This window comes from Acanthochromis polyacanthus, chromosome 9 (assembly GCF_021347895.1).
Source record: "Acanthochromis polyacanthus isolate Apoly-LR-REF ecotype Palm Island chromosome 9, KAUST_Apoly_ChrSc, whole genome shotgun sequence".
NCBI lineage: Eukaryota > Metazoa > Chordata > Actinopteri > Pomacentridae > Acanthochromis > Acanthochromis polyacanthus.
In genome coordinates, this window is record NC_067121.1 from 22,189,998 (window position 1) to 22,304,621 (window position 114,624).

Genomic DNA, 114,624 nt, shown 5'->3' on the forward strand with positions numbered 1-114,624 from the left:
TTGGTTTTCTTGAGGTTTGTAACGACGAAAAATAGAACATCGAGAAAGCATGAACAGAGGAGGTCATAAAAGAAACACTCAAAAAAATCAACTGGATTAAAGCTGATATGTTCCTTCAATTATTGATTCGTCAATCAACAAACAACAACAAAACAGGAAACATTTTCATATACGACTCATTCATTTCTCAAACAAAAAGGTTGAACATTCGATAGTTTCAGTTCAAATTTTCTATGGGTTTTTGCCACTTCTTAACATAAACTGTAATTAGATGAATATGTTTTATAAAAGGTTCAGTTTCTACTCAAAGACGATTCCACTTAACATAGAAGGACAACTTATTCAACTGTTTTGTCGCTATTCTAACAGGGCGTGATCTCATGATGCAGACACACATTCATCTCTTTAATCACAGAAATTCAATGCAAGTGAGCAACAGCACGGAATGTGTGTAAGACCGGACTGGTTGATACAAGAAATGACTTGATAGACTGATGCGCTATACACACAAAGCCGCAGCATACAGCACATTTTGTCCACCTACTGTGGAAGGAACTGCATCTAATTTGATACCTTGTTCACAAGACACTGACTAAAGATATCTGGTGCTGCCTAACAGTGAAGCTTGACAAAAATCTGAACGGTCATGAGGTTTGAAGCACATGGGTCTATACTGCTGATTTTTAACAAATGATTCAGAGTAACATCCAGCCATCTTATGACCAGTGTCATAACAACCAAGCTGATAATAACGCCATTCAAAACTACTCAATCAAGTGTTCAGCTACTGGGAAAAGGTTCTCAGAGGACCCTTGAGACGTCGGCATTAAACACAGAGCCTGACAGGCACTCACAGCAGTGTGAATGATGAACCACTTACAGCTTATGACTGAATGAGTGGTGCAGGTTGATGGGACAGCACTTAAGTAAAACTACCACTATTCATAAGTAAGATCCTGAAGACAAATTCACAGACGGGGAAGTGAAAAGGGCATTTTAAAAAAGTCCATGTGACTGAGCTAGAAGACAGATTAATTAAAACATTGAAATTTTTCACTGTTTTCTCCTCCGATCTAAGATAGCATCTGTCACAGTTAGAACTTAGCGAACCACGTTTTTTAAAATCACTATTTCACATCTGCTTAACACAGGCCATAAAGAAGTACTGACCCATAATTTATCCCATTTTCTTAAGAGTTATGTTATGAAGAAATTGTTCAAGATTTCAGTTTTATATTAAGCACACAGTTGTAAAAACACCAGAATTAACAGCTAATTTAGTCGGCATACACCAGCTGCAAAGTTACAAGACAACTGTAGCAAAGAAAACTTAAGATAGCAGGGCTGCAAGCAGCAATGATTAAAGTTATCCAGTAATTTGTCAGATATTTTACCATGTAGCCTGGTAAAACCTCAGACAACAGCAAAGCACGTCCTTGTCCCAAGTAAATGAGTTCAAACAGCTTTCTTATCAACCAGTTGTCCAAAATCAAAGGTAAACAGGTTAATCTAATGCAGAACAAAACCTTACATTTGAGAGAAACTGAATAAAATTTAGATATTTATGTTTTAACTCTAAAGTATATTATAATTAAAGTTCCAGGAAAATCTTTGTATTTACCATCAGTGCTATGTTTTTAAACTGTAAAGCCATTCAGTGCACTGCCTTGGTATTCATGCTTCAATAGCTACATTTAAGTGGAATGAACTTACAAGAAATAAGTTACTGATCTGGTGTGTATCAGACAGTAATAGTGCAAAGACCACTACTATTCCACATGATCACAAACAGAATAAAGCAGTAAAGGGAGGATTGGTCTCGGTTTGTTTCTCTCATTTCTGGAAGAGATATGTCTGTTGAGTTATATTTTTATTTTCCCCTTTGCATTGTGGTTATTCCAGCCTGGCCTGTTGTGTTTGGGTTCTCAGTGTTGCCACTGATAGGAATGCAATGCAGTCGGCAGGACAAAAATTTGAAGTATGTGTTGAATTAGATTAGTGGTGTATAAAGCATTATCATTAAACTCATGTTTGTGATTAACTTTACTCTAAAATTTAAACGACGTTCTTTACACCATATTTTCAGGGTTTTAAATGTAGTAGAAATCTTGCCAGGTTAAAACGAATCAACAAGCCGCGCCAACTTATCCCTGGTAGTTTCGATTACGAAGTTATTTCCTAGTTCCTCAACTTTGCATGTTGTTAAAACACCCTTGTGGCGTGTGCTTAAATTTATGCATAAGAAAATAATTTAAACTTCGTGACAGAAGCGTATTCGTGGTAATTTATTGTGTAATTTATTCAGTTTATTTTGCAAGTTTGAGAACCGCAACCACGCTTCCTGCTAAACCCTAAAGCAGACTCGGGTTCCGACTATTTGCTGAAACAAAGCGTGCCACCAACAGCAGCTTCTCGCATGTAATCAATCTGCTGCATTTCTACACACCACGCCCTACAAATAAAGATATTCACCTCATGGAAAGACGTTGATGTTTTAAAAAAAATATTTCCCGAGAGCTAAAAAGTTAAAATCCCATAAAAAAATTAACAATGGCGCTAGCAAGCGGAGTGCTAATGAAAGCAGTGGCGGGTATGGTCCCAACAATAAAATATTTCCGTCACCGTTATTTTTGTTGCTCTGCGAAACGTGTTACAGAGAAGCTATCTAGATTCCTGCAATATATCCGTCACTGCTCAACTTTTACAGTTTAATGGTTATAAAAACACCAAATACTCGTGTCTTGGCCGTCAGTACTGACTACATTATTGGGATCAAGTGACCAGCTAGCCGGACACAACGGGATCGACCCTAACTACCTCGCGGTGCTGGAATATTCTAGTCGCTAAGTTAGCTTCGCTAGCTAGTACCATTTGCAGCTATTTACAATCCACATTAACGACAACTTATACACCCGATTAAAAATTTACAGCGCCTTGTATTGGTTTTAAAATTTCCTTTCAGACACACAAACCCAGTATTAGCAATAGTGAGGCTATTTCCAACACCTTGAGGTGTTTTAGCTAACTCACGGGGCAAGCATTCACTCGCCTCGCTTTCGCTAGGTTAGCCGACACGGTGGATCCACGACATAGATGGCTCCCGGAAAGATCATTGCTTTGCCGTGGTGAGATATTTGCGCGGAAAATTACAAGCGCAACTTTGTAAACGTTTTAAGTGAGTAAATAACCACGTTTGCTCACGGACGTAACAGCACGGCCGCGGCTTCCCCCACACTTTGTGTCGCTGTAGATGTTAGTTTGAAGGCACACAAACCTGAGGAGGCCGCCATCTTCTTCAGCCGAGTCCAGAAGCACACAGAAGTGTGACATCACAGCGGTTCAACCCGACCGAAGCGCATCACACCGGCGATCACCGCACTGCAAGACGCTCCGCTCATTGCCGTGGATCTCACACACTTCACTGTTTACTGACAGTCGCTCTGAACCTTAATGCTACTTCTTTAATTTTAGACTAGCTTTAAAGTTCATAAAATCTGTTTATTGCTATGACACATTACATTCAATATGTATATGTTGAAAGACCAAAAACTACACTGAACAAAAACATCCCTTCAGCATAGTCACGACCTTCTTTATTGAATTAGAGAAAATTAATAGCATCTTGTTATAATGTTCTGCTGGGAAGCCTTGAGTCCTGACATTCATTGTGGATGTTTGACATGTACCACCCACCTGAAACATTGAAGGTCAATGCACTCCAACATAACGCAAAAAACTGCTCAGGAGTGGCCAAGGAAACACAACAGAGCTAAGCAGTCACCTGGGTTCCACACTCCCAGATTAAATCTTATTGAGCATCTGTGGGATGTGCCAGGATAGTCTGATCTAGTCTGTTCAACCCACAGATTCACTGCCACCACCGAGTGTCACAGGACATCCCTAGAGCTCCTACTTTAGCCCAGCCAATTGTGAACAAAAACTTTATGAGCTGTGCAAATAGTGACACACTCAGCCATATTGTTGATACACACCTAAATCAGGTGTTGCTTGAAAGAACAGTGGTCAGATATTGTGATCAGTACACAGACACCCCTTTGGTCCAATGACCTATAAAAGGCCACCTTAAAGTGCAGCTTTTTTTAATAGCACGATGAGCTACTGGATGCAGAGGTTGTCTGGTAGGGACATGAACAAGTCACTTGAATGTCCAGAAGTCCATCATTTGTAATTTATGAAATCCTTTCAATCTGTAACATGATGCTCTGCAATGATGTGTCCAACAACACAACCCCAACACATCTGCCAGCTTCCGTAGGACTTCAGAAGAGTGAGACAACATTCCACAAGCTGCACCGAAAACCTCAAGAACTCTAAATGTCGCAGATCTGTGATTCTTTACTGACTTGTGATTTTTGAGCCATGAACCCACTCACCATTTGCACATTATTCACTGTGTTTCATATCATTCACTCTGTTGTAGAGATGCTATGTGCTACGTTAGGAATAATAGAAAGTATTTAAATGGAATAGATAGACCATGGAGTCTGTTAAATCAAAATCATCCATCCATCCATTCTCTATACACCGCTTTATCCTCACTAGGGTCATGGGGGGTGCTGGAGCCTATCTCAGCTGACTCGGGCGAAGGCAGGGGACACCCTGGACAGGTCGCCAGTCTGTCTCAGGGCTACATATACAGACAGGCAATCACACTCACATTCACACCTTCGGGCAATTAAGAGTAATCAGTTAACCTCAGCATATTTTTGGACTGTGGGAGGAAGCCAGAGTACCCGGAGAAAACCCACGCATGCACAGGGAGAAACATGCACATTCCATGCAGTAAGATCCCAGGCCCACCCTGGGATTTTAACTGGGGACCTTCTTGCTACAAGTCGAAAGTGCTAACCACTAATCTACTGTGCAGCCCTAAATCAAAATCAGTTGTATAGTAACACTGTCATGGACTGTTACCAGCAGCACCAAGGAAGCTCCGTTTTTTTGGCAAAAATGTAAACTACAATCCAATTAAATGCCTAGTCTAAATGAACTATCAAACTGTTTTCTCTCGTAAATGCCAGCTCTCACTGGATTTTCACAACACAACTACTTTCATTACTGATAATTCTGTTAATATTTTTTCATTTATCAATTGTTGTTGGGTCCTATAAAATATCAGATAATGGTGAAAAATGTTGATCAGTGTTTTCTAAAGCCCAAAATGACATCCTAAAGGTTTTTTTGTGCCAAACCCAAGATATTCGGTTTAATGTCATGAAAGAGTAAAGAAAGCAGAAATATTCACATTTAGGAGTTTGGAATCAGAGGATATTGACAGAAAAATGACTCAAACTGATATATAATCATCAAAATAGTTAACATTTAAATAGTTGCCATCATTAATCGTGCAGGTTTACTGTTATCACAACTTCATTAATATCAATAAGAATAATCATCATAGCCTCCATTCTCAGAAGCACAAAATATGTGATTTGAGCCATATCGTCCCACTAGTTTTCCATCACACTTAAAACTGTAAGTGTTGCAAAGTCATACATTTACTGAAATACTATGCAATTCTGAGGTACTTTCTACATTCATCTACAGCTTGGCAGATTTTGCACAGGCTGAATATGATCAGTGTATAAATACACTTGACTGCTACCTGACTCTCGTGATTCCTTAAAAAACATTGTGCTATTTCCAGTGTCTCATGAATTGTCAGCAATTCCATCCAGTTTCCCTTTTGAATACATTATTTTATCCTATTTACGTGTTTGTGTACTTTCATAACTGGCAAAAAAAAAAAAAAAACAGTACAAAAGCTGTTGAAAAATGAACAAATGTAGCTAATAAGTTAACAGTAAAGTGACGGTTAAGCTAGCTTCTTATTAGCAACACATTAGCTTCCATAGCTATTGATAATAGCATTAAAGCTAAACTAATAAATTACAGCCACCAAACAGCTCTGCTTATTTAAAGATGATGTCCCAACAGGAGCATTTGGAGATCAGAAAAAAAGGTTATTTTTCAAATACGTTAGTCTGTTTTTGAGTAATGTTGCAAACAGACAGACAAATGTACACCGATCATCACGTAAGTTGCTCTCTTTGTTCATTAACATGTCACTCTGAGGTGCAAACAAACACAAGCCTCTGACTTTTAAACCAAGGCAACCTCACTGACCAACAGTTCTTTTTTTTTTGTTGAGATACCCTAAACTCAGTTACGGGGCATCATAAGCTGTCTGCCGGGGCCAAACAACTTCAGATATGCATGGGAAAATATAAAAGTGGAATTCAATAACTTAGAAATAGTGGAAAAATATACCTTGCAAGCCTTTTCAGTGAGCAACATTTTATTTTTTTCCTATTAAACAGTCTACACAAGCTACTCTGTAAGACAAATAATCTGTAACAATAGCAAGGACTCCAAAACATTCCAAAGAGAAAGTTTTCAACCAAGAAAAGCACAAAACAGCCAGAATACTACTGAAAAGCAAGTAACAAATGAAACATATGTACTTTTAAATATTAATTTCCACTGTATGCGTTTGTTCTCATATTTTTCTAACTTTTTTTTTCATTTGCAACACGACACCAACATTTAATGAGTCATGCGGCAATTCTGATCATGTTTCTGAATATGAGGATATTTAAACATCCAATACGCCCAGAAAACATATGTTGGTTTTAATTACACAGGCCTTTTTTTTACAGCATGAGAAAATAGGTCGACACAGGATAGGATTTAAAATTAAGGACTGTACATAATTGCAGGGTGTGCCTTAAGCAAGGAGACGAACAGTCTTTCAGTGACCGTCAAGTAATCCTCGTCAGCCAGGGCTCGGAGCGCCTCGTCGAACAGCTCCTTGGTGATCGCCTGTAAATGTTGTGCAACAAGGAGGTCGTTAAAAGACGAAATAGAAACAGACAGTATATAGTTTTTTTTTTTAAAAAGTGCAAATTCCTACACATGAATCGCAATATCTTTAAACCCCTGTAGATTTTTTCGGGCACCGATTTCGCTCTAGCTTTAAAATAAGGTGATGACAACATACGGTTTCAGACTGTCCTCTGAGGTCATCAAGCAGCTGCTGGTATTTCATGGCAGGTGTCTTTCCCTTGCCTGGATCAGCTTCTTCAGGGCCTGGGCGACCTCCTCCTTACGCTTGCGGGCTGTGGCACTCATGCCTATAAGAGAAACGGGAAAAATACACTGAAATGCGCTGTGGGGCAACAACAAATGACCGTTTCCATAATTGGTTCTGTCACAATTCTAATAAATTCATTGTTTAAGCTCTGACACGCTGGTTCTGTTTGTAGCTTGCTTGGTCAGCAGCTCCTGGTGGTCACTTGTGACATGAACCACAAGCTCACAAGCAATACATGGAAGGATAAAACTACCAACATGGCAGTTTTTAGTATTCCATAAAAGCAGAATTGTGGAAGGAGTGCCACTCAGTTCATACCTGTCGTCAGGATGGAGATGTCAACAAATCCAGTCCTGGGGTCAGTGGCCGACTGTTTGAGGGCCTCTCGGTGCAGCCGCTTGGCCTCCTCCACGTCGATGGTCTCCACCTTCTCAGAGAAGCGGACTTTGGCGTGAGCTTCTGCCAGGCGATCAGGGACTCCAGCTGTCTGGGGTAAGCAGACACCATCCCACGACCGCTGCCTATCTTCCTCATGTCGACATAAGCCTGGGGACAAACGTAGACAAGATCAGCTGACACCTTATTAATCCACTGAAATGTTTAACACATAAAAGGTCAGGTTGGAAATTTTCACGAATGAATCCGAGGAGCAAACAAACCTCAATGAGGGCCTGGCTGGCTTCCTCGCTCAGCCTCGGACTGATGTATGTTCGTTGCGTACGCGATGTAGTCCTTCAGCACAGCCATGTCAAGGAACTCTTCCTCCATCTGCTCCTCGCTCTGGTAGTACAGCGACACCAAGTGGTGGGCCAGCCGCCGGTCGTAAGCCTCGTCCTGAGGATCTAGCATCAGGAAGATGAGGTCGAATCTGCAGGAGCAATAATCACAGTGTTAAAAAAAGTGGCACTAAGACGACAGCTTGGAAACACAGATGGGGACTAAGTCTCAAAGATCTCACGAAAAAGGACAAAGTTTAGATATTTGTTGGAGACACTATCCCTGTTGTGTCCCTGGGTTTGAGAAGTCTCCAACATGGTTTTATTGAGCAGCTTGCTGTACAGATGAGAACGATGTAGTTGTTGGCAAGTTGATCATTATGAAGCTAAGGGAAAGCGTTCTACAAAACCCACTTTGACATTTAGTGTGCATGCAAATAAAAAATGAAACTGAAGAGGTAAAAGGGGAACAATTTCATCAAATCGATTTTTTTGTAAACCAAAAATTATCTCTCAGTGTCGTGATGTTTTAATCATTCTGCCACATATAGTTTGAACTGTAGTTTTAATCCAATATGTTAGAAGGAAACAAAAATGAACCAGCTGGACAGTTAACGGTGAAAGTCGTTCTCTATCGGAGTTTCTGTATGCCTGCTGCTTTTTACCTCGACAGCAGTGTGTGAGGCAGCTGGATGTTCTCAATCGTAGTCTTCTTGGGGTTCCACTGAGACTCAACAGGGTTGGCTGCTGCCAACACGGCAGTGCGGGGCGTTCAGCTGGCAGATGATTCCAGCCTGCAGATGGAAAGAAGAAATTCAGTGGGCAACAGCAGCTCATTTCATTCTGAAAGACATTTAGTGGTGTTGTAGATGCTCCTAAATGCACCTACACGTGACAGAAATCTGCCACACATACCTTGGCAATGGAGAGGGTCTGCTGCTCCATGACCTCGTGCAGCACGGAGCGCGTGTTGTCGCTCATCTTGTCAAACTCGTCAATGCAGCAGATGCCGTTGTCACTGAGAACCAGAGCTCCAGTCTGCAGGACCAGCTGCCTGGTCTCCGGGTCCTTCATGACGTAGGCGGTGAGACCCACAGCGCTGGAGCCTTTTCCTGATGTGTACTGGCCGCGGGGCACCAGGTTGTAGACGTACTGCAGCAGCTGGGACTTGCTGGTGCCGGGATCTCCACAGAGCAGGATGTTCACCTCTGCACGGAAGTTCCCCCGACCGGTCTGACTGAAGTCCTTACGAGTGCCGCCGAAGAGCTGCAGCAAGATGCCCTGGAACAAAGAGAGAGATAGTTCAGAAAAGGTTTTGTTCAGGCTACAGAACAGTTACTGAACTCATTTACTCATTACATCCCCATAAGATGAACTTTTGTCAGACATTCTGACATGATAAATTATCAAGTGATGCCAAAACCATCCTTTTAATCATCACAGATTTTTGTCATTACTTCACCAAGGAAGGACAGAGTTGTATGACGATCGATGTTTGTCTGTCTGTTAGTAGCATTACACAAAAATGAACAGATTTGGATGAAATTTCAGGGAAGGTCAGAAATGACAGAAGGACCAAATGATTAGATTTTGGCAGTGGTTCGGCTTATAGTCTGCATCCACGGATTTATTAAATATTTCTGCATCATTGTGAGATAACGGCATGGTGTCACTGTAACTATGACAACCAGTGAACGCTACATCAGCTGCCTACTGACGATCACATGACTGTGATCCTACTACAAATCCACACTGCGATCTTATTGGGACTTGTCATCGGAAATGACAAGGCACAATTGATTGTAGGGGTGTTTCCAAGTCCCATCAATTCCGCCCGCTACATATTTCGGTCACACGATTTGGTATCCATACGTAATGTACACATTCATAGCACACGCCTGTGCTCAGTGCAAGGTCATTTTGTTTGTGGGTACATCTATGTAGTGCCCTAATTTCTGCCATGAATTTTTTCAAGATTTCAGCCTCTGAGTGCTTTTCTTGTGTTGATTTTTGCTAAAACAACAACTATTTGTCTTTGATCTTCTCATGTGTCCTGGTGTCCTCAAGGTGGTTGTATATGCTTTCTGAAGACTTGACACCAAAATAAACAGTTATCATGGCAACCACACGCCAGTTCATTGCAAATGAAACTCACAAAGACTAAAAATAAAGATATCCAACATAATTGGAAGCTTATTTTGATTCAAAGCAAGGAAGAAAGAAATGACATGCAGCAAAGGTCTGGAGGAGAGATGGCAATTGCACTTTCTGTCTAAATATTTAAATTATACAGAAAATAAGTCTGGGACTGTATCATTGTCTGTTTGAAGCCTTGGAATACTCAATATGTTGCGTGATTTAACAGATATAGTAGAACAGTCAGAAATTAAACTAATAATAATACATACAATGCTGAGATCAAAGCACATTTTCTGTGACCATAACAATCATCTGATTTGTAAAGACCTCTGATTTGATCAATACATAATTGAACTTGCATTTCCAACTCAAGCTCCCTTTTTAACATTTTGATTTCACCACATTGTAAAGAGTTCAACTCAACAGAAACTCATAGGCGGACTAACAATATTAAAGACGGCTGTAATGATTTTAAATTAACCCAACAAGCTGATCTGCACAAAACAAGAGCGATAAAACCAGCACAGCTACAGATAGAAAGTCATTAATATACACTTCTGCTCAAAAATTTGGCGTCACTCAGGCAATTTCATGTCCTCTATGAAAACTCACACTTTTATTCATGTGCTAACATAATCACACAAGGGTTTCCAAATCATCAATTAGCCTTTAAACACCATTAGCTAACACAATGTAGCATTAGAACACAGGAGTGATGGTTGCTGGAAATGTTCCTCTGTACCTCTATGGAGATATTCCAAAAAAAAAAAAAAAAAATCTGTCATTTCCAGCTGGAATAGTCATTTACCTCATTAACAATGTCTGCTGTATTTCTGATTCACTTAATGTCATCTTCATTGAAATAACTGTTTTCTTTGATAAATAAGGACCTTTCTAAGTAACCCAAAGCTTTTGAACAGTAGTGCATGTAATTGCATTGTGTTTTCTTGCTAAAATACATCCCAATATCTGCTTTTCTAACTGCAGCACATGACTTAGACTTCTGCTCATTTTTCCTTAAATCCAAGCCCTAACCAGGCTGTTATTCATCATGTAAATCAGCATGACTGAGGGTTCGCGTGCAGGTTAACACTCTTGGCCTTGGCTCGCAGCCACTCGCACGCTCACCTTTTTGATGTCCTCATGTTCGTAGATGCTCGGTGCGAGGGCAGAGGAGAGGCGTTCGTACACGTCTGGTTTGGCTGCCAGCTCCTTCAGGGTCTGCACACGGTCCTCGGTGAAGAGCTTCTGTTCAGCCTCCTCGTCCAAACCGTGCAGGCGTTTCTCATCCGTCTTACGGAAGTGGATGGCATCTATGTGAGTTTTGTACACTGACTTCACGTTGTTCTGCCGTGGGTTAACACGCATGGGGACTGCTCTGTAGATACCTGCACAGACGGTGGAGAGGCTGTTAGGATGTGTGCCAAGAACCAATTTAACTATCTGACGAAGTTCCCTCGAAAACAGGGCGATGCCGAAACGTTTAGCCGATTCACAAAAAGAGCACTGCAAACAACTTTAATCATCAAATGTTGTTCATCTAGAAAAAAGGAACATTTGTGCGTTCCTGCCTTTCAAATGTCAAGAATTACCACATTTTGTGTTTAATATCAAAGCTGCAATATAAAGATTTCAACTTTGGCTTTAGAAAACTCTGACGGATGGTTTTATATTAGATTTATATAGAGACATCTGCATTAAAGCTGACATCAGTAGTCAGGCTATTTACAATTCTAGCTTCTAAACTAGAAGGAATTCTGCTTTTCTGTTATTTCCACATTCATTGCATATTTAATATCTTGAATATCTGAGCTCCTGGGATTCTGAAGATGTAACCTTAATTCCAGGAAACTGAGAAGGTCAATTTTTATCATTGTTAAAACTTGAACATTTTGATGAAACAGCTGAATCAATAACGAAATAACAATTAGGTTGCCTGAAGAGCAGCAGAGAGATTCAGGATTTCTTACCGGTGATGTTCACTCTGTCTCCTGGCTGCACTTTGTCGACCAGATCATTGTGAGCGTACACAATAGTTGTGTGAGGCGTCTGACCGGCCGGCATGTCCTCAGGAGACTCTTGAATTTTAATCTGTTGCACAGGAAGATCGATAAATGAACAGACGTCGCGACCTCGACAGCAACGCCTCACTAATTACCACCCAACATATTCTGAGGTTTGGTGTTGACTGTAAGCAATCTGCCCCATTACCAACCCCTTCAAACTCTCACCATCTGCTTGTCTGAAAAGACTGAGCGATTGTGAACCAGCGCCAGACTGTGAGTGTTGTTGCAGTTGCGACACACGGCCGGCTCAGCGATGCGCCCGCGATCCACCTCCACGCGGGTGCTGTAGGCGCACACCTGGCACTGGAAGAAGCCCTCCTGCATCTCGGGGATGAGCTGCGAGGTGCGGATCACCATGCCGCTGATGGTGATCAGCTGGTCGATGTCTGTGGGCATAAGGCATGCAGAAGCATTAGCCTCCAGCTGATACCTCGGCGTTCGCAATAAATCCCACATTAAACATGAGATGGAACATCTTGCAGATATTAGCCCCAATTAGTGCGATTTCACTCAGTAGGCGTTGGGTGATATAGCCTGTAATAATGAGAACACACACCTTCTGGGTTCAGGCTCCTCATGTTTCGGGTTTTCAGGGCGTTGTAGGGGCGGACTTGGATCTGGTACTCAAGGACTGAGTCAGGGAAGCGCTCAAAGAAAAGCTCATTGACTGCCATGTCGAAAGTTGGGATGACTTCCTGTGAAGAAAACCAAACTCTTAGGGTTTCAAATTAAAGAAAAAGCAGGGGAAAAGCAAATGCTAATATATACACTGTAGGAAGAGTGGATTTATTGTAACAGTCACCTGTATTCAGGACTGAGCCGTTTGTTTAGGAAGATTCTAATTTATCTAAGCTTCACCCTACATGTTTTTAGCCCAGACGACACTATTAGTCAAAACATTGGACACATCTCATTCAATGGTTTTTATTTAATTATTTTATACATTGTAGACATCCAAACTATAAAAGAATACATGTGGAATTCTGTTATAAGCAAAAAAGTGCTAATCTTCAGTATTAATATACAACGTAGAAAATAATACAAATAAATAAAAAGCATTAAATAGGAAGGTGTGTCCAAACTATTGACAGGTAGTGCATATTGTTTATATAGTAGATTTATTAGCTTGGGTTTGTTGTATTACTGGCAAACAGAAATTAAACGTATTTTGAGAAGGCCTTAAAAATGGGCAGCAAAAATCTGGCATCAAAACTGTTCAAACGGCCTGAATGCAGCACATTTTAGGAGAAAATGAAAAGTGAGAGACTGAAGGGCTTTACCTGAGGGTAGCAGATCAGCTGCCTGTAAAGTTCTGCATCAAAGGACTGCACATGGCGGCAATTCACATTCAGCACAGGGTCACCCACAACGCTGATCTGAAGACAAAGATTGATGGTCAAGATTAAATCAAACACCCTGCAATATTCACACTTCAAATATCATGTACAGCATCTCTTTTTCAAAAATACAGAGAAATAAAACAAATATCATGTAGTGCGAGTCTGACTTAGAGCTGTGTTCAGGTTCGGAGCAACAAAACACGATGAAATATATCTAATAATTATCTAAATAGGTCACCTCCTCCAGCTTCTGCATGTATAAAGGCTCGTTCAGGTCCAGACCGGCGTTTTCGTCCTCAGTGGAGGTCGGGTCAATGAACCTCTGCAGAAACCTCTGGAAGGAAAGGAAAGTAAAGCACAGCAACATTAGGCCTCAGACTAATAATAAAAGCAATTCTAGGTAACTTGACCTTTGTAACTAGCTTCATACCTGGAACTTCTCCTTGCAGGTCCCTACATTGACGTCAGTCCCCCAGATCACCAGTCTCTGGCCGGAGTTCGGCTCACTGGCTGCTGCTCCGTCTGTGCTCGGCTGAGAGGTCACAGAGAACAGTTAACATTGGTGCTTTTAGGTTTCACATCAGTACAGTAAATAACTAGAAAAGCAGCCAGAGAGTGCAGACCTCCACCAAGGATAGAGAGGAAAACAGGAAACCCATGCAGTAAAGGATCATGAGCTGGAATCAAACCTGCGTCTGACACAGTTCTGTTTATGAATCACCTTCTTAACCAGTTGAGCTATCTGGACACCTTGCTCCAATTTGTTGGATGACATACTAACCTATGATGTTTTTGTCCTCTTTTAGACCACATACTGAAACATACTAAAAAATTCAAAGTGATCCAGGATCCTTTCCGGATTGCCACCAAAATTAAATCAGCTCTTCCTCTTACCATAGTCTACATCCCCTCAAAATTTCATGTGAATCTGCCCAGGCGTTTTTGAGTTATCTTGCTAACAGACAGACAGACGGACGGACACACAAACGCTGGGTGTCACATAACCTCCTTGGCGGAGGTAACAAACAGTATTTCTGCTCTTCTACCAACCGGCTCAGCGTGAAGGTCGACTTGGGGAGCCTTCCTGACTGATCCCAGATCAGGACGCTGTCTGGCTGGTGTCCCTCTCACTCCGCTGCGTGGAGTCCCCTCCACCCTGGAGCTGGGGGTCCCGTACATCAGAGGGGAGCTCATGTCCACTTCATTTGGTTGGACTGTTAAAGGAGACACGTTTATATATAACAATGCAAAATCTTACACTCATACTATAAATATTTTCTTTGTTACAGGCCCTTGAAGCACAGAGGGGTGGGTCAAAATGTGTGCTTTTTATTTCATGCTGTTTTCTAGCGTTTTAGAGCCGTCATATCTTTTTAAGTAAAAGAGACAGACACGTGAAATTTTTAGGGCTGAAGAACATATTTGATTGATGTTGAAAACTGGAACAGAATTAATTTGACATTCACTCACACTGTCAACAAAAGAGGGCCAAAATACTGCATTTGTTGATTTTTTCATACAACTAACTTCAAAGACAAATCTTGAAAAAGTGCATTCTGGGTGACATTTCAAGGATCATGTCACACAACTTATCACAAATCCAGAGTCTCATTATTACCTACATTTTGATACCAGACTCATCTTCTATCCACGACTACTTCTGTGTTGGAAAAACTACTTTTATAATCATATTTCAAACACGCATATGGCTACATATAGTTGTGAAACAGAGAAACAACATTGATGTTCATGTGCTTTGTAATATAATAGTTTAGACAAGTTTGGAACATTCAGTGCTTGCTTCAAAGTCTTTCCATTTTTACTCTGATAGTGTTCAATTCTATTTCTGTCAATTCGTAACATCTACCTGTTTCAGTAAATTCTATTAGCAAAGACGGAACTAAGCTAGAAGATGAGCCTGATATTAAAATGTAGGTAAAAATTAGATCTTTCATTTGATGTAATACAAGTTGTTTTGACCAACCACCTCTCCCAAATGATGATATGACCTTTGAAATGTTTACCCAAAGTGCATTTTTTCAGATTCCTCCAGTTATTTGTCAGAAAGCAAATCCCATATCCAGGAAATCAGCACTCGTTTCAATTACAGACATTAAGCTTGTGCAGTTTTTTTTTTTTTCTGTGAAACTACAATAAATCCCATGATATTGATGCTCAAAGTTGGTTATAGTAACAACTGTGCTAAACAAAAACTAAACTTTGTGATTACAATGACCCCTGGAGTTGGTTGCAGTTTTTAACAGAGTGTAAATGTATTTTTCAGGCACAGAAATGTTAAATGTCTCTTGCTTTTACATATGAAGATATGACTCAAAAATGCTGAACTCGTGCGAATTTGAACATTTTCACCCCACTGCTTTGGGTGTTAGTTGCCTGTAATCAAGTAATTTTTCATAGTATGAAAGCAAAATTTGTAGAAGTTGTTTAAGAAAAAAAAATCTGCATCTTCTGAAGAGTTCGATGGGGGGCAGTGACTCTCACACTTAAGTACCTGATGGCCGTGGGCTGGAGAACAGAGAAGTGTCCTGTGGAGCTGCAGGACTGAGCATGTCAGTGGCTGGGGAGGTGGGCATCGGCATCAGGTCCCCGGTGGAGGAGTCCTGACCTCTGCGCCGCTGAGAGGGAGGTGAGGTGGGGTCCTCGCTACTGGCTGAGGGCACACAAGACAAGGAGAAGAGTTAATCACTGCATAATTCATAGGCAATCAAAAGACAGCAAAGTGCTGTGAACTTACGTGTGGGTGGGTTGGTGTTCCTCCCACGTTTGCGGCCACCAGGAGTCGAGGTTGGGGAAGACATTGTTGGTGGGATATCTAGAAAGAAAAGGGGATTTAGATGACTTAATTGTCTCCTAAAAGAAAATACACAGGTCAGAAAAGCAAAATTTTATTTACATGCTACCCTTTAGGATGTTAAACCCTCACAAATGACGCACTGCCTCATCTGAGAGGGCATACAGGGTGACAGACCAGAACTGGAGCTTGATGTGCTTTCAGTCACAACATAGTAGAAGGGGCTCACTATTCTGGGTCCAGCATGCCCAGTTTGCTTTGTTTAAAAGGTGTTTGTTTGGTCAGTCTAGTGCCAACCCTTGTAGCACACAAAAGGAGGTGGATGGACCTGCTTTGTTTCCCCTCATCACTTCCCCACCTTGCTAAATTTATATGTTTGTATAGTTTGATTCTGCAGATTTCTACTGTGGTTAGAGATCACTGAAAGGAATATTTGGCATTTGATGTTGACTTGCTGTGAGCTTTGACAGCAGTCGTTACAGAAAGTTAACGACTACTTTAGCTGGAGATTGACATCCTGTGACTCCCTTTGTTTCTTTCCAAAACCATCGGACTCTTACTGGTTTTACGTCACATGCAAATCATGCAACAAAAATCTCAAATATGTAGTTATTATTGATTACTACCCGTTATATTATCGACAGCATTTCCAAGGCTTTGCTAACCGTAAACGTTGAAAATACGATTATCATCATACGTTTACACGACAATAAATTCAACCCAAATTAATAATATTAGAATTAACTTAAACATTTCATACTTCACAGACATCTTTAAATGTGTTTATATGGATTTCACAACGTCTTTCATGTAGCATCATTCAGCGTATTAGTCAAACTTCGGCCACCATTTGACATGTGGCTGCAGAGGAGACAATAAGCTGACACTCAGTGACCGTATTAGACCTGATTTAACACATAAAATGAGAATATAAACAGTAACACAACTTCGTGCACATCGGCGTTAACCTGCGTAATGATCCTCGCTGTGATAAAACTGTGAAAACTAACAGTTTAACACCAAACATCTGCATTAAATAAGATTGTTCTTACCTCTTCTTGTACGTCTGTCCGAATGCTGCAGAACTGGCGCGAAACTGCGGGTGACGTGATTTTCGCGGGGAACTTGGAGCCAATGAGAAGCCAGGATCGCGTTTCTGTGTCCGGTCGACTGTTTTACTGTGTAGGGGGACGTTTGTTGAGTTTCTGCTGATACAATTTAAATTAACATGAATAGTTGTGTTTAAAAAGAAAAAATATGATCAGAGTACGATATCAAATACTCTTATTTTCATATTTTGTATCTAAAATACGGTCCGCGTTTCCTGTGTGTGGTCTTGTTGCTAAAAGAACCCCTGAGCTGATTTGGTTTCGTCCAACAAAAATTGATTTTTTTCCTGCCTCTATCTTTATTGTAATAGCTAAAGACACCAAAACACAAAACATACAGCAGGGACAAAACACACATTAAATACAGAAATAGATTCAAAATGACAACGGATCACAGATATAACAGAGTAGATATAAACAGACTTAAACAGAATTTAAGGAGTTTCAGTTTCAATAAAAGAAAAACAATTCACTCCGTAGCTACCTAACTGTCACTGAGGTGGTATTTTTATTAAACCTTTTAGCATCAGTTACAGGTGTTTCAAATAATCTGCCACCTTCATGTTCATCAGTGTAGGAAGAATAGAATCAAGTCTCACTAATATCTAAGTCTAATATCCCACGTTTAATGTGGTCATAGGTTTTACTTTAACATTCATGTAACACATTTTAAAAGGGAATCTGATATTTTGAGCAACTAACACTTCATGTTCTGCTTTCTAAAGCCCCAGTGTGTGCTTGGTCCGCATCAGTTTATGCTGGAAATGTCTTTATTTATGTAAAAGGCAAACTAGGTGGTAACTTATATACCCTTACATAAGTTGTTACATTTGTAACAAATTAAACACAATGAGGAAACAGCTTTGTATGGTCTATTTGCATGATCTGCTACTGCATCATTTTTGCAATGTTCTTTTGTTATATGCCGTCACTTGCACATTTTTCACTATTTACGTCTTTTACTTCACTATTTAGGTATTTGTACTCTCATTTTATTTTCTTAACTTATTTGTCTTGTATGTTTAAAATGGAGAACGCCATCCTGTGTATAATGACAATAAAGCTTTCTGATCCTGTCTCATTATAGAGGTATTAAGGCCTTTATCAAATGTTGTCCTACAGTTGGTCTTAGGATTAACTGTCTATCATTTATTTGTTTCTCAATGTGTTACATTTTATTAAGGTACATAATATCTAAAAGAGTGAGCAACAATCTATTCTGAACAACAATATAAATGCAGTATGTATTATTGTACTGACGTCTATCAATTATTTTTAACATGTGTGAGTGTATGTTCCAGCACACGACATCTCTACAACAAAAACAACAGAATGGACGTCATGAAACAACAAAGCACACATCGTATTGGCAGTGATAATGTGAAGATGGAGACCGGGATCATACATCTGCGAGTTAATGAAGTTGTGTAGCACGTTCTGTTCCTGAAGGGTTTGGTGAAGTTAGCAGACATTTTGAGTGACAGGATCATGCAGCGCTACAATAATACACACGTCCATCCAGAGCATAATGTGGCAGATTGTCTATCTGAAGGGATTTCATCCAGCAGCTTGTTCTCCTCTCTCTCGTCTCGTCTGTTTAAGGTGCTTTTTAATGAGACGTTTTATTACCACCAGTCAGAGGAGTGTCTGCATAAAAGTCACAATCTCTGATCCTTGTCGTTAAAAGCCACACCTGTCTGGGCTGTGGATCAACTCAAAGTTCAGTCATTTCTCACCAGTTGAACAACTCATAAACCTTCGGTGCACAACTGGCTAAGTTTAACCCTTTATTAACCACAAAAACAGAAATGAGATGTTGAACCTGTCCTCTTTGTCAGAAAGGGAGACTGTTTTCTTCTTCTAGCTGCAAGGCGACACTTCTAACAACCAAGTCACTGTGCAGCCCAGCAGTGGACATCTAGCACTCAAAAAGAATCCAGAGCAGAGTAAGGTGAGCACATTATTAATATAAATAATAAATATTACTTCACTCTGGATTTTTCATTAGTATTGTTATGGTTACTGATACTAATAATAAAAATAATAATTTGTGCAAATGTCAGTTTTATGTTGATTTTATTGTGGGTTGCGCGTGTATGATATTGACAAATATTTAATTTTATGACACTTTCATGCAGGTACGCACACCAGCCACTATGTGGCGCAGTTCTCATTTCAGAAAAGACCTTGACAGAGGAAAAGTACTGCAAACTTCCTAAACGGAAACATGGGAACATTTCCGAGAAGTGGCAGCACATGTGCTATTTCAGAGGGGGTCATATAGACACGATTTGAAAGAAAATATGATCAGGTGCGTTTTATTAGTCACCTTTAAAAGTGTCAATCAGAGTCTATTAATGCACTACAACTAGAACTAAGTGAAACATATTTAATCAGTATGATTAATTGTGTATCTTTTTTTTAAGTGTTTGTTATTCAGCACATGGACTGCAAAAAGGGTTATATTCAAGTGCTATTTTGAGTTACATATTATTTCTAGCAGTTATATTATATTTTGACTCTACTACATTTACTAACAGGTGAAGTGTTTTGATAGTGAAAAAATAAATGTTGAGTTTGTAAAATATGGTAAATCGAAAAAAATAAAAACCCACAAAAAGTGAGTCAGACGTTTCTACTCCTTGTGACAAATAAAACTTAATCCCAAACAGCCAGAGCACAGCCTGCACTATGTAAACAACTCGGAACCATTCATACGGTGGTAGTAGGAGGGGGGCGGCAGCAGCAACACGCCCCTCGGTCCTCAAATGGGAAGTTTACCGACACCACGTGACCCCCGTTACGACTTGACTGGCTCGTGAGAGGGCGGCATGTGTGACGTCAGCGGGGCGACGATACAAAATACTCCGCGAAAGTAGCGTGTCCTCAGAGAAGTGACAGGAGGTATCCGAGAGGCGAAGTGACAGGAGCCTGACAGACAAGTTAGAATAAGGGACAGAACAGCGCCTGCGCAGACAGAGAAGCCAGCAGAGCTGTCACACCTGAGGGTTACTTTTAAAAAAAAGTTTATTTCCTTCCTAAACCACGTGGACAAGTCACCCGGGTTCATGTGCGACATATACAGCCTGGACTCTCACTGCGTGTCTCCACAATGCAACATGAGTTGGGCAATGGAGCCTGCTAACTTCTACGAGAGCACCAAGCTGGGCGGTCCGCAGCAGGGGGTCTGCAAGCCGGGCAGCAGGGCCGACGGTGCGGTGGAGGACAGCACCATGGTGGAGCTGAGCACAACTCCTGCCATGTACGACGACGAGAGTGCCATTGACTTTAGCCAGTACATCGAGTCCATGACAGCCGTGCCCAACCTGGAGCTGTGCAACGACGAGCTCTTCCTCGACCTGTTCAACACTGTGAAGCAGGAGAAGGCGGATTTCTACAACCTGCAGAGCTCCGTGCTGCCCGGCGGCATGCAGCAGCAGCTGTCCGCCTACAACGCAGAGAGGAGGGCGGACAGCGGCCTGAACAAGGGGCCGTTCAGCGCCCCCATCAAGCAGGAGTCCGACTGGAGTGACAGTGACGTGTCTTCATCCCTGCCCTCCCAGATCGAGACCTGCGCCCAGACCTCCGTCAGCCTCCCCACAGGGCAGCCCACCCCTCCGACCACCCCGGAGCCCGTCTCCGCGGTGTGCTCGGCCAAGTCCTCGCCAAGGAAGATGGGCAGGGAGAAGGGCAAGAAGACGGTGGACCGGCTGAGCGTGGAGTACCGACAGAGGCGAGAGAGGAATAACATTGCAGTGAGGAAAAGCAGGGACAAAGCCAAGAGGCGCAACTTGGACATGCAGCAGAAGCTGATTGAACTGAGCGCAGAAAACGACAGACTTCACAAAACCATCGAGCAGCTAACCAGAGAGCTCACCGGGCTCAGAGAGTTCTTCAAGCAGATGCCCAGCTCCTCTTTCCCGGGCTCCACGAGTGCAGAGAGCCGGTGACAAATTAATTCTTCTATGGACTGAGCTTTTAGAAGATATACCTCAAACAGACACTTTACCATCTGTACCAGATGTATTTTAAGCTTACCATAATGGCACTGGAAAATATGATGTTGCTGCCATATTTTTGTGGGATTTTCTCTGTATTAAATTATTTTACCACTGCATTTACATGATGTTATACCTGATATGGTACATGTTTTATAATTCCAAACTTTGTATAAGAGCCAGAGCATGATCTTTTATATAGTTTGTATGAAACCTTGAAAACATTTGTTTATGAAATCCATAATAAAATTGCTGAAAAGTTGCAGAACTGTCTGTGAGTAGTCTTTGCATGTCATGGTTTAAGTTGAGGAAACAGGCTCTCTAAAGAAGTGCAACAGGAAGTTGAAAGCATAAAGTCAGCAAAAAATAAACCTTTTATTTACACAGTGTCAGTAATCGTTACATACAGAGGTAGAGGAGTTGGGGAAAAAAGGGTTTTGAAAATGCCAAAAAGTCTTGTTCTCCAAGTCCCATCCCAGTTAATGAACCACGTGGGCTGCTTTGACAGACTGCATGCCACTGGTCTACCCTTGGGCTGTCAACTGCTGGTCCACAGGATCGCATATCATTAACACAAACAGGACCTTGTCTTCTTGCAGCCTCAAGCTGTCAGGGAGGCCTTCAGAGGGGGGAGATGAGGATAAACTGGCTCAGACCAAGGCCCACTGTGCAGATCCTTGGAGCCAGCTGAAGCCTGAGGATTGATATCATTAGCCACTTGACAGAGTCAGAGGCAGATTTCTTCCAGGCCGATCCAGAGGGCAGGCTTCCTGGTGACGACTCGGACGTAGACCGCGATGGGGCCCACCTCTTTTCCCAGGACATTCTCCACATCGTAACCTGGGAACTGAAGCAGGCAGTTCAACAAAAAGCTCACCTGGGACACTGAGGATATACACAACTTCACACTTTATTTACTACTTGTTAATATTACTTTAGGTTGACAAGTCTTTTTGCAAACCACCTCAACTTAAAATCATTTGCTTCTTTATCTCTACATGAAAAAACTCTTTAAAGTACTTCAATTCCATGACGCTGCAGAACTATTTGAAAGCACATAAGACTCTGACCTTTGCACTCGTCACACTGGTCAGAAGTAATTCTACTGATCTAAGGTTTATAAGTGCTAAAGCCTGCACAAAAGCTACAGTATATTTACTTGATTAACAACAGCTCCAGCACCTGTGTGTTCTAAAGAAAAATAATATTTCAGTGCAAAATCTGCATGCAAACTAATGAAAAACACAACTGGCGATTACAGGAGGGGCTGGAAGATTACGTCAGTATTCTGGCAGCAGATTCCTCCAACTGTATCAATGACCGGCATGGGTTTTTGTTCGACACAGAGCAGACTTTATCACTCAGACAAGAACAGATGACTGTGCTTTAAGGACATATTGACAAAAGATCAATGCACTGTGCAGCTGAGCCCGCTGTTATGTAACAGTTTGTACAGTAAACCTACCTCGTTGCTCTCCAGTGCCGTGGTGTTCAGGACGGACACGATGGTCTTCTGCTGCAGCTGTTGGGGGAGATAAAAAGAGCCAGTAATGTCTTTTTAATTATCGCCTTAGAGTTGTAAATTGAACCCAAATGCTGGATTAAAACACTGTGCTCTCTGGAGGATAAAGGCTCAAAGGGGTTAAATCATCAGCTGGCTGATAAGGAGAACTCTGATAAGAGTATCAGTTTGGCTCACTTCGATTTCTGATTACAAAGCCACACCAGGTTCTCTGTAATAAAATTCTCTCATGCAGATGTCCATGTGGTATTTTTTTAACTTTTTAATGTGCACAACTTGAATTTTATCTTTACGAGTCCCACTATAGATTTAACGTCTCACTCACTGATCCTTTATCAGGACAAATGTCGATAAGTTTGAGGACATTAACTCAGAAGTAACACACGCTATTCTCGCTAACTTGCTTCTTTTCTACTGAAAGCAACATTTTAGGATGTGCAAGTGTGAGGTTCTTGCCCAGGAGACGGTTAGCTTAGCCTTACAGCGGAAAATGGATGGAGACAGCAACCCAGCTCTATTCATAGTAACAGAATTTGCAGTCAGTCTTTTAAATTCACCAACTGACACTATATATTTGCTTGTTTAATCAAATGACAACTTGATAGATTTGTGTCATGCATCAGTTTGTTTCTTTGCTGGAACAATTCCACATTAAATTTTAGACAATTTAACACCTGTTCATGCTTATGCTGTTGAAAATAGTTGAAACTATTGAAACTAAAACTGCTGAAAAAGTCCACATCAACATTCATGTGCTTCCTGGCTAACAGTGCTTGCTACAAATACAACAAATTAACTGACAGCAAGCTGACAGAAGGAACACCCAATTTAAAAAAATGTTTTTTGAAATCAACGCTGCGATAAATGTACACATATCTCTGACTTAATGTGTAACATTATAATCTAGAAGTGCAGTGCTATCAGTAGCTTCAAGTAACCATATACAAAAAGTTAATATAGTTACAGTCTTACAAATATTCAAGATATTTCATCTCTTTTTTCAGAAGGAACTGAACTGGAGGACTGTAGATGCAGATACAATGGGTTCAGATCATTTGGCAGACAGCCAGCAAAGAGTCCAGGAAGTTATTGGTCCTGGCCGAGAAACAGTCTGACACATAAACCAGGTAAAACACTGAGTCATTTTCACATTTCAGGGTTGTATGGACTAAGCAGACTGATATAATGTGTTAATTATTGAGCTGGTAGGTGGATTCAGTTACAGTCAGGCTACCCCTAACCTGACTTTGGCTGATGGCTCTGGTGAGTGCTATTCATCTTCTCATCTAAAAAAAGAATATTCCCAAAATGTTAAACTATTCCTCTAGTAAAACTTAATGAGCCCAAAACCTTTAGATTTTTGAAGCTTGCAGCTTACATCACCTGTAAACGTCGTTCTCACCTTAACCTTTATGGTGCAGTTAGTTAACGAAGAAGAACTGAGGAACACCTCCAGCTGGATCTTTGTGTCTGGCTTGTCCACCACCGTCTTACAAGAAGCACAGTGGAAGTTTTGACTGTGAAAAGACAATAACATTATGATTCGGGTGGACGAGAAACATAAAGCTATTTTCAGAAATTAGAACAACTTACAGTCCTTCAGTCGACATCTCGAGGTTGTCACTTCCACAGTGATTGCAGGCAGGCCAAGAAAACGCCGTGTTCTCATCCACACCAACTATAACCCCTGCACGCACAAATGAAACGATTAAAAACAGTACTGACATTTAAAATCCCCTTTCAGAAACATTCATGCACATTCCACTCTTCTACAAGGCTTTAGTTAATGCACAGCTTATTTTTTACTATTCATTTTATTTACAGTTCTTGTTATTTTCAACCTCTTAGCAAGAAAGAACACTGATAAATGATCTACGCATAGGTTTCAAAGTGTGTGTGTTGGTGACGGGGTGTAAGAGATAAACACATCCCTTTCATATTTATCTGAGATTGTAGCGATAAATGCAGCAAAGACGCACTCCCAGCTTAACACCATCTCCCTTGACAACCAGTTGCTGTCCCACAAACACGGCTCCCTCAAAAAAAGATACTGAATTTAAACCTGATGACTTCTTGTACTTTCCGTTTTACGTCCGTTTCCACTGGTAATTTCCAGAAGGTACGACTCGTGCTTGAGTGCAAAAGACAATAATTTTGTTTTGTTATTATTCAGCCACCTGACCAAACATGTACAGCCACAGAGGCCAGAACCAAGAGGGCTCACAGTCTGATCTTTGCCCTCAACTGTGACATCAAGGCAGCAGATGCAGATTATTATCTGCTTTATGGTGTTCTTTTCTACACCACATTTGCATAATTCAAAAGACTTGAAGAAAGATTCTCAGTAAGGACTTTAAACTGACACATGAGCAAATGAGTTTATTTATATTTTAATCAAGACTGAAAGCAGTAAAGTTCATTCATCTTTGAGTTGTGACAGCTGTTGGAAAACATCGCTGATGTTAGCAACCATTAAAAGGCCTTAAAATGTCAAGAAACAACACTGCTTGTAAGCAAGAAAAAATGACTGAGGGTAATATAACAATGTGCCCACTAACTGTAACTCATTGTCACAATGTTATTCCACCCTCCACTGAAATTTAAAGCCTCATGGGGAGCAGGCATGTTAATTTGACTGAAAAATGACATGGGAATTCACATGAATCCAACAACATTTCAAGTGTTTCTATTTCATAAAGTCCCAAACAATGGCAGCCCGAGGACACTGAATAACAAACAGCAGAATGTAATGCCTTAAAGCCACATCAAAGCCTCTGGTTTGCTTTAAACTTATATATATATAAAAACAAGCGGTTTTCTTTCCCCGAGGAGAGGACACATTGGTCATGTTCTGCAGAAATTGCTTCAGATGAGGCGAACTACGAGGAAAACCACAGCACTGAGTGAAAGGCAGAAACCGACCTGTGACAGTGCACAGGGAGTTGGGTGTGGTCTCTGCCCTCAGGGGATCCAGTCGCACAAGCTGGGGCAGGGGCGTCGCCTGAGGCTCCGGCAGCAACTCTGGCTTGGTTGGGCACTCGAGACCGGCCTCAGGCTCATCAGGACAAACCTCAACAATGGACTGTTCCACACACAGGAGGACACCTATGCAGGTAGATGTTGAATTTGAAATGTTATTATGAAGGAAAGATACACGAGTGCTCATCCCCAAACAGCAGCCTTGATAAGATGCAGCGGTGGAACAAACAGTCATTTCCTTTAGTAGCACAACAATGACACCACTTGACAAAAGACAACAAAAAAAAATTAAATATGACTAGTAGTAGTTCTCTCCAAAACCTGCAAACACACACTATTGTGTTTATAAATGCTAACACCTCAGACATCTGAAATGCATTTTTGGAAAAGCCCACAAGATGAAAAGACTTTAAATCACTAGTTTATACCTCACTTTATTAGCTGTCATTTATGCAACTCTACCAAGTAACCAGTGACGGAAAGTAAACCATTTCCTTAGTGTGTAGTGCTTACAAGACAATTTTGGTTTGTTTCACTTTGGTGTCTTTTCTATTGTTGTGGCTGCTGTGGCTCTACGGGCCATGCTAACTTTGCACTCTCCACCTTTGTACAAATTCAGGGAAACAAGAAAAACCTCTTGTATATCTGAGAACTAGCACAAGTTCCCTGCAGCTTTCCCAAAGCCAAACAAAAAACTGCTGTTTGGAAATGGAATTTTACTAACATCTTTATTTATTTCCATCCAGGACAATTTACCAGTGACCTAATCACAGCATCTTCATTTTTGCACTGGTTTGTTTACACGCAGGAGGCTGTGGACAGCTGTTCATTTAGCACATTAGCTGCTGAGTTTGCAGAATATCAACCTCACATGATACAAAAACAACTGCAGGGAAGTTGGAATGACTGATGGAGCCACAACAATGAGGAATTTAACTTTAAGTTGTAACTTTAAGTACAATTTGGGGGCATTCGCACTTTATTTTTCTAGTTGAAGCTTCAGATACCGAGGAGCTTTTTATCCGTTTTATCAAACAGACACTTTCCCTCTGAACTTTCACATACTTAAAATGCAACAACTGTTCAAATATAGAGTATTTTAAACAAAAAGTCAACAAATAAGGAAAACTTATAAATATTAAACAAATCTTGCACACTGCCTTGCACTTGAGCTCACTTTAATAACCATGTTTCAGTTGTCAGACCTTCATCAGTCAAAGTTCACACAGATGAGACAGATTTGTTTGAGGAGCTGAACATTGTGTTAGTGAAATGACCTCAAGTGACCGACAGTGTGTGACTGGCTTTGCTTTTATTCTAGTTGGGAACTTTTGATTCTGTGCATCTGTCAACATGAAACATGGTGTGCAAGAATTTTTCTTGCCATTTAGAAAAAAAAGAACATCATTGTGCATGAAAATTAAGATCTACCCCTCATTTGTGACGTCATTTACAATAAAATAAAAGTCACAGGGTACATATTAATGCGCAACCACTACTTTTACTGATGCACTTAAAGTATATCAGGCTGGTAATACTAGAATTTTCTTCCCTCACATGTCGGGGTGACTTTTGCACACAGTCCTGTAAAATAAACACGTGGTAACGCTTGAATGGGCACCATAAAGCTTCACCGTGTTCTTTGATGGCATCTCTGAATGACATGCGACAGACAGCGGGGGAATTCAGTGCTTTGAGAACGGAGGAAGTGAGCACACAGGAAGCGTTCACACACAGAGCCACTGTTCGCCTGCATGGCCTCTCGGGCTGCTCCTCCTGAAGACTGGGGTCTGTCAGCACCAACCAAACCTCACCCTGGCCTACATCAGTGTTCTGATGTTCAAACATAACGGTAGACAAAGACAGAAAAGAGCACAGACAGAGTTACTTAGAAACAGAATGACCTAGAAAGACGCCATTTAAAGGAAACATCAACCAGCAAAAGCTTACAAAGCAGAAATAGAGTGGAAATGATCATCTCTGTCTGAAAATAATTTGAAAAAAGCCTCGATGAGATGATTCATTTCACAAACCACACAATGCTGGGTCTCTAGGGCTTCAATATGAAAAAGTATATCTGTGTTTTAGTGGTGTGAGCGCGTGGCAAAGTCCACCACTTTGATCTGAGCTGCTATCTCATCTCGGTCAAAGTTTAAAGGTCTCACCAATCGATGATGAAGAACACCAGGGCCTCACACAGATTGTCATACACAGAGCGATATGAACGCTGCTCTCTACGTCAGAGCTCAGTCTTATCAGTTTGTTAGTTTAAATGATCTCAACAGGACGAGCGAGGCGCTTCAGAAGGCACAATGTTTACTCTGCACTTAAAGTAAAAGAAATCAGTCATTTTGAGACTGAAATTACCTGCATTCTCTTGTATAAAACTGTGGCAATGAAACTGCAGCGGCAGGTTTTCGTCTCACTCTGAAAAAGAAAAGAGTTGAAAATCAACTTGCTGAAGATAGTTATCTCAGTCTGAAGCTAATTCCTGTGTGAGAAGCTGTTCACCTGCAGTATGTCTTGTAAGGTTCGTGTTGAGGGGTGACGGTAGAGCAGGGAGTCAGTCTGGCCCTCGGTGGGCTCAACTGAGCTCTGCTGACCCGACAGCAGGTAGCAGAAACTGGGAGCGGGGCCTGTTGCTCTGCTTTCCTGCAGACACAAGATACTTCTGAGCTCTGTATGTTAGGCTCAGTACGGGTCATCAAATTACTGAATGTGCTCATATTTTGCAGCATTTTTTTTCTCAATTCTTGTCAAATTACAGACGTTTTCTACATTTACTTGGGTTTTTATCTGTTTGCACATGCTTTGATAGGTTGCACTGTGTGGACTTCTGAGGGTCAGTTAATTATTCAGCCTTGTATAATAAGTAGTTTATACTTCAGCAATGGTCCAGTCATGCAAAAAGGCAATACACAGGAAATTACACAGCAATCTTGCTCAGCAAGTTTGAGTTATTTTTAACCCTCGTGGCGTCCTGTGGGTCAAAAGGGACCCGTTTTAGAGAATGAAAATGTTGGAAAATAGTATATTTTCACAGTGAAACTTCTGATGTCCACATTTTCAACATTTTGGGGAAATGTTTGAACATTTTTGGTGGAAAAAAGAAATGTCAAAAATGTCTCTAAAGAACATTCACAAAAAAATTAAACCAAAATCCAGCAAATTTCACTGGATTTTGGTTGATTTTTATGTGAAGGTTCTTAAAGAAAATATTAGAAATTTTAGTGACATACATGTAATCACTTTAGATATTTTTTTATTTTTGGAATTGTATTTTTACTCATTTTTTTGAAAATATTTACAAGAATTTTCTTGCCAATTTTTATTATTTTTTAAATAACACTTTTAAGGGAAACTTAAGAAATTCTTGGAATTTTCTTCCTGAAGGTTTTCTACATTTTCAGAATTTTATTGAATTTTTAAACTGAATTTTTGGATTTCTTTCCAGACAAGGAAACAACATTTTTGGTGCCCGTAAATGAGGACAACAGGAGGGTTAACTGAACACAAGGAACATGATGATCTACGGGCTTCTTTTGTATCAACTAGGGTTAGTTATTTTGCTTTTTGAGCTTACTTCAAAATTTTATCTGCTACAGCAACAGTCTGGCTATTTATAATATTATAATGTAATATTTTATAAGTGCACTGGCAGCCACATTTTCTGCTTTCAGGTTCAAGCACCTAGAAAGTTTGGCCCTAAATTTGATGGGGGCATTATAGCAGCGTAGGGCAACTGCAGACTGAAACGATGCTAGCCTGGTTCCAACCTTCTGAGTCACCATCCACATTTCTGATTTGATTAGTGATTCAAGCAGCTCTGGTGTTGGGCTCCTAAATGGCTATTTCTGTCAAGAGGAGAAATACTCCAAACAGGACTTAGTAGAGTGATTAAAAGAGGACATGCTATCTTACTAGACTTTTCTACAAACAGCTAAAAGTTGACATTGATTTATAGAAATAAGCAACTCAGACTCTGAGATGTCTTTGATTTTCCTGAGAAACATTAACTTCTCCTAGCAGCAACTATCACAGCTGCCATGTTGGCTGAAAATAACATCAGCAGCATGAATATGTCAGTTGTTGTGACTGTCAATTAAACAGCCCTTAAATCTAGGAATCCGTTAGTAGGAAGACACAACTGAATGGAGTGAAACAAAATGGCAATTCCGTTTGTCTATCAGGCTAAAACAATATTCCCCTTTCAAATGAATGCTCCTCCATTCCCGCTGACTGGATTTGTCTTTAATCAGCGCTGACTTTGAGGATGGATTGACTGTTAAAATGATTTCGGGGGGAAAGAATGCTGAACCATCTCCAGCCTCTGTTTTTCGGCTGTGATGGCTTTCTGCTTTTCTGTGTTTTACAACACTACAAACTGATAACATTCATGTTTTGATCAAGGCTGTAGGAGTGGATTAGCTCCTCGATTTATTGTTTGATCGATAACTAATCGGAGAACAGCAATAAAAATATCTGGCAGAATTTCTAAAAGTCAAAGCGAACATCTTCAGAATACTGGCTTTGTTTCGCCGACCAGCATAAACCCAAAGATAATCAGTTTGCAATGACGTCAAACACAAAAAGGCATAAAACCTCACAATTTAGACACCAGAATCAATAAATGTTTGAAATTCTAACATTTTGCTGTGTGAAATTGTGATTAATGCTGGAAATTCTGACTGCATTTTGCACAAAGACATTTTATTAGCCAAGAAGACTGATCAACTAATCAAGAAAGTTGGTTAGCTGCGGCTCCATGTCCTGCTACATAGCTTCAGCTAAGGAAGAAGCCTTTTTTTCCTTTTACTATTGTGAGAACTTACACTGGGCATACTAAGTGTGCTTCCATGATCTTTAAGAGGCGTCGCTGGGGGCCACAGACTGTCTATCAAGCTGAAAAGCCTGGAGCTCCTGAGAGTAAGACACAAAAAAGGGAAAAAAACAGAGAGAGTTAGGATGGGGCCACTGCAGAGGGGGGAAGGAGGAGAAACTACTGAACAAGAGACTTCAGTGAGGAGATTGAAAGCTTTCACAGCCAGTTTCACTTCCACTGAAACATGAATCTGTTAGGACAGAGCTTGTTTTTACGTCACCTAGAATTAACAGTGAGCGTGCTTGGGCTGGCAGAGCACAGACACACAGAAACAGTTTTTACAAGCACAAACTAAAGGGTGGGAAAGCAGATCGCACCCTATGCAAATTACATTAGTATTGTGGTGCAAAAAAAACAGGGTTTAGAGAACCAATTACAGGTGATTCTAAACGTCCGCAGCTTTAATGCCTGATCAGCAGCGTCTGTCTGCTCTCACCATGTTCTTAATCGCAGTAATGACAGTTGATGAGCTTTTATGATCTTTCATTGACGTCAAACTGATTTTGGAAGTACAGGCTAAAAATTAAAAGGGGAATAAGCATACGACTCCAACAGGACATGTCAACCTCTCAATTCTTTGTCTCATTGTCTAAGGTGTTTTGCTCAGGTCCAGTGTTACTTATTCATACATGTGGGTGCTGCCATATCAGCCAGTGGGTGACAACCTGTTAGTCAGCCTCTAATCACAGAGTTTCTTTGTGTGGAACTGGTTCTGCAGCCCAGTCAAGTCCAGTGAGGGCTGCTGAAGGATGAGTAACGACAAGCTAACAGGGCTCATTCAACAAGCTGAGACTGTGATGCAGAGTTTGAATGCTTGTTTGTCAAACGTTGAAGTATTTCTCTCCTACTGCTCTGTGTTAGTTTCTGCCTGGCGATCTTCACATCCTAATGTTTTTGTTAAGTGGTGTGAAGTGCAGTTTAATCCTTCAAACTGTAATTTTGAATTTTAGATTTAGTTGGCACACGTCCAAAAATATGCAACGTATTTCCTGCAAGCATCAGTCCTTCCCATTTAGCTAATCCAAGGGACATTACTCAGACAGGTGCCAGGCTGATCATTTCACAAAGCCTACATTGTAACGGAGCATTTCGACATTTGGGAAATTGCTCCCATTTACTGTCATGCTGGGAGAGAGATCTAAAGATTGACACAAACACCTGCCTGTTAAACATTCAGGCAGTTTAGGGAACTGACTGGCTCCGTGTCAAGGTAAAAGTAAAAAAAACAAACAAAACAAAAACAGCTCTGAAGCTCATTTATATACCAAGTATACATTGTTGTAAAACAAACAAACAAAACAGCACACCGTTGGGGTTTGGATGCTGTTCGGTGGACTTTGGACAAAACCGACTGTTTACACACCCACTTTCCTTTATTTTAAGCTAACTAGCTGTAGCTTGATATTTAACCCTATGAAATTCAAGCCGTTTCTGCATTTTATGCACTTGATTGTCACATTTTGACTCACTGTGGGCTCTTTTCTCACTGCAATATGAAGTTCTGCAGCACAACCACGGCTAGAAGGAGAGAACTCGGAAAAGTATTCTGTGTAGGGTAAAGAAAAGCTACAATCATGAATCATAAAAATAATAACAATCTAAAGTTTAATCTCTTTAAATATATATTTTACAAAAATGTAATAAAAAATTAATAAATATGTACATAATTTTCCAAGTGACAGAAAAAGAGACTTACATACTTAAGACATTTCACTAACGAATTTTTTGTTGTTGTTTCCATTCTGCACTTCAGCACAGGAGTCCCTGAGGATTTGTCTCATAACTGTCGGTCACAGCTCACTCACTGATGGCTTCACTGTTGCCCTGAAGCAGAATTTTAGTTTTTCATAAAATCTGATTAGAACAAACAATATATTTTTGGCAAATCTCTATAATAGGACAAAGGGAACACAGTGATTTTGACAAAATATCTCAATTTAGTGCTAAGATTTGGTCAAGAATGTTAAAAATCTGGTGACTCAGTTTTTTGGGTCATTTTTCTAAAAGAGAACATTCAGAGGCTTCATGAAGAGACACGAGAGAGATAATCAGTCCATAAGAGCTGGATCAAACTATTTAACTAGTCAAATATTCATTACAAGTATTTGTAATTTTTGTTTCAGATATTTGTTTTATAAAGGTTTTTTCTAAATATTGGCTTACAAAAACATATTTTTCTTCACATTCTTGTCCTTTATTTATACTTTCATTTTGTGCGGCTAGTGAACTCACTTCAGTTCATCTCAGCAGTTAATGGGAAGATAAAATGCCACAGACCTCAGTCATGTGGGAACACTTAAGCTAAATGATGACAAGACAAGGGCAGAGCGCCAAATATTCAATATGAAACTGGAATACAGTGTCCCAACAAGTATGAAAATGCACTTGAAAGCTGCAAGTAGGAGCCTATTGTTCGCTGGTGTAAAAACCATACAAGTTAACAAACTTCCCTTCGCTAAATGCCTAGTGTACAGCTGCTATGATGACGCTGCTTTTCTCCATCGCTCAGACAGTAACATCACACATTCTAAAAACCAGCACTCATTTTGCTTGGAAAATAGTAGCTCATGTGAATGTTTAAATTAAAACATACATTTGGCAACAGCAGCTACTGGCAAAAAAAACCACAGAGGCCCAGTATAACAATAACTCTTTTTCAACAGACTATCAGCACATTGTTACTCCACCAAGGAACACAGCGTAGATTTGTAACGACCGACGTTGGTTTGTCGGCCTGTTTGTCCGTTAGCCATATTACTCAAAAATGGACAAACGCATTTGGATGAAAATTTCAGGGAAGGTCAGAAATGACACAAGGACCGAGTGATTAGATTTTGGCAGTGATGCAGCTTATAGTGTGGATCCATGGATTTGTTAAAGATTTCTGTATCACTGTGAGATAGCAGCACAGTGTCACTGTAACTATGAATACATCAGCTGCCTGCTGTCGATCACATGATCGCGATCCTATCCACCGTTGCGGACTTATCCATTGGAAAAGATACAAGGAACAACTGATTAAATAGTGGGGGTGTTTCCAAGTCCTATCAGTTACCTCCGCCCGCTACATATTTAGGTAAGGTGATACGGTATCTGTACATAACGTACACATGCATAACACACGCCTGTGCTCAGCTCAACGTCATTTTGTTTGTAGGTACATCGATATTAAACGGCCACATTCTGTCTTGCCATGATTTCCGATGATCAGTAACTAATAAACAAATGCTGCGTTTCTGACAAAGCCATATAGGGGAATAAACAGCCTTGGCTGAGTACTGCTCTGAGTGATTTTCTTGTCTAAATATTTGCTGCTCTGCCCTACAATCTTCTCATCCAACTTTCTGCATTAAAGAAAAATTGATATTTTCCAAAATATCGAAAACTATACCTTTATACTAGCTAAAATTCAACATGATATCGAATCAATTTGTGGTCAGTACAGATTAATTGTCTTTTTGCTAATGAACTGCTGCAAATTAATAAATTACTGGAGCCCAAATTTTAAAAATAAATCAAACCCAGACTCTTTGGCAACCATACACACGTGGACAAAATTGTTGGTACCCCTCAGTTAAAGAAGGAAAAACCCACAATTCTCACTGAAATCACTTGAAACTCACAAAAGTAACAATAAATAAAAATTTATTGAAAATTAAATAATCAAAATCAGCCATCACTTTTGAATTGTTGATTAACATAATTATTTAAAAAAACAAACTAATGAAATAGGGCTGGACAAAAATGATGGTACCCATAACTTAATATTTTGTTGCACAACCTTTTGAGGCAATCACTGCAATTAAACCATTTCTGTATTTGTCAATGAGCGTTCTGCAGCTGTCAACAGGTATTTTGGCCCACTCCTCATGAGCAAACAGCTCCAGTTGTCTCAGGTTTGATGGGTGTCTTCTCCAAATGGCATGTTTCAGCTCCTTCCACATATGTTCAATGGGATTCAGATCTGGGCTCATAGAAGGCCACTTTAGAATAGTCCAACGCTTTTCTCTCAGCCATTCTTGAGTGTTTTTGGCTGTGTGTTTTGGATCGTTGTCCCGTTGGAAGACCCATGACCTGCGACTGAGACCAAGCTTTCTGACACTAGGCAGCACATTTCTCTCCAGAATGCCTTGATAGTCTTCAGATTTCATCGTACCTTGCACACTTTCAAGACACCCTGTGCCAGATGCAGCAAAGCAGCCCCAAAACATTACTGAGCCTCCTCCATGTTTCACCGTAGGGACAGTGTTCTTTTCTTCGTATGCTTGGTTTTTGAGTCTATGAACAGAGTTGATGTGCCTTACCAAAAAGCTCCAGTTTGGTCTCATCTGTCCAAAGGACATTCTCCCAGAAGCTTTGTGGCTTGTCAACATGCATTTTTGCAAATTCCAGTCTGGCTTTTTTATGAGTTTTTTTCAGCAGTGGTGTCCTCCTTGGTCGTCTCCCATGAAGTCCACTTTGGCTCAAACAACGACGAATGGTGCGATCTGACACTGATGTACCTTGGCCTTGGAGTTCACCTTTAATTTCTTTGGAGGTTGCTCTGGGCTCTTTGGATACAATTCCAACGATCCGTCTCTTCAATTTGTCATCAATTTTCCTCTTGCGGCCACGTCCAGGGAGGTTGGCTACTGTCCCGTGGGTCTTGAACTTCTGAATAATATGAGCCACTGTTGTCACAGGAACTTCAAGTTGTTTAGAGATGGTCTTATAGCCTTTACCTTTAAGATGTTTGTCTATAATTTTTTTTCGGATGTCCTGGGACAATTCTCTCCTTCGCTTTCTGTTGTCCATGTTCAGTGTGGTACACACCTTTTCACCAAACAGCAGGGTGACTACTTGTCTCCCTTTAAATAGGCAGACTGACTGATTATGAGTTTGGAAACACCTGTGATGTCAATTAAATGACACACCTGAGTTAATCATGTCGCTCTGGTCAAATAGTTTTCAATCTTTTATAGAGGTACCATCATTTTTGTCCAGGCCTGTTTCATTAGTTTGTTTTTTTAAATAATTATGTTAATCAACAATTCAAAAGTAATGGCTGTTTTTGATTATTTAATTTTCAATAAATTTTTATTTATTGTTACTTTTGTGAGTTTCAAGTGATTTCAGTGAGAATTGTGGGTTTTTCCTTCTTTAACTGAGGGGTACCAACAATTTTGTCCACGTGTGTATTTGGGATCTCAGAAAAAGGCACATAACTGGAATAAATAAATTATAAACCTATAGTCAATGGCCTGTTAGCTGAGCTTAGAGTGAAGATGGTAAAAAAAAACAAAAAAAAAAACAGCTTGCCTCCATCACACGGTGAGAATCTGTCTGAAAGCACCTCTAAAGCTTACTGTTTAGCAGGTTATAGCGTGTTTCTTCAATCCATTAAAAAAAGGTGAACTATAAAGTGACACACTGCCGCATTACAGAGTGCTTATGCTGGACTAGTTCTTGGCTGGTAAAGTGTCGTTGCTGTCCCAGTGAGGTTAGTCAGTGTGGTTAAGGTTGGATTTACAGTCTGTCTGAAGTGAATCCCGAACTGGTTTGTCTGAACTACATCTATTCACTTTACATTTCAAACTGAGAGACTATAAACCAGCTCTCAGTGGTACTAGAAGCTATGTTTCGTTCTGAACTTTGTATAGTTAGGCTTTCTCTTTTGCTTCTAGTCTTTATGCTAAGCTAAGCAAGCTGCTGGCTAGAGCTATCCGACAGACAGTATCAATCTTCTCATCTAACTCTCAAAAAGAGAGCAAACAAGCACGTTTTTCAAAGTGTCAACCTATTCCTTAAAGATATGACCAATGTCTGTGAAAGGTGGAGAACTTCTAGGAACCTGGGAAAAAAAAGAATGCCTGATTTAACTCAACCAACCCCACATGTTTTTCTGCTCAAGCTAATACGACAGCCCATGTGCAAACACGAAAGATAGCCCATCCATCACAGTCCGACCACAGACAACCTCTAGAGAAATTATAGGCTGCGGTGGCATTGAAAATACCAGGGATGTAAACATACCCCCAGCCAGTCTCTAAATGTTCCCATGTCAGTTCTTCTAACTGCTTCTAATCTGGGCTCTTGACTATGGAAACTCACAAGGGACACAGAGTATGCACCTCAGTATCACTTTACATGTAAACACGGTTGCACTGCTGGCAGAACAGCATTATCGGGTTCATAGGAGGTGCAAACATTAAGCTCTCATTGTATTGTAAACGCGTGTGCTAATGTTTAAAAAGGGCATTTAAGGTTACATGTTGTGGGGGGGACACAGAAGATTTGCATCTGTGGTACTAAAGAGAAAACATGTGTCCTGATTTAGCATGAGGCTCAGAGGATCTATAGCACAAGGCCCCGAGGATACTCCACAGGCATTTATCCTGGGCTATTGTCTCAGACGGTTATGGAGTGAGAGAGGATAACTTTGCATGCAGCAGAAATCCACATCACACATTTGTATTTCACACAGGTTGAACTCTAGTCAGTGGCTATGAATTGATGTTCAGCTTTAAAGCTAACCTGGCTGTGTGTGATGGGTACAGAGGAGCGTGTGGGTTTCACCTTTCTCGAGTGACCCGCTGCACCACCTTAATGCCTCTCAGCACACAGTTCTTCCCCTGCCACATCTGGCAGTACTGGCTGAGGTCGTCCTTGCAGGGCAGGAGGTGGAGCTGGACCACGCTGAACATCCCGTAGCTGTCCTGGACAAGCACACACAACCTGGAAAAACAAAGCACCAAAGAGAGCGCATATTAATATGCATTCATCTCGTTCGATGAAGTGCCTGCTGGCAGAAAATGTTTCTCCACAAAACACACGATGCGCATCCTCAAGGCCGTGAATTTAGTATGTTGAACGCATTTCCTTAAAAGCAATTTTTGATGTCCACAAAACGAAACCAGTGGTCAGAAATTCCACACGGTACCTTTAAGTTTAGACTGAGAATTGCCTTTAAATTTACTCCCACCGTACCTACATACCTGCATTTTTCAGAAGAAGAAACATTTAAAGAATTTTCATCCAAATATGCTGCCAAAGTTAAAAGTTGTAATTGATTACATTACATAAAGAAAGAAAAGTGGTATTTTGTACACTGAGCAACGTTTGGAAAAATCAAGACCTTCAATGTCAAAAAGCTGTCCCTGTAAACTATAACACAAACATGGTTAAAAGTCCTGAAAGCTTTCAGAATAATGGAAAGTTTAAACATGGCAACTGAGCAGACTTAACAGCAACTACTGGCTTGTTACAGTTACAGTCTAAATGTGCACAAAACACAACTTCTAAATAGGCACTTGAACAAGCAAATAAATTCACCAATATGTAACCAACATACATGTGGTTAAACTACATGTACTGGTGTTTATGTTATGATAATCAGATTTTCATTTACACCGCTTTATTACTGGCTTACAAAATCAGAAAAATCTGATCCTGTAGTATTTTTATTTAAAAGAAAGTAACAGTACACAGTTAAGGCTTCATTCTGACATTTGTAAGTGTTAATGTCGGTGGCTGGTTTGACAGGATGCTGTGGACAGAAAAGACCTTTGGCCTACAAAGTTGTGAGTCAGTATTCCTGCACAAGAGCCTGAACAGCTATAGGCTCCAGTATCTCAGTAAGTCAAGCCCAGACACAGCCCTGAGAGTAAACAGTGGAGTTCATATCCCCTGGTTAGACAAGCAACGGCCAGGGAAGAGGAGGAGGAGGAAGAAGAAAAATCAAGGAAGAGGGAGGAGGACTGTCAGCATGTCCATCATGCATGTGCATGCATGTGCACATCTCAGACATGGGGAAAATTTTGAGACTGCTTTCAACCACCTGATTGGGCCTATGAATGTTTTCTGTTGCTAAACGTGGGGTCTGTCTCTGTTTGTTTTGAAAGACCTGGAAATAGATATCTAAATAACATTCCCGACATGACTTCTGGTGGTGTAAGCCAACGTTTTAACCAAGATTATTCTCAGCTGTTTGTTTAATTCACAATCCAAAATCAGACATATACAGCATTTTGTTCAAGCCACAAGTTGCGTTTGACACACAAAACTGAGACAAATAATGCTCTCTGAACGTTTCTTTTTTCTGCTTATTAGGGTGCAAACATGAGCACAGAAGTTCAAAGTTCAAAGCAAAGTAAATGAACCCTTCATGTGGTTGGTATTCATCACTGGAGGGACCAAGTCTCCTTGTAACATGTTGGGCACTTTGTCAAGTCAAACAAGAAAATGCCTCCAGAAAACTGTAATTCCTGAAAGACAAACATTTTCACATTCTTTCAAAACACAAAAACAATACTTACTGCAGCTGGAGTATTAAGCTACTGTTCCATCATGAACCCCGTTATAAACAACTGTAAGTAGCAGGTCACTGACAAACAGGGACATCATTGATAAATCTGTCAGTTTGGCTTTCTAGTTTATTGCTCAGACTACAAAAGCTTTACACATTTGTTGCTTTGATTTACTAACAGCTGAAATCCAAGGACACCCAATTTAGAGTGATAAGACGTACAATGGAGGAACAGAAACCAGTTCAGTATTGTAGCTTGATGGATAACTGCTAATTGTTTGTAAAATCATGAATGCAAATGTTTACATAAAAGCTAACCATTTCTGCAAGAGTCAGTTAGGGATTTGTACACTAATAATAGATGTTTTTTTTAATTTTTTATTGCCCTTGACATTGTATCGAGATATACTGTTCCATATCCAGGCTCCTTGAAAGCAGGTTGGCTTGTTGGTTTAGAAATATTCTCACTTAGGGTGCGAGAGGTCCTGGGTTCAAATTCCAGAGGAGTCCCCACTTATGGGAAGATATTAAGAGTGTCTACTGATCATAAGGTGAGCAGTTTGATCTCAAGTGTCCTTAAAGCAAAGTTGTAGGGGATTTTGCTCTGGGTATGGGAATTTTAAAAAGAACTGAAATATCACAAAGTCAAAAAAGCACAACAGCTTAGTGGTTAGCACTTTCGCCTTGTCGCTAGAAGATCCCTGGTTCGTGTCCCGACTTTCCCGGGATCTTTCTGCATGGAGTTTGCATGTTCTCCCTGTGTAAGCGGGGGCTTTCTCCGGGTACTCCGACGTCTTCCCACGGTCCAAAAACGTGATGAGTTAGATAGATATAACTTTATTGATCCCTTTGGAAAGTTCCTCAGGGAAATTGTAGTTCCAGTACCAACATAGTACAAACAGTACAAGATAAAATACAGAAAGAAAAGAACACCCGAAATAAAATTAAAATTTAGTGCAAGATAAAATCAATCAAAGTCAATATATAAATAGGAACGAAGTTAAAAAGTACGAATTAAAAAGTTAATTGATTACTCTAAATTACCCATAGGTGTAAATGTGAGTGTGATTGTTTGTTTGTATATGTAGTCCTGTGACAGACTGGTGACCTGTCCAGGGTGTCTCCTGCTTTCACCCCATGTCAGCTGGGATAGACTCCAGCCCCCCGCAGCCCTAATGAGGGTTAAGCGTGGATAGATGATGGATGGACTAATGCAAAACAGCAATATCCAAGTGCAGAGCATTTACTATTCACAGAATGGTGTGGCTGCACCTCATTATCATGATATTGGGGAACAAATGTTGCGGCTTCTTTGTATTAGGCAGAGCAAAGTGAAGGATGCAGCTGTGGTGTTCCCTTAAAAAAGTGAAGGTATGATTGCTTTGCATGCATGGAGGCCTGCACTTTCATAAAAATTAATAATTCACAGAAAAAAAGCAAGCAGGACTACCTTCCTGCTCGAACCAAATCGTGTACAAAACTTTAAACTTTCAGTGTGGTATATTGCTGTATAGAAGTTGTTGTTTCCTGTAATGAAGTGGATTTTTAAAATGGGAACACACAGACAGGAGAAAGCTGTGAGAAAAGCGTGGCCAGTGGCAGACTTCTAATTGTGATCTACATCTGGTGAATGAGATTAACATCAATAGTGGTGAAACTGTTCACACTATAAACAACCAAAAAATGATACTGGCGGCATTGTTTGCCATTTCGCAACAAGTCCCATGAAAGACCAACTAACAATGCATTTCCGTCTTTCAATACTTTCCAACATCACCAAGCACTTTGAGGACTATTTCCAGCTGCTGAATAATGCTCATTTCATGCTGGAATGAGTATTTATTGCTTCATATGTGTCAGTGTCCCAAAATAAACTACAGAGCCCACGCTTATCGTAAGGAAGGAACCTGTCACCCAGTGCAGTGTTGTGATTCACAGATGTTTTTAATAGTTTCTGGTGACAGTGGAGGTCTCTGGTACAAAGGGATAACCCCTATCAGGCACTGAATATAGACAAGACTTGTATATGTTTGTTTTGGTCTTTTACTGACAATAAGAAACATAGAGAAAGGTCAAGATGGATCTTTCAGCAAATACACAATAAATATTTTCTTATATTTACACTACCAGTCAAAAGTTTGGACACATCTTCTCATCCAATGATTTTTATTTAACTACTCTAAACATTGTAGATTAATACTGAAGACATCCAAACTATAAAAGAATACAAATGGAATTATGTTGAAAACCAAACAGTGTTAATTTTGAGTATTAATCTACAATGTAGAAAATAAAACAAATAAATAAAAAGCATTAAATGAGAAGGAGAGTCCAAATTTTTGACTGGCAGTTTATATAATATATATATTTTTGAGAAAAAAAAAAGGGTCATCTAAAGGGAATCAAGAGTTTACAACAAACAAAAATATCTGACTAAATCAGTAAATCAATATCTGACCTTTCTTCAAATATGAATACAGCTGTTGGAGCCTGTGATATATATACACTTTCACTTTTAAGGCAGCAGGTTTAAACTTGAAAAAATGTTGTATGAAATCTGATAGGAAAACTGACAGCTAGAAAAGATGGGAGCGAAGAGACTTGTCGAGGAACCAGCTTGACATAAACAACCACCGCCACATTCTGTCGCTCCTTTTAACAGCCCCACTTCCTCAAACAGCAACCCCTCACTCCCCAAAAAATCCTCTGCCATTGGTAGGTTTCAGTCACAGGCCGTTTTCAGGAATTTGTTATTGTGAGCGATCACAGAATTCTCGGCAACTCAGGTTTTCTTCCTGGAAGTACGATCCATTGAGCCTGTGCAAACACACACGTGCTCCTTCGCACACTCACACTCACACTGTGAGCGCACGCAAGCACACACGCACATTACTTGGCAACACACTAAGTAAGCGACCCGCACATTAAGAATACAGCAGAGAGGCCTCATTGGTGAGGGGCGGACAGGCGGGATTCCTTCCTATGTGTTGTCCACCAATCGGTGCCGGCAGAGTGATAAACACGGTTGTAACAGGATCCCTGCAGCACATTGTGTTCCTTCTCCACCAAGAAAAAAAAAAAGCAACTAGCCTCTCCTCACTTCCTGCAAACAGTTAATCTTCTTGTTTATTCTATTCCAAACTTACGGGAAACTTAACATCTTCTTCAAGCATAAATATCATCCTGGCCTGCCTCCCTTGTGTGTTAACACAGAGGCTAAACAACAAAAGGATCAAATAAGCGTGCTGACCAGGAGAGTGAGTCATAGAGGCTGGGGACACAACATAAGAGGCACAAACTGTCCCCGTCTTTATACAGAATGAGGCCAGTGGGCTGCGAAGTAAACTACTCTTCTCTCCACAGAGCAGACATGCATCCTGGAAAAGTACTATAAGCAACACAATGGACCAAATGTTGTTTTTCTGTGCAGCAAATTTCTCACAATAAGGCAGAAAAGTGACCGAAGTTTTATTTTCTTCTTGTATAAAAAAAAATTATGTTAAAAAAATAGAAATTACAACAAAATGTATTGAAGGTCAACAACTAATAATCTAAAAATAAAACCTTGTTGAGAGTGTGTCAAATTTGTCACAATAAACAGACCGGGTCATGCAGGTATTTTAAACCATCAGACTCGTGATCACCTCCTAACCTCTGCCCCACCTCCACGCTTTCACTACAAACTGGGCCTGCTGAATCTGGTTGAGCTGGAAAGAAACGGAGGGAAGGGTAGGGGTGCTTCCGGTCAGGGGGCGGCGTTTGTTTACCAGCCACAGAAGCAGCATGGCAGGAGCAAGTGTCATATTACAACCACTGCTCATTTAGTCAGTTAGCTTGTCAGCTGACTGGGGCTCTCCCCCCTCCTTCACCACAGAGTGCCCCTCCACTGAAAGAAACCAATACTTCTTTTTATTACTCAGCAAAAGGACAAAAACAACAAGCCTGAGGAGGGCCAGGCAACTGAAGGTCATTGGATTTACTTCAAGTAGCACATTTACACATTCATTAACTACAAGACCACTCAATAATCCTCTAAATAATTCTGTAACGTGAAGCTTTAGTTTATTCTCATCCTTTATCAATCTAACATTGATAATTCAACTTTATCAAAGCTGAACAAATCAACATTTTTCTATCAGCATGGGAAAAATAACTGGATTTTATGTGATATGACTCATGGTGACGAATCCACAGAGAGTTGTAACTTGCCTTTGCGGTTACCCACATCTCAGTGGAGCATCTTTGCTTCTTTCAGCTCCTTGTCTTGCCATTTACAATATTAGTTCAATATCCCACTCCCATCAGAGTCATTTGCTGAAGCAGCACTAAGCTGGTGAACCAAGTGGAGCATTCAGCAACTAAAATGAGTAAATTGTTTTAACCTCAGGCATTGCTGGAGACAAAAACCACTAAAATGAAAGAGAATTTTTGTTCCTCGGGTGGACAAAATCATGACAGCAAATAAATGCTAATGGCCCTGAGCAGCACCACAGTATTGCTGCGAATTAGAGAAAATTCTAAAGTGTGATCTTCAATAGGATTAAAAGCATGCGCTCCTGTTTGTGTTCACCTGAAAACTGAAATGCAGCAGCTGGCAGCCAATTGGACTAAGATGGCAGCTTTCTGTAGTTCAAGGCTGAAAAGTAGGGTTGTTTTATATTTTAGGAGTAGGAAACTACATGTCCAGAATATCAGATTACTGGTGGAAAGAGTGTCCTACAGAGTGTGGATAATGGGTTGTTCATAGTGTCAGTATAGACAGGTTTGTCAGGAGTTACAGAAACAGATTTAACCAGTGTTTCGTTAACCAAGTTAAAGAAGCAGGAACATAACCTCTCTACTGCAGAAATGCAAAATGATGAAAGAAAAATCTGCCAAACAGCCAAGAATTACGACCATCACACGAGCTCAGACAGCAACATGAAAAATGCTACCTGTCAGAGAAAATGATTGAGTGCTGCAAGAGGCTGACAGGAGAGAGTGTGACTGATACACAATGCAGGATAAATCTGCTTCCATATTTCATGTTTCACTTAAACAACAAGGACTCACTTCTCCTTGGATTAATGATATCTGAAGTACATTTTCAAAAAAGAGGAGTTGTCTTACATTAACGTTAAACTTATCGGTTTGGTAAAAAAACAAAAACAAGGGTAGATCAGGTTCACTAAAAGAATGATTGATTAGTTCTAAGCTGGTTAGTCTTTTTCAACACATACGATGTAGAACTAGTGACACAGGAGCAAAGCAGCAACAGCTTGGGTGTTCCACATGTGTCTACAAAGGAAGTATTCAGTATGGAGCTGCAGGTCATCTTCATTTATGGAAGCGTTTACGACACAACATGGATTCATTGTAGCTGTGGGAGTATAATACGGAAAAATAGCCTTGAAGTGTAAAAATAAATTACATGCATGGAGCATGAAAAAAGCTCAAGCCCTGATATTGTCTGTATACAGCTTTGGAAATAATTAATAGACCACTATGACCACCGACTTCTTCCTCTTCCTTTGTGGTTCTTCTTAGATCAGTACTGTGTTTTCTTCTTTAGAATATTTAGATGTTTAAGATTTATCGTCCCTCTGTCTCCCACTGGACAGGAGCACAAACATGAACAACAGGAAACGCTGGAATAGTGTTGAATAGATCGCTCTTAGCCACTTTCTCATTTACAGAGCTAGGGTTGTGTATGTACATTATTTTTTCATCACATACACAGAGCAGAAAGCAAACGGATTACAATCTTCACCTTTTACTAAATCAAAGAGAGATTCAAGTGACCGAGTTCAACCATCCCCAGGATTTGTTCAAGAGTAAGAAGGCAGTAACTAGAGACCGACAGGCGGACTAGAACTGTACTGGTCTGTCCTGGTGACAGAGGTGAGCCACAAAGTGAAGCTCTCAGTTTACCAGTCAATCCACTACAAGTTCCTATCGTCACCAGTGGGCATGAGCTGTGGGTAGTGACCAAAACAACAAGATCGTGGAAACAAGTGGGTGAAAACAGTTTCCTCCACTGGTCTGTGAATTCACATTCAAAGACTGGGTGAGAAAGTCAAACAGCAGGAAGGATCAGAGTAGAACTGCTCCTTTACGTTCAAAGAAAGGCAGCTGAGGTGGTTCGGACACCTCCCGACGGAGGCTTTTCCGACTGGGTGAAGACTACAGAACATAACATGGGGACTATCTACCCCTTCTAACCTGGGAATGTCTTAAGATCCCCCAAGAGGATGAAGGAAGTGGCTGGAAATTGGGACACCTGGGCTACTTTGTTTAGACAGATGCTTCTGCAGTCCAATACTGAATAAGTGGTTGTGGATAATGAAAGTGACATAGTGAAATACTTATTTAATCTATAAAATGTTAGAGAACTATATTTAAAAAAGCTAATTAGCACAGTTGCTGTTGTTTTGCCTTACCATCAGTCCAAAACCTCATGATACTTAGTCTATAATCTTGTATGCTAAACAAATATTTGGCATTTTATTATTGTTTTCCTTCAAAAAAAAATACTAAAATTTGCTATTCAAATACTTTCCAGTCAAATCAAAGCAAAAACAAATCTGATCCTGTGTCACATAGATGTGCATTCTTACAGATATTAAGAGAAATTCGATTTTTCTACACCCCAATAAAATATTTATTGTGATTTCTCTATGGAGTGTTACGGTAAATAATAAAACAAAACACTAAAGCTGCTGCAAACCTGTTCCACCCAGTGGAGTATGCGTGGGCACCAATTCAACTCTGGCTTGCTGGTGCACGAGATTCTGAAAACATCATGCTGTCTTCCCGAGAATTGGCTAGAATCACTCACAGAGGGGCTGGATTCAATTAGAAATGTTTGTGTCCTTTGTCAAGCAATGCCATATGGCTGGAGACAGTGTGAGCACTTTGTGGGGGCTGCTGCGCTGTGAACAATAGATCGACCACTGAGACACATTGTGCCACCAAGGAGAAACATGCAAGGCCTGAGACCAAGGAAACCAGCATGCAATTTAAACAAAAAGAATCATTTATATTGTGGCAAAGCATACACAGCAGATAAAACATGATTTATTTTTCACAGGCTCTTTTGGCATCAAGTGGCAAACCAAAGGCCTCAATGGGCCACCAATTATCAGCTTGTCCAACAATACCTGGTTTTGCCTCTCTCTGCAGGAGGAGGAGGAGCTGCGGAGGACCTGAGGGGGACTCTTGGTTTGAGGACGGATACAGGGAAGCAGTCAGCCACAGGGATGGAGTAAACTCTCTGGACCACCACCTCCACATCCTGTTCCACAGAGCCAGCCTGGCCAAGTCCTTCAATAGCTTCCAAGAGCGAGACGCAGTGTCTTGTCAACACTCCTGAACACCCAAAATTACAGAGAGCGTCTGAGGCAGCAACCTGTGAGGCAAAAACAGCAAACAATGATGCACTATTCAACATGATGTGCACTTTTCACTTTCATGAGCTTCATCGTCTCAGATACAAACGGCTGGATATCTTATTGAGGTTAACATAATAGAAGACCATCTTTGGGTTACTGACTACTGATTGGAAACAACCTGTTAAGAGAGAAAATAATCAACAAAGAGAAAATCACAGTTGCAGCTCTAAGCTCCACTGACGCCAGAGACAATGAGTTCTGTATGATCTATTTTTGATTCAACAGTATAGTTTAGTTTCTATAGTATGGACACATCATGATAGGGATGCAATTGTCATTTGCAGTTATTTTGGCTGCAATTTTTTTTTGATAAAGGTTTAATTTACTAATATATGAAAAAGGCAAAAATTGCCAGTCCCAATTTAACCCGTTGTGCTTCAGTTGCGCTTCAGTGTCCCGCCCGCGGTACACTTTGAGATCTGCATAAGCAATTTGCTAAATGTCCGAAACTGCAAACGTGATTATACAAACACCGATGGAAAGCTTAGATTCTCATGAATCTGCCAGTATAAACCACTTTCAGATGTGATTACCACAGCGGGTAATATAAACACATTTGTCCGACAAACAACGAATATCCATCCATCCGTTCTCTATACACGGCTTCAACGTACACAGTGCGACTCACATTTCCAGGTTCATTATTACACACAGATGAAAATATTCCACAAAAAACGGCCAGAATCCAACCTTGGACATCCAGACGAAACAAGCCAGTAACATATTTTGTCCAAAACATGTCTTGAAGTTGGTATATACTCCACGAATCGGTCGTTTTCAAGGAAATGCACCTCGTGATGCGCGTCCAATATTCCCTGTATTTCTCGTCATATTTTTATTTACAAATAGAATATTAGCGATTTTTTGTACTGAAAATGGCTGGAATTGACTGAAGCTTAAAGTTAATAAGCAATAGAGAAATACAGCAATTCTTTACAGGTGTGAAGCTGCAAATATAATCGTCTTTCGTAGCACCTAAAAGATCATCAAAAATAATTTATGATTCACTTTCTGTGGATCAGGTTTTTATTAAAATTTCTAATACTGAAATTGGTTCAGCTCTCATAATGGAAGCTGAATATTAAAACACAATTTTAAATTTTACTTTTCCACAGTAAAACAGCCACAACACTAAAACCACAAACAGATGAAGTGAGTAATGTTGGTCATCACGTTACAATACAATTTTCTGCTGGACAAATCTGGAGTCCTGGCATTAGTGTGGATATTATTTTGACATATGACAAACACTTAAAGATTGTTGCAGAATAACAATTCAGGAATATTTTCATGTGAAATGATTGCTTAATGAGAAAGACAGAAGCGGTAAATTGCCAAACTCTCACACATTCATTCATTTCTGTGTCAGCTAACGTACGGTCAACCTGTCAATAACAGATGCAGAGAGAGTCTTCTTCTTGAAGATAGTGTGGACAACAGCAGCTCAACTGCATTTAAAGCTACAGATCCTAAAACAACCGTGTTTTCTGTAAGAAATTTGGAAAAATGCATATGTGAATCCATCACTGGTTACATTTCCACAGCAGAAGTTTAAAGCTAGAATTCCAAGTGACTGATGCAGGTTATATGCTCCAAGAGACTGTTTATTATTCTTTGTTTTAAATCTTCTTCTAAAGTGAACCTGATTAAATCTGTGGTAAAAACCGCCGCCTGCAAAGCTGCACCTGTGATTTAATAAATCACAAACAGTACTGACACAAGCCATCCAATGTTTTGTTTCTGTGAATGTGAGCTGAGACTTATGGCAAGTAGCCCAACCACTGTGCACACAACATGCTAGTGCTGTCATTACTTGCTTATCTTCTGTTTTCTTTACTTGATGGCATTTTTCTGTCTCACAATAACAGAAAGGGAGTTTAAGAGGCATAGTGAGGTTTCTTTAATGTCCTATAGGGCAAATAATTTATAGCATCAAACACTAGGAATTTAATCACTTGATTTGAATGATGCTGAAGCATACACACCTGCCTGGCGCTGCTCTCGTCTGTGGTTCTGCATACCTCCAGCAGTCCAAATATTTTACCCAAATAGTATGGCATGTGTCTGTCTGCAGAGAGCTGGCCTCTGGGAATAGACATGTCGGCTGATTTGGAAGCAGAGTAGACTTTCTGGCTGAAGTGTGTGTTCAGAATAATATGGCAGCTGAAGTCCTCTATGGAGAGACTTTGCCTGCAAAGAGATGAAAGTTCGTAAGTTTTAGATGCACCATATATTCCCATACAGCTACTGTTTCAGAGCTTTTTGCACTCTCCACCTTAACTCTACTTGTTCTTATTGCATGAGAAGAACCTGGTTTTGGAATTGAATTCATCATGAAATTAAACATCTATAAAGGTGCTAGGCAATGATAAACAGCTTCTGTTGAGATTATGCTGGTAACAGATGCAAAAAGTCAGATTTCAAAATAAATGGAATAGACTGTTGCATAAACATAGGGGGGCTGACAGCTGAAGACTGTTTGAATGTCAGACTCAGATAAGGTACCAGACACCTCCGCAGGTCTGTTCAGTGTGTACCACCCAGCACAAAGTACAAGTTCAAATACGTTGAACTCCTCCACAGCAAGTGAAGAACACAACGGATGCATGCGTCCTCTTTAACTTGGGGGAAAGATAAAATTTCCATGTAATTGAGGTTTTTTTAAGAGGCTACACTTCGCAGCGCTGCAGCACTTGATTGAAAACACTTTCCAAATGTGATGTCATCTATGGAAAAATAGTTCAACGTTCGTCACAATAAAACAGGCTGAGAGTTTTCTGATGAAAAATACCAAACTGAAGCGAGCACATGTGGGACCTGCAATGCTCTGGTGCTAATCTTTAAAGGTTTACCGTTACCCGCTTAGATTTCACTCATCTGAGCGGTGTGGCAAGCAGGAGATGTTGAACCTCTCTTTAAAACATTAGGAACATTTCTGGTCAAGTATTTTAGGTCTTTGAGGTAAACAGTACACACCTGAGTGGCACTGAGCCTGAGAATAAAAGATGTTGTACAACAGCCAGGTAATTACAGAGCCCACTGTCTGTGGTAAGTTTGAATTACGACTTAATCTCTTCCAAATGTAACAAGGATAATAGTGTGATGATGGCTTATCACTGAGTCAGAGCCAAGTGCACTATGTGACTGGAATTGCCGTACTTGTCACAGCTTGTCTCAGTTTTGCGGTGAAAGCTGAAACTGAGAAAATAAACACACTGATAAATGGGGGGAAACTATTTATTTGGACGTACAGTAAAAACTGGGAGAGAAATATTTGGAGACAAAATTATTACATACAGACAATCACCAGTGTTTGGTACACCTAACTAGAATGAAATGCAGTCTAATGTGACATTAGAAAGGAAGATAATGTTCAGTCTTTGCTCAAACTGATTTAGAGAGGCGATGATAAAATTTTAAGATCATTTCAGAAACTGTAGTTATTGCACTTATTACATTAAGGGGTGCTTCTAGTATTTTCTCCTTCCTCAGTGATATAAAAGGATGCAAGTAGCACGTTCTTTTTCCTGCACAGATTTGTGGTGATTCTCAAAGAGGTTTTAGCCGCAGCATAGGAAAATCACCAGGCACACAATGATAACAACTAATAATCATTAATATAGGTGATACGTACACTACCATTCAAAAGTTTGGGGTCACCCAGACTATTTCATGTTTTCCATGAAAATTCATACTTTTATTCATGTGCTGACATAACAACACAAGAGTTTTCTAATCATCAATTAGTCTTTTAACACCATAAACTAACATAATGTAGCATTAGAACACAGGAGTGATGGTTGCTGGAAATGTTCCTCTGTACTCCTACGTAGATATTCCATAAAAATCAGCTGTTTCAGCTAAACTAGTCATTTACCACATTAACAATGTCTAGACTGTATTTCTGATTCATTGAATGTTATCCTCATTAAAAAATGCTTTTCTTTCAAAAATAAGGACATTTCTAAGTGAACTCAGACATTCAACAGTAGTGTATATACTTTTTTCAACCACTTTTCTATAATAAGATAACTCACATGGTCAAAAATAACTGGAAAAAATTGATAGATTTCTGTTACACAAAGTCATTGCCTCTACTTTATGCAAATCAATGATGCTCACTGTTGTGTAGCCAAACCCCAAAGGCCACTCTGAACAGGGATTACTATTAACAATAATTACTTTCTTCTATCTCTATAATTAGAGCTATATCAACTATTTTTGTCACTATCTCAGGGAAATAAATGTAATTATTCTTCATGTCAAGTTCCTCCCTGATTGCATGTGATTGTCCGTACAGTTCTTGGCATTCTTTCCATCCCTTGCACTTTATGTAGTCAATCAAAACAAATACCAAGCATATTATGCCATTGTAGACAGGTGCAGACACTTTGATGACTCATCATCAATCAATCAAAATACATCTGCTGTTATTTTGACAGTCATTTACCTAATCAGCATTTATAACATACTGGTTGCACCTTAAAAAATGCTAAAATGTTCTCACTTTTGAATCATATGATATGAATGCTTGTGTACACTTTGTGAGATATTTTCTTGTTTAAAAAAAGTAATAGGTAATGACATTTATTATTAGACTAGCAGATGTACACTGACAGTCAATAGAAACTTTGAGACCATATTTTTCCAACATAATTTTTATTTTGAACCCGGAAACTGGATTTTCTTCATATGAATCTTTTGTTTAGCATATTGGCATACAGAAACAAAAATCTAAAGTTTCAAGAATGATTTCAAAATAAAGAATTTCACAAAAGAAAACGGCACCTGCCAAACACAAAGTCACAACAGTCCATACCGAGTATGGCCTCCATTTGCTTCGATGCAGGCAGCAATCCGTCGGCGCATGCTTTGGACCAGGCTTCTGATTGTGGGTTGGGAACAGCCCATACGCCTGGCTACATCACTGTAGCTCAAACCGGCCTCCACCATACCCAGTGCCCGGAGACGTTGTTCATGTGATAGACGCGGCATGATGCTGTTCACTGGACTAACAATGGTGGCCTTTTTTGGGCCTTTATATAGGCCTTCAGAACCCATTCTCAGATTGTGCAGATACTCACTGAGTATTGCTTGGTGTGTATTTGGTTCACTTTTGCAAAGTGACCAACCCATGTGCAATGAATCATGACAAAATGACAACTCATCATTATCTCAACTACCAGGGCACTAGATCATCAGTAAATCCACAATGAATAATTACAACCCCCCTACAAGTACAATTCTGTGTACATTTCTACCTCAAAGTTTCTACTGACTGTCAGTATATAAACTACCACTAAGCAGAGGGATTTATGCGGCTCTTACTGCATTTTTACAGTCGAAATTTGTGAAAATTGGTAGTGGAAAGTAGCATTACTTTACATTTTATACATCATGCAGTACTAAAGCAGTTCAAATACGATCCACTTCAATGAGTTATAAAAACACAGTAGCACATATGTTACATGTTTATTATTATTGACTAACTCTTTTTCAACTATGTAATCTTGCAGCAAAAGAAATTCGTACACGGTTTGTCAGGGTCAAATATGCATGAGTATTTATATTTAAATATTTTATACTGTGTGTTGCTAATATTCTACGCAAGTAAAAACCTTCAAGGCAGTACTGGAATTTTAAACTTTAAATGATGTATCTTCATAGCATGATATTGCCTGTTTTACAAGATGTGAATCTCTTCCACTACTGCTGAATTTTTGTCAAACGTGACTTCTCTCACCTAGGCAGAAAAAAAAAAATCCCAGAACAAGGACTCGTGCTATGCTTAAGCCTGATAGCGGTGTTTATCAGACCATCATCTGTGCAGAGATCGTTAATCAGTGAGAGCTATACTCTAATCTCAGCAGAGCAGAACGTACTGTTCATGAGAACGAGAACAACACCCATACAGGAAGCGTGACCCAATTGTGAACAGGTGAGTGGGCAGCTGTCATCATCAGACAGGTAGCCGCCGTTAAGGAGTGGCCCTGCTGCTGGCGTCACAGTTAGCAAGTGAATAACCCCTGCAGGTATTTCCGCTCGCGCCTCAGCCCACTCACAACAAGGCGTGGGAGGTGGGAGGAGCTAACCCACTCGCTGCAGGAATTATGGGGGTGGTTAACCCCTCGAGTGTCACACCGGAAACTGATAAGAGGAATTTTACCAGACAGGCTGATTCTCTAAATTCTGTGTTTTTCCACATTGGCCCAGCCCGTAGTGGTAAAGGCTGCACTGAATTGAATATTAAGCTTGTCATCAGCTTTACGACTGCTATAAGAGCAAGGGAGTTTTATTAAATTAGAAAAAAATACTGACTTACAATGAAAACCAAATGCTTTAAACTTTTCAAAGTCACTTACACAAAGAAGTTTTAAGGATGCATGTCGACTAGAAAAATATTCTTTGAAAGAGCAAACGAGGTTGCATGGTGGACTCAGCCCTATCTTGTGATTTCAGGAATAGAATGTAACAGGGAAGGAGAGGTGCTAAAGCCAGAGATACTCTCAAACCACCATATGTTTTCAATCTCAGCCCTCTGGCTCCCTCCACTCTCTACTCCCAAACGCTCCAGAAAATAATCCGACTGTGTTTTTTCCCCGGCTTGCTGGAAATGACCTAACTACTGCCAGGAAGAGGAATGTGAAGCATTCCCTGGAGCTGTTTGTGACGTCAGAGCGCTGAGGAGGCCCCTACGCTTCCGCCAGCCTGGATATTCCAGAGCACACTCAACCCAAACTCCCAACAGCTGGAGTCAACTGCTGCCTCGCTCCAACTCCAAAACAATCCCGAAAACGCCCCCACCCCGACCCCACCATGCGAGGAACTGGTCCGCACATCTGGACCTTTAGAGCTTACTACTGGGAGCTCAGAGCGGCAACTTTTTATGCTCAAACCACACAATTTAGGTTTTTAAAAGTGTAACGTACTGTATATATTAATGTGTAGTAATCCATCTTTCAGACTGCCTCCTCAGCATGATATTAAGAGCTCCTGTTACTCTCTGTCCTGTACATAGTGTGTCAGCCTTGTGTTGTGTAACTGCCTGTAACAGTGTCTTTTTCTGTGGAATTTTTGATCCCTGGCCAAGAGATTATTTAGAAAGAAAAAAACGAAAGAGAAAGAAATTCAAGAAACGGTTTTACCAACAAACATAACTCACGAAATCTGTCACCCCCGCTTATTTCCAGTGCTATTTTAGATTTATAAAAGATAGACTGTTCTAACTCAAATTGTATTTAATCCTATTATATCAGAAACAATTAATCCATTTGTGAAGCAACAGAAAGCATCTAATTTTTCAATTTTTGTGATTTTTCTGTCATTTGCACGAGCTTCTCCAGTGTGCAGATTCTCTACTTTTCCATTTGATATCATTGTAAACTGAGCACCTTTCAACTTTTGACTGATTTGGACACTAAAAAACAATTTAAGGATGTCATATTGGACTCCAAGGAACTGTGATGTGCATTTTTTCCTCTAACAGACCCAGATAATAATCAAATTAATTCAAAGTTGGTGGCCTAATTCTTACAACAGCCTGTAAGTCATTTTGAATTGCAACAGATACTTCCAATATTGACAAATGATCCTTATTAGTTTCTATAACTCTTTAAAAAGTCATTGATTGCTGCAGTTGGTGATTACTAGCTGTATCAGCTTCAGACCCTTGTCACTGCATCTAATATCCAACTCAGGCTGTGCATTGATACAAAAGCAGAGAAAAATGGGATTTTCATATAAAGATTCCCTTCAGACACATTTAAAACATGTAAAAATAGCCAATTTGTATCCGATGTGTCTACCATGAGTGCCAATTACAAATCTCAAAATTAAAAAAGCACACTTGCTTTTTTTTTTTTTTACTAAAATGAACAAATAAGACTATAACATGATGCCTTCTATTTCTCTGAATTGTCAATTCTCAGTTGGCGGGAGTTTCCACATCTCCTTTCTTTGAGTTGCCTGCTAACTGCTACTGGATGCAAATTAGACGTGATCATCCTGCGTGTACATGTTTTACAGGTTGTTTCTCACTAACCCGGGTTGGCCTGCTTTGACTGTGCCAAGCTACACCGCTGTGTTGCTGCTGAAGATCAGAGGTGACTGTAGCCAAATGTGTCGACCTCCTCCTCTAAACTGTAATACAGATTAAAGAGACATCTGTCAAGTCTCTCTATGTTAAGCCATTAATACTTTGCTGCTTCTGTCAATCTAATTCTACACCTTACTGATTGCTTTCAGTCATATCAGAGCTGTGTCACCGCTGAAGTAAACCGAACACTTCCCCACTGTTGTTTTTTTTTAGCACTAAAAGCTTTCCAAAGGCAAATCAACTGGATGCTTTTTGTTCACTTCAGATAAACAACTTTAACTTTCTATATGGCACAGAGAAAAAACATTCCCAGTGACCCAGTGTGGCTCCACTGCTCATAGCAAGGCAGGGCACAATTACCTCCCCTCCCCACTGTGGAAAAACACTGAAAAACTCTGATTTTAAGTAAGTACAGAGACGTTTTCCCTTGCAAGCAGATCACAGTCTTTATATTAGACTGTACATACGTCATTCTGTGCCAAACAATATCAAAGCCCATATTCGAATGGAGAGGTACTTTAAAGTGTGACATGCATCCTCTCACCATGGTGGGTATATGTGGATGATATCTCTGGCTGCAGGAATCAGCTGGGCTGCTGTCTCTCTGTTGAATAACACCAACACATGAGCTCTCTCCTCAGAGACAGGGTGACTGTGTTGGTGGCCGTCTCCAGGGGGCTGCTGTTGCTCACAGTGCGCTAGCTGCATGCTGCACTCCTCATGAACCTCCAGCACCTCCAGCACCAGCACGCCAGGCCTGTCCACTGGAGAGCAGAGCAACAACAACACAGATGTTGAGTGTGTGTCTTTTTGGACGTGCGTGTCTTTGTGTGTCTGCGTACAGAGTGTACTCCTGCTCTCACGGACTCTTGCTCTCGCTGGGACTCATTATGCATTATGAGGGTAATTCATTTTTAGCATCAGGACAATTCGCACTGCATAACTGTAAAGCTCTCAGTGACTCCGGCTGTGCTGAATATGAAACGCACTAAATCCCACTGGGTGACTTCGTGAATGTTTGGAATTTTACCACGATGCTGACTGTGCTTTTGGCCTGGACAATAAAGTGCACAGAGATAATTAAGACGAGCAAATCGCAAACAATGCCTTGCAGGTATAAATCAAGCTGAGATAAGACAGCAACTTGGCTACATGGTAACTGTGTGTAAACTTGATTCCTCTGTGAAAAATTGCAGCATGAGTGAGAAGAGTCAATGCACTTCATTGTGTACATAAGTTGGCCAGAGGGGGGTTTTGATAAGAGTAAATCACATCAAGGAGATGGCTAGAGAGCTATTAAGTTTTAACATGCACTTGTCCAAACATGAATGTTAAGTGCTTCACTTGTGCTCTGTGCATTTAGGTCCCAAACTGCTAAATAATCAAAATAACCACAGGCAGCAGGGCTGAGATAGTACCCGAGTCCTGCTTTTGACCTATAATGATAAGCTGCAGGCATAGCAGTGTGTTAGGAAATAATTCAAGGTCTCCTGCATATGTGAGTGTGTTTACATCACAGAGTAAAATTATTACAACAAAGATAAACAGCTGTCTCATTGCAGCATGATTGTTGTTGTTACTGAGCATGTGTAAGGCAGTGTGGCAGGCAAACATGAACAAACTTTTAATGAAAAGCTTTATAATGAGGTATATTAAATATTTTTATGTTTTAAAAATCTTGACGCGAGTCATCTGGTTGACTGCTCTACATAAACATAATTCTTTCAATGCCAAAAACAAACATCCAATTTTGATTACAGTTTGAAATGAGGTAAAGTCAGAAAACACATCGGCACTTTAACCCTTCATTCAGCTCTGTATGCTAATCAAAACATCGACTGACCCCGAACTTTAAACTGGATCAGGTGGGCGTTTCGTTTTTTTTTTTCCATAATCAACTGTCACTTTTAAACCACTGCTTGTGTCCTCTTATAAGGAGAAACTTATCATAGAGAACACAAGTGGTTTTGTACACCACGGAAAGGAAAAAAGAAAAAACAACAACTAGGCAAGCAATTTCCTGTCACCTACATTTTAAGTTCACAGTTCAGAGCCACACTGATCAACCTGCAGCCAGCACTTCCGTAGCGTGGCCCCTCCATACAATCGTGTGTAAAATCACGCCTGCTCAGAGATGGGCCTCTTCCCACTCACAAATCAAAGTTCATCGTTAAACCTAAATGGTGATTCAAGGAAGCATGTGGGCAAGATCATGTAATCAGATGCAGAGGATATGTGTGACACAGATCACCTGTTGCGGTTGTTGCCGCTGAGGAGTCAGAGCTGGCCTGGTGCTTCCAGAAGCTGATAGCTGACCTCTGTCTGCACTGAAGCCGATGCAGCCTCTCTGCCAGACCTCCACTTGGAAACAAACACACGCACAGAGGTAGATGATGTAATGTGATAAACTTAAACAGAACACACAATGTAACCAAGGCACATGCACAATTGTTTATTTCAAAGAGCAATACAAGAGTTTCTGATGCAAACAACAAGCTGTCGAAGACGACAGATAGCCCATCTGTAAGATTTGGTGGGCTTGAAGATGGCAAACGACATTTAGCACCCACGTTATCATACCAGGTGTCCCTTTCATCATGAGTTCTGCTGTGGAAACACTGCAACTCAAGTTCGACTATCACCTGGCAGAGAGCAATGACTTGTTTGCTCTTGTTCTGATGCAATATGTCAAACACATAATATACACAGAGTTGAAATTCTAACTAATCATAATAACACATATATTAATCAGTTTATTGGAGTGGTTGATTCAGCTTTAAGATCATTTTGAGGACCTAGTTTTTGAAGGAAGTGTTATATTTTCTAAAACCTCTCTAAAATGAAGAAAAGAAACACTAGTGATGGAAAGTAGTATCAGTAATATCCTGAGTTGTGGTATCCTAAATATTGGAAAAATAAAAACAACAACACAAGATCTGTGTATCTGCAATGGAACATGTAAGAGCAGAAAGCAAACCTTTGAAACTTCCTTTTCTTTTTGGCAGAGTCTTCAGGAGTTTTGGACTGTCTGTCAATCGGTTTTTGAGGTGTCTGCAGCATTGCCTGAGCAGATCTCACCCAGTCACTCACTGACCTTTTGCTGCCCTCACCACTTTGGAGAGGAAAGATTTCTGAGTCCAGTCTGCTCGAGGTCAGTGTGCTGCCAACATTCTCTCCATCAGACACATAACCTGAGATCTCTAGCTCCTTTACCTTGAGAAAGAGTGAAAATTATCGATCAATCCACTGAGACAAAATGGCCCTATATTGAAATATTTCACTCTTGAATTAACATGTTAAAGAGCTAAACTGCAATTAACATACAATTGTGTAGGAGGAGGATATTAAATGCTTAAAATCAGTCATGATTTAATCATGAGATTATAAATTAAAGTAAATAAATAACCAATAATGCAGTGGGCGGATATGGTACACTGACAGGTCGATAAATTCACAAGATATCGTAACAAAACACTCTTTTTTTGCTGTATCATTGCTCACTACACCTGAGGGAATCAGTTCTCATGGAAAAATCCACGAGAAACCTGAGTTCCTGTCATGTGCAGACAAGACCGGCATACCAGGATCTGTCAGCCAATGTGCTCTCTTATTTGAATCAACTTGACCCTGCTAGGCAGAGTGCCAGCAGACGTCACACTCTAACCAGCTACAGAGTAAAAAGGAACACTATGTTCCTGGCTCCGGCTCAAAAATGTTTTCACCCAGCACTGAAAGCATTGTAAGTACACAGCTCTACGCAGCCCCATCCACTAGCAAGTTTTCCTGAACAAACAGTAGTAAAACCATGTTTATAGCCCTGCTGCAACTCTGATGTGGTGGAGGCTGTTGACCCTTTAAGCGCTGATGTTAGGGGAGTCGCGCCGAGCAGCACACTTCATCTGGGAAGCGGCCATCCTTTTTGGCCTTGAAATGCAAAGTCGCCTTTACAGCTCCGCCTGTCCAATTTCAGCAGCTAGTACAATAACACAGAAATCTGGCAGACGAGCACCAAGTGAGTCAGCCATGCATTATCTGGAGTAATAAACTTTGCCTTGGATTTGGATCTTCCTCCCTCTGTATCCTGTTAGATCAGGTTTAATTTTCGACAGGCAGCGTAGAAGCGAGCTTTCTAAAAAGTCCACTCTGGTGTGCACATTCTGCCGTTTTCATTAAATCAATATTTACTGGACATGGCACAAAATGAAACAAGGAAATAAAACGAGAATTTGATGAATGCAAGAGATAAAGAGCAAAATGCTATTCCAAATATGCACTAATCAGCCCGTCAACACCACCACATGCATAAATGTTAGCGACTCTGTATTTTTTAAAAGAACTAGGACCCTCGAGATGTTGTCTTTCCAGCAGGCTTCTGACCACAAGCCTCCTGCTAGGTGATCTTAAATCTTGTTTGACCCCAGAGAGCTGATAGCAGCAAATTAAACTGTCACAAGAGGAAGTAGCTTGGTCTGCGGGAGTGATGCTCATCTGTTGACAGGCTTCCTCTCGACACACAGCCTCCAAACTCATGAGCTTCATCACAAGTTACTGGTTACTTAAGTTCATCTAGTGTTGTACAGTTGGACCGACTAAGTTTAATTAGTAGGCAGGTACAGTAATATATTACACTCTGGTGACTCAGACGATGACTGGCTTCAATCAAGAGCCATTCTGTTCAAGGACATTTTAATAAACCGCAATCTATATCACCACATTACCTCAGTCATTTGGTCACATCTACCCGATCAATCATGTGCTGTAATATGTACTCAAACAACTAAATGCTGTGTGTGTGTGGTCTTGAACCAGAGCACAACACCTTCACCACTCCTTGTACATTCTCTCCATGCCAGCCCTGCCTTTTACAAACACCGTGTCTGAACGACTTCTGAGAAGGAACGGTCAATACAAACCTCCACAGCACACAGGAGGGTCCACAAACAGGCTGACTGTAGTGATAACGCGACTACAAATGAAACAGAATTTGTGTTCAGACAACCACATCACAAGTATCTTATTACATCATCATTAGTAATTAGTCTGCTCATTATTTGCACATCAAGGTTTTCAACACACCAAGCTGGCATAATTAAACAGCTTCCATCCTGTAAACACTCCAAACATCCAAAATATTGTATTTACTTCATTAGAAGACAAAAAGTGAGCAAAACCAAACCATCAGAAGATACTCAATATTAGCCAATTCATTTGTCAGTCTTGCAGGTCTACAGTCTTCTGATTTTTCTGCATAAGCACAGCAGATTATTTAATTATCTGCACATATGCATTTCAGAGAGTTAAATGTAACTACTGACATCTTTAAAGTAGAAAAAGTTTTAAATTATTGCAGCGATACCTGCTTCAGAAAACTGAACTCTCAGTTAAGTCAGTATTTTATTGCTACCTCAGCTTGTGAACTTTGACAGAACATAACCTGACTAGAAAGTGCTAGATTGAGCCCATCAGGCCTTTTCAGGGCATCAGAAGAGACTGCAATACTCCACCTAGTGGCATGATGACAAAACATACAATCACAACATTCTCAATCCAAATCATTAAAAGAGCACCGATAATGTAGTTTGACACAACACCATGAATATGATCTTACACTCAAACACAGGCTTTCATGCAGCGTAAGCTCCAGCTGCGAGTAAGCTTCATCAGGTTTAACTGACACACTGAACAGCAGACTGTCACATGTCTCAGTGGATTTCAACAAAAAGCACAGACACATATTTATGTAGGCTGTTTAGATAGCTGCAAGCACCCGCAGTCAACAGTTTAAGTGGGCAATGCACTGGAATAAATTAGTTAAATGGAGCGTAAGAAGGCATAGAGCCCCACCTAGTGTCCCTTAACAGGAATTACAAGCTTTAGAATCTTGCCTTGTACACTGTTTACACACACACCTTTTCATAGCAGACATTTTGACATGTCACTGCAGGAACAGCACAGGTGGAGTTATTAACGGTAATGATGGCTCAGTTCCATTAAGTGCCCCAGTGAGCCTTAACTTGAACCAGCATGCAAAACAGCAGGAGCTGCCCTAAGTGGAATGCAGCCATCAGTAATACACCTGTGCTTTTCCTGCTGCCAGTGTGTGCCACCGCCGTACCAGTGGGATACACCTGTTTCTTTGAACACAGGGATAATAATAATTTTGCACTGCTGTTAATTCTAATGAGGGTTATCAGCTTAAAAATGATTCACTCACATTCGCAGATTGAAGAGGCAAGTCTTTCTGCTTTTCGTCACAGGACTCTGACTCGCAGTCTGAGATTTGTTGCCCGCTATCCTTCTCAGCATCTTCTTCAGACTCATCCAGGTCGCTGTCTGTGTCTATATCAGGAAGGTCATCTGAAGCAAGAAAGAAAGAAACTAGTAGCTTTTCTAAGGCTTTAAAGTGCAGCTATAAGTCCTCATTAGTGAATAGACATACCTCAGCTCTTGTTGTGTAACAAAAACAAGTCACAACAGATGTGATTTATTTTTTTATTTTTTTACCTTTACTGGTGCTGAGCATGCGTAGTGCTCTGGTGTAAGACTGAGTGGGAGCCATGGGTCTCCTTGATCTCTGAGATCGATGTTGCAGCTGCGTAACAACTCTGGATAGATGTTGCGCCTGAGTCTCATTGTCAGACTGTTCACTGTCACTGGAGCTCCACGCAATATGCACTGGATCCTCATGACAAGCACCGGTCTGCACTGGGAAACACAGAGAGAAGAGAGTGTAAGTTAAGACCCTTTGATACTTGGGTTTGGCATTTCTTTATATTTTAAAGAGCCCTCCGATAAAAACTGAGTTTTCTACTTTGTCCTTATGGCGACTTAGATGCTGGACGACACATTACCCATGAAATAAGCATGAATGAGCATTTCTACCCCGAGACTTCTGAGGTTTCCAACGTAACACACCGAAGGAATCGGTCTTGTCAAATTGCAAGGTAGGGTTATTTGTACCATTGTTCTTTTTCTCAATCTTTCTGGCTGGTTTCAGCATGCATGACTCAATTTCTTCAATACTACAACTGCCACCATGTAGAGTACTTTTACAGTGTTTGAGCAGAGGTATCAGTAAGCTGGTGTGCTCCATTTGCAGTGCACAGCGAAGGGTGGTTGGAGCTCCACAATGTTAACTCTTGTTGTTAACTGTGCGACATTTCCTTCATATAGAAGTAAATATTTGACATATTTGGATGTAAATAAGGAAATACCTATACAGAATATTTAAATGTGCTTTTGGACCTAACAAGACTTTGACACCAGCTTTTGGCACTTGACATATACACTCTGATAAGAAATAAATATCTAGAAAGTACTGCGGTTTAATACAGAGAATTACATAAATAAAAGGTTAAGTAGAATGGGTGAGTTCAAGTTCATTTATCCCAGAACAATGACTACACTAACAGACTAAATTGAAGGATTATATCAGGGTTTCTGCAGAAATTAACCAGTCAAATTTAATGATAATTAATGCTTTTTAAAGCCCTACAGAAACCCTGTATATCTATAAGCACTGTGTGGGGCAGTATAATTATTCAATAAATTACCTGCAGCAGCTGACTGAGCCAGTTTCCTTATGGCAGACAGTTTCCTCCCTGATGACTGGAAGTTCTAGTGTAAAAAACAAATATCAACACCATCAACAGAGTGGAGCAACATGAGAATAAAACAACGATGTGTTATATAAACATTATATTATACATCACGTCAGAATGCTCTTTGTCTACCTTTATCACTGGAGTTTCCAAAAAACTGTCTCCACATTTCTCCCAGCTCTTGGCAGACGACACGGTTGAAAGTGCTGATGCCTCCTTTCCAACTTTCTGGAGACCATTTTCGGCGTCATCCGGGAAGAAAACGCACTTTATGTCCTTGGAGTGTCTTTTACGCTGCCAAAAATCAACAATATAAGTGAGAGGGGTCAGCTTTAAGGGAACTATGGATTCACTTTAAGCGGTGTATTAAAAACAGCACTGCGTATCTGTTCCGCAGTGTTACTTATAAATTAAAACAGAACTAAAATACAACATGAAATACAACAGTTAAAGTGACTGGCAGGTAAACTCCACTCTGTGGGCGGGCAGAGCCGGTGCTAAAGCTAACTAGCTAGTAAGGTTAGCGGTCACTGAATAGCAAGTTAGCTAGCTAGCTGGGTTCTTACCTTTCTGGAAGACATTGAGAAAAAAACTGTTATAGTTTAGGTGCTTTGGTTGTTAATGTGCCTGTTCACGCCGCTTCATATAAAGACAACTACTTCTCTAACCCATCTTTGTGAAGTTGCCGGTGTTTGCTGCCTCACCAGCCTGCAGATGAAGCTAACAGGATGAACCAACTTGTAGCGCTTGTGCAATCTGAAGAGGGGTGTGTTTCTTTATGGACCAGCGTGGTCCGGAGGCGGGGTAGCTGAGTGTGTGCGTGTGTAGCCTGCTTGGACTGATGGAGAGCGTGTACTTCCAGGCTCGTTTTACTTGAACTTGTCGATCTTCTTCTTTAAGTGTCAGCTTCATTGACTTTACAGTTTATGATATACATTTCTGCTGTAGTGGAAGAAGAGCTCAGCTGGTTTCCTTCAGTGAACTACTGCATTATTCCAAAACTAAAATACCTGAATCAGTTTATGCTCTGTGGTTTAGATTTGGTTCTTCCCAAGGATCACTCTCACATTAAAACAACCACTGCACCTGTTCTAAATAATTTCTGAGGTGGTTTGCTTATTTATTTAACACTATATGGTACCTGCAGGACTGTAATTAGTAATGTTTAGTTGCTCTAACGGGACAAAGGTCTCAATAGGAGGTTGTCAGAGCAGGTTTCATTGCATTTAGTATTAAGTGGAAATCTTGATCATTTCCATGTTTCAGTAGGTGACTTCACAAAATGTGGTCTTTTTCCATGATAGAACAGACTAATTATAGCAAAGGGAATTCCCAAAACTATTTGGGTGGGTAAGTCACGCTTTACATTGGCTTATGAAACATAATTATATGTTTTAATAACTAATTTTGCTACCATGTTGTATCATTATTTTGTGTAAGTGCTGCCTTATCCTGTATACTGGATGATTTTTGTGACTGTCCATGGAATGTACACTACAGTTCAAAAGTCTGGGGTCACTTAGAAATGTTATTTTTTCAGTGAAGATAACATTAAATAAATCATAAATGCAGTCTAGACATTGTTAATGTGGTAAATGACTATTATAGCTGGAAACGGCTGATTTTCAATGGAATATCTACATAGAGGTACAGAGGAACATTTCCAGCAACCATCACTCCTGTGTTCTAATGCTACTTTTGAATGGTGGTGTACATTATGCACTCTATGCATGAGTCCCCTGTGTATCTGGTATACATAATAGTAATCTGTACTCTCCATTTGATTATAAAACAGTTGAACATATGCGTATGTTTTTGTGAAAGTATTTGTCACAGCACTCGCTATACATATTCGTTCATTTAGGAGTGTTACATCAAGATACATATAACATTATTATTGGCAGTGTTAGTGTTTTCTAAAAGTAGCACATAAAATAAAAATACTCATGTTCCTCATATCTGCCATTTAGTCTACAGCACTACATTTCAGAGGTAGTCATTTAACTTTTCCAATGACAGGTTGACGTATAAAACAAAGTATGATCAAAGTATAACAAATCACAACTACTGTCTCACATACATGGAGGGATTTCTCACGGAAAAAACTGTATTAGATATTTTATAACTCTAAAACAAAAGTCCAAACACACTGGGACACAACCTAAATGCTGGAGAGAATGTAGCTATTGCGAAGCAGACCACACACGCATTTTCTAGAGATGCTCTATTCTTCAACCCTTCTGGGACAGTGTTCATGGCGCCATCAGAGAAGTCCTGTGTTACAATACTGAATTCACTTGCATGTCATTTTATTTGGGGGATATGAACCTAGGCTTACCTAAAGGTCACGATATCTCATAAAAAATCTTTATAGCAGCGAGTAAAAAGCCCTTAACAAGGCAATGGCTCTGTGGTGAACCTCCTACTATAGACCAACGGGCAGCAAGAATCACAAACATCCATTGTATGGAACGCACAACTCCAAATGGATAAATACGATGCTCTCTGGTAAAAATGGGACACGTATCTCACAACAAGAGGCGATAACCCGCTTTGTTTTTGATTTGTGGTCTATAAAAACAATATTATCTTATAGACTCCAGTACTGTGCTCCCATCCTCTCAACTGTTGCTGTTCTCAATACGGTTATATACGTATTTGTATGTTGTTTAGCTACTGTCTGTTAAAAAAAAAGTTGTTTGAAAAATAAATAAAAAAAAAAAACAAGTATAACCTAATGGTTCACTTTCAAGTACCCAATAGTATGCAAAGTAGTGGATACTGGCACAAACTGCATTGGGTACACAATTAAAATGAGTAAAATGCTACTTGTACATTAATGTAGCCAACTAAATGATGCTTGATGTACTTTCTATTCATAGAACCTAATGCATAAAATTATCAATTCCAAACTGTGGTGTTATTTACCAGCTAATAAAATACTGAACTAAATGTAAATCATTCACTGTGTTTCCTGCTGTATCACTGGTGCACCGTCACATTTCAGCTTTTAGCCGAGGCACACGAAGTTCCTCCAATGATGGCCGGTTTGGAGTGACATGACAACCTCCCGTGGACTCAAAATGTAATTTTATTACAGTAAATCCATTCGAATCTCCACAACTTTCAAATAGCAGGTTAAACATACAAAAGCTCACTTAACATGTTTGTTTTTTATTAAATATGTAAAAAGCAGGTCAAGTTATTCACAAATAAAATGCATACATGCAACACGTTTTTTGGGGAATGCATAATGAGTGGGACATGAAAAAAAACATTTACCATTCATTAATTATTGACAGTACATGTTTACATTCCTTTTCATTTACACAATAATATATGACTAAAGCATTGTGGTGCACTGCCCAGTTCAATATTAGTAAATGCAATATTAAGAAAGGGTATACGATGTACTTACTGGAATATAGTGTGGCAGATTGCTCAGTGAACTTGACTCCCTAAGACCTGTGGTTTACAAAAGAAAAAACTCTGAACAGACCATGAGTTCCAGCTGAGGTTTAAAACACAAAATGCTGCTTCATAATAAGACTAGTCCACAATAATGCTCCTTCCTTCCCTATGTTTATGGCATACCAAGTTAACCTCTACCACTAAACCACCTTGTATGGTGTCAATAACACATTGTTGAGCACACGGATTATCTGAAATTATGTAATTTGTGAGGACAGCTGTCAAACAGTCATGACTTGGCATTTTTCTACATTTTATTCACAATTCACTGACTGCAATGCAGATTCTTGCACTATTCCTAAGGCTTAATAATAAATACGGTAAGGGTCTATGGACAGATTGTCCAATACAGAGTCAAATGTCAGTGCAACATATGGAAGGAGATTAAATAAGAGCTACTACGAGCCCTTCCAGGGCTTTGCTTATTGCATTCTTGTGATTAATATTGTTGATATGCAAAATAAAAACGAAAAGAACAAAAGCTGGGAGGATAACACTTGCACTGACAGGTACTGGTTACCTGTCTAAACTTCAGCATTTGATCACATCTACTGTGAGATTTGAATTGATTTTCCACCCACACAGTCCTCGGAAACTTCTGTGATGGTCTGAGCTTGTCTGCTGGTGGAGGTCGTCACCACAAACCTGCCACAGCAGTTCACCAAAAGTCACAAAAAACATCGAACAGTGAGCAGAGGGATACAAAAAATAAAAACTGTGATGGTGCTTCTATTCAGGAGGTTGCTTCATGTGCTCAGTCTTGGAGAGAACAAAAGTAAACCATGAGGAAAAAAATCAAAATCCTTTAACAGTTCTCACATATTAAAAAGAGGGGTGTAACCGCGTTGAGGGACGATGGCAGTCAGTATTCATCCTGTTCCTCCTGCTGATCATCTGGTGCCTCCTCATGGGCTTGCTGGTCCTCTTCTTGTCCGTCACCCTCAGCCAGCTCTGCTCGCTCCTACAAAGAAGAGACACTGACTCTGAGGACAGTTTGAGGCAAGCTCATGTGATTACACACAAAGACTGAATTCTTATCTCTTTTAACCACACAATAATTTCCACATGATGTATCTACTGGGAAAAATTGCAACTAGAATAAGCAGAATCTGTCCTGAATCCTGTTGAGATCGATCCCACCGACTGACCTGTTCGTCTGAGGCATAAAGGACCTCCATTAGTCGATCGACAAACAGGGCATTTTCTTCTCCCTGTTCCTGGCACAGCAGCTCCACCTCTCGCAGCTTGCTGAAGTAGTAGTCCCTCTCCTTCTCCACACCTTCCAGTGCCAACTTTAATGTGTTCACCTGCAACAAAATGTTCAGAGGACTGAAAGCTTCAGTGTCAAATATACAAAACTATTTCAACTTTGACTGCAGCCACTAAGTGAATGTTGGAAGTCACAAGATCAGCTGGACAACTGATAGAAAGAAATAGCAAAGCAACAGACTTTAGACAAACGGCTTCACTGATATAAACTGAAGCGCACAAATCAGATGCGGCTCAACTGTTCCGGTATCATCATAACTACATTCTACCAATCAATTGAACCCATTTTTTTAAAACTGCCCTTTATTTGCCATTTCCTGTTTCACAATTGTTGTAATCATAAATTCAATTGCTGGCAGACATTTTTTTTCTGCTTTGTGGTCACACTACATAAGCAAGCTCCAGCCTGCTTCATCTTAGTCTGTCCTTGGCTTGGATTTTAAGAGTACTCGACCAAATTAATGCAGCCAGCACGACTGGCCGCATTTGCAGAAATGTGTTGGATCTCAGAATCGAACAACTATGTGATATTCAAATGGCTTCTAATTTAACTGGACTATGTGCACATATTAATAAATCTACCCAGGCGTGCAGAGTGCTTCTAATACGTATCTGCCTGCTGTCGCACTTTTTGAATGTCTTTTTTGTTTTCAACCAAATTGAAATCAAAGAGGATGTTTCACTGAAACACTTTACTTCAACAATACATTGTCAAAGTAAAAGCAAATCTCTACAAGCAAAAGAATTGTAATAAATATAGAATGCACAATAAATAAGAACATTATTTGCCCCCATCAAGACAATGTGGATAGTTCTGTATGAGCTTGACAAGAAGCTATGGGCTCAAATTTCCTTGCAAATCTGCTCAAACAAAGGAGTCACAAAATCAGAACTGGATTGAGGACATGACTCTGATTTGGCCTATTTTTTTAAAATCCATTAACAAGAAAATATCATGGAGCAAAGACGTTGCCAGTGCACCCTTATCGCGGAGCAGATAGATATATTCAAGAGTGGAAAAGTCACAACGACATTTAAAAAATTAGCTAAAAGCTTCTGATGTGCTTTCAAAGTTGGAAGCACTTCAGAAAGGTTGTCTAATCTAATTCTTTAAAAAAGATAACTGGATTATTTAGATGAAGATCAGGCAACACATCATACCTGCCAGAAAAGACAAGTTTTATGCTACTTTTGAGACCAACCATCTCTGTATTTGGTGTGAAAAGCTGGCGGTATATGAGTTTACATATAGCTACATTTCCTGAGCATTGAAAACCAGCTGCATGAGCTCAATTCTTAAATAAGGAGACGATGTGTCTACGAAGTCACAGAGGCCTTTACTGCAGTAAAACAGTGACCACAAACAGTGCTTGGAGGAAACATGTGAGCCATGTGGAGAAAAATATTATAAAGACTAAAATGAATAGCTGAGACTTCTTTCTAAGTTACAATCAAGCTTTTCATACCTGCTCAGTAAGATGTGTGACCTGTGCTTCCAGTTCTTTTTCTCCCTTAGCAGGGGTTGCTGCAGTTGCAGGAGTCTTTTTGGCCGATGAGGGTCTGGATGTTGGTGTTGAAGACTTGGGAGTGACAGAAGTTGACCTGGATGCTCCTACAGCAGATAAAAAGGTTCAATATAATCTTGAAAATTTAATGAAACATACAGTTAATAATCACAGGAGTTGATGATATGACTTTAAATGTTAACAATCTAACCACAGAGCCGTGTACATTAGTGAAAGGAGCCCATACTACGCACATCTACAGGTTTAATATTACGTTTTTGGGGTGTACTACAATAGGTTTACTGGCTTTAAGGTTAAAAAAAAACCCAAAATAATATTTTTCTCAGACTCTGCATCGTAGCAGCACCTTATCTCACCCTCTGTCTGAAACGCTCCGTTTTAGATTTTGAATCTTTAACCTTTAGATGTATAAGTGGGTCAAAAATGACCCAGTGAGGTTGTTTTCTTGCAATATCTTTGTAATGAAAAGTTGTCATTTCATATTCCAAGTACTCCACAAAAAACATGCTTTTGATATCATTTCATTTCATTTTTCAAGTTACCTTTTATACTTTTTAAGAAATTATAACATTTGTATTACTACCCCAAGCTTCCATGACTGGGTCAAAAATGACCCCCATGCATTTCCCACAGAAGTGGCATCTATCTCAAAACATTGAAATGTGGAGGGTAGCAACAGCTGGAGGGGAAAAAGTGGAAAAATGTCGACAAAATGGAGGTTGACTTTCTTCCATTGCTGTTCTGTGTAATATTCTTCTTTTTCAATGATCAAAATGCTCAAAATCTGTTAAAAGTGAAAAATAAATATATTTCAAACATGAAATCATTCTCGTGTGGACAAAAATAGAAGAAAAACAATAATATAAATGACTATTCTCAACCAACATGCTGAAAATGGCATAAAAACACATTGATTCTCATACGGGTCACTTTTTTACCCACTTATAGACGAGTGTAGGGTCCAATCACTCGTGCCTCTAAGGGTTAATGACCCCCTCCCAAAAACCTCAGTCTGCTCTGAATGGGTGAGCTGGCCCAATGAAAGAAAGTTAACGGTGGTTAATTGCCATAACAACACAGGTACGTTCCAATATCCAAACTACTATACTACTGAGCATTCCAGAAAAAAGATTTAATATGTCCCAGTACAAAGTATTTCAAATGCGGTATGCCAAGATCCTATTACATCACGTCCAATTTCGCAGTATTTAAGCCAACGCAGTTTTCTGACCCATAATCCTCTGCGCAACTACGTCACCCATGTCACTTATGTCATGGAGTCTCGCGTAAGAACAAGCAGCTTTAACCACAGTGAACACACAGAGATGATAGCTCATTTTGCAGGACAGACTGACACACTTGGAGTGCAATATTATGACAAAACAGTACATCCTAGTCGTATGCATACTGAGTGAGACAGTACATCTGTGAGGGCAGCTGTACTCGAAGTAAAAAGAAAAGGTATTTGATTTAGAACGTAGCCCACATTATTGCGTACAGGTATGTAGCTCCGGCACAAGTGGCTCTGGTGAGGAAATAATGGCAAACTGTGACACAGCTGCTCATTCCTTATTTGATGTCAAACTAGCCGTGAGGCAGGTGTTGTTCAAATGTGCTGCACGGTGACGTAAATAAGTACAAGAAGAGAAGCTTAAACTTCAAATGAGGCATTTCAGGAAGGGAAGCTGCAGTGTTTTCTGTGGAAGAATACAACTCCCTTTGGAGAGGTGTTTGCAGAGCTTTCACATGCACAATAAAGCCACATAGCACATGAAAGGAAATGAGAAAAGCCCAAAAAGCATTTACAGGCTCTTGAAAATATGTCAAAAGCCAATAAAAATAAAAATAAAAATCACCAAATTCAACATGCACTATGTGACATCGTGACTTTCTTTCATGAATAGCAGAAGCGTACCTGCAGTAGGGGAGCTGGCTGCATGGTGAGACTTCTTTGGCAGGTTGAAGATTTGCTCACCAGGGTCAGGTGGAGGGATGGCATCCTGACCCTGTCTGGCTGCAACTGGATCGTACTCTTTACCATCGTAATTGGCATCAAAGAATTTCTTAAACCACTGGATAAAATCGAGATTGTCCTGAAATCTGCCTTTCACCAATTTCTCCACAGGAATAATCTGGAAAAAGGAGCAAAGCAAAAGGAGAAACATAAGCAAGAAGCGGGCAGGTTTTCAGATAAAAGCAGCGTTTAGGAAACTCACCTTGTCCACATTCATTCGTTTGAAGGACGCCTGCAACAATTTGAAATTGTGAATGTATTCGTGCTCCAATTTAGCTTGAAACTTGACCTTCTTAAGACTGATGCAGCCAGGGAAGAGGAGATCCATGAACTGACAATAGGCAGCTCCTAAAGAAGGACATTTTTAAAAAAGTTAGCCGAGTGCATAAATATCTGCAGGAAAAGTAAAAGACAAAAAATACAAAAAACTGAGTCCAGATAGGGTTTATCATGTCTGCCTCAGCATAGCACAAATCCCCTGAAATAACAAAAAGCCTCAGAGCCTTTTCCATGTCCAGACCTCCTGACCTTGTTTCCATAAAAAGAAAAACATATTAATGAACATTCCTGGTAACATGGCTAATATTAACTGACGCCTAGTTAGATCTTGATCCATCCGAAACGAGGGCACCAGCTCAACCTAAGATAAATCTCACGTAAATCCAACTAGGCAGCATCTGAGAAGTAATCTAGATAAAACAAGCAGCCTACAGCATGAGAAGAGTGTGCATGTGTGTTTGTGTGGGCAGAGAGTGATTGAAATTGGATTACTTGGTCGCAGCAGGAGAACGCGGCAGGCTACAAGTTTATTTATAGACAACTCTCTGCCAGGGAGAGGTGAGCGTGTTTCCACAGGTTGTTTTAACTGCCAGCTTAAACAGAAAATGACTTGAACCCCTAACATGGTTTACAGGTAAAGATGTCATCTCTAAAACATGCTTCTCATCCCAGACAGCCACGTTGGGGCAAATGCAGGAGAACAGGAAGGAAGAAAGGCAGAGAGGGAGTGAATGCAGTTTTTGAAGGGTCACTTTGTTCTCACCTGAGGAGAGCTGCTCCACTTTCGTATAGTTTAGGCAGAGAATATCGTTAACCCAGGCAGTAATGTCATGCCTGCTCATAGTCTCCTGGGTTATTGAGGTAGAATATACGTTGACCGCCATCCCCCAACTGCAAAAGAAGAAAATAATTATGCTCAGAACAAAAGCAATGCAGTGACAACACGGAGTCCTCATGTTTAAAGTTAGTTTCTTTACCACAAAACTCATAAATTAACCCTTCGAAAAGACAGCAGCCATTCTTAGCACACAAAAGACACAAGGGAGTTGAAAAAGCACAAAACATACACACTATACCCACTTAAAGGGCCTATTTATAAGGCAGGCAACACAACTTCAGCACTTTAATTCCTTTACGGTATTGATCTTAACACCAAACAATTCCCAAATGAAATCATGTTAAATGTAGTAAGTTGCTTAAATAAAATGCTCAGTTTGAAAGCAACACAGGAGGACTGTTATCACGATGAGATTTATGCAGATGCCCAGACTGACCTACAAAGAGCCCAGAGGCAGAAATGTCTTCAGAGCTCCTAACAACACTCGACCTCTTGCTGCTGCACGTGGCCAGTACTGGTCACTCTGACATGCCACCAGTATAGACACATTATGCCTCATCCTCTGTAGAGTGCTGAGTCCTCCCTCTTATAGACTGTCCAGCAAATTGTAATGCAAAGTAATCAAGGCACATTTTCATTCTATTAATATAAATTTGGCCTTGTAGGCTGGAGCAATGTATGCCGATCTAGGACAAATTACAGCAGCAACATTATCTTTATTGCAAATCAGGTAATATTAAAACACACTCCAGCAATGACACATAATTGTAAACTAATGCACTAAAGTAATAACCATGTAGTCCATGAAGGTGAAAATTTTCCAATTTGTGGGGTCAAATTCAGCCCCAGACTGAAAGCATACACAGATGTAATGAATGCACCTGCACTACTTCCTTTGGGAAATTGTCATATCTAATGATCAGTTTTGTTAGTGGATAGTCTAACCATTACTGCCTTTGTGACTTTTGTACTTTTTAATATTGTGGTTGCAGCACGGCCAGAAGGTTTCTGAAAATGTAGCCTGGGACTACACTTTTCCCCACACAGTCACACAGTGAATCGAGGTAGTTGCAAAGCATCATTCGAAAAAAAATGTTTCAGTTTCATTTGGTTGCAAAACTGTGGCTTTTGGTGCCCTGGATCCAGGCTTACGTACCAACACACATACAGTGTGCCACAAATATATCAAGAAACTTTGATCCTTAAGCTACAGATTAGGCAGTCACATAAAATGTCCACAAAACACCAAATCAATGCTTGCAGCTTCACTTGTTAACTCTTAGTATCATATACTAGTGTGCATATGTCAAACTTGCAATCTCATTAGTCATTCCAAGAGAAGTGAACTACTTTTCATTTCCACAAACACAACACCTTACTTGCGGTACGCCTGCCAACATGTGCGTGGGAAAGCAGTGTATTCATGGAAATCAGTCCTTTAAAGCCCCATCAACAATTCTTTACATGGTATGGGCTCTAATATTAGACAGTAAAATAAAAACAAGGTTTGCTCATGTGGCATTCTTGGATGTTGTTGGGTTGTCATGCACATGTCATGGGGTCATGATCTTACTTTTTAATTTGGTCGCCATAATTATTATTACTGCAGAGTCCTGGCCTTTAAATTAGCTAGGTTACCCTCCATAATTAACAATACTGTAGGGTCTCAGCCCTGATAATTACTACAGTCAGGTAAAGCTATATAATCTTTTGATAAGCTATATTCCTATTTTTTAATTAATCATGTAAAGTCACTTCATAGCTACCACTCTACTTTTTATGTTAATTCATAACATGAGCCTTATTTTAAGCCTATCGTTGCAATGGCTGTCTATATAAATAACAGTAACTTCACTTGACTATATTAACATGTAAGATTTGATCGGCAACATGCATGAAACACATTCACAAAGGGTGCAATTTTCCAAAATTCCTCTTGCAAAAAGACTGCAGCGTAGCCTCCACAGCTAACCTCAGTGATGGATAACAGCAGGACAGCTGCATTAAAACACCCCTCTGATCGCTTTATAGCAGCGACTAATATGGTATTAAATCATGCTAAATCATCATCATCATCCACCAGCAGAGACCAGGATAAGGCAGCATAATAATAACCCTCAAAGTTGGGCTATCACAGCTCTGCAGGAGCCCGGCCTCGCTTGACTGGTTCTCTGGGAAGGAAGGAAGGAAACTGGGCCAGCCCATCTCATGTCAACAAAGCGGATGTATGAGCTGCTGCTAGCATGCTTTGTTAGCCTGGCAGGGATAGCCGGCCGACTCCAGGGCTGGGCTGATGCCCGAAACCAGACGAGGGGAATCGGGCTTGTGCAGCAGGACGTGTGGAGGGGTTCACACATGAAAACGTCACCCAAACACACAATCACAGTGACATGGAGGTGGGGGAGTGGGGGAATAATGGAGTAGCTGCGGAGTGTCATGTCATGATAGGAATACTGTAGCAGCAGCAGCAGGGGCGGCTGTGACCCACTCCTCCTGAACGATCCGGTGCCACTGCGCACCGAAACGCTTGGCGACACTATCCCGGTGGCAGCACTCGGTGATTTGCTACGAAGCAGCAGGAGAAGGTTTAAGCTAACTTAGCAGCGATTTACGCCATAGTCACGGAGCTAACATGACAGGAGACTGAGACAACAGGGCACAACATAGCGGATGGGTGCAAAGCAAAAACGGATAGACGTCGAGGAGGCCAGAATGCAGGTTTGTGTCTGCAGCAATGTGTGTCTTTTTCTGTGAGTTTATGTTATTTTTTTTGTCGTACATCAAATCAAATGCGGAATTACACTGGTTTACCTGTAGGCGCGCTCTCCCCGCACTGTATTTTTCCTGTAAGGAATGATGTTGGTTCCGTTGTCCGGGACGATGTCGTTGTTATTCTCTCCATTTGGGGAAAGGGCTTGGGTGGGACCGGGCATTTGGGTCTCTATAATGTTGAACAGATACTCTGTTCTCTGTCTGGCCGGGAAAAAAGACAAGAGGAACGATGCAAATGCTAAGAAAGTGCCGCACCTCCGGGGCTCTTTCCTTCTGTCTGCTTATTCCTCACAAATCTCTGTCCTAATGACGTTGCTGCACCCCGTACCACGTGACTGATGGGGCTGGCTGCCTGTTCCTTATGGTGGGCTATTTCAGTAGCACCAAATCACAATGATCACTAGTGTGCTAATAAAGCATCATCACCCATCACACATCAATACGTGACGCTTTTTATTTTTATTTTTGTATTTCACATGCAGATCAACTTTGTGACAGCGAGGCCATTCATCGAATCACACAGTAACCAATCATGTGAAAAGTGTGGATTAGATCAGAAGGAAAATGCAGCCCACCCTGTTTCACCTTCAGATCATCACATAGCTGCTTGGCATTATAAGAGATGTGGCTAATAATAAAAAAAGAAGCAGATGGCAGATTAAAAGGTAGTTGATGATCATGACCACACATGGTGTGCAATAAAATACTGATTTGATTACTAACCATATACACACGTGGACAAAATTGTTGGTACCCCTCAGTTAAAGAAGGAAAAACCCACAATTCTCACTGAAATCACTTGAAACTCACAAAAGTAACAATAAATAAAAATTTATTGAAAATTAAATAATCAAAAACAGCCATTACTTTTGAATTGTTAACATAATTATTTAAAAAAAAACAAACTAATGAAATAGGGCTGGACAAAAATGATGGTACCCATAACTTAATATTTTGTTGCACAACCTTTTGAGGCAATCACTGCAATTAAACCATTTCTGTATTTGTCAATGAGCGTTCTGCAGCTGTCAACAGGTATTTTGGCCCACTCCTCATGAGCAAACAGCTCCAGTTGTCTCAGGTTTGATGGGTGTCTTCTCCAAATGGCATGTTTCAGCTCCTTCCACATATGTTCAATGGGACTCAGATCTGGGCTCATAGAAGGCCACTTTAGAATAGTCCAACGCTTTTCTCTCAGCCATTCTTGGGTGTTTTTGGCTGTGTGTTTTGGATCGTTGTCCTGTTGGAAGACCCATGACCTGCGACTGAGACCAAGCTTTCTGACACTAGGCAGCACATTTCTCTCCAGAATGCCTTGATAGTCTTCAGATTTCATCGTACCTTGCACACTTTCAAGACACCCTGTGCCAGATGCAGCAAAGCAGCCCCAAAACATTACTGAGCCTCCTCCATGTTTCACCGTAGGGACAGTGTTCTTTTCTTCGTATGCTTGGTTTTTGAGTCTATGAACATAGAGTTGATGTGCCTTACCAAAAAGCTCCAGTTTGGTCTCATCTGTCCAAAGGACATTCTCCCAGAAGCTTTGTGGCTTGTCAACATGCATTTTTGCAAATTCCAGTCTGGCTTTTTTATGAGTTTTTTTCAGCAGTGGTGTCCTCCTTGGTCGTCTCCCATGAAGTCCACTTTGGCTCAAACAACGACGAATGGTGCGATCTGACACTGATGTACCTTGGCCTTGGAGTTCACCTTTAATTTCTTTGGAGGTTGCTCTGGGCTCTTTGGATACAATTCCAACGATCCGTCTCTTCAATTTGTCATCAATTTTCCTCTTGCGGCCACGTCCAGGGAGGTTGGCTACTGTCCCGTGGGTCTTGAACTTCTGAATAATATGAGCCACTGTTGTCACAGGAACTTCAAGCTGTTTAGAGATGGTCTTATAGCCTTTACCTTTAAGATGTTTGTCTATAATTTTTTTTCGGATGTCCTGGGACAATTCTCTCCTTCGCTTTCTGTTGTCCATGTTCAGTGTGGTACACACCTTTTCACCAAACAGCAGGGTGACTACTTGTCTCCCTTTAAATAGGCAGACTGACTGATTATTAACACCTGTGATGTCAATTAAATGACACACCTGAGTTAATCATGTCACTCTGGTCAAATAGTTTTCAATCTTTTATAGAGGTACCATCATTTTTGTCCAGGCCTGTTTCATTAGTTTGTTTTTTTAAATAATTATGTTAATAAACAATTCAAAAGTAATGGCTGTTTTTGATTATTTAATTTTCAATAAATTTTTATTTATTGTTACTTTTGTGAGTTTCAAGTGATTTCAGTGAGAATTGTGGGTTTTTCCTTCTTTAACTGAGGGGTACCAACAATTTTGTCCACGTGTGTAAATCAATGACGGCAAATGCCATCATAAAAATAATTCCATTCATCGTAAACACCAATTCACAGTTTCAAGCTTTTTAATTGTAATAATCACTGTGTGACTGGGTTTTGGATGTTAGTCAAAGAAATGTAGATTTTTTAATTGCAAACTTTTGATTGGAAATTGTCACTATTTGTTGACATTTTATACACCGAGCTGTTAATCAGTTAACCCAGAAAATAACCAGTAAATTATTTTCAACTGATCTGCCATTTCTTTTTCAATCCCAAAATGTCAGCAATTCGTTTGAAAAAATGGCCCAAACTGACAACTTTAAGCAACACAAACGCACTAAAGCCACAACAAGTAATCAATTAACTAACTGTGAAGTAATTAAAGTAACTAAATTCTATTATTCCAGCTCATTAAATTACAATATTTGCTGTTTTCGTACCTCTTCTATGACAATAAATTGAATGTAATATTGTGGCTAAAACAGACATGTGTCACCTTGGTCTACAGGAAACACTGATTGGCATGTTTCACCATTTTTGTATATTTTCTCAATCAAGCAAGTAATTGATTTATTGAGAAAATAATCGGCTGATCAATTGCCATAATTGTTTAGTTGCAGCTATGATATTCACATGAGAAAATGAACCAGATAGCTTTTAGGCTATTTAGCTTTTTTTAAAAATGGATGAATGATTATCTAAATGTTTGCCAATAAATTTTCTGTTGACTAAAAAAATGTATTAATCACCTAATTGTTCAGATATATAGCAACTAAAATGTATATGTTAGGGGTGTGATAATATGCTGTCTGACAACATGTAAAGATTCTAAATCACTGCACATGGTGTTGCGTTCCAAATTCTGTGGTTGCTAAGCTATCGTCCGTTTGTGTTGCCACATCTGCTGTTTTTACGCTGCTTTTGTCATTGCTGAGCAACCACTGTGAATGACACATATTAAGTCTTTTATCAAAGGCGAGCATTAGAATTTAAAACAGACTTGTGAGGCACATGACTCTACACATCTAATCTGGGCTGAAATTACTTTAAAACCTCTCAAATATAAAGATTAAAGATGCATCCAAATAACCCAGGTGATAATATCTCTGCCAGTCCAACCCTGTATGTACATGGTAAGTAATCAAGAAACAGCATGTCCAAGAATTTAACAGGCATGATGGAAAACTGGTTTGATGTCGCAGCTCTCTAACAGCAATGGATTACACTACCTGCTAATACAGACAGCTATGATGATTAATGCAGGAATTTTATGCAAGAAGTAGGTCCAGCCATTCAAATGGCCTCTAACACACGAATGTGACTTTGGGAAAAAGGCACAACTTTTCTACTATTCTATTTCACTGCCTTGATTCCTTGATGCCTCCAAATGCAGGTACAGACCTGGAATCACTACAACAAACAATCTAGCACCACGGTCAGTACACAGATCAACTCACATTTTAGCCTGTAACATTTGCACCTTTTCACAAGTCAGCATGATTGTTTCTGAGTTGATTGTGGATCAAACAAGTAGCTTTGTTCACACCAGCTGCGTCACAAGGCAAAATTATCTGTTGTAGATCCCTTTTCACCTTTCAGCTGAACAATCAAAGTCCTATCAGGCTGGAGAGAAAGCATCTTCAGGACAGTTTAAGCAGGGCTTATCAAATCAAGTTTGATACTCAGGTCCAAACTTCAACACCCAGTTGCAATGCCAGCAATTTTTGTTCTTTAAAAAAAAAGAGCGATAATAATTGGAACCGTCTATTGCCGCTTTGAAAATCAGCTAGAAGATGTCGACAGTAACTCAACTCTTGGTTAGAGGTCTGTGTGCTCATTGAGAACTCCAACTGGAACTCTAGTGCCCCCATCAGGCCATAGCTGGGGTTACTTCTTGGCCTACAAGTCATGAAAGTAAAGTCTACACACAGATCTTATACAACTAATCTCTGAGAAAGACAAATGATGAAGTCAACCTAAAACTAAAAATAAATACGACAAATTAGGTGAAATTTTACCTAATGTAACTGACTACAATTTGACTTTTGTTTTCAAGTACAAGTTAATGCAATTTTCAGTGACTGCTTTTCTTTCTTTGCCTATTATGGTTGTTCAGAAGGATTTTCAGTCTCCATAAAAAATGTCCACAGCTTCATGAAGTCAGCCTCTGTTGAATAATAAAGGACTTACAATAAATGTTTGCGTCAAAATTCTAGTGTCTTACTGTAAAAAATGGCCACACTTAACATCATCGGTATTTACTCAACTTTATCAAACACTGGAGATTTACAAGTCATGTGTCAGCAAAGTGGATGTATGTGCTGTGGATTGCACCTTTGACCGAGAGTGAGACCATTCACCCTCATACTGGAATGTGCATTAAAGCTACTCTTTGAAGTTTTTCTTCAATCATTTAAGATAACAGTAATTAATCAAGGCAGTGCATGAGATACATAATATCCACCTCCAGGTTAGGAGGCTTGGTTATTCTGAGGGGACATATATTTTGGGGTATTCCATCTTCCTCCCCAGGATCAAAAGTACTCTTTACACAAATTCCTGCAGAGCCAAACACAAGGCAAAACCAAGAACTAATCTCATTACATGACAGGCTGTGGGCACTAGAAATGTCTCCACTAAGAACCACAAGCATGCAGTGCTACGTTTCCACTAAAGCAAAGCTTAAGGCCCTTTCAGACTGAAAAGCGACAGCCGTAGTGTATTGGTCACAACATAAGCACAGAGGTCTGCATTGTATCTGGGAGCACAAAGCAAAATTAGGACATTGTCAAACTTCAGAGCAGCAGGAAATTGGGATTTTTTTGTGCTGGTTCATTTCAGCAGTGACCGTATCCCCCATACTGTGTCACGCTGGGTGGGGGCCAACGTTATCATCAGGCTGTCATTGGACTGAACCGACCACTTCCCAATCTGAAGGGCCTGAAGTGTCACCACAGAGGTACAGCATGCATGGCCTTTAGTAAAATGGATGATCAGACTGTGAAGCCTAAGAATGAAGTAACTACATATAAATGCAGGAATGACTGATGTCCTCTTAGCCTATTGCTGCTTACTTTTAACCGTAGAAGGACTGTCCTCCTTGGTGCACTTGACAAAAAGACAAGTCTTGTATTCAAAAATGAAAAAAAAAAAAAAGGACATTTTGTCAGTTGTATTGAAACCAGAGCACTAAATGTTTGTGTCTTCTCAACAACATTTTGAAACGGAATTGTTTAGATCGGAGGCAGACAGCTGGGAAGAGTGCTGATGACGGTCAGTGTGTTAATTTAAGACCAAACAGCACTGCATTGTTGGGAGCTTGTTGTTTCTAAAAGCAATAGATCCATTAATCTGATGGCTGGAGAGCTGCAAAACATTGCATAATGTCTTTTAAAAAACAGAGGAAGGATTTCATAACTGTGAAATGCATATACCATTAAACTGGCCAAGGCAATGCAAGTTGACTCGGGTTTTACTACTTTTTGTGTAATTTTTAATGTCGTACCAACGTCTGTCTTAGCACAGCAGAACTTTTGGCTTACAATATGGTACCTCTAAAATGAACAGATACACATCAGGCAAAATCAATCGTCATGTCGTTCAGCGTAGACGATCATTTCCCTCCATCTAATCCGATCTTCTGCTTTCTGAATTGTGACTGTTTCCCATTCCATGTGTAGCCATGATGTCAGTCCCTCTATCATCATCATTCTCTGTCTGCCTCGTCCTCTCTTCCCATTATCAATTACAAAATGCAAAATAGGAGTTGGAAAAAGCAGCCTCAGTGCATGAACCCTGAGGATTCTGTGCTTTGAGTTCTGGTGCGATGGAACATTTTCGAATGGGGTAGGAGAAGATTTACTGACAGTAACTATGGCGTACTCTAGAGAAATATCCTCCCATGCATAACTTCAGTTATCATCCACTCTCTGAAGATAGATATCCTTTAATGTGGAATGATGTAATTTTGCAACATGCACAGCATTGTATTTTAGCATTCTCTGCTGCATGGCACAACCTGAGCATCAAGGCTAATGGTGACTATTGTTTTAAATGTCAGTTAATCTGTAGATTATTTTCTCCGTTAGTCGATTATGAAAAAAACAGAAAAGATTCAAGTTTGAGGAGCTGAATTCAGACCTTTTATGCTTTATACTTGAAAAGACGAACTGATTATCAAAGCACTGACAATTCATTACTCCGCCAACAGATTTGGATGAAATGTTCAGGGAAGGTCAGAAATGACACAAGGACTGAGTGATTAGATTTTGGCAGTGATGTGCCTTCTTGTCTGGATCCACAGATTTGTTAAAGATTTCTGTATCATTGTGAGAGAACGCCATGGCATCATTGTAACTATGACAACAAGTGAACCCTACATCAGCTGCCTGTTGATGATGACATGTTTGTGATCCTACTACAAATCCACCGCTGCGGACTTACTCATCGGAAATGATACAAGGAACAATTGATTAAATTGTGGTGTTTCCGAGTCCCATCAATTCCCGCTACATATTTAGGTCACACGATTTGGTGTCCGTACATAACATATACATGCATAACACACGCCTGTGCTCAGCACAAGGTCATTTTGTTTGTGGGTACAGCTATATTAAACGGCCACATTCTATAGTGTCGTCACGCCTTCCACAAATTTTTTTCAAGATTTCAGCAGTCGGAAATGATACGAGTGAGCAGCACTGGTGCAGTACTGCGCTCTCTGAATACTTTTCTTGTTTAACTAACAGATTAATCATTGCAGCTCCAGTTAGCGTTCAGTAAATTAAGTCATAATAAAACTCACTAACCAAATGACCAGTGGCATGAATAAGACACAAACCTTTGTCAGCTGTACAGTATATCAGTTCTGAATGCCGACATCACTGCATAGCTAATCTGCATTGCTTCTTGTCAATAAATGTTGGCACTGGTTGCAAAGTTCTGCGACTGGATGGGAGCCAGCTAACATAGCAAAGAACTGTGCTGTTTTTCTGTTAATGCTGTCTGCTATCAATTTTGTAAGGGTGGGGTAACATGTTGTTACTGCACAGCTGGAGGGTGATGCTTTTATTCAGTTTGTTAGCACACAATGAATGGCCCTTGAGCTGTTGTGCATAAGTTCACTCCATCAGAGGAAAGGCAGAGCTGTGCTTTCTCTTACTCCAATTATATATCGCAAAGTTTTCTCTTGCTCTGCTGGTTGGGAAGGTGAGTGTTAGCAGCTCCACCCTGCAGAATCAAGCTCTCGGATTTGAAGAAATTACAAGGATGCTTCTGTTACCCTGAGTTACTATGCTCAGATAGAGGTCTGAATTTCGGGGTGTGAACTAATCCTGACAAATATGAGTCAAAGTCGAGGTTGTGCTTTCAGAGGAACCTCAGATCAAGGTCTGTGCAATAAAATGACAGCAATATGCACCATTGATAGATGCTTTATCAACAGTGATGGCAAATTTGTTTGATATTTTCACTTCAGTGCAATAGATGCTTGAAAACGCAGAACGAAATTGCAAAGTTCTGTTGCAAGATTAAACCCCAAGTGTGCTTCCTCCCTTGTTTATTCCTATTCCACGATAATGAAGCCCCTTTGTCCTTTCATTCACAGAGGCTTCTGTGCAGATCTCTGCTAACGTGGACCCACCTGGACTTCTCATTGCATAAATTTGCACCACTGGGGATCAGTGGTTGCCCTTGTGAGACGGGCTTCACAACCTGAAAACACCCACAAACCTGTATCCCCCACCACCTCCACCTAAAGCAACACACTCCTGGCGCCTGGTGGCCTGCTCCAAGGGCTGAGAGACTTGATCCTGGAGTGTGCTCAGACACCAGTGCAGGTCAACACTGGTAATACTTATCCCTGGCCAGACACTTTGAACTTTAACCGCAATGCAGAGCAGCAGCTTTGCCCTGGTCACATTCTGTGCACCTCCCAGGTTTACTTGTTTTCTTTATGTAATATCTATCAAGGTGAGATCATTTCATTTGTTCTTATATGCATGTGCAAACGGATTCATTTGTGCGTGGTTTTCATTTTTGTGTTAAGAATTTTCTTTGCAATTAAAGTTTTATCTTATCCTATTACCTGCGCACCTTGATAAATAGGCAGAAGTGGTGAAATTGAATGTTAAAGTTAGGTTAAATGGAAATTAAACCTGGAAATCAATATTTATTATTATTATTGACTAAAGTGAAACATCTAATGGTAATACACTTTTACATCTTTATCACCCAGCCATACTCAAGCCTGAGTCAAATAAAGGAAGGGAGGACCAGGAGCAGAGAGGAGGGAGTCCTGATCTGCCACATCTTATCTGGAACATGTAATGCTACTGCTTTACATACACCATGGCTGGAAAGGAAAGTTTTCATTTGCCATTTGAGAAGGGCAATTTTGCGCCCAATATAAGAGAGCAGTCTGCTTCGTGGCTACCCCCTCTTCCTCTGTTCTGCCTCCCAGTGCACACCACTAATCAGAAATACGTCTAGCTGCTGGTTCTGATAGAGAAAAAAGCACAGTAGGTTCCGGCTAATTAGTGGGGTTTTTAGCTAGCTGCTGTAGGTCTCGTGAATGAAGCTAACTCAGCTACGTGTTGGAAATGAGACACACTGTGATTTAAAAGCTAGCAAACAACGACAGAGCAGAAGAAAGAGTGTTTTATCAAGCTAAAGGTTACTTACAATGGCGGTAGTACGTCTTGTTCAGCTACCCGCCAAGTTACAGTAGGCTAATTTTATTCCTGCCTACACTTTGTCAGAACAGTGACAGCCGACATATGCCCTGACCCGGGTACCATCACCGCTCCAACAGCGGCGAACACGTCGATACGCTCCGGTTTCTGCATTTTCTAATCATGCTGCAGATTTAAAATGCAATTACACAGTGAACATGTCTAACAAATCAAATCTTACTCACCAGTGAACTCCGATCCGCAGGTTAGAAGGTGTTAAAAAATATGTTTTCCGGCTGAGTCACCCCACCCTCAAACGCCCATTCTCGCAAGACGATGAAGAGGGAGCCGGCACCTCATTGGACAATGTCTCATCGTTGTAGCAGCTCATTGGTTCATTGCTGACATCTGTTGGCAAACTGACCAATCACGTATTGGTGCGTTGATCATTCACAACATCTGACAGCTTTCCGTCTTGTCGCCCCGTGTCACTTCACTTTTCCTGCCCTGTATTGCAAAAAGCCCTTTTTCCACAATTCTCTCAGTTACAATAAACACAAGAGTCAAGTCAAATCACTTATTATGATTTACAGGGCACATTTAACACAAGAGACGCTTAGCCAAAGGGTTTTCCAATGGAGAAATAAGATTAACATTAAAAATTTAGCTATCTATCCCTACAATATTTTTAATTTAGTTGGATTTTTTTAATGACGTTGAGACAATACACTAATATCATGCATATTTTAGTGACTAACGTACATATGCATATTAAGACCCTACAATATAAATTATTAATTAACGTCAAGACAACGATGTTGTCGTATTTAATAAATAAAACACACACACAATATAATAATAAAATGGCAAGACATTTCTGTACCTAAGTATATAATAACATTTTTGAAATTCCTTAAAATGTGATTTTATGCTTTTTTTTAGTATAATAGAGAAATCTGTATTGCGTTGTTGAAGTTGACATTTTGCTTTGAGTTCATTAGTGGAACTAATGAAACATTTTATTAATCAACAACTAATCAGCAGCCATTCAATTAATTGTTAATGAATGATTACAGTGGTTTAATCAAGCACAATTTGCACGTATCCTTGGTTCTATCTTTTTGTGTCAAGATTTATCGCTTGTCTGTGTCTGTATTATTTTAAAATATCAAAAATCTCCAGGATTTCAATTGATGCTCAGTTAAGCATTTTTAAAAGGTCACCTTGGATTCCTTTGAATATCTGCTGGACATTTTTCCACATTACTTATCTATTCTATGACATTTCATATGTGACATGATAAATTAACAAAATAATTATCATATTAATTAACAATAAAATAATCATTACACTGTTGCTGTTTTGTTTCTTTGTCTTATGTGCACGTCATGGGATCCAATTAAGTTAAATGTAATTTTAGGTTGTCACAGAGCTATAAATGCAGAGCACAAAGTTGATTAAATAAATCTGAGAGTCAGTCATTGACACGACTGCACTCCTCCTCTTTTAACACCAGGGAGCAGTAATGCACTTGATGTCAGAAGAAAGAGCTTTGGTGAATATTTCATCAATATTACAGCTGCATGAGAACAATGACACTACAATAGACACAATATGGAGAAGGAAAATCATACTACAGGAAAAATATCATACAGCCTTGTAGTTATTTTTCAGGGAGGAGTGGTGGATGCTGTGGGTGTCTGTATAAATAATGTGTTTCAATGTTGAAAGAAATGGCCTGTGGTCACGCCTTTAAAAAGTCGTGGTAATAATAATCAGAAAGCCTAAAATCAGCTAATTCATATGCTTTTAATACTGCCAAAGCCCAGAGCAAAGAAATCTCCTCCCTAATATGCACATGACTGTGAGATTCAGTGCCGGATGGCTGCTTTTATGTTACCTCAGATGGTGGGTCTCTGTGATGAATTATAGACAATAGGTTGAGGGCAGTCAACAGTGCATTTATGACAGATAATAAATGTGCACTGCCAAACCAAGCCAATTGAAGTGTGTCGTTCTGGAATGGAAAAAGAAAGAGAAAGGAGTTCATAGGCGAAAATTGTGATATTGTGTCAACACTTTATTATGCATCACCACCATGCAAAATCACTGCTATGAACTTGCTCAAAAATCAAACTAGATATATTTCACACATTTATGATTTTAGATTGGCTTGCCACTTTTTCCCCAAAGTGACTGGGTAAAGTTTTGTGCACACTCGGAAAATACATCAGGAGTGTGTGTGTGTGTGTGTGTGTGTGTGTGTGTGTGTGTGTGTGTGTGTGTGTGTGTGTGTGTGTGTGTGTGTGCAAGTCACACAGAAATTTGTGTGAGAGCATTGGGGCTAACAAATGAAACGACGGCAAATGGTCTATGATCAAGTCTTAATTCACAAACCATTGATAGTAAACACAATTTGTTCAATGCCCTTGCCAGTGTAAACCTTTGAATTTAAGCACTATGGATGTCTCCGTCACTTCTTTTTTTACTGTATTTAAAACACCTTCAAACATTAGAAGCTCATATCTTATATTTAATTGACCATTTATATGTGGACAGTATACATATCCGCAGTCCAAACCTGGTCCTAGCATCACTTTAAATCCGTCCAGAGAAGACATCCAGCATTGCTGCAGGTGTGTTTTCGTGTAAGCTACATGCTGCATTGACAGGTTGGATGAACTCCAATGAGAGGTCATCCAATAAGCTAAGGCAGTGTGCGTAATTATTACTGATGTATGAAAAAAACAAATGTATCTGATCAGCCTGCTCCAAAGAAAAGAAAAGAAAAGAAAAACAGTACAAAAGCAACTCAGCAGCAACAGGAACAAATCATTGGAATAGTGGTAAAATGTGTTCATAGTAACCCGGCCAGAGTCATACATTTACAAAAGATTTCAAATTTTGACATTAATAACTTCAGTTCCAAACATTATCTCAGGTGTATCACCGCAAATCATTAAATCAAATGACAACAAACACTGAAAATGGGTCCATTGTATTTAAACACATGAGAAATCGAAAGAATCAGGTTTGTACTAACAGAGTAGTTGTACATTTGATAGACAACTCATATAAAAAGAACGAAAATTAAGAAATAATTTCCCAAAATCATGTATTTTTATGGCACCTGTGGTTTAATAGACAGCTCAGTAATTAATCTCTTTACATCAGCTCACAGTATTACCTTAAATATGTGCTTGGTTAAAAAATAGATCTTCATAAATGTATTCTATGGTTGGATTAAGCGGAACTTGAATTCTCCATGTCTTCAGTGCTCGGTACTGTCGGCCCAGTGTTGTCTCGTCCAGTGTCTTCTACTATTGTTGCTTTTCATATTGCTCACCTATGACGAATGAAGACCCCATTAGAATCAGCATGGTGATGGCGGCGGTCAATATATACAACAAAAAAAGATTCAGTGTGTGTGCTAGCATAGACTCCAGCTGGGATAGACTCCAGCTGATATAGGGTGAAGACAGGGGACACCCTGGAGTGTAACCAGTCTGTAACAGGGCTACATATAGAGACAAACTAACACACGTCACATTGACAGACAATTTAGAATCACCAATTAACCTCAGCATGTTTTTGGACTGTGGGAGGAAGCTGCATGCACAGAGACAACATGCAAACTCCATGCAGAATGACCCCAGGCCCAGATAAGATAAAATTCATTTGATTGCTGTGATCTCATATTACATGGGATGTATTTTAGCCTGGAAGGGTATATTCTGGGCTAGGCTAATTCAGCCCCAGGGGTATAAATTGGGCTAAGCTAAAGTATACTTAGGCGGGGGGGGGGGGGGGGGGGGGGGATTCTGGCCTGTGAAACAAATCAAGTCAGTCTTAGTTTAAGCACAAATCAAACATAATAAAAAGAGGTATTATACTGAAATCTGTTTTACAGAAACAGTTGAAAGCAACACCAACCAATATGAATGTTCTTTCATAAAGTTTTGCTTCACTTTTTTTGGTTTTCAATACAGTTCTTCCTTTGATTTGAACCATTAAGAAATTGTAATTAATGAAGTGACTGATTTGCTTGTTGAGCATACCTCTGTAAAAAAAAACAACAACAACTAAATAACTTAACAATTAAGAGTTTAACATGCTTAATCTTTATATGTCAACAGGTATACTTTGGCCGGGGGGGTTAATCTGGCCTGGTTTATTCTCAGCAGCTGAGGTCACTTTGTAGCTACAAAAGTGACTTAGAGGCTGACATGTAGGGAAATCAAACATCAGTGATTTTGTTCTAAATTAGATTAATTACTGAACATATTGAGGTCGAAGAGAGAAGAAAACAGAAAGCCGACGGTCAGCTCTGCGAGGCCGGACACAGACAGAGTGTATTTAGGTAATGTTGGCTAACAATAGCAAGCAGACAGGCTCACAGTGACAATGCAGTTATGTGCGCGTTAATAGGAATAATGTTTACTATAATCGCCTATAATCTTAATTTAATTTAATTGAAACACATTATCATATTTGTGAATTAGTATAAATAGAAAGACATTCCCAAATTTCACTGCAATCCATCCAGTAGTTGTTGAAATGTTGCAATAACTGCAAATGATTGTCTGTGAAGTTGCAGTTTACATCCATGTCTGTGAAGACTTGTTAATAATTAACAGTAATGACTGAAGGAAGTGGGCACAAAAGATTAACCTCATCAATGAACTTTCCGGCCACATGTGAAATGCAGTGTCTCTGTCTCCTTCTGATCCTGAGTATTAGTGTTGAATAAAATAAGAAAAGTGTTTTTGCAAAACATTATGATGTCACTGTGAATTTGACATATTTAAACCAACAGTCATTACTTCTTAATTTTATCTGGAGATTTTGTCATTATTAGCATATGAATGCTTAATTTAGGGGCAAATAACATGTTTTGTAAACTCACAGTAATCTTTGACCACCAAAGTCTACTCGGTTCATTCTTGAATCTCAAGCAAACGTTTGTGGCAAATTTGTATAAAATTCCTCATGGTGCTCAGGAGATGCTGTGTGAATGGGACTGGTGCAAAACCAGAAAACATAATGCCATTAATAGTCAGACTAGCAAAAAAACATTGTCACTCCAGGAATCATGGCGCAAGTGTGGCTACATGCACCAGTTAAATCGACTGGTAATACGACAAAGACCTGCATACAGTGGGAATCATGTCACATGGAAGTAATAAAAACGAGGAAATGACTCACAGCCATGATATCATAAACATGATTGAAGGAAGAGTAAACGCAAAAGGCCAACATTCCTGCAGATGTTTCCCAACATTTGGTTAAATGATAAAATGATAAACTCGTCGGTTAAATGATTTGCAGTTCAAATAAGTCATGCAAAGTTACAGTTAACTTACCGGTCACCTGGACTGACAGTCACTGCTGCAGCGTCACCTGCAAACCACAATGCATAGAGCAGATGAGAACAAGCACTGACAAGGGGTACTGCAATAACATCTGAACACACAATATGCCACCTTCCCTTTCCATTCGGCTCTAAAAAAACTCCACTCACCATGCAAGTTTTGTCTGTTTCCTGCCTGTGCTTCATCAGCTCCTCCAGCTTGAGCTCATCCTCCAGCTGCTGCTCCAGATCGTTCTCAAAGCTCTCCTCATCTGCAGTGCTAGCAGGCCTGTGGCAAACACCAAGCAGTTTAAAACAAGACAGAAGAGGGGGCTGTAACTGAAGGCAGCAAGTAAAAAAATACACAGATTAAGATGTAGGACATGACCTATGCATAAAGTATTTGGGTCACAGATCTGCATGGAACAAAGCAATGCTACTGGGAGAAATAACAACAGGGAAAATAAACTGTTAGGAGGAAACAGACAGATGTGCCAAAGCATTTTCTCAGGTTGTGCTGGGAAAGCACTCAAGAAGACAGAAAGTAGAAAAAGTTTTGGATATGAAGAAGAACTGGAGGGGAGTCCTCTGAAGGTGTTATGGTTATCCACACGTGACATTTCCTTGCATCTTATAATTCCAAAATGGTTCAAAAACACTACAAAAGCCAGTTATATTGTCCTCCTGAGACCCAGACCATTCATTTATGTCCTCTGTACTGGACATTTGTTTTTGATGTATATCTTTTGACTCGTTTGACCAACCCTACCAAACCCTGACATGTTTTATAGAGGACATCCTGGCCTTTCTAATATCTCAAGTGATTGGGTGGGATGAGGGAAACTTTGTTTTCATGCTGAGACAAAATGGAGACAGCAGCAAAAGTTTAGTCAAAAATTGTTAAGATATCATTGTTTTACCTATGGTAATCATATATTTTCTTGTTTATGAATTTGTCAGAAATTATAAATTGGGGTAGCAGTTCAGTTAAACTTTTTGTCTGGAAAAATAGTAGCCCCTTTATGAATGTCAGCTGCTATGGACATGAGAACGATTTAATGGGGTTAGCTAATAGCTAATAGCTGGCTAGTTTTTTGTTTATATTCAAATTTCTTTGTGGGGTAATAAACACGTTGAATGTAAATTAATTAATGTAATAAATAAATAGCTGTTTATTACCATGCTTCATTGTACCTCTTAATTTTATGCACTACTGTCACTTACTATAGTTTCTTAAATTTTCATTAGAAAATGGAATGACATTCTTGTTTTCTTGCCGACCTATTTGATTTTGAAGTGCTGCTGTTTTGTTTATTTCTGGTAAAAAATATTCTGTTGTCCATAAAATAAAAATATTTTTCAAAAATTCTAAATTGTGAGTTGTTGTTTATATGGAGTCACAGGAGTGCCACATGAAAAATATTAGTCAAAATAATAGTTTCTCTTTATATTTCCACATTATTTATTTATTTCTCTTGATATTTCCACATTTATTTATTTATTTATATTTTGATGTGGCACTCCTGTGACTCCATAGTTTTAGCTCCCAAAAGGCAGAAAATGACAAAAAGTGTAAATTGAAAGATATTTTTTCCCTCAGTTCTCAGGAGGTTATATACTATGTATTGGCTAATGTACTACTAACTGATTATTTTATGTTATGCTACTTTATGTACTTCATTACATTTCAGAGGTGAAGGCTGTACATTTTGCTCACCCACATTTATGAGGCAGGCATCGTTATGTTTACTTTAATACAACTACAAATACAATTAAATGGTCCAGCTTAAACTTAGTGGGCTCTCCTTCTTATTTGTGACCCCTTACAAAACAGCTGTCACGCTATTAATGAATTGAGTAATTTTTAAATAAACATTTTTTAAAATGGTGTCATTTAAATAAATTTTTGAGGCAAAGCAAAGTTAAAACTCAAAAAATATCATACAAACATGTGAAGCAAAATCAATCAAATTCATCTTGCATCTTCTTTACTTACGTATGTACTTGTAGCTGAAAATATTTATGCACTTTTACTTATGCTGGATGTAAAATTTTAATCAATTTTTTAAAAATAATGTATTGATACTTTTACTTGAGTATAACATTTCAGTATGTTGTCTGTCACTTCACATATCGGATCAGTACCTTGGTTTATAAGTAAAGAAAGGATCTGAAGAGGTTGAGGCCAAAAGGTCACAACGTCCAAATTCTGAATCCACAGTGCTCTCAGTCTCACTTCCACCTTCTGGGGGAAAAAAAGAGTTATACTAAAGCAGCTGGTGTATATTAATTTAAAGAGCAAAGCACAAGCTTTCCTTTACTCATTATGACCTGAATTGAGCTCCTTAACCAGGGATGACATGGTGTTGGTGATGGAGTCAGCAGCAATAAGTAGGTCGTTCCTCAAATTTCTCCTTGGACCTTTGAAAGAGAAGAACATTCAAGTTCATCATGTGATCATATACAGCTTTTAACTAGTTAAAAGTATAATATATACCACTGTGATACCCTGAGCGAAGGCCTCCTGAACATCCCCTCCCACGCCCATGAGTGAGTCCTGAGGTGTGTGAGTCGGGGTGGTGCCGGCTGAGTCCGAGTGGATCGGTGTGGGGATCGGCCGGCTGATGGTGTGGCTGGGAGAAGAGCGTGGAGAGCCGGGACCCTGAGTCTGAACCACGAACAGACAGGTTGAGAGTCAGCTGTGCCACTGTGTTTACGTCATAGTGAGAAAATCATGCTATATTGGCAAAAAAGGCAAGAAGAAAATAACTATCAAGGCAAAAAAAACCACAAGATATTAAACATACATGTTTCACACTTTGTTATTCTCAGGCCTTAAATCACAGCAAAGAAGCTTCATTTGAACAACAATTCATCTGGATACACTGAAACCCCAATTTCACAATAATAGTAAGTAAAAAACTGTGACACACACGCTAGAAATGTAAGTTATGCAAAGTAATAAAGCTGCATTTATTATTGTGTCAGTATTTTACAAATGCTCAACATGCTATTAAAATAGAACTCACTCCCAAAGAGCCATTCCAATTATTCCCACAGACCAAACCACAAGCTGCTTCTTGTCTGGTGAATGCCAAGTATTGCCAAACTGAAGAATTAAACCTCTTTTGGTTTTTTTTTTTTAAAAAACAGTTGAGACACAAGGTTCACCTGACAACAGCGAGGTACTTATTCCAAACATGCATCCAAGTCTTTTATTTTTGCCTCTCCGTTTTCACACTTACAGCTTGTTTTCGTTCCTCCTCCAGCTGAAAAACAATATTTTATAGCTTGTGAAACAACAACCACATCTTTCGGTATTTCCGAGGCAAGCATGTGGCCTCCTCATGCAAGTTTAATGGAATAGCATCGACCCTTTCAGACTAATTAGATTGATATCCTCCCCACTTAAGCCAGTATAGCGAGCAGTTTATGTAGGCTTTGAGGAACTCCCGTCCTGTTGACTGCAGAAGATCTTCTCACATCAAAGGTTATCCTTCCTAGAGGGGGGCAGTCATGTGCTCTTGTAAGGTGTGATGGAGCATAATGCCAAGCTCAATATCCTAAATCCTAAAATGTCTGTTTGGATTCCTGTGTCGTACGAAATACCTGAAGATAATACAGAACTGTTTGTCAGAGAGAATAAAACAAACTATAACGTCTTTGCTGAACAAGTAAATTACTGCTTTTTGACAAATAAAAGGAAAAACCTGAACCCCTGACCTCTACAGTGAGGTGATCCAGTCCCTCTGTTATGCTACGTCACTGCAAATCAATACAAAGTCGTTCTGAGAGATGCCCTTTATCCTATGACAAAACATTTTTATCCTGATGGGAGTGACCTCCTCCCCGATGGCAACGCTCCCATCGATAGGACACAAGGGGCCACTGATTGGTTTAATAAGTATGAATGATATGAATCTAATGCTAGAGCCTTTGCAGTCATCAGATCTCAATACAGCTGAACATCTACAGGAGATTTTGGGCTTGTCAAAACCTCAAATAAGGGAATACAGTTTGGAATAACAGCATAGAGGTTAAAAGATTTGGGGAATCAATGCCACAGGGCATTAAGCTGTTCTGGCAGCAAAATCCTTACTCAGATATTTTATGTTGATTTTTCTATAATGCAGTCACCTGCATGCATAACCACAGCAGTAACCATTGCCGACATCTTTTTTTTGAGACACACAAGCTGCTGATTTCTTGTCCGTCACACCTTTCTGTTAAATATGTGAATTGCATATGACTGCACAGAGAGATCTGATTTTAATGATCAGTATCTGGACCGGTCGAGACATTTTTTGACTGATTGGTATCCGCTTTATTGAGCATGAACCTAAGTCTGATCCTCTGTTTATGTCCTGAGGGCACAATTTGTTGCAAGATGGTGTTAAAATGTCTGCACTGTGAAAATATTTTAAATTGGGAAATGAAAGCAATCCGGTAGCCGCTTGTAGTATCTGCAATGTGAGCATTTTGCACAGCGGTAGTAACGGAGTTGTTTTACTCTACCAGTTTTATGCGGCACCTAAAAGCTAAACACTGGATGGACCACAGTGAGTTTGCTCACGTTTAGAAGGAAAGAAAAAGTGCCTTGATATAGTGAAAAGGCCAAAAGTATTGTGGAAAGGATAACTGAATTCAGTGTGTTGGATGAGCAGCTCAGGCTTTTGAAAGTCTTGTACGGGAAGCCAAAAAGGCCATAATTCATTTGCTTGCACAAGATGGTTTGCATGCAACTCAAGTTAATATGATGCAATTTATGCAGCACCTAAACTTCAACAAGGTTTGTGACCACCTACTAAGGTCTTTAATCAGATGTGACTGCTATTGAAGAGGAATTGAATTTTGTGTTGCACATTTTTTGCATACTAGATTTACTAGAATGCAGCACTCAGTGAAGTTGTTGTTTTGCTTTGTTGTTTGTGTGAATGTTTAAATTATTCTATTCCACCACTTCAAGGTTTAATTTTAAACTGTAATTAAACTATAATGGAGCACTAAATGAACTAATTATTCCGTCAAACAACGCAGCGGAGCTATGTGACGATCGGCGTAGGTTTTTCCTTCTGTTCATCTGTCTGTTAGCAACATTATTCAAAAACGGCATAACAGATTTGGATGAAATTTTCAGGGAAGGTCAGAAATGATACAAGGACCAATTGATTGGATTTTGGCAATGATGCAGCTTACAGTCTGGATCCACAGATTTGTTAAAGTTTTCTGTATTGCGAGATAGTGGCACAGCGACACTGTAACTATGACAATACGTAAATACTTCATCAGCTACCCACTGATGATCACATTATTGCGATCCTACAACAAATCCACCACTGCAGACTTATTGGGACTTATCTGTTGGAAATCATACAACGAAAGAGCAGCCTTGGCGGTGTACTGCGCTCTCTGAGTGCTTTTCTTGTTTAGTATATTTACTTGTTTATTTATTTCCAATTGCTGAGAGCAGCAAGTGGAATTGAGATAAATTATTTTAATTTCTAACATAAAAATGCCATTAAGGACTAGACTGGATGCAGAAATGTATTAATGCACTGAAGCACTTTTCAGTTGTTGAACATAACTTTTAAAATTGTACGCCCCCTAATGTTGGTGCTGTGTAATATATCATGTTTCAACACTACAAAGTGCAGTGTTTGCTTTAATTCAGTCGGAGTGATCAGCCACAGCTGGAGGAAATTGTAATACAAGGAACATTCATTATCGGACCATATTGCTCACCACCTGCTTCATAATAAATTTAAAAAAATACAAGCTATAGTGCACATGTCCATGAAAGCATCCACACTGCAGCACCACTGATTCTTTCCAAGAAACAAAACTGAAACTAAATTAAAACATTATAGTTCCCCACAGGAAACATAAAAGCGTGTTCCTCCAGTGATCATGAAGAAATCTCGACTGTGCTCCGTATTTGACTGCAGCGCACATAAAGAGATGAAAGGCACATCTGTAGTACCTTGAGAAGCATCATTAGTTGCTCCAGCTGCACCATGAGTTCCCTGCGACTCTCCTGCAGAGTAGACATTCTTTGTTCAAGCTCATCTTTGCGTTGCCTAACAGAAGAAACAAGATGTGATAAAACCAGGCAGACACGTCAATAGGAAAAAAAAAAAAGAGAAACAAAACACATCACAGGCATCTTAAGACTCCACCGCACATTTATTTAGCAAATTAAGCAAAACTGTCTGCCATAAATCTGTTCTATGAAGTGAGTCAAAAGGTGGCAAAGTTACCTGAGAAGTCGGAGCTCAGCGAGCAGGGTGGGGTTCTGCTGACCTCTGTCAGGAGGCGGCTGGGATGCTTCTTCATGCTGAAGGCGCAGCCGCTGGATTTCCTGCAGGATTTCTCTATAATGAGGTGTGAGGCATATACAAGTCACATTAAACTGTATTCCTCTCATTTTTTTTGCACATGAACATCAATAAACCTAAAACAATGAGGATCTGTATATTCTGCTCCTCCCAGACAAATATGTGACTGTTTAAGTTCAACATAAACCTACATCAATTGACTTCTTTGGCCACTTGGGGGCAGCAGAAACAAGCTGTTATCACCTCAGTTATTCACAGTGTCCAGCAGATACAGAGCAGCAGTACTTTGTGTGGCTTTCTTTCAACAATTTTCTGTCTACCCAGTCTTTTGAAGCTCTAAATTCTCCATTATGTTCACCAGCCACTTACTTGTATTTTGGTGAACAGGTAGCCTACAGTGGGCTATAATTTTTAAATATCTTTTTGCCAAACCAGCACGTGTCTGCTCCAGCCAAAACAGTGCTTTGTAAGTGGTGAGCGCAGACCAAAACAGAAATGTTTCAGACTGAAAAGCCACACAGTGAGCAGAAAGATGACATGTGGAAGCTTTTTGTCTTGTCGCCGCAGAAAGAGCGCATTAGTTACTAAATTACACTGATCCGTTCTATTCAAGCGTCCCAGGAAGCCATGACAGTGAGCCAGAATTCACAATTGCAAGACCATGAAAGAGAAGTAGCTCCAATGAGTTCAGTCAGCTTTTCCTACTGTGACACGCCAAAATATGCCTGTCAAAACCTTTAAAGGGGTCCAGGGAGATGGATCCATTGTTCATATAAAAACATTGATCATAGCTGCTTTAAAACCTACTACCTCACTCTCAATTTAACTTTCGCCTGTTTTCACTACTTACTATTTATTGTCCTCATTTTGACATTTAAATTTTATGTGACTTCATTCATAACTTTGAAACTGATTTCATCTTATTTCAGATTTATTTTTATATGCAATTTTAAAGCACCTGGGATTTGCCACTGTGCATAAATATAGTCAGATATTTGCATTAAAATTGTACATTTTAGTAGAATAAATCCCAACTTGTTGATGATCATAATAAAAATGATCACTGTGTATATGTTGCATGTAATTCACACTGCTTTTTTAAAATCCCGACCGTTCTGTTTACATTTATCTAACTTTATATTGTTATCTACAACTTATTCTATTAATATACTGTACTTGGTGGGGTTGTATCATTCTATTCACACTGTTCATTCTGTTTATACTGTAGAACACTGTATGTACTAATGGCACATAAAAGGCACATTTACTGCTCCTTCTACATTTCATTGTCTTCAAAAAAGTTGAATCTGATCTAATCTTTGAGGTTTGTTTTTTGTTCAGATCAAGAGTCCCTTCATTCTAAAGGTGTATTTCTTGTTATAAAGTTGACAAAAGAAGTGAAACATCAACAGAACAGAACTGAACAGTAGCACCAAAGCAGTCATCCCTAACCTGTTTTTGCTCTCGAGCTCGGCAATGAGCTGTCTCTGCTGTTTGTTGGCATCCAGAGAACAGGGGAGGTCTGTGGGGACCCTCTGCTGCTGAGCCTGTTGGTGAAACCGAGCAGGAGACATCACATGAACCGACTATACCTCCAGATGATGTCATCCACCGCTTTATCTCGTATCTCAAGAGGGAACAAAGCAGTTAAGTCACCAGCCATCCATCAAGTTCCGGTCAGAGCGTGAACAGACACGCAAGTCTGGTTAGAAATGATCACCACCTTGGCAATAAAAAGGACTGAAACCTCATGAAGTGGAGTAGCAGCATACGTTAAATCCTTTTCTCATCAAGGACAGATTTCTGGCACTGGACAGCTATGAAAGATGCCATGATGTTGTGTGCAATAAATGTCTTACATATATATATATATATCTCTCACCGCAGCATCAGCAGCCAGTCTAGCAGCATAGCGGGCGATGAGGCTGTGCTCTTCATCTTGATGGTTACTGCTCTCCAGCAAACTGATCAAGAGGAAAATCGAGATGGGAGTCACAACATGACACAATTAATAATGCACAGCTATGCAGATACCAAACACGCATAAGAAATCTATGCAAAGAAAGCAAAGGAAGTTTTATTTTTTTCGAGAGTCAGAGTAGTTATTTGGCAGAGCCTGCGTAACCATGCTAATCTATTCATATAAAAAACACAAAAAGCATAAATGAAGTTGGGTTATTGTGTAAAAGTGGAGGTGAAGCCATCAATCGCTTTGTATTTAAAAGCCAATCTGATCACCAAAGCAGTAGAAAATATGGTTTTGCACTTGTACGCACACATACTGTAACTGCATTCATACAGGAAGATATGAGGTGGCTGCTAATATAATACAATACTATAGGTGGCATTCGACCGCCATTAAAAATACACACACACACCGTCAAAATTTAGTCCACAAAGCTATAAAGCTCAAGTAATAATGTTTCAAAGCGGAGAGAACATGTCATATTTCTAGTGATAAATAAAAAGAAACACAGGTTGCACATCTGTCTGACTTACAGCATCAAACTCATATAAGAGAATACTATGTAAGGAAGTAATTGAAGTATTTTGTGCCATTTAACTAAATCAACTAAGCCTCCTAAAGTATTTGTATACAATTATTTGTCTCCTCTATTTAAAAAAAAAAGAAGTCAAAACAATACATATACATTGCAAAATTTAAAAAAGAAAAAAGTTTAGTTCAATATTATAGAATCATACATTTCCGTTCAAAAGTTTGGGGTCACTTAGAAATGTTGTTATTTTTGAAAGAAAAGCATTTTTTTTAAGGAAGATAGCATTTAATTCATCAAAAATCCAGTCTAGTCATTGTTAACGTGGTAAATGACTATTTCAGCTGGAAACGGCTGATTTTTAATGGAATATCTACATAGGGGTACAGAGGAACATTTCCAGCAACCATCACTCCTGTGTTCTAATGCTAATGGGGTTGAAAGGCTAATTGATGATTAGAAAACCCTTGTGCAATTATGTTAGCACATGAATGAAAAGTGAGAGTTTTCATGGAAAACTTACACGATATGAAATGGTCTGGATGACCCCAGACTTTTGAACAGTAGTGTATGTGCAGTTCTGAGGTCTTTCGAGGACTCAAAAAAAATCTTTCCCCTCAGAATCAAATCTAATCTAGCCTACACTGTTCACTTGGCAGAAACAAACTCTAATTCCCATTTTGGACACAAATCAGTCAGAAACACTAATTGCTGCTGAATAGCAACAATGCACTGAGAAAAGTGTCAAAGGCCGAGGAGAACCGTCTGTACAACTGTCTGACAGCATGCAGCGTTAGGACTGGAACACATTCACAGTTAGACTGGGTTAGGGGGAAAAGGCCATGAGGCGGCGGTTCAGCAGAGCACACAGTTTCCACCGACGTCCGGCAAACATAGCAGCAGCAGCACACCAACTAACCATGTTTTAGGGTTGTTTTGGAGCATATTCACATAGAGGCCAATGAGAACATGTTCGTCGGCAAGTCTATCAGCAACATCGAGGTTGTAGTTCAACCTGGAACAGTGGATGGTTTCACAAAACATAGAACGTTACACAGGTGACAACAGAGGGGAAGGAGAGTGAGGGAGAAGAGGAGGGGACGTAACAAAGGAGGAGAGGGGGAGAACGGCTGAAAAGCAGCCATTCATGGGTGACTAGAGAAAAACAAGGCCATATTATGTTTGGGAGAGACACCACTGATGAAGGCTAGGAGCACGATTGAGGACATGCCTAGCAAAAAAAATGCATTTATACATCAGCTACATAATGTTTACATTCTACAGTCATCAATCACTCAGTGCTCTATTATAAAAATGACTGAGGGAACATTATTTATAGGTTAAACAATCTGCCCTCTAGATATGCCAAGCATGCACAGTCCCTTTTGATGTAGCTCCTACATTTGTAGAAGCTTCCACCTGTATCACAAACCCCTATAGTGTAGCAACCATGCTGACTATCATTATGGAGAACCACAACATACGTGGAGGAGAGTCAGTGCATTCAATATAGAAAAAAATGAGTCTTGACAGCCCTGTAAGCAAATATTTTCAATACTATGCTCTTTGTGCCAGTATAGTCAGCCAGAACTCCATACTTCTAATAGCTGCTATATGTGCTAGCAATGTTTAGCCGAGCTGGTTTGATTGAAATACAGAAGATTTCTGCAAAAGCAAAACGTTTGCAGAAAATTAGCATGAAACTGAGGATGAATTTTAGCAAAGACTGTAGTTTGTCAAACAATGTTGTCACAAATTTTCCGGTGTTGGTCACTAGTGACGAAGTTCAAGCAACATTACTGCAAAAAGGAGAAGTTTGACACCACTGGCAAACATGTTCCTTTGGGACTCTGCAAGGAAAATGACTGGAGTAATCAGACTGTATATCCTGACCGTACATAGTCCATTGTGAGGGAACAAGGAGAGAGATATTGGCGTGACATACAACAAGTCAGCTTCCTGGTCTGAATAAAACTGGAAATTGGGGAGATGTACGTAAATGTTTTCCCCTAGTGGTCACTTACAGTACTGCAAAAAAAAAATCCTCTGCAACCCAAAAAGCACATCTTACAAGTGTAAAAATATTGACAGGATGGCCTCCCAAAATGTACAAAGATAATTTTTTATGGAGTTTCTATGCTGGTGAAATTTTCATAAAGCATAGAAGAAATATAAAATCTACGGGTCAAATGGGGAAGGCATGGAAAAGACAAGCAGGGGAAAAAGTAATGCGCAAACCATGCAGGTTAAAATCTTTTTTGCCTCCCATGTGAGCAGTTTCCATTGAAGAGAGATCTCCTTCATATATCCACGGTTATGTGGCATGCACTATAACTATTCAGCTACCAAACTAGGAACAATCTACAAGCTTTTGAAGCAGCATTAATGCACAGAGTATTTTTCTACATGTAAGTAGCTTCATTGCAATTCGGTGCTGAGCAGCATCTAGCTGGTTTATTGGCGCTTTGTTAATGACATTCATCTGGCTGGCTGGCTGGCTGGCTGTGGGAAATTTTTAAAAATGGACTCAAGGATGTTAAAACCCTCTGTGGGTTTTAACATCCATGTGGGTCATTTATGGATTTGATTGAGGTGCAACACTAAATCTACTGGAGTGGCCCTTTAACAGTCCACATTACTAAAAGTCAAAGCTTCAGTCCTGAGTTTAGGAATGATAATCAGATATTCTCTTCAGTGTCTCCAAAAGCTACCCTGTTAGCTTTCAAAGGACACATCTCCTGGAAGCTTCTCAGCCTGCACAAACAGCAACTGCAATGTCAAATATTCTGACACGCTTATCAAGAATAACCTAAGGAACGCCACTCATCACTTCTGTATGTTTTCTATACGCCTGAGTTATGAAAGGGAGTAGTGTTCCCTAAAGAAATGCATTCCTCTCTCAAGTGCAGGTGCAGAAGAGCTCAGATGCTTTTCACTCAAAAAAAATCAATAGTTTAATCTTTGACAGTAACAGCAACGGAAAAAGGAAGTTAATCCCACTTCATCTAAATATATACATACATCATGAACCACAACGCTGAGAATTTATATAATTTAACTGCTGGAGCTCCAACACAGAGAGGACTGATGGTAACATTTAATGCAGCTCCTATTAGAATCTGGCAGTTAGTGTTTCCCATTTCTGTGTGTATGAAAACATTGTAAAAGACACTCTAAACTAATGGCCAATGATCTTCATGATGCATGCTTCATCTAGCGTCTTCGAAAAAGCCCCATGAGGATAAAAATGTAAACCCGTCTACAGGAAAACCGGTTTGCTAATAGTTTCCTCAAGACGATAAGCACTCTAGTTTATGATATGATTATTATCTATATGAGTTCACACATGCATTTGCACTAGAAAGGCGTTCTCATATGCACACCTGTGACACTTACCCTCTCCCTTTCAACAGATGTGGAGCAGCCCCAGTCAGGGGCTTTCTGTGCTCAACATCATTATTCTTGCTGTAAGGCAAGCCATTTACATTCAGCTCAAGAAAAACACAAAAAAAGCGGTGATACACAAATGTTTGCACGCACACGCTTGCACACTTGGGGAAAATAAAGGCAAGAAAATAAAGACAGTGTGGGTCACAGAGTCCACAGGGCGCGAGGCCTTCAGGGAACATGGCAGACTGAAAAGATCTGTTGTATAATCCAGGGCAGCCATTGTTAGCGCTGCTGTACTCACTTTTTGGTGGAGTAAGGGTTCCCTGATGTAGGCATGGAGTGGGAGAGTGAGTAGTCATTGGTGATATTCACTGGTCTTGGTGGCCTGGACAGGAAAGAAAAAAATATCTGTTATCTAAACTAACAGGGCAGCTGTTTTTTTCTGATAATAAAGGCAGCAAATGCCTGTGCATATTTCTATTATATTTCATTCTTTCAGTCTTGTGGATTTCCTTCGACTGTACGTTCTTTGACTTTCCACTGACAGATAAAACATATCAAAAAGCATGACATTTGTTATGTATCATGTATGAAAACATGCAAGAATGAATGAAATGAATCAGTGAATTGACAAACACAACAGGTGTTCAGAAAGAAGTTAAAAACAGTAACTGTAAGTGTGGGACTTCACTAAAATACAATACAAAAGGTTCAGATCTACAGTTACAAAAATGTGTTAAATAATTAAAGCAAACTCACCACGTGTCTCTATTTTGTGGAAAGTAAAGAACAAGGAAAGGAACAAATACTTTGTTACAATCAGCCAAGCAGTATAAGACGAGACTAAACAACATGTCAAGGTTCAAGGCAGTCAGTTAAATCACTAAAATGTTCACCAGTAAGGCAGAATGCCTAAATGACAAATGGGCAAGCAGATATTAATTTATAGTACATATATGAGTAGAGAAACATACACTATCATTTAGAAGTTTGGGGTCACCCAGATAATTTCATGTTTTCCATGAAAACTCACACTTTTATTCATGCACTAACATATTTGCACAAGGGTTTCCTAATCATCAATTAGCCTTTCAGCACCATTAACTAACACAATGTAGCATTAGAACACAGGAGTGATGGTTTCTGGGAATGTTCCTCTGTACCCCTATGGAGATATTCCATTAAAAATCAGCCGTTTCCAACTAGAATAGTCATTTACTGCTTTAAGAATGTCTACACTGCATGTCTTATTGATTTAATGTTATCTGCATTGAAAAAAAATGCATTAACTCAAAAATAAGGACATTTCAATATGAGGGGAGACGGATAACTAACAAGAAATTGCAGAAACAAAATGTAAAACACATGTCTGAGATTATGTTTATTTGTACAACAAAAAGTATTATAAACGTATAATTCTTTCATACCCAAATATATGGGATTGATGCTCCACATGGTGTTTATTTAATGTCATAAAAATTAATAGATGCATCATTATCTGTCTATTAACTCTAATTTAAACACTGAATATTAAAATCTAGAATCAAACTACCATCCGATCTTCTGTCAAAGAGATGACTCCATTATTCTATACTTTTGGTGGTTTAAGTCTTTGAAAATACTGCGATTATTATTAAAAAACCCTCCAAATTCACATAAAAATTTAAGAAAATGCACAGACAAAACCAGCAGTGTATTTTGCCACATCAGAAGTGACTTTATGTTCCATTAGCCTTTAATAGACAACACCAGCGCTCATATAGCGGGCCGAATATTTGTTGCAATATTCATAAGAAAACACAAAACACTGCAAGGCAAGGAAGAAGGTAGCAGCAGTGTTGCAGATTACAATCACTCCCAAGGCTATAATTAAGTCTCATTGATCAGTTGACCCAAGAGATTGACTGGAATCGCTTCAGACATAGAGGCAGCTACAGGATCATTATCAGCTGAGGGATGAAATCAAGCATGTCAGAAAATAACACAACCCACCCGCTTAACCGATTCCTCTGTTGCGAAGGGAAAGGAAGACGGCAGATGAACTTACACAATATGAGCGAGGTTGAGAGGTTTCTCTGGCAATTCGGAAAACATGGGGTAAGGAGGCTCTCTGCTGGATGCACAGCTCAGTGACTTACTGAGGGCGTGGGATAACTTCTTAGCGGGGGATTTCTGTGGGGGAAACACACAAGAGAGGTGCAGAATGTGAGGACACTGAATCCACACCACGCGCCGTCAACACGGTAACGCTGTCGCCTGCGTCGTGCATTCAGCATCCTTACGCTGTAGTGAAGCAGAACAAAAATAGCCACGACGACTGGTCCAGTGCAGACACACCTCCTTTAGCCCACCCCTCTCCTCCTCCTCCTCCTCCTCCTCCCCCTCCCCTCCTCTCCATCCCTTACCCATGACGTATACTCCTTCATTTGGTGCTGGTTGCTATGGGAACCGCTGGCATGCCCCCTCCAGAAGCAGTCCTGACAGAGCTGGTAATTATGACATTGCTGGCAGCGGTAGCGGAAGCCCATCATACTCTCAGTATGGCAGTAGGAGCACTCGACCGGGTGAAAGACTGCAGGGAGGAGAGGAGGGGCCAGACACACACACACACACACACACACACACACACACACACACACACACACACACACACACACACACACACACACACACACACACACACACACACACACACACACACACACACACACACACACAAACAGATGTGACTGTAAAACCAGATATTTTGCACATTGTAGTGAGCAGAGGATTAATTTCCATTAATTTAAGGGCAGATGTGAGGGGGGATATTGAGTCTGACAACATTTCAAACAAACAGCGCCACGCTGCATGGAGCCGCATGTGTGTGTACATGTCTCAGCGCTTCTTCATATGGTGGTAGCTTGTGATGATGATGAGTGAATCACCGATACGCACACACATGCACACTCAGCCCCTATGGGAAATCTTCACTGGAGGTGTCTTCACGGTGCGTGTGTTTGCTTGACTGATTGTGAAGATTATGATGCAAAGCTGAACTTTACATCCTCCCAGCCCTGCTAGCTTTGCCCTTAAATATCCTGTGTGGCGTCCTTACCGTTCTCCACGTTGGCGAGCCGATGCATGAGCGGTAACCACACCAGACACTGAGGGGGCGGGTCTGACATCAACGTATCCAGGAATGTGTTGAGGGAGACCTTTTTCTATTGACGTACGGTGCAGAGGAGAGTGAGATTCACACACAACGTCAATGCTAAAACAATCTCAGGCTCGCTGATATCATGGAGCGCGGTTGATGAAGCCTCACCTGCTGTGTAAAGCATGTTCTTACAGCTTGCTCAGTGTAACCGAAAGAAGGCCCCTCAAAAACCGCCATGGGCAATTTGAGAACCTCCCTCAGAAACTGGTCAAACTGCGAGTACACCATTATTCCAGCGGAATCTGATATATGTGAAAAAATATCTGGAAACAATGCGATGGGAGACATTACACAAATTAATCAAACTAATTGTCAGTTGCCACCACAGTCGGCTAATTACAGCATTACACAATACAATTATCCCACTTATTTGGGAAAACAAATCAAAGTGAAGCAGTTATTCAGATCAGTTGTAACTGTACACCAGCCCTCCTGTTTTCCCTTACAGGCTGCTGTTCCAACAGATTTTTGTATATTATGTAATAAAGCCTAACCTTCACATCATGAATAATGACTTCTCTCAGCCTTGAAGAGGCCTGTGCTGCTGCTTTGTTTAATAAACAATGACTAAGCAGACAGATATATAGAAAATAAAGACAATAATGAATTTGAATTAGAAATCTCAAAGCAAAACATTATTAATAAACTACAAATTGTAGCTTTGCAAAGACAATTTGCTGATTTATTACAGGTAAAATAGGTGATTCTAATTTCATTTTTCACTATTGAAAGTGAGATGCTGTGTTTCTTACATCTTAATTTATCCAGAATTTTCCCTCCACAGATGGCTGCCAGGGCCAACTTCACAACAAAGACAGATATCTTGCCATGTCCCTCCCTACAAGAGGCAAAAAGAAACATTATTCTCACAGATTCTTTTGAAACAGAGCTGCAAAAACATATGCAGTGCTCCTTGTAGAAGCAGCTTTTGTTTTAGTAAGTGGCATGCACGATTCTACCTTTAAAGGCAAGCTTGCAAAAGAATGACACTCGTCTTAAAGAATGTTTAACTTGGCTTTTACCTTGACCAAAAATATTCACTCTGCACCCGCATGTTGTGGCATTACTAAGGTAAATATTTGGTATTTTCCCTCCACTTGGGCGTCCACTTGTCAGTGACATTTCACACCACATTAGCTCACGTCAAAACCTTTGACATGAAAGTACACAACCAGCCGCCAATTCTCATGTGACGTGTTACTCACGGGTCGTAGGCAGCCAGCAGGAAGTTGAGCAGCAGGCTGATGGACTGCTCCACGTTGATCTGGTGGGTGGTGGGCATGCGCTTGTTCAGCTGGTAAAAGATAGTGGACAGCACCACTTCTAGACGAGCCACTGAGAGCTCAGCGTTGAGGTCCACGGTGTTGAGGCCGTTCTCTCGGAAAGCCTCGATGACGTTCCAAATATCAACCAAATGCACTGAAAGCAGGCAAACAACGCATGAACATTTTGATGTGGGACGGTTATGAGCTACACGATGTAATTAAAAGTACGCGGCAGCATACTCACAATTGCATTTCTTCTGCACAAATCTGAGTTTGCAGGCTGTTCTGTATGTCGACAGTCGTATGGAATCCAAATCTTGCGCCCCTGAGGAAAATATAACCGTTAATTAACTTTGGAAGTGACGATACCAGTTGATAAGAAATCTGGAAGTCTAACTGGAGTGTATGGAGCCTAAAGCGTTTCATTTTACATAAATAAATATACCAATATGAAATAAGTACTCACATCAATAAATTCAGAGGGGATATATCTAATATTATAAACATGATTTTAGAAAATGACTAAATATATGCATGGGGTTCATCTTGTTTTGTTTCTTATTGTTAATCATTTCTATTTTACTCCAGCAGTTTTTCATTTTGTCACTGATTCAAAGTGGGTGTCATTCACGATGCTTTTCCCCCCAAGTAACTTTTATGTACAATAATGATGCCATTTTTGTCACTTAATGCAATACTTCAAATGTACACTGCCGTTCAAAAGTTTGGGGTCACTTCGAAAAGTCCTTATTTTTGAAGGAAAAGCATCTTTTTTTCAATGAAGACATACAGTCTAGACCAGGGGTGCCACACTCATTTTAGATTTTAGGGGCCACATTCAGTCCAATTTCAACTCAAGTGGGACAGACCAGTTAAATCACAGCACACTAACCTATAAATAACTCCAAGTTTTTGCTTTGTTTTAGTGCAAAAAAGCATGTTCTGAAAATGTTGACATTTAAGGAATTATCTTTTTACAAAACATTATGAACAACCTGAAATTTCTTAAGAAAAATAAATTCAGTTTTAACAATATTAACCTCAGCTGATCATTTACACATTAAAACTTACAGATCACAGAGTATCTACAAAAGGAACAAAACATTAAGTCACGGGTATCTGGAACTGAACAGCATAGTATTTTACTTTGTGATCAAACTGACAAAAGTAAAAAAACAAAAGAATAACAAAAACAAGACAACTACTACAACATCAGACATAAAGTGACAAGAAATGAGACAAACGACACGAAACAAAACAAAAACGAAACAAAAAATTAGACAACAAAGTTACAAAGCGACAAAAAAAATGGACAAACGACACAAGTGAGACAAAAATATGCAAAACAGCAAAAACAATTCTCTCAACAATGAATAAAGCCAAAAACAAAATGACAAAAATAAAACAAAAAACTCAAGCGAGACCAAAAGGAAACACAAAATGACAAAGATGAGGAGCAAAATCACAAAAAATGAGACAAAAGTCAGGCAAAAAAGACCAAAAACAACAAAAACAAGGCAAAATATTACAAAAATGAGACACAAAACAACAAAAGAACAATGAGACACATAGTATTTTACTTTATGATCAAAACAACTTGTCATGGTCTAGAAATGATTTTAAATTTACAGTTTTACATAATTATAATTTGCAGTTAATGTCTTCTCTTTAATTTTTACATTTTACAAAGTTGTGGGCCAGATTGGACCCTCTGGCAGGCTGATTTTTGGCCTACGGGCCGTATGTTTGACACCTGTGGTCTAGACATTGTTAATGTGGTAAAGGACTATTCTAGCTGGAAGCAGCTGGTTTTAAATGGATTATCTACATAGGGGTACAGAGGAACATTCCCAGAAACCATCACTCCTGTGTTCTAATGCTACATTGTGTTAGCTAATGGTGTTGAAAGGCTAACTGATGATTAGAAAGCCCTTGTGCAATTATGTTAGCACATGAATAAACTTTCTAACGTATGTGTAACCAAGCGTATGTGTAACCACTTTATTAAGTATACCTTATTTTTCCACTTTTCTAGAGCCAACACAATGTAAAATCCAAATTCTCTTTGAATTTGTGCATATAATGGACCTGGGACAAGGACTTGTCAGCATAGTGTTGTTTAGCAAAGGTTTCGCGTTTGGTGACTTTCAGCCCCCTGCAGTCCTCTGACATGAAAAGCAGGTTTAGCTAATATATGGATGGAACAACTTCTACAGAATAAAAATGAGCCGCAATAAATTCTGTGATTGTGAAAAGAAGAGGCATAAAATCATTTTATAATAATGAGCTGTAGGCGCATGTGTGCCTTCATGCTGTGTGACTGGTGATTGAGCATGAGGTCATACTGCAGGTCTGCGTCTCCAAAATCAATCTGGCTGACACCAGTGACACTTGGTCTTCATGATATTTGCTTTAGAAGAAACTTAGAGAGAACAACTTGCCATTTTTATGGTCAGCGAGTAAAACAGTCCAGCATAGATCACCAGAGCTGCGGCCCTGAGCACTTACTCATCTCGACAAACAGTTGCCTTCTATCTGCCATGTTGTCACCGCTCTGCCCGCAGTCTTCAATCATTCTGATCAAGAGGAGAGAAAGTCATGTCAGAGCCTGTGAGCATCAGCATTTAGCACTTACGCTTTCAATTATGGCATTGTCCAGTCACTGAATACACCCTTCACAAGGCTTCATTGTGGAAAAATTAACCACTAAGTTGAACTGTATCCCAAAGCATTTGTTAAAGTACTGTGTGTGTTTCAAATACTCACCACATTCTAACAGCGATCTGTCAATTTGGCACGATGTAACTCAGTGTGTGCGCATCGTGTCATTTCACTGTAAACAGTACGTTGCTACTGGCATTTAATAGACTCTACTGTGGCTCAGCATATATGTAATTTACAGACATAAAAGTCAAAATCATGAGTCAGCGGTAAACAAAAGCAGCTTCTTATTTCCAGTCAGTCACCTAACCTTAGCTTCATGAGTTGGCTGAAAGTGCTGCCTCTGACTGACTTTTTCTGGCTTTTCCAGCCAACTTGTAAACAAAGAAAGTCAAAAGGTTTTAGATATGCACTTGATGGCCACACGCACTATATTGTGCTGAAATTGAGGCTAAAGCTGCAGCTCCAGAGCTAACATCACCACCAGCAAAGCCCCACATGATGCAAGACACAAGCAAGCAAAGAAACAGTATTGTTCTTGTTTTGCAGCGTCGATCCAAATTACTGCGCTAAGGTGTATGTTTTTCTGTCTGTCTGTCTGTGAGCAACATTACTCAAAAACGGACACACAGATTTTGATGAAAATTTCAGGGAAGGTCAGAAATGACACAAGGACCAACTGATTAGATTTTGGCAGTGATGTGGCTCATAGTCCAGATCCATGGATTTGTTAAAGATTTCTGGATCATTGCGGCATGGCGTCACCATAACTATGACTACAAGTGAAGCGGTTGATTTGTAGGGTTGATTTGTAGTAGGATCACATGATTGTGATCCTACTACAAATCAACCGCTGCAGATTTTTTGGGACTTATTCATCGGAAATCACACAACGACTGGGCAGGGTTGGTGGAGTACTTTTCTTTTATTGTAAATATGATGACAAAAATTGTAAGATCAGAACTTTATAGACCAGTGATCCTAAACTCTGACAGCATCCAGGACCGGCTGTGACTGTGGAGAAATGCAACACTATGGATGTTTCTTGTACATAAACTGTAACCCAAAAAAAAATGAATGTTGTTAGAAAATGATACGCTCTGTTGTTTTGGATATTAGCTTGTGTTTTTGTGCTTGGACAGGTAATGAAAAGCTTCAAACTCTTTATGGAGTGTGGAACAGATAAGCACAGTGCTACTCATCTTGGGTAGAATCTCCTGGAGTTGATGGAGTGTAGACGTCTCTAAAAAGGAGACTAAAAGGGGTCCAACACCCCATTTTGCCCCATGGCCTCACTGGAGGTTAATCCGGCCCTGGTGCGTACTGTCTGACTGCACTATTTCAAAGGAATTTCTCTGCAACTTGAATGTAACACACTGCAGCGCTCATCAGAAATGTTCAGAAAAACTTAAGTTAGACAAGGACAAGACTTTGAAAGGGAGAGCAGCAGAGAGAATGCTCACACCATGCCTCACTGCACACTGTCCGAGGCAATCTAATACACCTAGTCATGTGGTTTGTTGCCATGGCAGCAAAGATCCCAGCCGCTCTGTTCGTAAAAACACACACACACACACTCTCTCACATACACACACACAACAAACACCTCCCACTGCAGACAAGCAAAGTTTGCAGAGAAAAGTTTTGTTCACGAGTAAATATCTTTTATGAGATAACGCTCTGTGGGCTGATAGTTGGGAGCACAGTGGCACGTCTTGGCCGAGTGGCTCGAAAACTCTTTTTCTGCAAGACAATCACTCAGGCATGCTATTTTTAAATTACTCTGACAGTAATTGGTAGACCCAAATACTACGCTGCAGAGACCCACAGTGCAGAAATTAGAATTCACCTGGTGTTAAAAAACAAACAGCAGCACTTTTTTTCTCTCTCTTTCTTTTGCTTGCCTTCCTCTGACTCTCGCCAGTACAAGGCAGTCAATTATGGAGCACCAGGAATCTTTGAAATCTAGTTGAAGAGGGAAGAGATTAAGCTAATAAGTTAACCTGCTATTACAGTATCAAGTGCAGTATTTTAGTACATTAATTCACAGCATGGCAGCGAAGAGACGCATCAGAAATAAGTGAAACATATAACCTATGACAACTGTGTAATAGCACAAATAATACAAGGCAATGATAAATGCAGCCACAACAGTAAACAGCAGTTTTAGATACAGAGCAATGCCAGGTCACTGCTGGGAGCCAGTAGCCCAATGTCATCTTGAAAGGAATAGATATTCAGGCCCATTCATCACTTCCAGAGCGATTGAAAGCAAAAGTGTGCAACTAGACACAATTTTATAGATGAGCATTGATATTCTTTCCCACATCAGGAAAAAAACAGATCGTGAGTGCTAGCTATGTGACCTTCTGCGGTCTGTTTACAGTCTCGGAAATAATTGAGAATTATACAGTCTATTGCTGGAGTAGATGCAAAACTGGCGGATACAAACTGTACGATGCTGATGGGAACAAGACGATCACTGTACCTTTCGTAAATCACCATGTTCTCCTCCTTCCTCTGAGCTGACTTATCACAAAGCCAAGTCTTCGTTCTACAAACAACTGTCCACAACTCCTTTCAAACAGTACAACAAAAACCTGCCCATGCGGACGAAGTCTAATATCTGAAATTAGAAACTGTAAGCCGGGACACGGTGTGTGCTGCCTCTATCTTTAACTACAAATGAGAAGGCGCCACATTCTTGTACGGCTTTACTGGTTCTCTAGTTGCAGACCCCAAACCTCAGTGCTGGCACCTGCCCAGCAAACATTACTCTTTCTCTGTGGCACTGTCACACTGTCAGTCTTCAGGAAATAACTGCCCTTAAAAGAGCAAATCATGTCGAATCATTAACAGTGCAGAGGGACTGGTGGGGCAAAGCACTGCCAAGGGTCTCACAGGAGTGACTCACACCATCTTTTTAATGCTGCACAGACTTCCACTGGCCAAATATCAGAGCAGAAACTAAGAAAAAAAAAGCCGTAATAGCCTGTTATTTACATTTTGATTCTATTTCTGTAGCAGCTGAGTGGAACACAGAGGACGGCACTGTGAATTTATGTCCTCCTCCATGTACTTGGACCAGACTGTCATGCAACATTTCCAAACACAAGCACTTACTTGAGTTACAGTCCAATCTGTTTGGCTGGTTCGGGACAGTACATCGCAGCTGTTACCACTGATTGGCCTGAGTTATTTTTACATCACGAGACTGCAAACTACACTGGCATCCAAATCCCATCCCCTGACAGGAATAAAAAAGCTGCAGCCATTGACTTAAGGCTAATCAGCTGTTGTTGCCTGAGTGCTGTTAGCAGGTACAGTTTCCCCTCTTCCTGCCTGGTACCAGCCAGTGATGTCTGCTGGAAGGGCCCTCCGCTGCCTGTCGCCTGCTGATCATCACCATGGTTTCGGCTGCAAAAAGGGAAAAACTTTGGGACCCCGATGTGAAACGAGGGCGCACAGATTTAAGGGTGCTGTGATTTTGTTTGAAGGCACTGTTATGGAAATGAAGCTGAATTCTGGGAAGTCAGAAAAATAGTGGTAACTCTGGATGAAGTAGATGCAGCATGTTTGCGTGTTCAACTATGGGATGTGATGTAATGCATCTGCAGAAAAAGAGATGCTCTCCAAAGGCAAGCACTGACTGGACATTAACTGCAACAGGCACCTTCCGCTCTGCTCCATGCATCACCTGTCACGCTAGAGACACCTGTGAAGGAGACAAAAGGTACACAAACACCCCTCCTACATTCACAACCCGCTTTTCCGCCCTTTTACCCCACGGATCCTCGCTTTTACCGCCGAAACTTGACAAACTCCCCTCCACCCAGAGTGACAAAGTAGGTTAAGGTCGCTCTTCTGACTGCCTGCCAGCCTCCAGCAGCTGCAGCGAGCGGCGCGCACTTGCACAAGACTTACCAGAATTTATTTCGAGGCATGTCATGCAACATCGCCGCTTTCCATCCAGGAATCCGTCGTGTCCCGCGGTGCGATCAGGGTTTCTTTGGTGTCGGGAGCCGCATCACTGCACGAAGCGGCCGCAGTTGTGCCGCTCTCCTGCAAAGCTTGTGTTGTGGAAATTTTCGGGCAGCGCACTGGCTGAGCAGAACAAGGCAGCGTCTGCCTCCAGTATGTGGCCTCCGCGGTGACGTAATGCGGAATCTCTTCCCTTGCGTCAGTGTGTCCGCTCTGTGCTAAAGTTTGATGCAAAAAAAAAGAGGGAAAAAGGAGGTAAAGGAGGAGATTTACGTGCGATTAGTGTCACAGATGTATCCATATAGGCTGTAGAAACATGTGCAGGTTAAACCTTTTCCTTTCCCAGGTTTTAATTTTGCTTCAGGAAGATGACGTCATGTAGATAAACAATTCTCTTTTTAGTAAATAAAAAAGAAGAATTGTGATTGCGTTAAGACAATGCTCATTTCAAAATCTTTCTGAAATACAGATGGATAAATAAATCATCAGTTTCCAACACATTAAGCAGATTTTTCACAAAATTATAATTTGATTGCTGTAGTTTTAAAACTATGAATTAGACTCTAAAACCGATCAACCATGATCAACTTAAAGGTCCCATATTATTCCTCTTTTCAGCAAATGAATTAATGCGAACATTGTCACAGATGTATCCATATATGCTATATGCACATGCAGCAATGTGCCAGTTAAAACTTTTCTTTTGTTCATGTTTTAATTTTGCTTCAAGAAGATGATGTCATGTACATAGACAATTAGTAAATAATCAAAAAGAATTAGAATTGCAACTGTATTAAAATAATACTTATTTCAAAATCTTTTATGAATACAGATTGATAAATAAATGACCATTTTTTCTCTCAAAAACAACTACCATTTGACATAGACTGTATATATAACGGACGTAGCATCTGACTCCAGAATTGAAGCCAACCCGGAAGTGTCAAAAACTTGCAATATCCCGCCGTCCGCTAGGGTTGGCTCCAAAAAGCTTTTGCTCCATAGACCCCAATTCATTTTTGGAAAAAATAAAATTTGATAGACTGACTTTCTACAGCTCAGGATTTTTTTCCTGTTAGTTTTCATGGTCAAAATGAGAGATCAGGTGGCCGATCTTAAAATAAATCAATACTGAATTTTAAATAAATCGTTAAAGTTGGCGGAGCCAGGGGGCGTGGCTATACTTGATAGACAGCAACAGAAGCCTCTGCGGTAAAACGTGGGCGAGATAAGAGAGTTCTCAGCCAATCCTGCCCCCAGTTGCTCTCCGGTCCAGTCTGTTTGATGACGCTTTTTACGTCACTGGCTCCAAAAAATCCAAAACGGTGACCAGGAAGTAGCAAAATCCGGCCTTCATTTTCTCGCCGTTGAAACCAACGGGTGACGTCACGGTTAGTTGAAGCCTGCCATTTGATTGCAGTAATTTTACAATTCTGAATTACATTCTAAAAGTGATCAACCACGATCAACTTAAAGGTCCCATGTTATGCCTCTTATCAGCAAAAGAATCAGTGCAAATATTGTCACAGATGTATCTATCGATGTCATAGAGACATGCAGTAATGTGCTTTTCCTTATTATAATTTATCTTCAAGAAGATGACGTCATGTACATAAACAATTCCCATTTTAGTAAATTATTCAAAAAAAATTATAATTGCAATTGCATTAAAACAATCCTTATTTCAAAATCTTTCTGAAATACAGACTGCTGAATAAATGATCAGTTTCCAACACATTTAACAGATTTTTCACAAAATTACCATTTGATTGCAGTAGTTTTAAAACATTGAATTAGACTCTAAAACTGATAAACAATGATCAACTTAAAGGTCTCATATTATGCTTCTTTTCAGCAAATGAATCAGTGTCTCATGTGTTTTTCCATTTTTCAGCTCAAAATACTGCTAAGATTCCACCATGACTGTAATTCCTGGTTTTAAAGCAGTTCTAAATGAGAACTGCTTTCTCATTGGTTTTTGCTCTTAAAAGCAATGAGCTGCTGCTATTCATGGCCTGGTCACATTAACAGCTTTTGTTTCACACCTCAGAGTTTATGACGACTATAAAACAAAATAAAAATGGATTTTCACCGTATGACACATTTAAAATCAAGCTTACCCTGGCTACCTTAAAATCCAGAGTTAGGCAAGCTGAGACATTTTATTTATTTGCACATACAGCTCAGTTCCTTAAACTCAGATTAAGTAGATGGTGTGACAATCCAAACAATTTAGTGATAACAACATAAAATAACAGGTAAAACTGAGAAACTTCTACTAATATCTTAGTTGTGAAAGTATGAAAATAAAAGTTGTTTGAAACGATCATCTTGCTGAATGGATTCATAAAACAAAGATAATGTTAAAACTTTGCTGAATGTAGCATCTTATAGTATTAAGATACACATTAAGGGCGGTGGGTTAATTATTTTAGAGATACTTTATCGTAGCTGCAATGTTATGTTCATACAAAACTTTGAACTGTGTAATTTGTTTGTAGAATTTGTGTTTTTATTTTTTAGCAGAGCTATATAAAACCGATCTCTCAATGTCAAAGAACATTCAGAGTGCTTATATTTTAACAAACGAACATGCAGTGGCTTTTTTAAAAATATGAATCCACCTGGTATTAAATCACTACCACAAGGTAAAGCTGAATAAACATGTTTCTCCA

General features: G+C 39.9%; 6 protein-coding genes and 1 long non-coding RNA gene across 19 annotated transcripts in view; 2 read left to right on the forward strand and 5 right to left on the reverse strand.

Annotated features, from left to right (window-relative positions):
* Nucleotides 1-3,416, reverse strand: part of ube2v2 (ubiquitin-conjugating enzyme E2 variant 2) — a 5,378-nt gene extending 1,962 nt beyond the window's left edge. The window contains exon 1 of the mRNA XM_022204481.2: nucleotides 3,275-3,416. Within this exon, the coding sequence (XP_022060173.1) occupies nucleotides 3,275-3,290 (16 nt within the window). The 5' untranslated portion in view covers nucleotides 3,291-3,416. The remainder of the gene's footprint in view (nucleotides 1-3,274) is intronic.
* A 2,885-nt stretch (nucleotides 3,417-6,301) lies between these two features.
* On the reverse strand, nucleotides 6,302-17,305 carry mcm4 (minichromosome maintenance complex component 4). The gene is given in 21 exon segments (XM_022204480.2): nucleotides 6,302-6,843; nucleotides 7,022-7,092; nucleotides 7,095-7,154; nucleotides 7,433-7,585; nucleotides 7,588-7,660; nucleotides 7,774-7,827; nucleotides 7,829-7,982; nucleotides 8,496-8,596; nucleotides 8,598-8,624; nucleotides 8,746-9,111; nucleotides 11,098-11,357; nucleotides 11,940-12,060; nucleotides 12,201-12,421; nucleotides 12,592-12,730; nucleotides 13,316-13,411; nucleotides 13,614-13,709; nucleotides 13,806-13,907; nucleotides 14,426-14,589; nucleotides 15,888-16,046; nucleotides 16,131-16,208; nucleotides 17,240-17,305. Coding segments are annotated over 20 exon segments (2,607 nt in total). The 5' UTR covers nucleotides 16,195-16,208; nucleotides 17,240-17,305; the 3' UTR covers nucleotides 6,302-6,717.
* A 2,865-nt stretch (nucleotides 17,306-20,170) lies between these two features.
* cebpd (CCAAT enhancer binding protein delta) lies at nucleotides 20,171-21,556 on the forward strand. The gene has a single exon (XM_022204479.2). The coding sequence runs from the start codon at nucleotides 20,365-20,367 to the stop codon at nucleotides 21,244-21,246; it is 882 nt and encodes a 293-aa protein (XP_022060171.1). The 5' UTR covers nucleotides 20,171-20,364; the 3' UTR covers nucleotides 21,247-21,556.
* Nucleotides 21,557-21,650: 94 nt separating this feature from the next.
* On the reverse strand, nucleotides 21,651-62,864 carry spidr (scaffold protein involved in DNA repair). 2 transcript variants are annotated; one of them, XM_051953300.1, is made up of 20 exons: nucleotides 62,654-62,864; nucleotides 62,220-62,381; nucleotides 62,040-62,103; nucleotides 60,991-61,191; nucleotides 60,701-60,843; nucleotides 57,581-57,699; nucleotides 56,738-56,847; nucleotides 55,031-55,250; nucleotides 48,377-48,581; nucleotides 46,101-46,348; nucleotides 37,233-37,391; nucleotides 30,628-30,715; nucleotides 28,307-28,447; nucleotides 28,163-28,222; nucleotides 27,430-27,628; nucleotides 25,739-25,921; nucleotides 24,410-24,503; nucleotides 24,219-24,333; nucleotides 22,760-22,816; nucleotides 21,651-22,141 (listed from the first exon to the last, which is right to left on the reverse strand). In XM_051953300.1, exons 1-20 carry the CDS (start codon nucleotides 62,666-62,668, stop codon nucleotides 22,022-22,024), a joined length of 2,703 nt encoding a protein of 900 aa, XP_051809260.1. In that variant the 5' UTR covers nucleotides 62,669-62,864; the 3' UTR covers nucleotides 21,651-22,021. The 2 variants fall into 2 exon arrangements, with proteins under 2 accessions (XP_051809260.1, XP_022060170.2); XM_022204478.2 differs by having other exon boundaries at nucleotides 57,464-57,699.
* A 2,296-nt stretch (nucleotides 62,865-65,160) lies between these two features.
* mapre2 (microtubule-associated protein, RP/EB family, member 2) lies at nucleotides 65,161-83,798 on the reverse strand. 4 transcript variants are annotated; one of them, XM_051952905.1, is made up of 9 exons: nucleotides 83,519-83,605; nucleotides 79,677-79,728; nucleotides 74,296-74,457; nucleotides 71,410-71,537; nucleotides 70,570-70,715; nucleotides 70,269-70,485; nucleotides 68,294-68,439; nucleotides 66,707-66,865; nucleotides 65,161-66,519 (listed from the first exon to the last, which is right to left on the reverse strand). In XM_051952905.1, exons 3-9 carry the CDS (start codon nucleotides 74,415-74,417, stop codon nucleotides 66,421-66,423), a joined length of 1,017 nt encoding a protein of 338 aa, XP_051808865.1. In that variant the 5' UTR covers nucleotides 74,418-74,457; nucleotides 79,677-79,728; nucleotides 83,519-83,605; the 3' UTR covers nucleotides 65,161-66,420. The 4 variants fall into 4 exon arrangements, with proteins under 4 accessions (XP_051808865.1, XP_022060169.1, XP_022060168.1 ...); XM_022204477.2 differs by lacking the exon at nucleotides 74,296-74,457 and having other exon boundaries at nucleotides 83,519-83,602; XM_022204476.2 differs by lacking the exons at nucleotides 74,296-74,457; nucleotides 79,677-79,728 and having other exon boundaries at nucleotides 83,519-83,798.
* Nucleotides 73,716-84,629, forward strand: LOC127535315 (uncharacterized). Its single transcript, XR_007944156.1, has 2 exons — nucleotides 73,716-74,202; nucleotides 82,208-84,629. It is a non-coding gene; the product is annotated as an uncharacterized LOC127535315 (long non-coding RNA).
* Nucleotides 84,630-85,332: 703 nt separating this feature from the next.
* dtna (dystrobrevin, alpha) lies at nucleotides 85,333-112,139 on the reverse strand. Of its 9 annotated transcripts, XM_051952902.1 has the most exons (23): nucleotides 110,457-110,595; nucleotides 107,816-107,883; nucleotides 105,552-105,632; nucleotides 105,248-105,461; nucleotides 104,795-104,880; nucleotides 104,151-104,305; nucleotides 103,941-104,046; nucleotides 103,249-103,415; nucleotides 102,891-103,015; nucleotides 101,145-101,228; nucleotides 100,850-100,918; nucleotides 98,373-98,468; nucleotides 96,841-96,922; nucleotides 96,411-96,505; nucleotides 94,881-94,994; nucleotides 94,604-94,700; nucleotides 91,863-91,892; nucleotides 91,132-91,291; nucleotides 90,955-91,044; nucleotides 90,769-90,868; nucleotides 88,795-88,912; nucleotides 88,637-88,673; nucleotides 85,333-86,619 (listed from the first exon to the last, which is right to left on the reverse strand). In XM_051952902.1, exons 1-22 carry the CDS (start codon nucleotides 110,471-110,473, stop codon nucleotides 88,656-88,658), a joined length of 2,172 nt encoding a protein of 723 aa, XP_051808862.1. In that variant the 5' UTR covers nucleotides 110,474-110,595; the 3' UTR covers nucleotides 85,333-86,619; nucleotides 88,637-88,655. The 9 variants fall into 9 exon arrangements, with proteins under 9 accessions (XP_051808862.1, XP_022060164.1, XP_051808857.1 ...); XM_022204472.2 differs by lacking the exons at nucleotides 91,863-91,892; nucleotides 110,457-110,595 and adding an exon at nucleotides 111,893-112,139; XM_051952897.1 differs by lacking the exon at nucleotides 91,863-91,892 and having other exon boundaries at nucleotides 90,769-90,865; nucleotides 110,457-110,594.
* Between the last annotated feature and the right edge of the window lie 2,485 nt (nucleotides 112,140-114,624).

Coding starts and splice junctions, on each gene's coding strand:
- cebpd (XM_022204479.2), top strand. CDS start 20,365: ATGTGCGACATATACAGCCTGGACTCTCACTGCGTGTCTCCACAATGC.
- spidr (XM_022204478.2), bottom strand. Junction 46,349..48,376: donor ACGAGAGCAGCGCCAGGCAG/GTGTGTATGCTT, acceptor TTTGCCTCACAG/GTTGCTGCCTCAGACGCTCT. Junction 28,448..30,627: donor GCACACTTAGTATGCCCAGT/GTAAGTTCTCAC, acceptor TTGTGTCTGCAG/GAAAGCAGAGCAACAGGCCC.
- mapre2 (XM_051952905.1), bottom strand. CDS start 74,417: ATGCCCGGTCCCACCCAAGCCCTTTCCCCAAATGGAGAGAATAACAAC. Junction 66,866..68,293: donor TCACACATCTTACTGAGCAG/GTATGAAAAGCT, acceptor ATTTTGTTGCAG/GTGAACACATTAAAGTTGGC. Junction 66,520..66,706: donor TTTATGCCTCAGACGAACAG/GTCAGTCGGTGG, acceptor TCTTCTTTGTAG/GAGCGAGCAGAGCTGGCTGA.
- dtna (XM_051952902.1), bottom strand. Junction 103,016..103,248: donor TGAAGGAGTATACGTCATGG/GTAAGGGATGGA, acceptor TTTCCCCCACAG/AAATCCCCCGCTAAGAAGTT. Junction 100,919..101,144: donor AACCCTTACTCCACCAAAAA/GTGAGTACAGCA, acceptor CTTGCCTTACAG/CAAGAATAATGATGTTGAGC.